The sequence below is a fragment of the Schistocerca cancellata genome, chromosome 5, assembly GCF_023864275.1.
Source record: "Schistocerca cancellata isolate TAMUIC-IGC-003103 chromosome 5, iqSchCanc2.1, whole genome shotgun sequence".
NCBI lineage: Eukaryota > Metazoa > Arthropoda > Insecta > Orthoptera > Acrididae > Schistocerca > Schistocerca cancellata.
In genome coordinates this window covers 127353865-127498043 of record NC_064630.1, presented here as the reverse complement: position 1 = coordinate 127498043, position 144179 = coordinate 127353865, and the positions used below count along the sequence as shown (strand labels likewise).

The 144179-nt window shown below is 43.0% G+C and overlaps 1 protein-coding gene across 1 annotated transcript; it reads left to right on the top strand.

Annotated features, from left to right (window-relative positions):
- Positions 1-44772: 44772 nt before the first annotated feature.
- On the top strand, positions 44773-123636 carry LOC126188391 (uncharacterized). The gene is made up of 7 exons (XM_049929992.1): positions 44773-45102; positions 58004-58237; positions 72546-72772; positions 90559-90661; positions 103396-103497; positions 107207-107369; positions 123392-123636. The coding sequence occupies exons 1-7, from the start codon at positions 44773-44775 to the stop codon at positions 123634-123636; spliced, it is 1404 nt and encodes a 467-aa protein (XP_049785949.1).
- The last annotated feature ends 20543 nt before the right edge of the window (positions 123637-144179 follow it).

Sequence of the window (144179 nt, the reverse complement as noted above, 5' to 3'; positions counted from 1 at the left end):
TTTCTGCTGCCATCATCAGATACCAGAAAGCTTCGAACATGAAAAACATGTTTCAGTGTCAGTATTAAAATTATATACCTAGTAGGATGCTCCAATCATCAGTTTCATTATTAATAACCTGTAGAATGGTTCATCCTGGAAACAGCCCAAGGTTACAAATACTCCCTTCTCTATCGCATTTTGGCATAAATAGTGTGTGTTTTCGTAAGGATGTGTACTATGGTAGTGACTTATAATCATTTGAAAACAGATTTAGTAAATCTTATTTATTGTAATCCTTCTCATGATAAACCACAAAAGGAAATTCCGTTTCAATGAGCTGTACCGATAAAAATTTGAGTATAATATTATCAGTATAAAATTAATGTGTATTCGGTGTATATAAAGAAGTGCACATCGTAGAGCATGCCAGAACGCGATTCTGACTCGTTAAGAAATGGTGTGTTCAGCAACAGCCAACACTGCTCCAGTATTTTACGTCTACAGTAAAATCTATATTCTGAAAATCACTGAAGCGAATGGTTCTTGATATTGCTAAGTAGGCGTTTGCTCGAAACTTGGCTTGTTTCTCCAGGACCCTGTCAGTTTTGATTTTTTAGCATTTCAGTGACACTCTCTCACAAGTTGAAGAAATCAGTCACCATTTGTGCTGCTCTTTTTGTATATCTTCAGATCCCTAACTTGTCTCTGAGACTTACAATATCATGGGCAAATCTGAAATTTTTCTTTTCTTCATGCTCAATGTTAAATATCCTCCCCAAACTTCTTCTTGATTTTCTTTACTGCTTCCTTCACATGTTTCATTTACGTGTAACTTTTAAATCGAATGTCTAGCATAATCTTTATGCATGTCATTGTTACTATAGTGTGAAACTTCCTGTAGTGTATGTTACTGTGATACTTTCTAAAAAGAACCTAACAACTGTGAACTAGAATTTAGTAGCTGAAGTTTATTCATGTGAGATATTATTAACAATTACGATTTTTTTATTATAACATGTGGAATTCATATATTGAAACTAATACTGTGTAACTAAACGGCTTATTGCTTACTATGTGAAACTTTATGATATTAAACCGAAAACTGAAATATTCAATTTGGTCCTTGTATTTAACAATCAAGAATTCAATCATGATAAGTTACCATCTGTTAAGCACAATACTCAACAACTCGCCTTCCCACAGTTAAGACTTTCAATTGTGAAATGTCATATACTATTGCCTTCATAGCTATTGATTCTACTGTGGAACTATATGGGAATAGATACATGTTCTATGTTTCAACACCACATAATTGTTCATTGTGGCCCTGCAGTCCGCAGCTCGTGGTCGTGTGGTAGCGTTCTCGCTTCCCGCGCCCGGGTTCCCGGGTTCAGTTCCCGGCGGGGTTAGGGATTTTCTCTGACTTGTGATGACTGGGTGTTGTGTGATGTCCTTATGTTAGTTAGGTTTAAGTAGTTCTAAGTTCTAGGGGACTGATGACCATAGCTGTTAAGTCCCATAGTGCTCACAGCCATTTGAACCATTTTTTTGTGGCACTGCAACAAGAAACGTTACCTGCACATTGGAAGACTTTCCTGCTCTGCAACGATGCCTACAGTAAATCACATTGCTACATTGCCATCTGAAATAAATCACGCTCCAGTGCAGTGTGTGTGTCCGATTCAATCAAACTATTGTGGAACAGCTTACAGAATAAAATGATAAAGCTGCTGTGCAATGGGTGGGTGAATGCATTTATATTAAATACCTTTTCAGTTATCAAAAGGAGGTAGGGGCATATGGAATAAAATGAAACAAAAATCTATTTCTAGTTTATTCTTACCTTTTAACTAAGGACATGTGGACAGGTAACGTATTCCACTAGTATTTGAATTAAAGCACATGTCTCTCTTAAATGTCCTTGTCAATCAGTCACATGGATACAGGCTTTAAACAAAGAGCTAGTCTGATATTTTAGAAATATTGTCTACATATGTGATAAAGGAGTTACAGTTATTCGTAAATAACACTGATACTTACTGTAGCGTATTCACAAAGTTTTATTTACAAGACAAGTACAAAAACGTGATACATAATACACACAGTCACCCTCACAAGTCGGTGTTACTAGTATAAGTTCACTGAGTAAGTTCCAGTGAACAGCTGGGACGTGCTTGAAATGTAAATTTGAAAGTATAGCACTATTTACGTTTACTGGAGGCACAAGCAAAAGAAACTATTTTATCTGATTAATACATCATTCCAGTTTCAATTAACAAGTGTTCAAAAGTTTCACTGTGTTTTGTATCTAAGAGATTCAGTATTTGCAACATAAAGTAGCTGCCTTGACTGATCAAAGTTGCTTCTATGTGAACGTTAGTGAAAATATCTGTTTTCTGATATCCTTAGCTGACATGCACCAAGTTGAATACCCCGAAGTTTATTTTGTTGATATAAAATGATGTTTCATATCTATGTGTTTTCCTCATTTAGGATGTTCAGGGCTCTTGATTAACTGGATGGCACTTTGATAGTCAACATGCAAGGTGGTTGTTATTTCTTTTAGCACCAAATATTTTGTGAAATTGATTACATCCATATGCATTCTTTTACAGGTTCACAGGAAGTTAGATATTCTACTTCTGTTGCTAACAAGGCTACCACTTACTGGCTCTGAGAGTTCCACAGTATGGGACTTCAGTACGTTTATAAAAAAAAAACTTGTGGTTCATTTTCGAGTAAGAATATATACTCACAGTCTAAGTCACTAAAAGCAGAAAAACAATATTGCCCCTCCTTGGATAATATAAGCGGTAAGAGACTGTTCCATTTATTTACTTCAAGATCCTCTTCACAGCATCCCAATGTGTCTTTTCTGGTTTTTTCAATTGCTGACTAGCGTTTTGCACAGCAAAAGTAATGTCAGGTCCGGTTTCCATTGATAGACTGTATGGAGAACTGATAATTTTGAAAAAGATTTGTAGCTTAGATTACACTTGACCACAATCAGCAGGTATTGCCACTGCATTGGCGTTCTCCCTGTTGTATAATTCCAACACAGCCCTCGCCCTCTTGTATGTATCTAGATTTAAGGAAACAGAGCCATCTTGAAACTGCTCTATTTGCAAACCAAGGTAATGACTAGCATTGCTCGTAGTTACATGAAATTCGCTGCTCTAAATCTTTCACCAACAAATAGATGATTTCTCTAGACTAGAATACAACCAGACTATCATCGATGTGAATAGCTAGGACCCTCAACAGTCCACCATGGTCATTTACAAAACCACAGGGATCTGCATCTGCAGTTATCAGGATGAATTTCTTTAGCATGCTGGTTTATCATCGATTCCAGTATAGATGTATTTTGAGTCCATAGATACATTTACTTAGTTTTCATACCCTTTTGGTACCATTTCATAGAAAGTAGCGATAGATCTCACTGTATGTAGCTTAATATAATACTGTCTCACATCCATGCCTTCGGATGAGGTTATTCTTACAGAATAAAATCTTACCACTGGACTGAAAGTTTCAGTATAGTCCAGGACAATCTTCTGTTGGAATCCTCTAGAAACGAGTCGAGCTTTAAATCTATCCACAGTTTCATTTTACTGTTGGGTATTTTTCATTTTTTGGGGAGTTAATCATGATCAATGTTTCATTTAGATTGTTGTTGTTGTTGTGTTGTGGTCTTCAGTCCTGAGACTGGTCTGATGCAGCTCTCCATACTACTCTATCCTGTGCAAGCTTCTTCATCTTCCAGTACTTACTGCAACCTACAGTCTTCTGAATCTGCTTAGTGTATTCATCTCTTGGTCTCCCTCTGCGATTTTTACCCTCCACGCTGCCCTCCAATGCTACATTTGTGATCCCTTGATGCCTCAGAACATGTCCTACCAACTGGTCCCTTCTTCTTGTGAAGTTGTGCCACAAACTCCTCTTATCCCCAATACTATTCAATACCTCATCATTATGTATGTGATCTACCCATCCAATCTTCAGCATTTTTCTGTAGCACCACATTTCGAAAGCTTCTCTTCTCTTCTTGTCCAAACTATTTATCGTCCATATTTCACTTCCATACATGGCTACAAAAAAAATGGTTCAAATGGCTCTGAGCACTATGGGACTTAACTTCTGAGGTCATCAGTCCCCTAGAATTTAGAACTACTTAAACTTAACTAACCAATGGACATCACATACATCCATGCCAGAGGCAGGATTCGAACCTGCGACTGCAGTGGTCTCGAGGTTCCAGACTGTAGCGCCTAGAACCGCTTACATGGCTCCACTCCATACAAATACTTTCAGAAACGACTTCCTGACACTTAAATCTATACTCGATGTTAACAAATTTCTCTTCTTCAGAAACGCTTTCCTTGCCATTGCCAGTCTACATTTTATATTCTTTCTATTTCGACCATCATCAGTTATTTTGCTCCCCAGATAGCAAAGCTCCTTTACTACTTTAAGTGTCTCATTTACTAATCTGATTCTCTCAGCATCACCCGAATTAATTCGAATACATTCCATTATCGTCGTTTTGCTTTTGTTGGTGTTCATCTTATATCCTCCTTTCAAGACACTGTCCATTCCATTCAACTGCTCTTCCAAGCCCTTTGCTCTCTCTGTCAGAATTACAATGTCATTGGCGAACCTCAAAGTTTTTATTTCTTCTCCATGGATTTTAATGCCTACTCCAAATTTTTCTTTTGTTTCCTTTACTGCTTGCTCAATATACAGATTGAATAACATCAGGGAGAGGCTAGAAACCTGTCTCACTCCCTTCCCAACTACTGCTTCCCTTTCATGCTCCTCGACCCTTATAACTGCCATCTGGTTTCTGTACAAATTGTAAATAGCCTTTCGTTCCCTGAATTTTATCCCTGCCACCTTTAGAATCTGAAAAAGAGTGTTCCAGTCAACACTGTCAAAAGCTTTCTCTATGTCTACAAATGCGAGAAACCTAGGTTTGCCTTTCCTTAATCTTTCTTCTAAGATAAGTCGTAAGGTCAGTATTGCCTCACGTGTTCCAACATTTCTGCAGAATCCAAACTGATCTTCCCCAAGGTCGGCTTCTACCAGTTTTTCCATTCGTCTGTAAGGATTTCGCGTTAGTATTTTGCAGCTGTGACTTATTAAACTGATCGTTCGGTAATTTTCACATCTGTCAACACCTGATTTCTTTGGGATTGGGATTATTATATTCTTCTTGAAGTCTGAGGGTATTTCACCTGTTTCATACATCTTGCTCACCAGATGGTAGAGTTTTTTCAGGACTGGCTCTCTCAAGGCTGTCAGTAGTTCTAAGGGAATGTTGTCTACTCCCGGGGCCTTGTTTTGACTCAGGTCTTTCAGTGCTCAGTTAAACTCTTAACGCAGTTTCGTATCTCCCATTTCATCTTCATCTACATCCTCTTCCATTTCCATAATATTGTCCTCAAGTACATCGCCCTTGTATAGACCCTCTATATACTCATTCCACCTTTCTGCTTTCCCTTCATTGCTTAGAACTGGGTTTCCATCCAAGCTCTTGATATTCATACAAGTGGCTCAATTTTCTCCAAAGATCTCTTTAATTTTCCTGTAGGCAGTATCTATCTTACCCCAAGTGAGATAAGCCTCTACATCCTTACATTTGTCCTCTAGCCATCCCTGCTTAGCCATTTTGCACTTCTTGTCGATCCTATTTTTGAGACGGTTGTATTCCTTTTTGCCTGCTTCATTTACAGCATTTTTATATTTTCTCCTTTCAACAATTAAATTCAATATTTCTTCTGTTACCCAAGGATTTCTCTAGCCCTCGTCTTTTTATCTACTTGATCCTCTGCTGCCTTCACTATTTCATCCCTCAGAGCCACCGATTTTCTTCTACTCTATTTCTTTCCCCCATTCCCATCAGTTGTTCCCTTATGCTCTCCCTGAAACTCTGTACAACCTCTGGTTCTTTCAGTTTATCCAGGTCCCATCTCCTTATATTCCCACCTTTTTGCAGTTTCTTCAGTTTTAGTCTACAGTTCATAATCAATAGATTGTGGCCAGAGTCCACATCTGCCCCTGGAAATGTCTTACAATTTAAAACCAGGTTTCTAAATCTCTGTCTTACCATTATATAATCTATCTGATACCTTCTAGTATCTCTAGGATTCTTCCATGTATACAGCCTTCATTTACGATTCTTGAACCAAGTGTTAGCTATGATTAAGCTATGCTCTGTGCAAAATTCTATCAGACGGCTTCCTCTTTGATTTCTTACCCGCAATCCATATTCACCTACTATGTTTCCTTCTCTCCCTTTTCCTACTCTCGAATTCCAGTCACCCACGACTATTAAATTTTCGTCTCCCTTCACTACCTGAATAATTTATTTTATCTCATCATACGTTTCATCAATTTCTTCATCATCTGCAGTAGTAGCTGGCATATAAACTTCGTGTCTATCTTGGCCACAATAATGCGTTCAATATTCTTTTATAGTAGTTTACCCATACACCTATTTTTTTATTCATTATTACACCTACTCGTGCACTACCACTATTTGATTTTGTATTTATAACCCTATATTCACCTGGCCAACAGTCTTGTTCCTCCTGCCACCGAACTTCACTAATTCCCACTATATCTAACTTTAACCAATCCATTTCCCTTTTTAAATTTTCTAACCTACCTGCCCGATTTAGTTATCTGACATTCCAAACTCCGAACCATAGAATTCCAGTTTTCTTTCTCCTGATAACGACGTCCTCTTGTGTAGTCCCCGCCCAGAGAACCAAATGGGGGACTATTTCACCTTTCACCTCAGGAATATTTTACCCAAGAGGACGCCATCATCATTTAACCATACAGCAAAGTTGCATGCCCTCGGGAAAAGCTACAGCTTTAGTTTCCCCATCCTTTCAGCCATTCGCAGTACCAACATAGCAAGGCCATTTTGGTTAGTGTTACAAGGCCAGATCAGTCAATCATCCAGACTGTTGCCCTGCAACTACTGAAAAGGCTGCTGCCCCTCTTCAGGAACCACACGTTTGTCTGGCCTCTCAACAGGTACCCCTCCGTTGTGGGTGCATCTACAGTGCGGTCATCTTTATCGCTGAGGCACGCAAGCCTCCCCACCAATGGCAAGGTCCATGGTTCATTTATATTAGGTGCATGGATTTCTTCTTGCATCTACATCTACATACATATCCCCAAGCCAACCTAAGATAGGAGGCAGAGCGTACCATGTACTGTAGGCGTCCCGGTGGTCCCGGTCGCCTACGGTGGACTGGATGGTCGAGCGGTGACCTCTACAGTTGTCAGGATACTAGGAAATGGCTGTAGAAGCGGCAGAAACGCGAAAGAAACATTATTAATTCATATCACCTTTATCCCTGCCTAGTACTATGTGGCTTGGTGATATCAACGACCTTCCCCGAGTACTCGCTGACTCGTAGAGATGACACCAGATCGGGGCCACACAGTCTTGTTAGCAAAGTGCCGCGTGCTGTGAAGTAGCGGAGGAATGTCCTTACTTCGGCCGCGCATGGCTGGCGGCGCCTGCCTGCGGACAGCAAGCTGCTGCACGTGGAGCTCTGGGTTGGAGCCCTGGTGCTGTCGGCACGAGAGGCGTTCTCGTAGTGCGGAGTGTACTCTATCCCACCCCGTCTTCTTCCCTGCTCCTCCTGGTGGCTCGCTCGCGGTGGACGAGTGGAACAGGCTGCAGTACCCCAGCGTCGTCGGCTCACCCGGTTGTGATGACAGATGCACAGGGCCTAGACCCCGCACGAGCTCGACGACGGCTCACTGATGTGGTCAGCATTGGCGGCGAGCGAGTCTGCCGCGATGTTTGCTAATCCTGGGTTGATGATTGACAGCGGCAGCAGAGAGGACCAGAGCTGGTACTGTCCCCTCACTTCTGCTGCTGGATGGGCCGCCCTTACTGCAACATCTCCTTAATAAAGATTAACATGTCGATCACCGAGCTGAGCGCTATGCAGCGAGCCAGTACACATCTTACTGCAAGTCTAACTGCGAGTGCCCTGTTGCTATCAAAGCTGGCGTATTTAAAGGAAGCAAGAGCGACGTCCTGACGTCATGCTCGTTTGTAATGAACGCATTCATTCCACTTATACTGCTGATTTATCTGTCGTACTCGCCCTTTAGGTGTTCTTGCGACAGAGTTACGTGTTGTTACGGCAGACTTACGCGAAGTTGTGAAATGCAGTACAGCTGACGCTATACCTCTGTCTTGCACTCTACGAAAGTCTCCGTCTAACACAAACCCGCGTGCTAAGCAATCCTCTCTCGCCTGTTGGGTGTAACCAGGCCACACGTGGCGACACATTCCATACATGTGCAATCCTCCTACCTCTTGGCTAACGTACTGCCTCTGGCTCTCGGCATAGGCAACGAAACTTTGACAGTATTCCACGTTTCCAACTCTTTACTATTCCATGACACTACACATCCCCCTCCTTGAAGAAAATTCGTCCCGAATTTTATAATTCTGGACTTACTGGTTGTACACACCCTACTTCCTTATACTCTACAGGTATCATACAACTACTCCTTCAACACTGTCAAACTTTTCTTAGCCGCTAATAATCTATTTACACTTCATACTGATTTGAATATTATCATTGGTTATCTACTTATATTACGTTCCACTATTCCCGATCCATCCCATAGGTATTTGATGTACGGTTGTTATTTCAGAACGAGACATCTTTTTCCGTATGCAAAAGTAAGTTGCCCAAATAAACACTAGAACTAAGATTATGCTAGTCGTTGACACACCAAATATAATTGTGTTTTGCTTACGTTTCTCCCGATATTGCTGTACGTGCTGCAGTAGTTGATTAACTGAGATCTGTTACTTTTCTGAGATAATCAGGCTAACTAAGGATTGTAGAAATGTGGGGTGCAAGGACTCGTTAATAAACGTTAGGTTTTGGCGAGGCAATATGTGTGGCGGTTCCTCTGGATAATACAAGATAGGCTGTGTCACGTTAATCATTGTTGTACTCGTGAAAGTAGCTGGTAGGTGGTAATGCTTCCCCACTATTTCACATCCAGTGCCATTAATCAATAACCCACTGACCTGCAATTCAAGCTTTGATATATCTGTCAATCTATCACTTCTTTAACAAGTGGCAACTACGGTCTCTAGTTCGAACTCAGAGTAAATCCAATGTTCCCCAACTTTCTGAAAATTCGGTCCCGGAAGTAACACCTTCTTTTCGCATTCTAAGGCTCCCATACTCCCCAAGAACAACTGCATTCACACGATTGATTGTTGGTTGCCACCTCCTTTGTTGGACAAATAAAAACACTTTCCCTGATACAGTCTGTCAAACCTTTCGTAGACATTACCACATGAGCACTCCTCTGTTTTGACACTAACACCACTTCCCGAGTTTGCACTTGCACCCACTTCCCAAGTGCACCTCATTTAATTGGATACGGGTGAACCGTATAACACTAGTATCGCGAACTGATATCCATCACTGGTATTTGCACTTCTACGTGTATACTCGCCTGATCGTAATTACTCTCACTTTAGACATGCGATAGAATAAAGGTAAATTCCGGAGGCACGACATGACGCACTCCTTCCGAGAATTCTTTCTGCGCTTTCAGCAACGCTTCAGCATCTGATCTGGACCTAACAAAGTTGCACTCAATTTCCCATGCACTGCGTGATGCATAGCTTCATATAACGCTTCCAGTTCAACACGCGAATCATCCACCCTGTCTGCTATAAAGCTGCTACTTGTATTTTCCCGTCTATTCGGCTCAATCTCGCCTGTATAGCCTCTATATCCCCATTCAAAACTTTCCTGGTATTTGCTGCATACCGCTCCAGGTCTGACGTCAACTCCCGCACTGTTCTAGTGACATTCAATATCCCCTGCTCCATGTTACCTATACGTGTCGTGTGCTTGTTTCAACACTGATTCCCTCAGCGACTCCGGTACTACGACGAGTAGTCCGTACTTCGACTTCGTACGAAGCAACCCATCCTGCATTTCAAATTGTGGTTGCGTTCGGAACAATTGACACTCTCTGTCGGTGGCTTGCGCCTTTATCCACTCCTTCTCACTTATGCCCACAATTTGTACAGTTGCTATTTTTCTACTAAGCGCATCTGCATTCGTATGTTTTACCGCTGGTTTGTGAATTACCTCGTAGTCAAATTCACTTAGTTTCACTGCCCATCTCGTTAAACGACTTGAAGGATCTTTCAACCCAAACAACCACTTCAGTGCTGCGTGATCTGTAATAACCTTGAACTTACGCCAATATAAACAACAGCGAAAATACAAGACACCGTAAATCACTGCTAACATTTCTTTCTCTGTAGTTGGATAATTCTCCTCTGCCTTATTCAGTTGCCTGGAAGCATAAGCCACTGGATGTTCCTGTCCATTAACCCTCTGAGAAAGAATACAACCTACAGCAATGTTACTAGCATCACAAGATAGTATGAACTCTTGTTCGAAATCAGGACGTATCAACACTGGGTCTGACGTTAGTATCTGTTTGAGCTTCTCGAATGCCTCCTGACACTGTGCCGTCCATTCAAACTTATCACCTTTCTTTAACAATCTCGTTAATGGATGTGCAATTTCCGCGAACCCCTTTACATATCGACTGTAGTAATTGCATAAGCCGACATATTGCTGAACTTGTTTAGTGGTCTGTGGTACTCGAAAATTACGCACAGCCTACGTTAGACGAGGATCCGTTCTTACCCCATCCTGACTGATAATATGCCCAACATAAGTCACTTGCGTCTGAGGAAACTGACATTTCTCGACATTAAGCGTAAGATTTGCCGCTCTTAGCCTACTAAATACTTCATTCAGTAGTTCCACATGCTCTTCTATATTACGCGAAAAAGTAACAATATCATCGAGGTATAACATAGCAATCTTCGGTTTCAGTCCCCAAAGCACACCATCTAACAGACGCTGGAAAGTAGCAGGAGCGTTTTTCAACCCACATGGCATTCTGCGATACTGAAAGTGACCAAGGCTTGTTGTAAAGGCCGTCTTCGGTCTATCCTCGGGACTTACTTCTATCTGATGTACCCATTCTTTAGATCTAGGGTCGAAAAATATTTACACCGACCTAGGTTGTCCAATGTTTCCGTTATGTTCGGTATTGAATACGCATCTGTTACAGTTCGTGCGTTCAAAAAACGATAGTCACAACAAAACCTATACTTCTTAGTACCGTCCAATGACTTCTTAGGAACTTCTACTATGTTGGCAGACCACGGGCTTTCACTGTTCTCTATAATACAGTCCCTTAGCTGTTGATTAATAAATTCTACCACTAGTGGTTGTAGGTGTTTTGCTATCCTGTATGGTTTTCTATAGACCGGCGGACTATCTGCAGTCGGTATACGGTGCTGTGTAATAGGAGTTGCTGGTAATGGACCTTCTGAATTAAACAAATCTAAATACTCTAATAACAAATCTTCCACAGCTTTCCGATCACCATTCTCCAAATGACGAATCTTATCACGTAGTACAGATGCCTTGACGGTTTGCTTGACGTTATAATCGCCTTGGGATTCACCTATATCCTCATCGTCGAGTATTTCCAAACTTGATACCATTAAACCCTTTGGGAGATCCACTTCATCTGCCCCAACATTATCTACACTGACTGGAATCATCAGTTCCCCATTTACATCCGTTACGTGCGCAACGCTCCTCCTAATAAAACAATGCATTTCATCCAATGCTTCATTGCTCTGCAGTGGCTCCACCATATAGAGTCTCTGCTGTGGTACATCGGTACCTACTGACAACCAAACTAACTTCCCTGTACCCGAAGGCACTTTGACATGCGTAATCATTTTTAATGCCCTTAAGACTAGGTGACGTTATTCTAGAGTGTAATAGGAAGGAGAACGTGTCAAAAAGCAAGAAATATCTGAAAACGCACTACTAAAACATATTTAAAAGAGTAGAGGTAAAATCTGGGTGAAGGACTTGACGTGAAACAGAATCAATGTAGGTTCCTGCAACACATTTTTCTTCAGTTCAATCATCAACATCTGATGATGCGTGAAAATTGCGTTACTAGAGCAAGACAGATGATGGATTTATAGAAATATATTTTAATCTTCATCGGAACATTATTTTTCTTTACAGTACAGCAGTAATGCTTATTGTTCAAATAACAGATATTGAGTTCTTCCTCCGAGTCTAATAAATACAATCCTGAGTCTAGTTCCCTAAATTTCTCCGCCTTAGCTCCACTGTTCTAGAGGTCAAACAGCTCAACAGATCACTGCAATTGTGTATGGGCAGCAAAACCTGTGTTAGGGTTCAGTATAAGCATGTAATAGTAGATTCTCTCCTGAGAAAACACATGGACAGAGTGACTACTCTTGCCATTGTTAGCCATGTCGTAGTGTCTTCTCGCTCTAGAGTGAGGCTGGAGGAGAAGACAAATTCTATGGTCGTTCAGAAGTAGCAATGATAGATGGGCAACAAGTTAGAAATCAATGGAACGAAAAACATGCATACGTAATCAAGTACGCTACTATTAAGCTTCATATTGTCTCAATAAAAAATTTGTCTACAAGCATCCTGGAGCCCATCTAGACGGGCAGGGAAATGTTTTAAACGTAATAATTCAATATAAAATGTATGTGCTCACAGGTGTGAATATTACAGAACCATCAGTTCCTTAAATCACGGTTCAAAAACTGAAATCAGTCTTTGCCTTAGAATGGAAATGCTGGTGGGACCCTACATCGGGGAAGACCCGTTTTGGTTCCTGGAAAATGAAAGAATCAGCAATGGAAAATTAACTCCACGATTTAACATAGAAAATAGACTGAAGGAAGCCAAATCTACGTCAATAGCGGTTTCATATTTACAAAAAGTTTTCGATAACGTTTACTCAAATACACTCTTCGATATTCTGAACGTAGGAGAAGAAAATAATGGGACAGATAGGGTATCTGTACATTGTATCGCAATCAGACTGCAGTGGAAGGACATGAAAGGGAAGTAGTTGAGAAGAGGGTTATGTGGTAGTATATTATCCCTAGTGTTATTCAATCTGTAAATTGAGGAACCAGTGAAGGAAGAATACCAAAGGAAAATCAGGAAAGGAAATAGAAGAGATAAAAACTTTGATGTTAGCCGATGACATTGTAATTCTAACATAGACAGCAAAAGACTTAGAAGACCACTTGAATTAATCCTATAAGGTCCCAAAAAGAGGTTATATGAGTATATAAACAAATACAAAACAAGGATAGTGGAATGAAGTCGAATTAACTCAAGTGACGCCGAGGGAATTAAATTAGGAAATGAGACACTAAAAATAGTAGATGCATTTTGCCTGTTAGGTAGCAAGACAGCTGCCAACGACTCGAGTAGAGAGGATATAAAATGCAGACTGGCAACAGTAAGAAGAGCGTATCTGAAAAATAGAAAAAGTTGTTAAAACATGTACGCAGCACTACAGAACAATTTTGAAAATTAAGTCAGAGGATCGGATAACTAATGAAGTACTGAATCGAATTGACGAGAAAAGACATTTATGATATATGTTCAGTGAAACAAGAGTTAAATTGACAGGACATGTCATGAAGCTTCAAGCAATAATTAATGTGGTAATGAGGTGTGAGGGGTAAACGTGGTAGGTATAAACCATGACTTGACTACGGTGAACCACACAAGTGGATGTAAATTGCGGTACGTATACAGTGATATAGAAGCTTGCACAGAGTAATCTATAGTGCAGAGCTGAGTCTTTGGACTGAACAGCACAAGGATTACGGTTTAGTGAGAGGCAGTCTTAATTAGGCCATCATTACTCACGCTACAATTACAGATTACAAAATGCTGGTGCGCTCGTTGGGGGCTGTTTTTGAAGACCGACTTTAATTTCATAGTCAGATATGAGAATAGCGTATTGGCACACTATGTGCTTCATGTTCACACTGCGGCGATCTCAGAGGCGAATTTTTTAAGAAACAGTGGAACTTTCGCGACAGGGTGAACAGTAATCTGTGGCTGTTTGCTGATGATGCTGTGGTGTACGGAAAGCTGTAGTTGTTGAGAGACTACAGGAGCACACAAGATGAGTAAGACAAAATTTTACTGGTTGATGTGATAAACGACAGCTTGCTCTAAATGTAGAAAAATGTAAGTTAATGCAGATAAGTAGGAAAAGCAATGCCGTTATGTTCGGATACAGAGTCAGTAGTGTGTTGCTTCACACAGTCACGTATCTAGGAGTAAGGCTACAAGGTGATATAAAACAAAACGAGCACATGGAGACAATAGTAGGTAAGGCGAATGGTCGACTTTGGCTTATTGGTAAACGTTTAGGAGAACGCAGTTCATCTTTAAAGGAGACCGAGTATTGAACAGTAGTGCGGCGAATTCTTGAGTACTGCTCGAGTGTTTGGGATCCCCCCCCCCCCCCCCAAGGCTGGATTGCAGGACGACAGCGAAGCAATTCGGAGGTGAGCTACTAGTTTTGTTACTGAGAGGTTCGACCAACAACGTTAGTATTACTGAAATGCCTGAGCCCAAGTGGGGAATCCCTGGAGGTAAGACGACGTTCTTTTCTCGGAACACTGTCGGGAAAATTTTCTGAATCGCCATTTTAAACTGACTGCAGAACGGTTCTGCTGCCGCTAACGTACATTTTGCTTATGGGTCACGCAGATAATAGAAATTAGGGCTCGTGAGGAGGCATACTGACAGTCGTTTTTCCCTCGCTCTATTTCCTAGTAGAACGGGAAAGGACATAACTAGTAGTGATACAAGGTATCCTACGCTGTGCTCCATACAGTCGCTTAGGGAGTATGTATTTAGATATACAGTGTGGTCCATTGATAGTGATCGGGCCAAATATCTCACCAAATAAGCGTCAAACGAAAAAACTACAAAGAACGAATCTTGTCTAGCTTGGAGAGGGAAACCAGACGACGCTATGGTTGGCCCGCTAGATGGCGCTTACATAGGTCAAACGGATATCAACTGCTTTTTCTTTTTAAAAATAGGGACCCCATTTTTTATTACATATTCGTGTAGTATGTAAAAAAATATGAATTTCTAGTTGGACCACTTCTTTCACTTTGTGATAGTAATAGTCACAAACATATGACTCGCAGTTTTAGACTAACAGTTGGTAACAGGTAGGTTTTTTAAATTAAAATACAGACCGTAGGTACGTTTGAACATTTTATTTCTGTTGTTCCAATGTGATACATGTATCTTTGTGAACTTATCATTTATGAGAACGCATGCTGTTACAGCTTGATTGATTACCTGTAATTACCACATTAATGCAACAAATGTTCAAAATGATGTCTGTCAACCTCAATGCATTTGGCAATACATGTAATGACATTCCTCTCAAAAGCGAGTAGTTCACCTTCCGTAATGTTTGCACATGCATTGACAATGCGCTGACACATGTCAGGCGTTGTCAGTGGATCATGATAGCAAATATCCTTCAACTTTCCTCACAGAAAGAAATGCGGGGATGTCAGACCCAGTGAACGTGCGGGCCATGGTATGGTGCTTCCATGACCAATCCACCTGTCATGAAATATGCTGTTCAATACCGCTTCAACCACACGCGAGCTATGTGTCAGAGATCCATCATGATGGAAGTACATGGCCATTCTGTCATGCAGTGAAACATCTTGTAGTAACATCGGAAGAACATTACGTAGGAAATCGGCATACATTGCACCATTTAGATTGCCATCGATAAAATGGGGGCCAATTATCCTTCCTGCCATAATGCCGCACCATACATTAACCCGCCAAGGTCGCTGATGTTCCACTTGTCGCAGCCATCGTGAATTTTCCGTTGCCCAATAGTGCATATTATGCCGGTTTACGTTACCACTGTTGGTGAATGACGCTACGTCGCTAAATAGAACGTGTGCAAAAAATCTGTCATCATCCCGTAATTTCTCTTGTGCCCAGTGGCAAAAATGTACACGATGTTCAAAGTCGTCGCCATGCAATTCCTGGTGCATAGAAATATGGTATGGGTGCGATCGATATTGATGTAGCTTTCTCAACACCGACGTTTTTGAGATTTCCGATTCTCGCGCAGTTTGTCTGCTACTGATGTGTGGATTAGCTGTGACAGCAGCTAAAACACTTACTTGGGAATCATCATTTGTTGCAGGTCGTGGTCGACGTTTCACATGTGGCTAAACACTTCCTGTTTCCTTAAATAGCCCGCATCTCGTGGTTGTGCGGTAGCGTTCTCGCTTCCCACGCCCGGGTTCCCGGGTTCGATTCCCGGCGGGGTCAGGGATTTTCTCTGCCTCGTGATGACTGGTGTTGTGTGATGTCCTTAGGTTAGTTAGGTTTAAGTAGTTCTAAGTTCTAGGGGACTGATGACCATAGATGTTAAGTCCCATAGTGCTCAGAGCCATTTGAACCATTTGTTCCTTAAATAACGTAACTATCCGGCAAACGGTCCAGATACTTGGATGATGTCGTCCAGGATACCGAGCAACATACACAGCACACTCCCGTTGGCCATTTTGATCACAATAGCCACACATCATCACGATATCGACCTTTTCCGCAATTGGTAAATGGTTCAGTTTAACATGGGTAATGTCTCACGAAGCAAATACCGTCCGCACTGGGGGAATGTTACGTTATACCATGCACTTATACGTTTGTGACTGTTGCAGCGCCATCTATCACAAAGCGAAAAAAGTGGTGCAACTAAAACATTCATATTTATTTATGTACTACACGAATATCTAAAAAAATGGGGGTTCCTATTTAAGAAAACGCAGTTGATATACGTATGACTTATGGCAGTGCCATGTAGCAGGCCAGCCATAGCGCCATCTGGTATCCCCTTGAAGCTAGACGAATTTCATTCTTTGTAGTTTTTTTGATCGATGCGTGAGATATGTAGGCGCCCCCGGTGGTCCCGCTCGCCTAAGGTGGCCGGGAAGCTGAGCGGTGACCTCTCCAGTTGTCAGGATGCTAGGAAATGACTGTGGAAGCGTCAGAAACGCCAAAGAAACATTATTAATTCATGACACCTTTATTCCTGCCAAGTACAATGTGGCACACAAGCTGGCTGAGCTTGGTGATATCAATGACCTTCCCCGAGTCCTCACTGACTCGGAGCGATGACACCAGCTCCGGGACGCACCAGTCTTGCTAGCTCAGCACCGCGTGCTGTGACGTCATGGTGGAAAGCCCTTACTTCGGCCGCGCGTGGCTGGCAGCGCCCGGCTGGCCGGCTTGCTCAGCAGCGGACAGCAGACCACTGCGTGTAGAAGGCTCTGGGTTGGAGTCCCGGCGCTGTCGGCACAAGAAGAGTTCTTGTAGTGCAGAGTGTACTCTATCCCACCCCATCTTCTTCCCTGCTCCGCCTGGTGGCTCGCCCGCGGTGGACGGGCGGAACGGACTGCAATCCCCCAGCGTCGTCGGCTCACCCAGTTGTGACGGCGGATGCACAGGGCCTAGGAGCCGCACAATCTCGAAGGTGGCTCACTGATGTGGGCAGCATTGACAGCAAGTGAGTCTGCAGCGATGTCTGCTAATCCTAGGTTGATGATTGACAGCGGCAGCAGAGAGGACCAGAGCTGGTACTGTCCCCTCACGTCTTCTGCTGGATGGGCCACAATTACTGCAACATCTCCTTAATAAAGATTAACATGTCGATCACCGAGCTGAGCGCCATGCAGCGAGCCAGTACACATCTAACTGCAAGTCTAACTACGAGTGCTCTGTTGCTATCAAAACTGGCGCATTTAAAGGAAGCAAGAGCGACTTCCTGACGTCATGCTCGTTTGTAATGAATGCATTCGTTCCACTTATACTGCTGATTTATCTGTTGTACTCGCCCTTTAGGTGTTCTTGTGATAGAGTTACATGTTGTTACGGCAGACTTACGCGAAGTTGTGAAATGCAGTACAGCTGACGCTATACCTCTGTCTTACACTCTAGGAAAGTCTCCCTCTAACACAAACCCGCGTGCTAAGCAATTCTCTCTCGCCTGTTGCGTGTAACCAGGCCCTTGCCCGTGCGTGACGACACATTCCGATACTTGTGCAATCCTCTTGCCTCTTGGCTAACCTACTGCCTCTGACAACTTTGGCAATATTCCACGTTTCCAACTCTTTACTATTCCGTGACACTACACATCCCCTTCCTTTAAGAAAATTCGTCCCGAATATTCAATTCTGGACTTACTGGTTGTGCACGCCATACTTCCTTATACTCTACAGGTATCTTACAACTACTCCTTCAACACTGACAAACTTTTCTTATCCACTAATAATCTATTTAAACTTAATACTGATTTGAATATTATCATTGGTTGTCTATTTCTATTACATTCCACTATTCCTGATCCATCCCACAGGTATTTGATGTACGGTTGTTATTTCAGAACGATTCATCTTTTCCGTATACAAAAGTAAGTTGCACAAATAAACACTAGAACTAAGATTATGGTAGTCGTTGACACACCAAATATAATTGTGTTTTTCTGACATTTCTCCCGATATTGCTGCACGTGCTGCAGTAGTTGATTAACTGAGATCTGCTCTTTTTCTGAGATAATCAGGCTATCTAAAGACTGTAGCAATGTGGGATCCAAGGACTTGTTAATAAACGTTAGGTTCTGGCGAGGAAATATGTGTGGTGGCTCCTCTGGGTAGTACAAGATAGGCTGTGCCACATTAATCATTGTAGTACCCGTGAAAGTAGCTGGTAGGAGGTAATGCTTCCCCACTATTTCGCATCCAATGCCATTAATCAATAACCCACTGCCCTGCAATTCAAGCTTTGATATATCTATCAATCTAACATTTCTGTTACAAGTGGCAACTACGGTCTCTACTTCGAACACAGAGTAAATCCAATGTTCCCAAACTTTCTGTAATTTCGGTCCCGGAAGTAGTACCTCCTTTTCGCATTCTAGGGTTCCCATATTCCTCAAGAACAACTGCATCTCACACGAATGATTGTGGGTTGCCACCTCCTTTGCTGGACAAATAAAAACACTTCCTCTGAAACAGTCTGTCAAATCTTCCGTAGACATCACCACAGGAGCACTCCTCTGTTTTGACACTAACACCACTTCCCGAGTTTGCACTTGCACCCACTTTCCAAGTGCACCCCATATAATTGGATACGGGTTTACTGTATAACACTGGTACCGCGAATTGATACCCATCACTGGTATTTGCTCTTCTACGTGTATACTCACCTGATACGTAATTACTCTCACTTTAGACATGCGATAGAATAACGGTAAATTCCGCTTCGCCGGAGGCACGATATGACGCACTCCTTCCGAGAATTCTTTCTGCGCTTTCAGCAACGCCTTCAGCATCTGATCTGGACCTAACAAAGCGGCACTCAATTGCCCACGCACTGCGTGATGCATAGCTTCATATAACGCTTCCAATTCGACACGCGCATCATCCACCCTGTCTGCTAATGCCCTCAATAAAGCTGCTACTTGTATTTTCCCGTCTATTCGGCTCAATCTCGCCTGTATAGCCTCTATATCCCCATTCAACACTTTCCTGGTATTTGCTGCATACTGTTCCAGGTCTGACGTCAACTCCCGCACTGTTCTAGTGACATTCAATATCCCCTGCTCTATGTTACCTATACGTGTCGTGCGGCAATCCACTTTCGACTTTGTCTCCTCCGCCAACTCTTGCACCTCCCCCACCGTACTATTTAAGCTCCTTATATCTTCCTCGTCCGCGGTTCCAAACACTGTTTTCAGCAATTTTCCCCCTGCATCCAACAACCCTCGTTTCCTGCGAACGAGCGTGTGTGGGACCACTTCCGTTACTTGTTGCAGCTGCCTTCTCAGCTTTTCGTATGAGAGCTTCAATTCCTGATACTCGTTCCGTATGTCTTGAAACAACCCCTCCTTCTACGTGGCCGCCTGTAGCGCCGTAAACCTATCCTGTAGTGTCCGTACATCATTCGTCACTCCCCATATATTATACGTGAACACAATTGTCCACCTGCGGCTTGACAATACCACATCTGATTGTCTTGCAAACAAAATTCCCTTATCTAGTGGTTGCACCTGCACCACCTCTCCTCTGCAACAGTGTAGCAGTACCAGACTGGCGAAAAGTTTCACGGGCCACATCCTGGCACGGCACCTGAAGGAGAAGGAAGCCATGTCAATCGCTCCCTTTCTTACCACGTCTAAAACACACAAATGACAAGTAAAAACTACACATACCCTATTACCTAATAACAATAAATACGACATGTTCCTCATCGAGGACACTTAATCTACTTATCCCTAGACCTAAGTGCGTAAGGAAAGTTCCTCTGCTGTTCTTTTAGCTTCGGTACCCTCACATCCTTTGTTACTGCTGGAGGAATCTGCGATAACGCATCCACTGCGGCCTTAAACGGCTTAATCCTACTCACATGAACTACTGACGACTTGGTTGGTAACTGCAACTTTACGTTCACTGGAGACACTATTTCATTTACCTGATTCGGTCCAGAATATTTCGTCAAAAACTTCTTCGTTTTACCCTTCGGAACATAAGCATTAGTCAACAATACCCATTGACCAATTCTGTATTGCGGCAGTTTACCTGTTCTTTGCCCAACACTCTCTTGTTTCTCCAAAGCTTTAGTATTAGCACGCCGTACCCTTTGCCAAATATCTCTCAATTTCTTGGCGAAATTCTTCACTGACTCATCCTGTGAACCTACCTGAGGTTTGAGCACATCAAATGGTGATGGCACTTTCCGACCATAAATTACCTCATACAGAGAGAGCCCCGTTCCTGTATGAACTTTCGCCTTGTCTGCGCTTGTCAACAGATTGAAATACACGTCCCAATGCGTGTGTTCTGAATTTATGTAATGACTAATCATTTTAACTAACATCCTATGAACCCGTTCTGTTCGTCCATTCGACTGAGGATGAAATGGGTTTGTCCGCAATTTCTTAACTTTCAATAAATGGCATAACTGCTTCATCGGCTCCGACATAAAGTTACTACCCTGATCTGTAATTATACTATCAGGCACACCATACTTCAGCAACCAGTTATTTACTATGGCTTGCGCAACAGTGATTGCCTTCTGATCTGGAATAGCTACCATTACCAGGTATCGGGAAAAAATGATCTAATATTGTTAATACGTATCGATTACCCGCTTGGATCTTGTTAAATGCTCCGATTACATCTAATCCGATGAATGCGAACGGATGATCCGCTTCAGGTAGTCTCTGTAACTGAATTTTCTGATGACTTAAATCTGCACTCTGGGCACTCGGTATACAATTTTGCACGTACTGCTCTATATCATTGCGACGTGTCTTACACCAAAACCTTTCAGCTACCCGTCTATCAGTCGTTCCTTTACCACTATTACCCGACAATACATGGTAGTGCGCTTGCTTCAACACTTCTTCCCTCAGCGACTCCGGTACTACGACGTGTAGTCTGCACTTCGTCTTCCTGCAAAGCAACCCATCCTGCATTTCAAACTGTGGTTGCGTTCGGAACAATTGACACTCTCTGTCAGTGGCTTGCGCCTTTATCCACTACTTATCACTTATGCCCACAACTTGTACAGTTGCTATTTTTCTACTAAGCGCATCTGCATTCGTATGTTTTACCCCTGGTTTGTGAATTACCTCGTAGTCAAATTCACTTAGTTTCAGTTTCCATCTCGTTAAACGACTTGAAGGATCTTTCAACCCAAACAACCACTTCAATGCTGCGTGATCTGTAATCACCTTGAACTTACGCCCATATAAATAACAGCGAAAATACAAGATACCATAAATCACTGCTAACATTTCTTTCTCTGTAGTTGAATAATTCTTCTCTACCCTATTCAGTTGCCTGGAAGCATAAGCCACTGGATGTTCCTGTCCATTAACCCTCTGAGAAAGAATACAACCTACAGCAATATTACTAGCATCACAAGATAGTATGAACTCTTGTTCGAAATCAGGAAGTATCAACACTGGGTCTGACGTTAGTATCTGTTTGAGCTTCTCGAATGCCTCCTGAGACTGTGCTGTCCATTCAAAGATAACACCTTTCTTTAACAATCTCGTTAATGGATGTGCAATTTCCACGAACCCCTTTACATATCATCTGTAGTAATTACATAAACCGACATATTGCTGAACTTGTTTAGTGGTCTGTGGTACTCCAAAATCACGCACAGCCGACGTTAGACGAGGATCCGTTCTTACCCCATCCTGACTGATAATATGCCCAACATAAGTCACTTGCGTCTGAGGAAACTGACATTTCTCGACATTGAGCGTGAGATTTCCCGCTCGTAGCCTGAAAAATACTTCGTTCAGTCGTTCCACATGCTCTTCTATATTACGCGATAAAGTAACAATATCATCGAGGTATACCATAGCAATCTTCGGTTTCAGTCCCCGAAGCACACCATCTAACAGACGCTGGAAAGTAGCAGGAGCGTTTTCCAACCCAAATGGCATTCTGCGATACTGAAAGTGACCAAGGCTTGTTGTAAAGGCCGTCTTCGGTCTATCCTCGGGACTTATTTCTATCTGATGGTACCCACTCTTTAGATCTAGTGTCGAAAAATATTTACACCGACCTAGGTTGTCCAATGTTTCCGTTATGTTCGGTGTGGATACGCATCTGTTATAGTTCGTGAGTTCAAAAAACGATAGTCACAACAAAACCTATACTTTTTAGTACCGTCCAATGACTTCTTAGGAACTTCCACTATGTTGTCAGACCACGGGCTTTCACTGTTCTCTATAATACAGTCCCTTACCTGTTGATTAATAAATTCTTCCACTAGTGGTTGTAGGTGTTTCGCTATCCTGTATGGTTTTCTATAGACCGGCGGACTATCGCCAGTCGGTATGCGGTGCTGTGTAATAGGAGTTGCTGGCAATGGACCTTCTGAATTAAACAAATCTAAATACACTAGTAACAAAGCTTCCGTAGCTTTCCGATCACCATTCTCCAAATGACGAATCTTATCACGTAGTACAGATGCCTTGACGGTTTTCTTGACGTTATAATCACCTTGGGATTCACCTATATTCTCATCGTCGAGTATTTAGAAACTTGCTACCATTAAACCCTTTGGGAGATCCACTTCATCTGCCCCAAAATTATCTACACTGACAGGAATCTTCAGTTCCCCATTTATATCCGTTACGCGCGCAACGCTCCTCCTAATAAAACAATGCATTTCATCCAATGCTTCATTGCTCTGCAGTGGCTCCACCACACATAGTCTCTGCTGTGGTACATCGGTACCTACTGACAACCAAAGTAACTTCCCTGTACCCGAAGGTACTTTGACATGCGTAATCATCTTTAATGCCCTTGTACGCGGTTCAATTGGTGACATCTTAGCAACGGATGCACCTTGCGACGTAGAAACATTTACAGCAGTCGTACCCATTGAAAACAAGTTTCCACTAAGTTCAACTGTACGGTGTGAAAGACTAATTCTAGCATGGTGTTTATCAAGGAAGTCCAGTCCGAGAATCACAGAATACCCTTGTCCCACAGTTGGCAACACTTCCATTTGCCCTCCGAAATCTACAGTTCCAGTCTTAAAAACGAGCTGTGTTATACCCAATGATTGCAACTCATTATTCCCTACTCCACCCACGAGGTCTAGACTAGCAACAGATACATGTGCCCCTGTAGCAATCAAAAACTTACATCTGTTATTCCATACAACACCCATCAAGCAACAAACCGTCTCTGTACTAGTTTTCATCGTAATTCTGCTGAACGGGAATGTCTTCCGACGGATGAAACACTCCAGTTCCAGTTTAACGCTTTTTCCTATTTATTCCAGTTACCATTCTGCTTACTACGACACTCATTCGCCTTGTGACCGTAGCGTTTACAAGCATAGCACTGCGGCTGTCTGCATTGAGCCTTCACGTGACCTTTCCTTCCACAACGGTAACAATTCCTCTCCGACGCAAAGATGCGTTTATCATTGTGAACCCTTGTTGCAATGTCTGTCTCCTGCAGGTGCGTTGCAATACGCAGTGCTGCAGCTAAATCCCCAGGATTCTCTATCCTAACCCTACGAGAAAATTCTGCAGGAATTCCCCTGAGCAATACATCGAGGGCTCTGTTTTCTGCCTCTCGTAGTAGTACACGATCCGCATCAGGATTATCCGATAATTCATAGGTCCGCGAATTAATTTTCCGTATCCTATCTGAAAAAGACTCCACTGTCTCATTGACCTCTGTGTCAAATTAGCTAACTTCTCCCTAAAAAATCTTGCACTATTCTGCTTACGATATCTTTGTCGTAACCCATCCGCCAATTCTTCAAACGCGCTCGCCTTACTAGGCGTCTCATGGTACATCACGAACGTCTTGGCTTCCCCTACAAGTCGCAAATTTGCCATACGTAACGTAGTTACGTCCGACCAATTGCTCATTGCAGCTGTTGCCAAAACATCTTCATTGAACGCTGTGACATCCTCTGTTGTTTTACCCGAGAAAGGCGTGATCAGGTTAGTTACTGAAGGATATATTGCAAGGTTGGACATTGCTACTGACTTGCACTCACTTGAACCCGTTTGCGACTCTTGCGCCGAATGCAAGGTCTCCATTTGTGTAATTAATTCTACATGATGTAACTTATGCTGCGCATTTTCTTCTAACAATTTTGAGCCTTGCTCTGTCAGGGCAGCTATACTCACTTCAGTACTAACGGATCTTGTTTCTGGCATGATTTGTGCAAATTACCAACAACTTACTCTATACTGAATTTACTCCTCAGAACAATAACTACAGTAGCTACTCAACTCCTTTGTCACAGTTGAGCATTACACACAAGAAGACAAACAAGACTCACAATGCACAACTAAACAAAATTACTCCTTCAGCCTTGTTATTGCCCAGCGACACTCTCTACAATTGTGCACTGCGTGACCAAACTGTCTACAAATTGAACATTCTACTGGTACAAATTCATGCATGGCTCCCCATGCCCCATTAAATTACACACAGTGCATCTCACTGGTACCAAGTACGTTTCCCAACTGTTGCCCTTAAACTCAGAAAAATCTGCTGTTTCCGCAGGTCTCAAAAATTGCACTCCCAACAAAGAACGTGCATCCAAAGTTATTAACAAAAATCGCCTCGTGCACTTACCACAAGGCTGCGTAGAGTCGACAGTTCTGACCGCAACTCTGTGGTGCCAGTCCTGCAGTGGCGGTGTCGACGACTCCAGATACCAGATCTGCAGGCCAGTGCCGTAGTGGGCAGTACGAACACTTCTAATACCAAATCCGTAAGTGGTGGGCGCGAGGACTTCTGACACCAAATCTGTAGGCACCCCGGTGGTCCCGGTCGCCTACGGTGGACTGGAAGCCAAGCGGTGACCTCTCCAGTTGTCAGGATAGGAAATGACTGTGGACGCGTCAGAAACACCAAAGAAACATTATTGATTCATGACACCCTTATTCCTGCCGAGTACAATGTGGCCCACATAACACAGGCTGGCTGAGCTTGGTGATATCAACGACCTTCCCCGAGTTCTCGCTGACTCGGGGCGATGACACCAGCTCCAGGCCACACCAGTCTTGCTAGCACAGCACCGCATGCTGTGACGCAGCGGTGGAAAGCCCTTACTACGGCCGCGCGTGGCTGGCAGCACCCGGCTGGCCGGCTTGCTCAGCAGCGGACAGCAGACCACTGCGTGTAGAAGGCTCTGGGTTGGAGTCCCGGCGCTGTCGGCACGAGAAGAGTTCTTGTGGTGCAGAGTGTACTCTATCCCACCCCATCTTCTTCCCTGCTCGTCCTGGTGGCTCGACCATGGTGGATGGGTGGAATGGGCTGCAATCCCCCAGCATCGTCAGCTCCCTCAGTTGTGATGGCGGATGCACAGGGCCTAGGCCCCACACGATCTCGACTACGGCTCACTGATGTGGTCAGCATTGGCGGCGAGCGAGTCTGCCACGATGTGTGCTAATCCTGGGTTGATGATTGACAGCGGCAGCAGAGAGGAACAGAGCTGGTAGTATCCCCTCACGTCTGCTGCTGAATGGGCCGCCCTTACTGCAACATCTCCTTAATAAAGATTGACATGTCGATCACCGAGCTGAGCGCTACGCTGCGACGCAGTACACATCTAACTGCAAGTCTAACTGCGAGTGCCCTGCTGCTATCAAAGCTGGCGTATTTAAAGGAAGCAAGAGCGACGTCCTGACGTCATGCTCGTTTGTAATGAACGCATTTGTTCCACTGCTGATTTATCTGTCGTACTCGCCCCTTAGGTGTTCTTGTGACAGAGTTACGTGTTGTTATGGCAGACTTACGCGAAGTTGTGAAATGCAGTAGAGCTGACGCTTTACTTCAGTCTTACACTCTGCGAAACTCTCCCTCTAACACAAATCCGCATGCTAAGCAATTCTCTCTCGCCTGTTTTGTGTAGCCAGGCCATTGCCCCTGCGTGACGACACATTCTGATACTTTTGCAATCCTCTTACCTCTTGGCTAACCTACTGCCTCTGGCTCTCGGCATAGGCAACGAAACTTTGACAATATTCCACATTTCCAACTCTTTACTATTCCTCCGACACTACAGATATTTGGCCCGGTCACTAGCAATGGACCTCCCTGTATAAACAGCTTGAATGATTTATGATTGGTACACAGAATTTACAGATTTCAAGGTATTGTTAGTGTGCAACGATTTGCGGAAATGTAAGTAGGTCTAGATGTAGAACTTCGGACTGAACACATGCCCATGGGCGTTTATGTAACTGCTGTTACTACTATAACACATATTTTCTGTGTCGTACTCCTTGCGATGGAAAGGCCAAATTTGTGTACACGGTATCAGTGACACAAAAATCAAGGAACAACATAGCCTACAACTCTCGAAAATGAGCAAGCGGCGAGTTAAACTGGCCAGTTAGTGAGGGGAATATATCTGTATAACATATTCCCATCATACCTACTTAGAGTTCAAACTTGAAACACGAGAATCCAAGTGAAGGCTTGCTTCATCTCGGCAATGACCACTGCCCATATCCGTAATAAAAATTAAAACCACACTCCTTGCGAACAGGCCTCCGATGACCAACGGTATCTATTGAGCGTCGTGCCATTCTCAGACGATATGCGTCACTGTGTACATAAATGGAGCGTATATAGTCAGCGCACCGCTCTCTCAGACGTTGTCAGTTTTCGTGAACGGAGCCACTACTCCGCAATAAAGTAGCTCCCCAGTTTGGCTCACAAGGGATGAGTGGAGCCCGCTACACAGCAGCGCTTCGCAGACGCGGGCGGTCATCCATTCCATTTCTAGCCAAGCCTGACAGTGGTTACCTGCGGTCATCTGGCAAGAAACGGTTTTACCACTGCGGCAAGGACCGTGGCCCACATCCACACTGTGCGCACAAAATTAGATAACGGAATTCAGTAATGGAAGTTATGGGCAGTCGGGATGTCTGAGCACATAGCACTACTACAGGGCTATTACAAATGATTGAAGCGATTTCATAAATTCACTGTAGCTCCATTCATTGACATATGGTCACGACACACTACAGATACGTAGAAAAACTCATAAAGTTTTGTTCGGCTGAAGCCACACTTCAGGTTTCTGCCGCCAGAGCGCTCGAGAGCGCAGTGAGACAAAATGGCGACAGGAGCCGAGAAAGCGTATGTCGTGCTTGAAATGCTCTCACATCAGTCAGTCATAACAGTGCAACGACACTTCAGAACGAAGTTCAACAAAGATCCACCAACTGCTAACTCCATTCGGCGATGGTATGCGCAGTTTAAAGCTTCTGGATGCCTCTGTAAGGGGAAATCAACGGGTCGGCCTGCAGTGAGCGAAGAAACGGTTGAACGCGTGCGGGCAAGTTTCACGCGTAGCCCGCGGAAGTCGACGAATAAAGCAAGCAGGGAGCTAAACGTACCACAGGATGGTGCTCCATCGCACTTCCATCATGATGTTCGGCATTTCTTAAACAGGAGACTGGAAAACCGATGGATCGGTCGTGGCGGAGATCATGATCAGCAATTCATGTCATGGCCTCCACGCTCTCCCGACTTAACCCCATGCGATTTCTTTCTGTAGGGTTATGTGAAAGATTCAGTGTTTAAACCTCCTCTACCAAGAAACGTGCCAGAACTGCGAGCTCGCATCAACGATGCTTTCGAACTCATTGATGGGAACATGCTGCGCCGAGTGTGGGAGGAACTTGATTATCGGCTTGATGTCTGCCGAATCACTAAAGGGGCACATATCGAACATTTGTGAATGCCTAAAAAAACTTTTTGAGTTTTTGTATGTGTGTGCAAAACATTGTGAAAATATCTCAAATAATAAAGTTAGTGTAGAGCTGTGAAATCGCTTCAATCATTTGTAATAACCCTGTATTTGCACTGCTGGCATATGGTGGGGAGTACATCCTTTCACGTGATTTGTACAGCCGCGTAACGGCTCCATAAATACCGTTGTCTATAGTCGTAGTTGTACTCTAGTAAAGAGATGTTGAGATAACTGATCGCGGAACAGAAAATCGACTATATTCGATTAATAATTATTATGCAGAAGAACGTGCACCCATTCTAGCATTAGTTTTTCATAGTTTTCTTGAACAATGAAGGGTGCCTAGCGAGTGGGAAAAAAAGCACAGGTCATCCCTGTTTTCAGGAAAGGACGTCGGACAGGCGCGCATAGTTTTAGTCCTTTGTCGATGACGACAATATGTTGTAGAAATGTGGAACATGTTTTGTGGTCTCACATTACCATGTTTTGGGAGGATGAAAATCTCCTCTATAAAAATCAACATGGAATCCGCAAACAGAGAACTTGCGAAACTGAGCTCACTCAGTTTGTCCATGAGATCCAGAGCCCTGTAGACATATCCTCTCAGGTTGGTGCCGTGATTCTTGACTTCAGGAAGGCATGTACACAGTTCAACATTGTCTTTTTGTGAACGAATTATGAGCTTACCTTGCATCACACGAGATTTGTGATTAGGTACGGGACTTCTCTGCAGATAGAACTCAAACCCTCGCTCTTAATGGATCAAAATCCACACATATAAAAGCAACTTTGGAAATGTGTATGTGAAGTATGATGTTTATAACATGATCTACGGGGCAATGTCGGAGTCTCTAAGAGGCTCTCCGGGGATGATGAGGTTGCCTATGAGTAGGTAGCAATGCCAGAAAACTTTATCGAATTGCCGAAAGATCTGCAAGATCATTGATGATTATTGCATTAGCTGGCAGCAACCATTAAGGTAAATAAAAGGGACACAGTACCCACATATATGTGAAAAAAATGGCTCTGAGCACTATGGGACTTAACATCTATGGTCATCAGTCCCCTAGAACTTAGAACTACTTAAATCTAACTAACCTAAGGACATCACACAACACCCAGCCATCACGAGGCAGAGAAAATCCCTGACCCCGCCGGGAATCGAACCCGGGAACCCGGGCGTGGGAAGCGAGAACGCTACCGCACGACCACGAGATGTGGGCATATATGTGAAAAAGTCAAGTATTGTACAATTGCATTATGGCCGACAAGTTTCTGGAAACAGTAATTACCGTAAAACACATTCCTAGGACTCAAAGAGTAGCCATCCGAAATGGAATGAAAAAAAAAATCAGTTGCGGAAAAGTAGATGCCAGGCTGAGATTCACTGGAAGAACATTAAGGAAATGCAGTTCATTCACGGAAGAAGTGGCTTACAATATACTTGTTCAACCTAACCTTGAGTATTGTTCATCACATTGGGACTCTCACGAGAAGGAGTTAATACAAGATATAATGAAGTTCCAATGAAAAACGGAAAGTTTCGTCAGGGGTCGTTTATTCGACGCAGGAGCAATACCTATATACTCAATAGACTACAGTGGCATACGTCACAAGAGAGGAGTTGTGCATCACGGAGAGGTTTAACGATGAAAGTCTAGAGTGTGCGTTCCCAGATGAATAAGTCAGCGTGTTATTCCACTCAAGTACGTCTCGCTAAATGACCAAAACTAGATAATCTGAGAAATTAGAGCTAATACGTAGGTTTACCGTCAATCATTCTTCCCACGCGCCATTCGCCAGTGGAACAGGAAAAGGAGCAAAAGACAGTTGTAGTGAAGGTACTCTCCCCCAGACACTGGTAAGTGGGTTGTGGTTGGCATGACATAAATATAGATGTAGGAAGCAGCGTAATTCTCTCACACAGCATCTTATACGTGAACTTTCATTTGCTGTGTATGCAAGCAGTATAACAGACGAAAGCGACTGCGTAGTGCATGCGAATGTTACACACGAAGAAATAAGAAAGCCAAGAGCAACGCGAAGTCCCACGGAAAATTTAGCGGAATAATCCGAAGTCCACTTAACCTCAAGGAAGGAAATTGAAAATTTGTGGTAAGATCGTAGGGGACCAAACTGCTGAGGTCATTGGCACCTAAACTTACAAACTACTTAATCTAACTTAAACTGATTTACGCTAAGAACAACACACACTCTCGTGCCCGAGGGAGGACTCACCTCCGACAAGGGGAGCAGCGCCGACTGCGACAAGGGGCCTGAGACCGCTCGGTTACCCCGCGCGTCTTCAAGGAAGGAAGAAAGGAAGGACGTTAGATAAGGATTTTTATGTTCCGTGGACAACCAGGTCATTACAGAGCACAAAATCAGAATGAACAATGATGGGGAAGGAGAATGGTCACTATCCCAGTATCCGCCTTGAGTAATTTCGAGAAATCGTAGGAAACCTAACTTTAGATAGGTTTAAACTTCGTTCCTTCCGAAAGAGAGTCAAGTGATTTAATCGTTGCACTATCGCCCTCAGCACGGAATTACAGGCGAGCCGTAAATCTTAAATGGATGATTTTTTTCCAGTAAAATCTTCAGATGTTGACGGAGGATATGCGGTAAAACTCATGTAAATGTTAAATTTATGCGTTTCTTGCCAGTACGTTATTAGTGTGTCGAATTTGCAATTAGAATAGCAACAACCTGAACGGCTTTGAGAAGATTTCAGTAGTGCCGAGATACATAATACACTGAGGAAATCGAGTTGATCAGAGAAAATAACGTAGGGTACGAGGCACTACGAGGAACTGACAAGGCTTATCTGAATCCGAGACATCCACGAAGCTAGAGTAAAAATAAATGTTTAATAACTGGACGAAGTTAAGTGTTCTTTCGTTAGTTGGCGAAGGCTTGTACTGCTCTGATTTTATGTCACCTATTACGAGGGCATGCTGAAAGTGATGCCTCCGAATTTTTATATGAAAACTATTAATGCTTTTTAAATTGAATGAACTTTGATAACATTCTTCGTCTTTATTTTTCATGCCTACATATTTATTTCTCAACATAGTCAACCCGGGGACGAACACATATCTCCCAACGAGAGACCGGTTTGTTCATACGGTCACTATTGAATGTTTGTAGACGGAGCCACAACCTCACCTCCGCTTGCACCGCTTCACCTCTATCAAAGTGAAGTCCTCGAAGGTGTTCTTTTCAGTTTAGGAAACAGATAAAAATAGGATGCGGCCAGATCGGGATTGTACAGAGGATGATCGATGACAGTGAACTCAAGGCGTTGGATTATCGCAGGGCTCGTGTGTGATCTGGTGTTATGCTGAAGGAGAGGGTGTTCAGTGCGTGGACGAACTCTTCGAATCCGAAACTCGATTACATAATCCTGTTTCTAACGCAACGACACACACTATGTGATCAAAAGTATCCGGATAAACCCAAAACCATATGTTTTTCATATTAGGTGCACTGTGCTGCCTGCTGCCTCCTACTGCCAGGTACTCCATATCAGCTACTTCAGTAGTCATTAGACATCGTGAGAGAGCAGGAACGTGGTCAGGTGACTGTGTGTCACTTGTGTCATACGTCTGTACGCGAGATTTCCACACTCCTAAACATCCATAGGTCCACTGTTTCCGATGTGATAGTGGAGTGGAAACGTGAAAGGACAAGTACAGCACCTCGTCTGTTGACTGACAGAGACCGACGACAGTTGAAGAGGGTCGTAATGTGTAATAGACAGACATCTATCCAGATCATCATACAGGAATTCCAAACCTCATCTGAATCCACAGCAAGTACTATGACAGCTAGGCGGGAGGTGAGAAAACTTGGATTTCATGGTCGAGCGGCTGCTCATAAGCCACACATCACGCCGCTAATTGCCAAACGACGCTTCGCTTGGTGTAAGGAGCGCAAGCATTTGACGATTGAACAGTGGGAAAACGTCGTGCGGAGTGACGAATCACGGTACACAAGGTGGCGATCCGATTGCAGGGTGTGGGTATGGTGAATGCCCGGTGAACGTCATCTGCCAAGTTCCAAGAGTAAAATTCGGAGGTGGTGGTGTTATGGTGTGGTCGTGTTTTTCATGGAGGGGGCTTGCATCCATTGTTATTTTGCGTGGCACTATCACAGCACAGGCTTATATAGATGTTTTAAGCACCTTCTTGCTTCCCACTGTTGAAGAGCAATTCGGGGACGGCGATTGCATCTTTCAACACGATCGAGCACCTGTTCACACTGCACGGCCTGTGGCGGAGTTATTACACGACAATAACATCCCTATAATGGACTGGCCTGCACTGAGTCCTCATCTGAATCCTGTAGAGCACCTTTGGGATGTTTTGGAACGCCAAATTCGTGCCAGGCCTCACCAACCGACATCGATACCTCTCCTCGGTGCAGCACTCCGTGAAGAATGGGGTGCCATTCCCCAAGAAACCTTCCAGCACCTGACTGAACGTATGCCTGCGAGAGTGGAAACTGTCACCTAGGCTAAGGGTGGGCCAACACCAACTGAATTCCAGCATTACAGACGGAGGGTGCCACGAACTTGTAAGTCATTTTTATTTTTATTTTATTTATTTATTTATGCATTTATTTTACCTGGCAAGATTAGGGCCTTCAGGCCCTCTCTTACACCTAACCAGGCACACTCAGATTCAACAAATTTCAGTTTCTACAGAACATTAAGGACATATAACATGTTATGCAGTATTAATGTTACAGAAAAAAATTAGAGATTATAAAAGTAGTACAATGATAATTATAACATTCAAAAAATAATTATAACAATCAAGAATAATAATAATAGTAATGACTATGTATAGGAAAGTAAACATATTTTATGAATGTCAGTCCTATTGCTAGTTGGGAATTTTCTCGTTATATTCTTGCAGCTTGTGAGTTATTCTCATCAAGCAGAGACATAAGACGATAGAATGGGGTGAAAGAGATATAGCAGAGGTAGATAGGTTAGAGGAAGAGAAATAGGATGGTAAAATTCGAAGCTATGATGGCGAGGAGAAAGAAAAAGATGAGAGGGGCACGACAATGGTGGCTATACCGTCCCTAATATGTAAGTCTTGAGTTCCCTCTTGAATGTTAAGTGGTTCTGGATAAGACGCAGACCACAGGGGAGCGCGTTCCATAGTCGTATGGCTGAGATGGAGAATGACACAGAGAAAGATTTTGTGTTATGTAAAGGTACAGCCAAGATGCTAGACGTATCCGATCTGGTATTGCGGTTGTGGAATGATGATAGGTGTTTAATGTGAGAAGATAAGTATTGGGGGCACCAGTGGCTAAGAAATCGATGAAGTAAGCAAATCGTGTGGAGATCGCGTGCCTTATGTGGGCGTATCCAACCTAGCTGGTAGTATGAAGGACTGATATGATCATACAACCGTATATTGCATACGTATCTAACGCAAGCATTCATCACTAGCTCGAGGCATCTCGAATTTTCACTATTTGTGCCGTGTTGAACTACATCACAGTAGTAAAGATTAGGCAAGACTAGTGTTTGGACTAATTTTTGTTTAACATGGGTTGGAAATATTTTTTCTAAATTTTTGAATTGCATGTAGGGAGGAGAGCGATTTCCGGCAAGCTGTGACTGTTTGTTCTTCCCAGTTTAGGTGTCCGGATACTTTTGATCACATAGTGTAGTTCCGTTTCACACCGCCATGTCGCACGCTACAATGCAGACCCCTCTAGCGACAGAGGGGTGCAAAACTATAGACATAGAGACCAATGATGTAGAATGCTAATAAAGTTGATCTTATTTTGAGAGTCTTAAAAGTCTGCATATAAAAAAATCCGGAGGCGTTACCCTTCAGCACGCCTGTGCATATCAAGTTAAATATATTTGCATTGCTGAATGCTAAAACTAAGGCCGCTATTGTAGTGCAAGTGATTTAAATATTACCAGCGTTCGTAGGAAACGGCCCGTTGTCAAGACACGAGATATTGACGTAACTTTTAAAATTGTTAAACTCGAGTAAATCATATTTCCTTACACATCTGGACGCAGCTTACGGTTTCTTAAGATATTTTAGTTGAAGATATGTGAACAGCAAGTTCTTTCTAGTGCACACGTATTAGTTGAAACGTTAGCAGATATATGAAGGGCGATACACAGTGCCGAATGCTGAACAGGGTCGCGCAAATGCAAGAAAATTTGCCGTTAGTGACAAACAAACAATTCTCTCGATTCTGTTTATCACTTGCGAAGTCATCTTACCAAAATAAGCAACCTAAAAGGTATTACGAACTCTAAATATATCCGTCGGACCATCTGTCTGTACGGTCAACTCATTCCCAAAACCTTTCCTTAAAAGCTTCTATGTCTCATTGCGTGCGTCTACGTTGTGTGTGCGTGCCGTTTCTTGAAATCCATACACCGTTCTTTAGATCCCACTTCTTAAGTAACAGTCTCTAATTATCATGGAATATTTCTAATGCTGTCAATTAAGAAGCAATCTGTTTCCACAAGGTACCAATTGCTATGAAAGTTTCCTGTACTCCTAAATCAGTCTACGTCTTTCACCAATTAGCTGTGCCAAGTTTCCAATCAGCCAAGAGTGGTCAGAGCAATTGAAATTCACTGTCTTCGCGCTCTACGCATACCGGCTTTTCGCCCAAAGTGAATAGAAAACGACGGGAGGCGTCAACGTTGAAGAATTTATTTGCGCCTGACCACGGATTCTCAGACAGACTAACTACTCATCCTCATCAATGTTTCACTGCATACTTAGTCCACAAGAAAAGAGGTTCAGCTCTCTTGAACACTGCCGCATCAGCGAGAAATCGAGCGAGCAAAGAGACTTGGCAATTAATTGTTTGTGACTGCGCAGCTTCCCCCAGATTTCGCAGATCACCTTCCGACGCTACTGTAGTTGCTGGAGCATGGAGAAGCTTCCTGCAACAGGTCAGAACATAAAATTGGCCATCCGCTGTCAACTTATGTGGTTTGATGTAATTACCGAAGAAAAATTGGTTTCTGTAAATCAATGAAAATCCGCTAAAGTAATAATAATGTTCAAAAACGTACACGATAGATGTAAACCTGTGGAGAATATGTATTATAGCCTTAAAAATGCTAAAAGTAGAACCCCATAGAAACGTTTGTGCCTTTAATATTGCACACTGAAAAAATGTCATTGTACTGATAGTCCCACTGACAACAAAGAACACAATTTCATAATCGATGTATTTGGCTGTCTCTTGGTATTGCTTGACAATGGCCTCCAATAGCTATGCGTGATGTTTAAATAAATTTTAATGTTTGTAAAAGCTTATAGCGCCGGTGTGTCTACAATCATTACCAAGTCAATAGCGGCTTTGAAACACAAAATAAAATGACGTCAGAGACATTCTCGCTCTCTTATAGCTCGAATTGCTGTCAGACGTGTGGTAGCCAGTTATGGTCAAGTGATACGGAACTGTACAGCCATTAATTTGATGTGCTTACACAGTGAACCATTTCCGTGTTATAAAGATGTTCAACTTTTGTGCCAGTTGCTCCCTATTTTTCTAGTTATTCCTGTTTCTGTGAGATTATCCTAATTTACGGAAACCGCTGAAAAACTAAAGGATAACTGTCAGCAAACCATTTGATCTATTGTAGATTTTTTCACCTATTACTGTTTGGTCTTGAACGACACACTGCCATACTACTTACACCATCTCGTCCAATTCCTTGCAATATCTCATTTACTCGGCCTTTCTGTAAGTTTTCGAAACCACTAAACCACTGCCTTGCTCCGTGTTTTAATTACAGTCACACACAAACTTCTTTATACCAGTTTGTTTCTCTGTCCTTCTCTTTGTTTTCCTATCTCTCTTGATAATTTTCCCCATGAATCTCTCCAATGATTGTTGAATGAAACCAAGTTTTTGAATGTTTTTCCATTAAAACTTCCTCAAAAGTGAAGTTTGTGCTAAAATAACTGTGTAATTATAATAACGAGAAAATTGCATTTCCTCTAAAGTACAAGGGTGAGTCAAAAGAAAACCTTAAATTTTTTTTTAAATATTATTTATTGTGCCGAAATGGTACAAAGCTGTATCACTTTTCAACATAATCTCCCCCACGCTCAATGAAAGTCCTACAGCGCTTACAAAGTGCATAAATTCCTTTAGAAAAAAATTCTTTTGGTAGTCCTCGCAACCACTCATGCACCGCGTGGCGTACCTCTTCATCAGAACTGAACTTCTTTCCTCCCATTGCGTCTTTGAGTGGTCCAAACATGTGGAAATCACTTGGGGAAAGTTCTGGGTTGCTCGCTCTCTTCGTTTCCGGTTGGTGGAAGTGAACCCAGGTTTCGTCCCCAGTTACGATTCTTGCAAGGAAGCCATCACCTTCGTGTTCAAAGCGCCGAAGAAGTATTCACAAGCATCAACACGTCGTTCTCTCATTTCAGGAGTCAGCTGCCGTGGCCCCCATCTTCCAGAGACTTCGTAAAACTGGAGCACATCATGCACAATGTGATGTGCTGACCCATGACTAATCTGTAAACATGCTGCAATGTCATTCAGTGTCACTCGGCCGTTTTCCTTCACTATGGCTGCTACTGCTGCAGTATTCTGTGGAGTCACAACTCGTTGTGCCTGACCTGGACGAAGAGCATCTTCCACTGAAGTCACACCATTTGTGAACTTCCTACTCCATTCGTAGACTTTCTGCTGTGACAAACATTCATCACCGTACTGCAACTTCATTCATCGATGAATTTTAATAGGTTTCACACTTTCACTACGCAAAAACCGAATAACAGAACGCTGTTCTTCCCTGGTGCAAGTAGCAAGTGGGGCGGCCATCTTTATACTGATACTGCAATGGTATGTGTTCAGCTGCGCTATGCTGCCACCTACAGGCCATTCTGCACGCTGTTTGTAGCACGCTTACCAACTTACAGGATAACGGCGCGAAATTTCGATTTGTTATTACAAATTTAAGGTTTTTATTTGACTCACCCTCGTAAATATGTTTGCCATTTGTGAAAGTACCAAGCAATCCGCTCTCTCAGCGGGATCCAATCATCAATAAGTGGCTTCCGCAGGATACAGCCAATCTGAAGGAACTTGTGGACTTGCCTGTTCTCCGAAGTGAGGTCATTATCTAGGCTACAATCAGCGATATGTCTCCCAGACGTAAAGCTCCACTGCTCTCGCTACTGAAGTCTTCTCTTCTTTATTTTTACAGCTATCGGACTCTCGGATTCAAGTATAAGAGCTGTACATAGAGAACACGCTTTGTTAGAAAATAACCCTGACCATATGCCTCATACAAATATGTGTCTCTTTTACGTTTCCAATATTAAAGTTACTCAATTAATGGATGAAAAACGACATTTATAAATGTTAACAATAAAATTTGCTAACTTACCGAAAGTTCTTTTTAGCTTAATCTTTCTTCGTTGTCGTCTTTTCTTACTTCTACTTCACTGACGTTAAGAATGAAGATTCCTGATCTGGCTCTGTAATTTATTTCTACGCTTCTCAAAATTCAAACAGAATTCACACTAGACTTATAACCTCGCTACTGATCCTTAATTGAAACAGTTTTCTTAGAGGCGATCGCACGTGGGTGAGGAATCGTTAACACAGAGAACATGCTTTCTACGAAACCTGACCGTATTGCTGAGAACGAAAACATGACTCTGGTTTTAAGACTGCCAAACTTCCTCAGTTTGAAGTGACGAATGTTGCTTTGAAACGATAACATTTGAACTTATTTCATTTATTGAGTTCGTGAGTAACACACTTCCTAACAATGTCTGGACACAGATGAAATGGATTACTGCACCTGTGGTTATCTAACATACCAAGTGACGTTTTCGCACATATTTGTTACGACTGCATATGACCGATCCACGTGAATCTGAATGACAGTTGTTGACTCGCATAGAGAAACATGGTTGGTAGCGCTTATTATTGCTGCAAGAAACAAGACAATTCTTATGTTGTCGGACATATCCTAAAGAAAAGACGCCATTTTGATCCTGCAGCTACTACACACATCAAAAAAAGTTTTGCATCGCCTCGGTTCCGGGAGTTCTGGAACCGGCACAGAAAATTGAAATACAGATCAACATAAACATCATTTCCGTCCTTTTTATAGCTCATGAAAACAACACATTGCATGTTGTACCACCATAAGGGAGACCTTTAGAGGTGGTGGTCCAGATTGCCGTACACATCAGTACCTCTAATACCCAGTGTCACGTCCTCTTGCATTGATGCATGCCTGTATTCGTCGTGGCATTCTTTCCACGAGGTCATCAAGGCACTGTTGGTCCAGATTGTCCCACTCCTCAACGGCCATTCGGCGTAGATCCCTCAGAGTGGTTGATGGGTCACGTCTTCCATAAACAGCCTTTTTCAATATATCCCAGGCATGTTCGATTGGGTTCATGTCTGTAGACCATGTTTTCCAATCTAGCAGAGCAATGTCGTTATCCTGTAGGAAGTCATTCACAAGATGTGGACGATGGGGGCGCGAATTGTCGTCCATGAAGACGAATGCGTCGCCAATATGCTGCAGATATGGTTGCCCTATCGGTCGGAGGATGGCATTCACGTATCTTACAGCCGTTACGGCGCCTTCCATGACCACCACCGGTGTATGTCGGTCCCACATAATGCCACACCAAAACAGTAGGGAACCTCCACCTTGCTGCACTCGCTGGAAAGTGTGTCTAAGACGTTCAGCCGGACTGGGTTGCCTCCAAACACGTCTCCGACGATTGTCTGGTTGAAGGCATATGCGACACTCATCGGTGAAGAGAACATGATGCCAATCCTGAGCGGTCCATTCGGCATGTTGTTGGTCCCATCTGCACCGTGCTGCAACGGTGTCGTGGTTGCAAAGATTGACCTCGCCATGGACATCGGAAGTGAAGTTGCGCCTTATGCAGCCTATTGCGCACAGTTTGAATCGTAACACGACGTCCTGTGGCTGCACGAAAAGCATTATTCAACAGGGTGGCGTTGCTGTCAGGGTTCCTCCGAGCCATAATCCGTAGGCAGCGGTCATTAACTGCAGTAGTAGCCCTTGGTCGGCCTGAGCGAGGCATGTCATCGACAGTTCCTGTCTCTCTGTATCTCCCCCATGTCCGAACAACATCGCTTTGGTGCACTGCGAGACGTCTGGTCACTCCCCTTGTTGAGAGCCCTTCCTGGCACAAAGTAACAATGCGGACGCGATCAAACGGCGGTATTGACCGTCTAGGCATGTTGAACCACAGATAACACGAGCCGTGTACCTCCTTTCTGGTGGAATAAGTGGAACTGATCGGCTGTCGAATTCCCTCCGTCTAATAGGCGCTGGTTGTTTACATCTTTGGGCGGGTTTAGTGACATTCCTGAACAGTCAAAGGGACTGTGTCTGTCATACAATATCCACAGTCAATGTCTATCTTCAGGAGTTCTAGGACCTGGGGTGATGCAAAACTTTTTTTGATGTGCGTATGAATTAAGACACAAAGGAATTAAAGACATTAGTTGCCAGTGATCATCCATTTATATCAATGGGGTAAGTAGAGGTTCGAACCCATGTCTCCTGCCTACCACGCAGATGCGCAGACCACTACGCCATCTAGACACAGTGGTCACTACAACTGCACGGAGTATCCTAGCACGCCTCCTCTCAGACCAAAATTCTCAACTTATACCATACACTACTAATGTAGTGCCCCTGCTCATTAACCTCATTAATCGTGGCATCTCGCCGATTCCCGTAATAGTTCGAGCCTGGTGTTCACCTGCACTGAAGGGATCATTGGCTGCCGAAAGAACAGACACCACATGTATAATAAAGACAGTGACAGCCATTGATGCCTTCAGTGCTGATGAAGAGCAATCTCGAAGTCTTACAGGTATAGGTGTTACGGGGCTAATGAACATGTGTGTGTGGTGTAAGTTGAGAATTGGGTTGTGATGGGAGGCTTGCTAGAGTAACCCGTGCAGTTGTGGTGGCCTCTGTGGCTGGATGGTGTAGTAGTTAGTGCATCTGCTTTGTACGTAGGAGACCTGGTATTACGGTATAACTATATATTGGTGTGTGGCCACTTGTCACTGTATAATTATATATTTTTATAATTATATTTTATGATTTTGGTTGGCGTGGCTTTAAATATTGTGGGCTAGCATGAGACTTTTAATTAACTTATACCGCGATAACAGTCGTACGGACATCGGCTGCCCCGAAGTACGTACGATATAATTTTATTTTAAACACAACGCAGCAACTCACCGCCTTCTAGTAAATAGTTTGCGTGAGCGCTGCTATTTAGAAAAGAAAATATGCGTATTCTTATGCAAACTATAATTATTAATATAAGTCTCAGAAGCTACTGGTTATTTATGTACCAAATGCCACAAAGATTAACTGAGATATTGCGGAGCTTATTGAATGTAATGATTTTCGATATTTCTTGTTCATTATTTGCAAGGCAAAACTGGAGAGAATCTCATCTGCCGTTAGTCGGCCAAAATGGAACATGCTGAACTCATTCAGTGCTGTGAATTTTGGTAAATGAAATCTATCACTAATGTCTTTTTAACTTTGAAATTAATGAAAGTTCAAAATTGAGAAGTCTCTCGCATTTACATTTAATGTTATGACTTGAAATTTTAATTAAATAATACAGTCAGCGCAATGGCCGACTAAATCCTGCTGGGGGGGTATGAGCTCCCTGCACTACGAAGTTCTGTAAACATTTTGTTAATTATTATTAATGGTTGCGGTCATGAGAGGTGACAACTAAGTCAATAATACACACTTTCTAATAACAATTATAAGTATATTTTACTAAATTACAATCAAACTTACATTAAATATTATCCAGCGCTACAGTGGCGGAGAGCTAGTTCAATCAAAGTTTTGTCTCTGATCTTCATGGCCTGTATTACACAGATATTATACTAAAAAAACTGTTTTGTTAATTACATCGATATTTGTGTTTTGATTATAATAACTTACGTTCTTTACTATTTGTTATACATCGCGCAGACGTACTTAGTCTTTAGATAATTTGTGTTTCACACGTCTCATAGCAAAAACTAATTTTCCCTTTCTCCAAATGTCCATTTATGTGACGTACCGTCACACTGGGTTCGAATTCCAGTCTGGTACAAATTTTGAACTTGCCTCATTGATATAAATTGGTACCCGCTGGCAACTAATGTCTTTAAGACCTTTTGTATCTTGACAATGCCACCTGCCAGAAAAAGCTCCAAATGTTCCAAGAAAACGAGAGATGTGTTATGTGTTCGACAGTAGCCTACCCCTTACAGACTGTAGAAGGCTTTAGCCCACAAATACCATTCTTCATTCTTCCTATCACATTCGATTCCGTATGGAGCAATAAACAGATTATTAGTGACTAATTGCTGTACACTTTTAGCTTTATTCTTCTTTATTTAGTGAAATTGATGCTGTGGTACATTTCCTATTCAGATACCAAACTGACCTTAACGCAATAGCCCTTGAAAATTGCTCTTCATTCTTATAAAATTCAGCGAATTGATAAAAATCAGCCATCCTTTGTCAGTGTAGTAAGCTTCATTTTTATTACACCCATAGTGTCTACCGATCATTGCTAACGCCATCCTTTCTTGGGATTTTAGTCACCTACTGTCGTGTTATAGGAGCCATGAGCCTGTAGATACTGTTCATGGCCTGATACAGAAACTGTCAGTTGTGGTTGGAGACGACTCACAAGGAGACGGCATGACCGTGGGGTCGCGGATTTGTCCGAAATTTTGTGTGGTGAAAGAGGACCCCTAACACCTCACGTGGTTAAAAAATTAGGACGCACTACCCGGAAAATCCCGAGAAAAATCGCTCCAAAGTTTCTTAGTGCCTTAAGAGTATACAATGTTAGTCCCTTGCCAAGCCACCGTCCGGCGTAGATGGTTAGGGCTCGGACTCTTACGCCAGATGTCTCGGGTTCGATTCCGCTTCCTGCGGTTTTTTTTCTTCTGTTTCATTTTCTTTTGTTATTCAAAACGTTTCTTAAACCTACATTATTTTAGCTCAAGAACGTAAAGTTTTTCATTCACTGAAAAATATACGTGCTCGTTGTTCTATTTCGTTTTATGGGCTTTCAAGGTTTAAAGGGGCTTTGTAAGGGTCCCCTTGGGATTATAACGGTCATCTGCGCATAGGACTGTGCGCGAGCCGTGAGAAGTAAATGGCAGTTTGTTTTTCGATTTCGTCGTGAACAGACGTGCCTGTTTCAAATTTCAACGTTTTATTCCGATCCGAGGTTAAACATGTCGACTGAAGAAGTTGCTGGCTCGTCTGGAATAGGAGAAGAAATTCGTGAAGAATCCATTCATAGTGATCTATCAAAATTACGATTGAAGGACGCAGTGGTGTATTATGAAAAGCTGTTGATGGAAAATAATTTAATTGCTTCGACATCTTCGGAAGAAATCTCTCGCGATGCTATGTTCTTGTTTATAATTATTATATTTATTAAAATTGAATGTTTCCCAATCGACTTTGTTATTCTGATTAAAAACCCAACGTTCTTCCTCATATACTTCACAATGAAAAATGGAAAACTCACCGCCATGAATTGTGTTTTGGACAAAAAGAAAATAATTTTTATTCAGAAACATAACTAATTTGATAAAGATAATGTAGGCCCCCGAAGTAGACAACATTCCATTGGAACTACTGACGGCCTTGGGAGAGCCAGTCATGACAAAACTCTACCATCTGGTGAGCAAGATGTATGAAACAGGCGAAATACCCTCAGACTTCAAGAAGAATATAATAATTCCAATCCCAAAGAAAGCAGGTGTTGACAGATGTGAAAATTACCGAACAATCAGTTTAATAAGCCACAGCTGCAAAATACTAACACGAATTCTTTACAGACGAATGGAAAGACTAGTGGAAGCCGACCTCGGGGAAGATCAGTTTGGATTCCGTAGAAATACTGAAACACGTGAGGCAATACTGACCTTACGACTTATCTTAGAAGAAAGATTAAGGAAAGGCAAACCTAGGTTTCTAGCATTTGTCGACTTGGAGAAAGCTTTTGACAATGTTGACTGGAATACTCTCTTTCAAATTCTAAAGGTGGCAGGGGTAAAATACAGGGAGCAAAAGGCTATTTACAATTTGTACAGAAACCAGATGGCAGTTATAAGATTTGAGGGACATGAAAGGGAAGCAGTGATTGGAAAGGGAGTAAGACAGAGTTGTAGCCTCTCCCCGATGTTATTCAATCTGTATATTGAGCAAGCAGTAAAGGAAACAAAAGAAAAATTCGGCGTAAGTATAAAATCCATGGAGAAGAAATAAAAACTTTGAGGTTTTCCGATGACATTGTAATTCTGTCAGAGACAGCAAAGGACTTGGAAGAGCAGTTGAACGGAATGGATGGTGTCTTGAAGAGAGGATATTAGATGAACATCAACAAAAGCAAAACGAGGATAATGGAATGTAGTCGAATTAAGTCGGGTGATGATGAGGGTATTAGATTAGGAAATGAGACACTTGAAGTGGTAAAGGAGTTTTGCTATTTGGGGAGCAAAATAACTGATGATGGTCGAAGTAGAGAGGATATAAAATGAAGACTGGCAATGGCAAGGAAAGCGTTTCTGAAGAAGAGAAATTTGTTAACATCGAGTATAGATTTAAGTGTCAGGAAGTCATTTCTGAAAGTATTTGTATGGAGTGTAGCCATATATGGAAGTGAAACATGGACGGTAAATAGTTTGGACAAGAAGAGAAAAGAAGTTATCGAAATGTTGTGCTACAGAAGAATGCTGAAGATTAGATGGTAGATCACATAACTAATGAGGAAGTATTGAATAGGATTGGGGAGAAGAGAAGTTTGTGGCACAACTTGACCAGAAGAAGGGATCGGTTGGTAGGACATGTTCTGAGGCATCAAGGGATCACCAATTTAGTATTGGAGGGCAGCGTGGAGGGTAAAAATCGTAGGGGGAGACCAAGAGATGAATACACTAAGCAGATTCAGAAGGATGTAGGTTGCAGTAGGTAGTGGGAGATGAAGAAGCTTGCACAGGATAGAGTAGCATGGAGAGCTGCATCAAACCAGTCTCAGGACTGAAGACCACAACAACAACAACAACAACAAAGTAGGTTTGGGGAACTTTCTGAATAATTGGTGGAATAGCCAAAGAAAATGTAACAGAAGAAAAAAAAGTGCCAGAGAAGGAATCGAACCCGAGACATATCGCGTAAGAGACCGAGCCCTAACTATCTATGCCGGACGGTGGCTCGGTAATAGACTAACATTGTATACTCATAAGGCACCTAAGAAACTTTGGATAGATTTTTCCCGGGCTTTTCCGGGTAGTGCCTCCTAATATTTTAACCATGTGAGGTGTTAGGGGTCCTCTTTCACCACACAAAATTTCGGACAAATCCGCGACCCCACGGTCGTGCAGTCTCCTTGTCGATAGAAAAGTGTACCCGTGAATGTGTGCAGAGGCAGTGACGCCGCCGCTGCGCGTGGAGCTGCGCCTCCAGCTGGCCGTGCTGCGGGCGGTGAGCGCGTGGGCGCCGGGCGGGTGGGCGGCTCCGCGCCACGTGTACCACGCGTACACCGGCTGCGTGGTGGCGCTGCTGGCGGCGCTGGTAGCCGCCCAGGGCATGGCGGCGCGCCACTTCTGGGGGGACATGCTCAGCGTCGCCATGAACGCCTGCCTCATCTTCACGTACATCGCGGCCGCCCTCAAGGCCGTCGCCTTCGTCACCATGCGCCACTTCGCAGACACACTCGTCCACGACATCAACAGGGGTCTGCAGGTCTGGCATGCCCCACTCATCCAGCACCAGAAGCGAATGCTCTGGAATATCTACGAGGGTCACTCGAAAAGAAATGCACACTATTTTTTTTAATAATCCATCTTTTATTCTACATGTTTGAAAGTTTTACAGTGTGTAGACACATTTTCATTTCTCCACATAATTTCCATCCCTTTCAACTGCCTTACGCCATCTTGCAACCAGCGCCTGTATACCCGCACGGTAAAACTCTGGACCAACCTGTTGGAGCCACTATTTGGCAGCGTGTACAAGGGAGTCATCATCTTCAAACCTTGTTCCACGAAGAGAGTCTTTCAGTTTCCCAAAGTGATGATAGTCACATGGAGCCAGGTCAGGACTGTAATGTGGGTGTTTCAGTGTTGTCCATCCGAGTTTTGTGATCGCTTCCATGGTTTTTTGATTGACATGTGGCCGTGCATTGTCGTGCAACAGCAAAACATCCTGCTTTTGACGATGTGGTCGAACACGACTCAGTCGAGCCTGAAGTTCCTTCAGTGTCGTCACATACGTATAAGAATTTATGGTGGTTCCACTTGGCATGATGTCCACAAGCAAGAGTCCTTCGGAATCGAAAAACACTGTAGCCCGAACTTTTCCAGCAGAAGGTGTGGTTTTGAATTTTTTTTTTTTTTTTCTTGGGTGAATTTGCATGAAGCCACTCCATTGATTGCCTCTTAGTCTCTGGTGAAAAATGATGGAGGTATATTTCATCAACTGTTCTTTCAACAAATTCATCTCCACCATTCTTGCACTGTTCCAAAAGTTCGCTGCATACCCTTTTTCCTGTTTCTTTGTGAGCCACTGTCAACATCCTGGGAACCCACCTGGCATAAGCCTGTTTAACTCCAACACTTTCAGTATTCTGCAAACACTTCCTTCCCCTATCCCAAGATAGCGTGACAATTCGTCCACTGTGATGCGTCTGTCAGCAGACACCAATTCATTAACTCTCTGCACTTTGTCTGTAGTGTGTCCAGTACGAGGCCCGCCGCTGCAAGGACAGTCCTCAATATTGCTGTGCTTTCATCACGTAACCTGCTTGCCCACCAACTAACTGTGCTCCGATCGACAGCAGCATCTCCATACACCTTTTCCAACCTCTTGTGGATGTTTCCCACTGTCTCGTTTTCACAGCACAGGAAGTCTATGACAGCACGTTGCTTCTGACGAACGTCAAGTGTAGCAGCCATCTTGAAGACATGTTGTTACGGCGCCACTCACGGGAACAGGTTGAACTAAGTTTGAAAACAAGCGGGAAGGATGTATCTACACACTGTAAAACTTTCACACATGCAGAATGAAAACTGTATTTTTACAAAAATACTGTGCATTTCTTTTGGACTGACCCTCGTATACATTAATTAGGCTAACCTTGAACCTCAAGCCTGATCACATCACCGACAGATATATAAAAATATTCCACAATGTTATACATCGCCCAGAGATCTTCAACCAAGTTCCAATATCGCACTATGAAATTTCTCTCAAGGCTCATCTACCAACGAAATCTTATTTATAGTATGCTAAAGCAAGTTGGCCAGTTGCCAGAGGGGTTTGCAGAGGAAGTAAACACAGCCTTCATACAGACCACAAAGGCTAAGGAGATGCATGGGGCAAGCACGCGTTGCCTGCCTCCAGCAACGTAGGTACCTTAACCTGTGCTTCATGCTAATGCAAAGTCATGCTTGTAGGTAAAAATATTTTGGCTCTTGCTCATCATCGACGCTGAAATCGTAGTTGCAATAATTAAGTATAGTTACCACAAGGAAAGGAAGTAGTATAATGAAGAGGAAAGTGCGAAACAGTGACACAGTAGACAACAATGACTACCTTACACAGTACCGGTAGCTACGGAACAATGGCAGCACCAAAAAACAAGTGACTACCGGAAAAGCCACCCAACAGCTACTGATTCACGTGTTATGAGCCAATCGGCTAACTTACAATTTGTACACACTAGCGCTAACAGTTGTCTTTTCCACACAAATGAAATAGCTTTGATTCAGCTGCTACTGATTCACGTGTTACGAGCCAATTGGCTAACTTACAATTTGTACATATTAACGCTAATAGTTGTCTTTTCCACACAACTAAAATAGCTTTGATTCAGATTTGCGTTCAAATATCCCACCCCACTTGCCCCAACGCAATTTTCGTAAAATATTAATACCCATAACCCACACCAATCATCCTTCAGTGCTCCATATACTATCTTTTACAACAACTTCTATCCTCCAAAATTTTGATCCTTTGATAAAAGATATCCCATAAATGACACAAATGTCACATTTTTTAAATTCAACGAAATCACCTCATTGCCACTTAATCGCCCATAAATTTACCAATATCTTTAAGTTTATTGAAATGAATGTGTTTTTTAAGTAGATTCATTTAATATTTTCGGTTTGGATATTCTTTTAATGCAATTGACTGAGGAAAGAATGATTTGGTACTCTTGCTGGCCTCTCCTCTCCTTAAGGCAATGCGTTGCGTGGAATAGCCGTAAACAGAAAAGGTAAAGGTTTTATTTGTCTGTATAAGGAGGTTAGAAAGTTTCGTATATCTTCATGAGCTACATGATTCAACAGAATTTCTTTGTCTTTTGTATGCATGCCTGTGTCAGGTTATTGTCATCTCTATTATTATTAGTGTTTCAGTACTGACACTGTTGGTGTAAGTACCCTGAGCATAAACATAGTTTTGTTCAGCTTATAAGGTAATTTATAAATATCTTTTTCCTCGGAATATCCCATCTGTCCTCAGTGCCAGGCATCTTCCTTAATCTTGCCACTACTATAAGGGATTCAGGTGTCAGTTGTAACAGAGTTGCGTGGTAGAAGGTGATTGTAGCGTTTACAATGATCAAAAGTCACCTATTGGCTCTATTACGAAAGAGCAAAATAGTGATTCACCCCAATATATTATTTGGTTAGTTACACAGTTTCTCATCTGAATATGTGGCAAGTTTGGTTGCATTATCGACAAATAAAATATTTTGTTCTTTTCTGCAAGTCACTGTCATTTCAACACATGCACAAGATCAGTTACACAAGTAGAATAGTACAAGTCTAATACACAGAAAAAACTCCAGGTATAGCCGTCAGTTAACAGCGAGTAATGAGACAGCCATGTCGCCTGTCGCTTATCTGTCGAACATTTCTTGTTCGGCATGTGTGCAGGTTAAATATTAAAATGTCACTCCAACTGAACATCTTGATGTGGTTTTACGATTAACTGCCTCGTTGGGTTTGCCTCTTGTGATCTGGAAATGCTTTTCTTCTGAAGCTGCTCTGAAGAAAAAAATTCTCACAGCATAATTGGCCTCAGGTAATATAAAAGTGATCTGTCCTCCTGCTGCTGCGGAGAAAATTATTCTCGCACAGATACCGCCAACATGTTGACAGCGTGCAGTGTTGTTGGTGGCCCAGTTCCAGGATTAGCCAATTGCAGGACTGACCCACCTTCTTGTCGAAAGCACGAGCACTCTGCTGTAATATGTCCCGCAGTGGCGGAATTCCTGTCTCCTAATTCAGCAGACGAACTGAATATAGCGTTGGGAATGATCCAGTCAACTCAACAATCGATAACGTGTCCATGAAATAGGCAAGACTCGTCTTTGGTGATACAGCCAGAGTATAGCAGACTACCACTGAGCATGCAGACACACATCTCTGTTCATGCCTCGCTATCCAGGCCTACTTACTGTGCTCTAGAGATCATTTGTTGGAGCCTAGTGACCCTACATTGAATGATCCGTGTGTCTGCTGCCTTGAACCTTTGTGTAAGCCAGCGGACTGTAGCTTCACCAAAGTGGTGCGAAATGACATACTTCATCATTTGTGGTGTTATCGTTGTCGTTGGTCGCTATAGCATCCACCCCCCCCCCCCCCCCCACTCCCTTTCACACACTGAGGTGATGTGCATGGGTGTAATTGGCCCAACCTCTGGTTGCTCTAATGTGGAACATGGGTATTACCTCAGATGTAATGGGTTCAAATTCCTTCAACTCAAAGTCCCTACCAATGGTGTAGAGTGCTGAGGAGGGACAGGTGAACTAACCTTCCAGAGCAGCGATGCCATCGCTGGGAGTGGTGGAGTGTCTGCACTGTGGCTCTCAGGACTGATGGACCGCACAGCCAGTGGAGCCTGCAGCGGTCAGCTGTAAGGCTTGTTCGGATGATCAGTCAGTGGCAATCACAGGGTACCAATGTTTTTGAGGTTGTAATTACCACTGCTTGCAATGCTGAGAGGGAGCCAGTTGTGATAGAGAAACAGACATCCACGGTCTGGATCGAAGAATGTAAAGCCCTGTTGAGGTCCACGCTACAGTTGATATTGGAGGTGCCACCATTAGCGGTCATGTGAATCCACAGAGTTATGACAGCAACAAGTGATTGTTGTGGGCCCTCATTCACTGGCAGAATATTGATACATATATTTTGTCAGTCATGTGAGTATCATCGCCTAATGGTGCTTGTTCATGCTGCTGCAGGCAGAGTAATTGTAGAAGAGTTTGTGGTTGTCTGTGGTGCAGGAGCTCACTTGTGCTCGTCCCAGCAATCGCTGTTTACCTCTATGTGCTTAAAAGTGTTCTCTGTGGATATTGACTGGATTGCCACCTCACTATTACATTGTGGATGGTGCTGGTAAGCATGATCTTGATGTGTTTATCACAAATCTCAGCGAAGGCGGCGGACGGGAATTGTGTGCTATTGTCTGTTACTAATCCCCTTAGCAAACCTACTTCGAAGAAAATTTGAATTTTAATGCCTTCATTGTGGTCTCCGCCAGTGCAGAAAGCATCTGTCTCACATACAGGGACTTTGAAAATTAGTCCATCACTGCAAGTCACATTACATTTAAATGGGGCCTGTGAAATTGTTGTAAACCCAGTCCATAGGATCAAATTGCTAAGATCATGGAGGGGAAGAAAACGTTTTGGCGAGGCGGTAGTTGTTTTTTGTGTCCAGCAGTAGTATGTTATCTTGTGCAGTTAAATGATACTTTCAGGAAATATATACTTTCAAATTGACTCGCAAGTGCTGCTGGGTGATATAGCCATCCTAACCACTAATTTCAAGACTTGCCGAAATTAAGTATCTCTGTTGGGCTCTTCTGCAATTGTGGATGCAGTGATGGAAATTCTCGCAATGAGTGGCCTGCCTCTGTGTCGACTTAAAAACATACAACCTCCTGCTAGTCAAAATTTCGGCTAGAACCAGCCAGAAGCCTGGACAGTGCATATGCATTGATGTGATGGCTGGTAGGGTTGTACCAAATGAGATGCTTGCTGGTAAGAATACAAATCCTCACTATAAGTGTTCAGCTGTCTTTTTCAGTAACGAAGATAGATTCACACGACTGACTGTTCGAATTTCCATTGTCTGCACCACCACCACATCTCATCAAACCACAGCTACGTGTAACCAGTAAAATGCTATTCACCTTCACTTATCACTTGACTGCCAGCAGCTCAAAACGTATTAATGTAGGCACAGCATCAGATAGTGACTGAAAAGTAAAAATTGAAATTGAGAATGCTCAACACAATATTAAATTGCCGTGTTCATGGATGGTGTGGGACCATCTACGTCACATGTTAGAATACATTGATGTTCAGATAACGAAGAGGTATTACATTCACATGATTGCCGGCGGCTGTGGCCGGTTCTAGGCGCTTCAGCCCGGAACCGCGCCGCTGCTACTGTCGCAGGTTCAAATCCTGCCTCGGGCATGGATGTGTGTGTTGTCCTTAGGTTATTTAGGTTTAAGTAGTTCTAAGTCTAGGGGACTGATGATCTCAGATGTTAAGTCTCATAGTGCTTAGAGCCACTCACATGCTTGGCGGGAAAGTTTCCATAATCGGCATATAAAGTGATGCAACACTGTAGTTGACAGCTGGAAACTGTTACAACTGTCTGTAACATTTCACCTTTGTGAAATTGTGTAGCTGAACACTGCATTGTGTATTGTGACAGACAGGCTGAGTCATTGGTGGCTGTATGTCACAGCACCATTTGATGGCTTTGTGATCTATCTGTGTATGAGTGGATGAGCTAGAACAATGTTAAACTCACATCTTTGTGCAGTGCTGAAGTCTGCTACTATCTTCTACTACTACCCCCTAAGTATTAAATACACACAAGTGGAATTTACAGATGGGATATTTGAGCATATTGTTGCCATTATTCATATGAATACAATATAAGTTGAATTCCAGGTACATCAGGTACATGAAAAATTAAACAGTATATACATACATACACACACACACACACACACACACACACACACACACATATATATATATATATATATATATATATATATATATATATATATATATATCACCCTTTTCCAGCCTGTGTCATTTAATGTGGTTTAAAAGTATATGTAGGTGTGCAGTCATTGCAGGCCAGTCATTCCAGTAACTGCACCAGTTTATAGAAAGAAGAGTAACCTCGTTACTGTCATATCCCCAAATCACTAAGCTATAATGACTGCATTTTCTGTGAGGATTTTTTACGAAAGAAACAACATGATAGATTGTGAAAAAATGGGAGAAGTTCTATCAATTTGACATTCACCATTCAAATAAAAATGCTTATCACAAAATCGTAGTTAGAAAAAAACGAATCACTCTGCAACACTTCACGTTACTCGTGAAATCTGTGTGGAATGTTACATAAAAAGGGCTTTAGTTGTTTAGGAGACAAAAAGTACTCAACTGCGTTGAAATTATAGCACTATTCTATAAGATTTTCGTAAATTTTAAGAAGTTGCTTACACACATTTCTAGGATTAAACCAATCGAACAAGTAACAAATATGAACTCTCTTCTTTTTCTCATCGAATCCATGGTCTTCCAGCTGCAGCATTGTGACATATTTGGGAACAATTTGTTCCATAATACTTACGGCGACTGGGCTTAGTAGATTTCTTTAAACACCAGTGCCTTGCAATCGTCATCCTCTTTTAGCAATAACATAATAAATGTGTTCTAAGTACTGAAAGTTGCTTTAGTTTTCAGAACTTGTTGTACATGTTCGTTGCCACCAGTTAAATTAACAGCTAACACTATAACTCTGTGTTTATCAGATTTAGTGTCAAGAATCATAACCTTATTAATTGCCAACAGTATTTATGGAACTGGCACAGATGATACCAATGAACTGGCTGTAAAGGTATGTTTGCTTCTTTCATACCTAAAATCAGATATGATTCAGCTATAAACTTTTTGTGTTTTTAATGCTGCATGCACTATTGCGTATATCATATATATTAGCAATAGCTGAAAAGCATTTTCGCAGTTGCCTGAGAACTGTCAAAAAGTGAAGATGTCAGGAAGTGCACTGCATGTCTCTTCCTCAATGCTGCTGTCATAAAAGAATTTGTGACGATGACGTCGATAGTAGGAGGTAGTTGTAAATATTTGTAAATGCTAAACTCATTATCAGCTTTTTTGTGCAGATGAAGTTATGCCATCATAACCATCTGATGTAAAAATAAGATGTTTAATTCAATATACAGTTTAAATAGCACTATTGGTGGAGGCTTTCGAAACACCTTGATATAGTGATATGAAAGTCGTATTTCCCCTGGATGAGTGGAAACGTCTGTGTGACACTTCAGTTGCTGCCATGTTCAACAGAAACGTTCAAACTCTGTCTGGGATAGTAGGTGATTATGTGATCTCCACAGGGGACTTCCCGTGGTCATTTAAACTTTTTAATAAGAGAAAGGGCATCACCTACAATAGCCAACATTTAAAAATGTAATTTATGCCCGTTACATGATCCAGGATTCTCTAGACAAACTACTTAGCTGGCAGAAATATGTGTACAGATTATAGGAGTAAATATGGGTCAATTTGCTGGAGTGAGTATGCCAAACCCCATATTCATCAGACGAAATCATGACTCAACTTTATGATACGTAATGTGCATCAGTAAGTGGAAATATGTATAAACTAACCATGCAGACATAGGCACAGAACAATATTGTTGTTTAACCATGTACATATATCCAACTACATGCAGGAGCCCCACAATATTACGATATTTTCCCCCTCCCTATCCCCTAATTATGGACGATCGTTTGCTCTTCACCATCGTCATTCCGTTTTGGAGAGTACACATCATAAGATAATAATGAGTTCACATCATAATATTGCGAAGCACTTGATGGTGGGATACCGTGGATCGTTCACGATTATAGGAAGCTTCCTTTCCAAGTGGACAGATATGCGTTTAGGAAAATGATCGAACCTTATTGGCCGACTGTACTACTGTTCATTCTGTCCGTAATGCACCTCCAGAAGCTGAGTAATTTAAAGTTGCCCTGCAGTGTACCTTGTGATGATTGGTTTCAAACGGATAGCCTGAAAAATTGTTGCTAGTCGCAATATTACTATGCGTACCGAATGTCACAATCCGAAATGACGTCGATGGTCCAGGATGAGGCTATCATGCTGATGATTCCAACGTTCCTGTGAAAAAAAAAACGATATAGTTAGATACTCTGTGATGATTCGAGACTTTGTAGATGAGAATCGTATGGAAGCTTAATTAGTTTTGTGCTTACATAGGCCAGACCACACAAACTTCATCAAACACCATTAGGTATTTGGTGAAGATCATTTAGCACCGCCTCTATCCATATGATGTATTTGTGAGGTTGGGAGATACAGGCCCCTAAAATATCTTGTGCCTTGTGTTGTGGACGATTAGCTATGTTTCTAAAAGATGATGATTTATGAGTAACGAGTGGATGAATAAACACACACACACACACACACACACACACACATATATATATATATATATATATATATATATATGTGTGTGTGTGTGTGTGTGTGTGTATATATACGAGGGTCGGTCAAAAAGTAATGCCTCCCATTTTTTTCTACTTAAAGAAATTAAGTTAAGTGAAAAATTTGAATTTGGCGCCATTCCTCAAACCTTCTTCTGCAATCCACTGCAGTAGTAACTTTCTGTGTCAACAGGTGGCAGCACAGCAGAAGTTTGTAAGATGGCCGACATCGATGTTCGTTTGAGACAGCGTTGTGTGATTGAATTCTTGAATGCAGAAGGTGAAACGCCCATACGCATTCATGAAAGACTGAAGAAGGTGTATGGTGTTGTGACAGTGGATGTCAGCACTGTTAGACGATGGGTTCGTCGTTGTAAGGAAGCTGAAGGGCAAACACCGTTGACTGACGAAAAGCGGAGCGGCAGGCCGGTGAGTGCAGTGACTCCACACAACATTCAGCAAGTTGATGACATCATTCGTGGTGACCGTCGGGTGACTGCAGATGAAGTGTGTCGCATTATTTCTCTTAGTAAAGGCAGTGTGATCACGATTATTAAACAATTGGGGTACTCAAAAGTTTGTGCACGGTGGGTTCCAAGAATATTAACCGATCAGAATAAAGAGGCAAGGAAAACAATAGCCTCCCAACACTTGCAGCGCTTCCGTTTGGAGGGAGATGAGTTTCTGAAAAAAATTGTGACCGGGGACGAAACATGGGTGCATTTTTTTGAACCCGAATCAAAGAGGCAGTCAATGGAGTGGCGTCACACAAGCTCGCCGAGGAAGAAAAAATTCAAAACTGTGCGATCGGCAGGGAAAGTTATGGCAACAGTTTTCTGGGATACAGAGGGTGTGATTCTGGTTGATTTTTTGGAGCAGGGATGCACAATAAATTCTGTTCAATACGTCACAACCCTCAACAAACTTAAAGCACGTCTTCAGCGAGTTCGCCCAACAAAATCAATGGCAGATGTTCTTCTTTTGCATGACAATGCAAGACCACACAGCAGTCGTCACACCTCTGACGAGATTGTCAAAATTGGATGGGAAGTTTTGCCTCATCCCCCATACAGCCCTGACCTGGCACCATCAGACTTCCATCTGTTCGGGCCACTAAAAGAAGCTCATCGTGGGATTCATTTTGAAGATGAGGAGGCCGTCAAAACATCCGTGCGTCAATGGCTTAGGAAGCAGAGCTGTGATTTTTACCGTGCTGGGATACATGCCCTTGTTCAAAGATGGACCAAAACTGTAGAGATGGGCGGAGATTACATTGAAAAATGACAAAATGATCCTCAATGTTGTGGTTTTCAACCTATGTAATTGCATTTAAATTTCCTGACAATTAAACGTAGAAACAAAAATAGGAGGCATTACTTTTTGACTGACCCTCGTATATATACACTCCTGGAAATGGAAAAAAGAACACATTGACACCGGTGTGTCAGACCCACCATACTTGCTCCGGACACTGCGAGAGGGCTGTACAAGCAATGATCACACGCACGGCACAGCGGACACACCAGGAACCGCGGTGTTGGCCGTCGAATGGCGCTAGCTGCGCAGCATTTGTGCACCGCCGCCGTCAGTGTCAGCCAGTTTGCCGTGGCATACGGAGCTCCATCGCAGTCTTTAACACTGGTAGCATGCCGCGACAGCGTGGACGTGAACCGTATGTGCAGTTGACGGACTTTGAGCGAGGGCGTATAGTGGGCATGCGGGAGGCCGGGTGGACGTACCACCGAATTGCTCAACACGTGGGGCGTGAGGTCTCCACAGTACATCGATGTTGTCGCCAGTGGTCGGCGGACGGTGCACGTGCCCGTCGACCTGGGACCGGACCGCAGCGAGGCACGGATGCACGCCAAGACAGTAGGATCCTACACAGTGCCGTAGGGGACCGCACCGCCACTTCCAAGCAAATTAGGGACACTGTTGCTCCTGGGGTATCGGCGAGGACCATTCGCAACCGTCTCCATGAAGCTGGGCTACGGTCCCGCACACCGTTAGGCCGTCTTCCGCTCACGCCCCAACATCGTGCAGCCCGCCTCCAGTGGTGTCGCGACAGGCGTGAATAGAGGGACGAATGGAGACGTGACGTCTTCAGCGATGAGAGTCGCTTCTCCCTTGGTGCCAATGATGGTAGTATGCGTGTTTGGCGCCGTGCAGGTGAGCGCCACAATCAGGACTGCATACGACCGAGGCACACAGGGCCAACACCCGGCATCATGGTGTGGGGAGCGATCTCCTACACTGGCCGTACACCACTGGTGATCGTCGAGGGGACACTGAATAGTGCACGGTATATCCAAACCGTCATCGAACCCATCGTTCTACCATTCCTAGACCGGCAAGGGAACGTGCTGTTCCAACAGGACAATGCACGTCCGCATGTATCCCGTGCCACCCAACGTGGTCTAGAAGGTGTAAGTCAACTACCCTGGCCAGCAAGATCTCCGGATCTGTCCCCCATTGAGCATGTTTGGGACTGGATGAAGCGTCGTCTCACGCGGTCTGCACGTCCAGCACGAACGCTGGTCCAACTGAGGCGCCAGGTGGAAATGGCATGGCAAGCCGTTCCACAGGACTACATCCAGCATCTCTACGATCGTCTCCATGGGAGAATAGCAGCCTGCATTGCTGCGAAAGGTGGATATACACTGTACTAGTGCCGACATTGTGCATGCTCTGTTGCCTGTGTCTATGTGCCTGTGGTTCTGTCAGTGTGATCATGTGATGTATCTGACCCCAGGAATGTGTCAATAAAGTTTCCCCTTCCCGGGACAATGAATTCACGGTGTTCTTATTTCAATTTCCGGGAGTGTATATATATATATATATATATATATATATATATATATATATATATATTGTGTGTGTCTGTGTGTGTGTGTGTGTATGTGTGTGTGATGAAGGTGAAGGTTACATACATCCCTTCTCAATGTTGGTATTTCAAGTAAGCATCGAAACATTTTTATCTGTGTGTTTGTGCATGGGTTTTTATGGGTAAGATTTATTAATTTTTTTTAATGTTACTGTTATTCATGACTTATACATCCCAATGTCCTCTCCTATGGGTGATGGCATGCCAGCCTTTTTAACTGAGTAAACACTGGCTTCAAGAGCTGGAAAGTGGATGGGGGTTATGGAACCAGCACCACTAATGAACAACTGTGCTCATAAATACCTGTCCACATATTTGTTAAAAAATACTATACAGTTGCGTAGAACGCTTATCTGATGTTTGACACACACACACACACAGAGATATATATATATATATATATATATATATATATATATATATATATGTGTGTGTGTGTGTGTGTGTGTGTGTGTGTGTGTGTGTGTGTTTTTGTGTGTGTGTGTGTGTGTGTGTGTGTGTTTATTCATCCACTTGTTACTCATAAATCATCATCTATTAGAAACATAGCTAATCGTCCACAACACAAGGCACCAGATATTTTAGGGGCCTGTATCTCAGAGCTAGCTATGTCCCAACCTCACAAATACATCATATGGATAGAGGCGGTGCTAAATGATCTTCACCAAATACCTAATGGTGTTTGATGAAGTTTGTGTGGTCTGGCCTATGTAAGCACAAAACTTATTAAGCTTCCATACGATTCTCATCTACAAAGTCTCGAATCATCACAGAGTATCTAACTATATCGTTTTTTTTTTTCACAGGAACGTTGGAATCATCAGCATGTTAGCCTCATCCTGGACCATCGACGTCATTCGAACTGTGACATTCGATACGTATAGTAATATTCCGACTAGTAGCAATTTTTCAGGCTATCCGTTTGAAACCAATCATCACAAGGTACACTGCAGGGCAACTTTTGAATTACTCAGCTTTTGGAGGCGCATTAGGGACAGAACGAACAGTAGTACAGTCGGCCAATAAGGTTCGATCATTTTTCTAAACGCATATCTGTCCACTTAGAAAGGAAGCTTCCTATAATCGTGAACGATCCACGGTATCCCACCATCAAGTGGGGCCCTGCGGAACGCCAAATATCGTAGTGAGACACAATTTATTTCATGCTGTGAATTTTTCCAGGAATTCGGGGAATGCTACAGACAGGAGAAAGAAGCGGTGTACGCGGCGTGTGCGCGCCAGAGCGTGCTGCTGACGTGCGCCCACGTGGGCATGGGTGCGGTGGTGCACGTGTGCTGGCTGACGCTGCCCGCCACCAAGGCGGCCGCCTGCCAGACCGTCGAGTGCCGCGTCAAGGAGGGCCTGCCCGCGCTCGTCTGGTTCCCCTTCCCCTTCACCGAGCCGCCCTTCTACGAGGTAAGACCGACTCTGGGTCGGTCGTCCTCAACAGGAAGAGGCCGCTAAGACTACTTACCGTGTTTGCGGTGGCTGATTAATATGGATGACTGTTGATTATTGTTGGAGGACGGGGAGGTGCAGTTGCAAATTGGTGCTAGCGTACAGCCTACTCCTCTGCTGTAGCACTGAGGGCGCCTTCGAGGTTACCATCCCCATGCAACGAAAAAATGGACAGGTCACCATTAATTCTCTCTCATGCTCTCTATTTTTGAGTCTGAAGTGAGACATAGCAACAACTCATTCACTAATAAAGAGGGTGGTAATAATCAAACGTCACAATCTTTCCACTTTTTTTCCAATTAACTTATCGTATATTGTGCGAGTCTTGTCAACTATTTCACAAAACTTCCTGGCAGATTAAAACTGCGTGCCCGATCACGTCTCTAACTTCATGGGCAAGTGATTTACCGAACGAGCTACCCAAGAATTTTAATTCCTGGACTATCCCCAAGGCTGTTGCTAAGTGGCAGTGTCTTTTCTTCCAGGAGAGCTAGTCCTGCAAGATATGCAGGACAACTTCTGTAAAATTTGGATGGTGGGAGGAGAGGTACTGCCGTAAGTAAAGCGGTGAAGATGTATCGTGAGTCGTTGATGATGATGATGTTTGGTTTGTGGGGGCGCTCAACTGCACGGTCATCATCGTCCGTACAAAGTCCCAACTTTTTCGCAGTCCAATTTCTTACACAAACCAATATATCCTCTGTCACGAACGATGATGGTGATGATGAAATGGTGAGGACAACACCCAGCCCCCGAGCAGAGAAAATCCCCAGCCCGGCGTGGAATCGAACCCGTGACCCCGTGATCCAGGGGCAGCAACGCTAGCCACTAGAACATGAGCCGCGGACATCGAGAGTCGTGCTTGGGTAGCTCAATTGGAGCCGGCACAGTTGCTCACCGTATTCAGTCAGAGGACTGGCATTCTTCTGTAATAAATAAATAAACAAGTAAATAAAAACTTAGTAAAGGATTCAACGATGAACTGAACGGATGTCATATGACGTCCGTCGACACCAAATGCCACGAACAAAACGAGAAGTCGATAAAGCACTTGACCCTGAAAAGAAAGGTCCCGAGTTCGAGTCTCGGCCCGGCACACAGCTTCAATCTGATGAGAAGTTTCATACCAGCGAACACTCTTCGGCAGAATGAAAATATCATTCTGGCCGCTATTACATATGTTGCCATCTATAATTTCTCTCATACAATATCGAGCTAGGTGGCGCAGTGGTTATCAACTGGACTCGCATTTGTGAGGACGCCGGTACAACCCTGTGTTGACCATCCTGACTTAGTTTCCCCGTGACTTCCTTAAATAGCTTCAGGCAAATGCCAGGATGGTTCCTTTGAAAGGGCACTGCCTATTTCTTTCCCCACCCCTCCCTAATTCGAGCTTGTTCTCCGTCTCTAATGACCTCGTTGTCGACGGGATGTTAAACAGAAATCGCCTCCTCATTGTCATAGATTATAATATTACTTGTCCTAAATAGCATCACTGACAGCCAAATTCATTAATTGTGGATGATTTAACAAATGGCCAAAACACCTGTCGAATCTCCTGATCAGAACCTTGCACATACTTTTCACCTTTCTTCTCTTCCTACTTTCATATTTCGTCATTTTGCTCATTTCTTAAACTTCTCTGTGCAGCCCCGTGCTGCAGACGTTTTTTTCAGTTTTTCTGCCGTTCAAGTTTCATTTACGTGACTTACGTTGTATGTTGGCCCAGACCAAAACAGTTATTTAAAAAAAAAAAAAACGTTAGAAATAAAGAGTCCTCAACGGACTGATTTTCACATTATGTATTTAATAAGAAACCTACACAAACGCTTCAATTTTAATTTATTTGGTTTGAATGGTAGCTAAATGTCATTTACTTTTGAGAGCGTGGAATAATTTGCCTCAGACTGCAATTAAATGATCTTCAATGTTATTTTAACACGATCGATTTCTATGCTACTAGCCTTATCTTACGATGTACCTGTCACATACGCTGTCAGGTTCTTTAGCATAGTATGCAGACAGAAGGTCAGTTCCTTTAAATATATTCTGCTGCCATCTACTGGGGGTGTCACTTCGTGAATGCTGCTCTGGTTTGACAAGACAACTGACGACAGCAAGACATAGTCTTAAGAATAGCACCACCCCACCCATTGATCTGATGCATCAGGTATATGTGAAGATCAGTCTAGTGGCAACGATCATGTTACAATAAAACTGAAATTTATTTAATTACAGCGCAAATTAAATTAATGCTTATTCTTAATTTATCGTACTACGGCGTGCCCAAGGTTCCGTCAAACTTTCTTCATTTAAAAATATAGTTAAATATTTTTTCTCCCAAAATTCAATAAAGTGCTACCTCCTTACGGGATAAATTTTTCCTCCGACACTAAATTAAATGTTGGCTGCTTAGTTGCCAGACACATTTCGCTTCTTTTGTTTCCAAAGCATCTTCAGTGGCCTTTAATATATTATTTGTTTGTTACTGTACTAATATGTCTCAGAAGCAACAAAATTATTTCTAATTTCTTTTTGATTCACACTTTTTGTCTAACTTAAAGTTAAAACAACTTTTCGGTGTAAAAATAACTCCCAGTTTTACCCAATTTTCTGTTCTATTTACGATTTTTTTTCACTTATGTGCTGCGGTTAAACTAAGTTCGGTTGACCTTTCCTTGATATACTTGCGACCAAATTCCACAATTATACTCCATTATTTTCACCATTGTGTTTTTAAAAGCGTGTATTTATTCTCCTTGTGCATTATTTGCAATGAATCCAACGTCCACGATGCGTCTTCTGATTGTGTTGTGGTGGCTTCATCCACTTTACGTTTTCTTTTTAGTGTAGTTGTTATGTCGTTGTTTTTGTTATGGTTGAATGTGTGTGTGGATTTTATGGTTATCAGTGCTTTATTTTTATATAAGTATGAAACCGGTCGTGATGATGGGGAAGGTGTGCGATTTATAAAAGGTGTAGAACTTTGCTTCCACAGTTTGCCGATAGGTGGCGACAACGGTAATTAGCGATCGAAAGAAACAGATCGCAGACGTCAGGCAGTTAGCTTGGACCTCGGTCAACATAACCTCATTCAAACATTAGTCGATTTGTGTCAGCATCATAAAGTTGTTCTTGATTGAAAATGTCAATTTACGGGCCTAATTGTCGTCATTTTCGGGAGGTGTTACCGCTTTGTTTGAGTACGAAGAAAACAGCGGCTGAGTCTCATCGAATGCTCTCAAGTGAGTATGGTAAGGACGTTATTAGTGAAAGAACGTGTCGTGTGTGGTTTCAACGCTTCAAGACCGGTGATTTTAACGTCGTAGACCGGCATAGTGGTGGAAGAGAGAGTGTTTTCGAAGATGCGGAATTGGAGACAGAGTGAAGACTCGCGTCCAACTCCAAAACAATATTTGGCACGGTTACTGGGAGTGACACAGCGAACCCTTTCATAACGTCTCAAGGCTGTGGGCAAGATTCAGAAAGAAGGAACTTGGGTCCCGCATGAGCTGAAACTAAGAGACGTTGAACGACGTTTGTGTGTTTATGAACAGTTGCTTCAGAGGCAAAAACGGAAGGGATTTCTGCATCGCATTGTGACCAGGGACGAAAAATGGGTTCATTACGATAACACTAAACGCAAAAAATTGCGGGGATATCCCGGCCACGCTTCCACGTCGACGGCCAAACCGGATATTCACGGCTCCAAGATAATGCTCTGCGTTTGGTGGGACCAGCTCGGCGTCGTGTACTATGAGGTGTTAAAACCAAGTGAAACAATCACAGATGCTCGTTATCGAACGCAGTTAATGCGTATGAGCAGCACATTAAAAATGGTTCAAATGGCTCTGAGCACTATGGGACTTAAAATCTGTGGTCATCAGTCCCCTAGAACTTAGAACTACTTAAACCTAACTAATCTAAGGACATCACACACATCCATGCCCGAGGCAGGATTCGAACCTGCGACCGTAGGGGTCACGCGGTTCCAGACTGAAGCGCCTAGAACCGCACGGCCACATCGGCCGGCGAACATTAAAAGATAAACGCTCGCAATACAGCGAGAGGGAATATAAAATGATTTTGCAGCTCAACAACGCTCGACCAAACGTTGCAAAAGAGGACAAAACCTTCTTCGAAACGTTAAAATGGGAAGTCCTACCCCACCCGCCGTATTCTCTAGACATTGCTCCCTCTCACTACCACCTGTTTAGATCAATGGCGCATCGCCTGACTGACCATCACTTCCGATCTCATGAGGAAGCCACAAATTGGATCGATTCGTGGATCGCTTCAAAAGCTGAACAATTTTTTCGACGCGGGATTCGTACACTGGCCGAAAGATGGGAGAAAGTAGTGGCAGGCGATGGAGAATACTTTGAATGATACATGTGTAGCCAAACTGTTTCATTAAAGCCTCAAATGTTGAGGAAGAAACGGCGGAAGCAAAGTTGTACACCTTGTACTTCCCTACAGATTTACTACGAGGGGTGTTCAATAAGAAAAGTAAAACATTTTTGCTGAAAGAAGGTTGTTTTATTCAGGAGTCCAATACATCATATTTTTCCCCACTCTTTTGGCTAAAAAACCTTATTTTTCAACATAATCTCCGTTCAATGCGACGGCCCTACACCACCTTACTGTGAGGGTCTTTATGCCTGCAATTTACCACTCCATCGGTCGATGACGAAGCCATCATCTTGCTGCTTCAATAACTCCCTATCACCCACATACTGTTTCCGACGGAGTGCAGTTCCGCACAGATTGTCCTTCGTTACTATTTATGGTCTTCTGGTAGGCGGCGAGAAGCCTAGCGGGCACACAGCTTTGAGTAAAAAAAAATGGCTCTGAGCACTATGGGACTTAACTTCTGAGGTCATCAGTCCCCTACAACATCGCGCGGTTCCAGACTGTAGCGCGTAGAACCACTCGGTCACCCCGGCCGGCCAGCTTTGAGTACCTCCGCTGGTGGAGGAGTGTGTGGGCACCACCAACAGACATCCAGTTGAGCGATGAGAGGCCTGATTGTGATACCTCGAATGAGAATGTAAAAAAAAATGGTTCAAATGGCTCTGAGCACTATGGGACTTAACATCTGTGGTCATCAGTCTCCTAGAACTTAGAACTAATTAAACCTGACTAACCTAAGGACATCACACACCTCCATGCCCGAGGCAGGATTCGAACCTGCGACCGTAGCAGTCGCGCGGTTCCGGACTGAGCGCCTAGAACCGCTAGACCACCGCGGCCGGCAATGAGAGGGTACCCACGTACCAACATTGCAGAGTCAGCTGTGAGAGGGTGGTCGGCACGCGGGAGATCTGAAAGATTTATGGGACATTGATGCGATGATGACAGACGCCTCGCCCAACGACTTGTCCTGTTTTTGTTCATGCCAGGTCTCCGTAGATATCCTGCAAGCACCTATTAATATCTGCGATGCTTTGCTTTTCCGCCAATAGAAACTCAGTGACAGCTCTCTGCTTGGAACGCATCTCCGTTACAGACACCATTTTGAACGATACGTATAGCACCACCACCTATAGAAACTTCATGAAACTATAGAGGCCGAAGTGAAAATATTCCACGATATCCCACAACAAATTCCGCATTTTTTCAGCCTATATTGGCTTAGAGAAAAATGTGTTGCATCAATTATTGGACGCCTCTCGTACGAGTATATTATTGTTTCTTTCGTTGTCACTTACGATGGTTTGGTCGTTAATTATTTTGTTGCACACGTTAACAACTTTTGGTGTGTGTAAAGAGTTATTCAGCTTCTAAGCAATGTGGCCATGAACCATAAAGTATGGAACTATTTAAAGTAATTAGAATAAACTATCAGAACAGAAAAATGGGAATACTGCAGAAGAATAGGTCGCACAACAAGTAATAAATCATCATCAGTCATGGTGCTCATTCTAAGTGTCTCTATACTGGGCAGTTACCAGTCTTCTTACAGCCTACTGAACAAATACATTGGAGATCTTCTTGATTTGATCTCTCCATGTGCTCGCTGCTCTCCCCCTCAGTCTAGTGCACTCTATCTTTCCTTCCATGAATATTTTCTCTAGATTTTCTCCAACTGGTTGCTTCAAATGGCTCTGAGCACTATGGGACTTAACATCTGTGGTCATCAGTCCCCTAGAACTTAGAACTACTTAAACCTAACTAACCTAAGGACATCGCACACATCCATGCCCGAGGCAGGATTCGAACCGGCGACGGTAGCAGTCGCGCACTTCCGGACTGAAGCGCCTAGAACCGCTCGCCCACCGCGGCCGGCTTCTCCAACTGCTCTCACTATTTAGCCAAAGAATGCTCTCACTGTTCGGCCAAAGAACTGGAGAACTTTCTGGTTGTCACGAGAAGAAAGACACCGGGAAGTAATGAATTAATAGCTGACACACTCAGTTCTCCTTTCAGTTCATTAAATTCGCGAACACCTGCGCTAGCGCCAAAGCTCAGCTGCATCAATACGCTGCTTGTCTTGGGCCTTAAGGGTTGCGTGTTTAAACACGTCAGAACATTGTGCTGTCCGCTATCACTGTGTTCTGCCAGAGCTTGATGAGCTTCATCATAGCAGTTCGCCCTACCGTGGTCTGTCTTCTTAGTCATCTTCACAACTTCCAGTGTCGTAGATGGCTAACCCAAGGTACGTGGAAGAGTGCGCGATTTCCAGTTCCTTCAATCAGGCTGTGCACCTTGATAAATTTTTTCGAGTTGCTGACATTGATGTCTAACTGCAACAGTTATGTTTTGTGTCAAAAACAATTAATTTGAAAAATTTTGTAAATTTGTGCAATAAGGGACCAAAAAATACGCCTAGTTGCTGTGACATAGTGCATAGTGAACCAAGGAAAGGGGGGGGGGGAGTGGTCTCGCAAGAAGCAAGAAACCTGTCATTGGTAGGGAATGGTAGTGAAGGTGTTTCAGATACCGTGTTTCTAACCTAAAGAGTACCTATAACATTAAATTTGATACTGACGAGTAGAGGAAGGGTAAGAGACTAATCTGAATTTGTAATACGAAATGCAAATTATTTTCTGAGTCAAGCGAATGTCAAACATACTAAAAGGTTGGAGGCCGAAAAAAGTAACCAATGAGAGCGTCCCTTAGCATGGGAAGGGTTGGAGGGAGCAACATTTCGGTCTCTGTTACTCAAAGGACTGTTGGAGAGACGCAGCTGGTTGTTGACAGAGGTAGCTGCCCGTTCCGAGGCGAGCGAGTCGACGACTGACGCTTCAGAGGGCTGCCAACATCTTGGCAACCAAAAGCTTGGTCCTACACGTCATTATCGCCAACCACCATCGGCGAAATTGCAGTACATCTTCCAGTCAAGGATGAAAGGGCAATAACTTCAAAGTGTTGTTGGGACATCAACTAATCGTGGTCAGTAACTGTGTAATGCATTGGCTCGGAACTGTTTTGTCAACTTACGGAGAATATAGCGTTCAGAATTGGTTTCTTGAACTACTTACTTTTATTTCATTGAAATATTAAATACTCTTAGCTCTAAACTAGAAACCATTGTTGTGGAACTTTGCTTGAGGCGCAAGACAGGAACAGGTAGGACACAGCCTGACGCCGCTGTATAGATAGCCGTGTCATTATGCCGATGAAAGGTAAGCAGACATAACTCTAGCCATAATTTTTTCACTTGGACGGGTCCTTTTCTAATCTGGCTTGTTGATGGAGCCGTCATTACGCTCATTAGTCTTTATCTCAGCATCAGTAGTAGTTAAAAAGCCAATTGGAGCTATTAGTATCTTTGATTCTTAGTATATAAGTTCTTGACTCATACTGTGGAGTCGCTGGTTTTCCGGCGTTGCTACTCTAACAGGTACGCCCAGCGGTCTCATATGTAAGAAGTTATACGGGGTAGGGTGAGATGGTATAAGATGGTATACGAAGTCACCCTCGCTCTGCCAATGACCTTGCCGAAGAGGGGAGAGGAACGGACTCCCTTGTTCTTGGGGCAAGACACTGCAGTAAAAGGCGGAAAAATCACAATGGTCAAAGGCGTGAGGATGCAGAACGTAATGGAAACAATCGCAGCGTAGATAAATTATGTGTATCCACCGGTCAACTGTTCTTCAATTGAAAATTGTTACGATGATCTCTGCATAGCAAAAGATTCCACTCTAGTCTCAGGGAGGGCACTGCCAGGGAGGAGGTGACCATGAGAAAAGGTTGAACAACCAACGAAACGGTAACGTTCTTCAAGTCGGGGAGTGGAATATCCGAGTTTAAACGTGGTAGGGAAGTTATAAAATCTAAAATGTGAAATGCTAAGGCTCCATCTAAATAGAGCGGGGGTCAGTGAAGTGAAATGGAAAGAATACTAGGATTTCTGATCAGACAAATATAGAGTAATATCAACGCCAGCAGAAAATGGTATGACGGGAGTAAGATACGTTATTAATTGGTACGTAGGGCAGTAACTGAGTTGCTGTTACTGTGAACATTGATAGAGTTCTCTTACCAGAAGCGACAGCAAACCAACACCGAAAAAAATAGTCCAGATAAAGATGTCGACGTCACTAGCAGAGGATGAAGAGGTAGAGTGAGCATATGAGAACACGAAACGGGTAATTCAGTAAGGAGGAGATTAAAATCTAGCAGTCATGTGGGATTGGAATGCGATGTTAGGGGAAGGAGTAGAGGAAAGGGTTACGGGAGAATATGGGTTTGGTAGTAGGAACCAGACAGGACAAAGACTGAGTTCTGCAACAAATCTCACTCACTGAATTCTCTGTTCAAGAATCATAAAATGAAGAGGTAACTTGGGAAAGGCCGTGAGATATGGGAAGATTGCAGTTAGATTACAGCACGGTCAGGCAGAGATTCCGAAATCAGATACCACATCCTAAAGCGTACCCAGAGGCAGTCAAAGACTTAGATCACAATTTAGTAATGATGAAGAATAGGCCGAAGTTTGAGAAGCTACTCAGGAATAATGAATGAGCAAATGGTTCAAATGGCTCTGAGCACTATGAGACTTAACTTCTGAGGTCATCAGTTCCCTAGAACTTAGAACTACTTAAACCTAACTAACCTAAGGACATCACACACATCCATGCCCGAGGCAGGATTTGAACCTACGACCGTAGCGGTCGCGAGGTTCCAGACTGTAGCGCCTAGAACCGCTCGGCCACCCCGGCCGGCAATCAATGCGCAGATAAATGCGATAAGTACTAAGGAGTGAAGAGGTACGCCTGAAGTTCTCTGAGTCTATAGACACTGCCATAATGAATAGTTCAGCAGACAGTTAAGTTGAAGAGGAATGGACATCCCTGAAAAGGCACCCACAGAAGTTGGAACGAAAAACGTAGGTACCAGTATGGCAACTGTAAAGAAACTGTGGATACCAGATGAAATACTTCAGTCGGTCGACGAAAGAAAGAAGTACAAAACTGTGCATGGAAGTTCAGAAATAAAAAAATAAAAGTTACTTAGGAAAAAATTAAATACGAAGTGCAGGGAAGATAAGGTGAAATGGCTGCATGAAAATTGTGAAGAAATCGGAAAAGAAATGACTGTCGGAACGACTGACTCAGCATACAGAAAAGGAAAATAAAAGGCCTGCGGTGAAACAAAAAGTAACGGCGGTAACATTAAGAATGCACTGGGAATTCCACTACTAAATGCATAGGAGAGAGCGGATAGGTGGAAAGTGAACACTAAAGACCTCCTTGAGCGGGAGGACTTGTCTCATGACGTGATAGAAGAAGAAACAGGAGTTGACAGGGAAGAGACAGGGGATCCAGTGTTAGAATTTAAAAGAGCTTTGGACGACTTAAGGTCAAATGTGGAAGAAGGTGTAGATTACAATCTGACGGAATCACTAAGATCATTTGGGGAAGTGGCCGCAAAGCGACTATTCACATTGACGTGTAGAATTTATGAGACTGGTGATATACCATCAGACTTTCGAAAAAAATCTTCCACAGTATTCCGAAAAACAGCAAGAGCTAACAAGTGCGAGAATTCTAGCACGAACAAGCTTAACAGTTCATGCATCCAAGTTTCTGACAAGAATAATACACAGAAGAAACTAAAAGAAAACTGAGGATCTGTTAAATAACGATCAATTTGGCTTTAGGAAGAGTAAAGTCGCCAGAGAAGCATTTCTGACGATGCGGTTGATAATGGAAACAAGCCTAAAGAAAAATCAAGACACATTCATATAAATTGCAGACCTGCAAAAAGGATTCGACAATGTGAAATGGTGCGAGCTGTTCGAAATTCTGAGAAAAATAGGCGTAAGCTATAGGAAAGACGGGTAAAGTGCAGGATGTATAAGAAACAAGAGTGAACAATAAAACTGAAAGACAAAGGACAAAGTTCTCGCATTAAAAGGCCGTAAGACTGGGATGTAGTCTATCCCGCCTATTTACAAGTCTATAAATCGAAAAAGCTACGACGGAAAGAAAAGAAACGTTCAAGAGTGGGATTAAAAGTCAAGGATATCAATGATAAGATTCCCTGATGACATTGCTAACCTCAGTGAAAGTGAAAAATACTTACAGGATCTGTTGAACGGAATAACAGTCTGATGAGTACAGAATATGGATTGAGAGTAAATCGAACAAAAACGAAAGTAACGAAAAGTAGCAGACATAAGAACAGTGAGAAACTTAACATCAGAATTGGGAATCAGGAAGTAAACGAAGTTAAGCAATACTGCTACCTAGATACCAAGATAGCCCATGCTGGACGGAGCAAGGAGGACATAAAAGGAAGGCTAGCACTGGCAAAAAGGGCATTCCCGACCAAGAGAAATCTACTAGTATCGAACATCGGCCTAAATTTGTGGAAGAAATTTCTGAGACTGTCCTATTGGAGCACAGTATTGTATGGTAATGAAACATAGACTGTGGGAAAACCGGAACAGAAGATAATAAAAGCATTTGAGATGTCGTGCTACAGAAGATTGTTCAAAATTAGGTGGATTGATAAAATTAAGAATGAGGAGGTTTCCCGCAGAATCGGCGAAGAAAGGATTGTACGGAAAACACTGACGAAGAATGTTAATGTGTGTGAAATCTTATGGGACTTAACTGCTAAGGTCATCAGTCCCTAAGCTTACACACTACTTAACCTAAATTATCCTAAGGACATACACACACACCCATGTCCGAGGGAGGACTCGAACCTCCGCCGGGACTAGCCGCACAGTCCATGACTGCAGCGCCTTAGACCGCGCCGCTCTGACGAAGAGAAGGGACATTTGTTACGACGTAAGTGAATAACTTTCTTGGTACTAGAGGGAGCTGTAGAGGATAAAAACTGTAGAGGAAGACAGAGATTGGAATAGATCCAGCAAACAACTGACGACGTAAGTTGCAATTTCTACTATGAAATGAAAATTGGCAGAGAAGAGGAATTCGTGGCGGGCCGCATCAAACCAGCCAGCAGACTTACGACTTTTAAAAAAAGAACGGTATTAAGAGTCCTTGCAAGCCAAAACAGAACTTGCACGTCTCTCTGGTTATGTCGGTTACGGGCGCCTCTTTCTGCCAGCGCACCCTCGGTAACATAACTTAATGGGAGAAGCCCTCTCGTCCTCCGTTGCTTTCAGTTGTTAGATAGGTCCTGAACTTCAGTACCACAGAAGTTACCGCCATTTGTATATCTTTATGCTTGCTTACTGTTCTCAGCATTAGCCATGGACTGACTAATCCAGTTAGTGCTGTTTCGCACTAAACGGTGATAATTTCGGTTATGAACCATCAGAGATGCAATGGTTTGCATATGGATTAGTAGATGCGACAAAGCGTTTATTCTTTCTCGTTGATAGTAACCATTACAACTTATCTCTCAAAGCATATATTCTCTCTCTCTCTCTCTCTCTCTCTCTCTGATGAAGGCCTAGACGAGCTAACACAACGCTCATTTATACTACTAATTTTTCTCTTTGCCTTGTCCTACCGAAAGATGTTTTCTGAGTCAGGTTTGTGCTATTCCTGCTGTGTATAGTATCCGATATTTAAACTGTAACAGGCAACCTCGCATTTCAGTCTGTGTGTTCATGGAAATATGTCCAAGATTTTATCATATCTGTCCCTGCTGCCTCGTACAACCCTTTAATTAATAATCGGAAACCCCTGGTAGGAGAGATGAGGTCCGATACTGGACACGTCAAGACAGCAGAAGATTGACGGGTAAGGTCAAATGTTAATTGGGAATCGAAAACCAGGCATCAATCTTAATTTCTACAACCATTGTCGCCTTATCGCCAAGTTCGTTCTTTTAAAAGAGAAACGCCGGAAGCCAAAACATCTACAAGATCTAGAATCCTTTCTTTAAAATCCTTTCTTTAGATGGTCGATAACATTGAGTAAACTACTGGCGCAATATTTACGCGTGCTATCTTATTGGAAGTATAAGATCCGAACTCATATATCATATCTCATACCACATGCAATATTAGAAATTACGGTACAAAGTACGAATTACAACACTTAATATCGCGTCTTTTGATGAGGATTACCAGTCAAGCTATAAAATAGTACAATAGTGACGTAAGAAGTACATTATGTGGTACTTAAGAACCAGTAACAGATTATATATGTATTCTGGGCGCATTTTCACTTTAAGTTTTATGTGGTGTCATAAAAAAACTGGAAAACCAAAGTAGGATTACACCATGTCAGTACAAGTTTAAATGTGTAGGAAAACTAACAGTACGGGACTAAATCAGACAGGGAAACTGACGGGATTCATGTTGTTGGAGACTTTAATACGAGCCAAAAAAAGAAAATCATTGAATAGAGCAGTGGAACCATAGCTTAACTAACAAAATAACGAAGTCTGATCGCAACAAATGAAGCCGTGGGAACTGTCAAATAATCTGTCACTTAACTTTCTTGTTGTTGTTGTTGTGGTCTTCAGTCCTGAGACTGGTTTGATGCAGCTCTCCATGCTACTCTATCCTGTGCAAGCTTCTTCATCTCCCAGTACCTACTGCAACCTACATCCTTCTGAATCTTTCTTAGTACCTCAGAAATTTTGTCTTCTTTGCCAGCTAAAAGCTCGGTATCATCAGCAAATATGAGGTTATTAACAATTCTTCCACCAACTGAGGTGCCTTTAGTCAAACTGTGAGGAGCTTTCCTAATGACATATTCGGCATAGATGCTGTACATTTGGGGGAATAGGACACAACACTTTCTGAAATCTTTTGATACTTTAAAGAAATAAGACGTGCCAGCACTTATCTCCCTTCACATGCGCGAGGTGATCAGTACTAAGAAGTGTGGTGGGACAGAAAGCACCTGCCACAACTTTACTGGACAACATAGTCAATGACTTTCCCATAATCAATGAATTTTCACTTTGCAGCGAGTGTGCATTGATCTGAAACTTCCCGACCGATGAAAACTGTGTGGCGGATCGAGACCCGAACCTAGGACCTCTGCCTTTTGCGGGGAGGTGATCTGTCGACTGAGCTGTCCAAGTAACACTCTCACCCAACTCCCTCCCCCCCCCCTTCTCTCCCCGCTGACAAACACACAGCTTCACTTCTATCAGTATGGCTTCTCCAAACTTGAAAATTCACGTAAGTTGTTTTGCATACCATTCCGGAAATTTGGTGGTACTGGCAGAAGTGAAGCTGTGAGGGAGGCGGAGGGGCGCGTGAAATAAGCTCAGATAGTCCCAGTCGCTAGAACACTTGCGCCCAAAAGGCCAAGGTCCCAGGTTCAAAACCAGATGTGGTAGCCTACACAGTTTTAATCTGCCACAAAATTCCAAATACAAATTTATAAAGATATATTTAAGTAAAACGTGAAGAGTAGGAGTGAAATTTGGACCGAAAAACCAAGAAATAAACCTCATGTTACGATTACGTGAAACTGTAAGCTGGATGAAAAGCTGTTGAAACATGAAGCAACTTGTGCACCAAAAAGTTATTTTTTACCTGAAAATTGCCAAAAAACCTGAAACTCAGAAGCAAATTTAAACTCATTTCATCACGCTTGTAATATATATAAGTATATTAAGAAACGAAAAATGTACTGTAGACACTCAAAATGCTTCGAAATTGAAAGAAGCAGAATGTCGCTGGCAGCGAAACAAACGGTCTTTCATTTAGTCGCAGGGACGGAGTGTATAGCCTAAGAAGCTGCCAAAGCTATATTTTACGAAACAGTCGACAGAAGACACATAAAACAGTATTAATCTTTGTTGACGTCATTCTCTGATTTCTCATCTCATTCAGGGGTAGTACTCTTGGAAAGGATTGGGACCACTGTTGCAGGCTGTGTACGTGGGCGTGTCGCTGGCGCTGTTCTACGGCTACATCCTGACCACGATGTTGGATGGCTTCTTCTTCACGCTCATCATCTATACTGCGGGCCAGCTGCGAGTCCTCAACCTGATGGCCACCCGCTTGTGCGACCCTGAGCCAGGCTCCAAGGTCTGCACGGACCAGCAGCTGCAGCGGCGCATGGCGGAGGCCGTCCAGTGCCACACACACGTCGACAGGTAGCGCTCTCCTCAACTCTAAGTGCTGCCATCACAGTGAGTTTGGCCGTTTGTTGCCACTTGAAACAGTTGCGTACCAATTACGTTGCTTTATTCATTACTGATCTAATTACGAACTCTGCGCAGTTGTCAACTTTTTGAGGGGCTGTAAGCCCCTTCACCAAGCAGCAATACAAGTGAACTGCTGCATGAGCACTTTAGCACATGACTAAGGAGTCTTCTGCACCGACTACACATTGACATAGATGCTGTTTTTTTGTTTATTTGATTTCCCACCTACACAGAGAATATCTGAGCCACAGCTGACAATGGAACAAGTCACTACAAATCGTCATAGCTCACAATGTTTAGTAATCTAAAATCATGATAGGCAACTGACATCGGTTATCTGATGCAGATTTCCTCTAAATTATTGCATACATACACATTCCTATTCCTACAGCATGTTTTCTAATGTATCCACCTACTTTCCATTAAGACGGTCTTTCCTTATGTCTCGGAATCCAGCGAAGAAGTTCCTTGGGCCATTTCCCATCCACTCGGCTCTCTACATATCCCTCCGATATCCATATAATTTTCATAGTAGTCGTTTGCTGCTACATTTCGTAGTATATCTATGTAAAATTATTTTAAAAATCGAAAGTCGAAATGACTATCCAGACATTTGCTCCAGTGCTGTGCTTCAGATAGGAAGGAAATTCTTCAGTGGATTCCGAGGCATAAGAAAAGACCGTCTTAATGGAAAGTAGGTAGATGACATTAGAAAACATGCTGCAGCAATATGAATGTGTATGTATGGAATAATCTAGAAGAAATCTTCATCAGATAATCGATGTCAGTTGCCTACCATTACTTTAGTTCACTAAGTATTGTGAGCTACATATATTTATTGACGTGTTCCACGATCATACAGCTGTGGATGCTGACTACTCAGATGCTGTGCAATTTGTATACTCCCACTCTTGCTAAGCAAACATATTTTTCTACTTTCTTCACAATCCTTATAAAACCTCTAGCCATAGCCTTATGATTACTGATACCTTCCTCTGCGTAAACTTATTTTATAAGTTTAAGGCTGTTTGTGGCTAGGAGATCTAAGACGTTACCTTTACGAGTTGGTTCCTTAATTATCTGCTCAAAGTAATTTTCGGGAAAGACATTCAGAATGGTGTGACGCAAATCCCCATCTCTGGCACCACTTTTAACAGCACGACTCTCCCAATCCATACCTGACGAGCTGAAGTCATCCCCCATTACCACGGCATGATCAGAAAAAATTACTAACGATATTCTGTAAGTTCTCTCTGAAGTGCTCTACCGCTATAGCCCCTGACCCAGGTGTTTAACAAAAGCATCCAACTGCCATTTTCGACCGACCTTTGATGCTTAACTTTGCCAAGATTTATTCACAAGCAGGATCCGTGACAACGTAGCTAGACAGCATTGAGTTCTTTACTGCAACAAATACTGCACCACCACTGGCGATTAACCAATCCTTACTATAAATATTCCAATCTGAACTTAAGATTTAGTTTTATTTACCTTCGGTTTCAACCAAATTTGTGTTCATAATACTACTTCTGCTTTATAACATTCAATGAGCGATACTAATTCTTTAACCATATCATGGATGTTCTAGCAGTTTACTAATATGACATTAAACTTTTCTGTACCCGATCTGCGAGGACGAGCATTCTCTGAGAACTTTGTGGTTTTGTCAGGGAATTCGTCTCTATCCCAAACGGGGGGGGGGGGGGGGGTCTCTAACCTAAGAAACTCCCATGTACGTATTCTGCTACCCTAGTAACCGCTTCCTGTACGCAGTGCACGCTTATCTATTGAGGGGATGGTTTGAAGTGGTCGGTAAGGCAAGCAGAAATCTACAGATACCAGTATTCGAATGCTGGCCCCTGTTTTAGCCAGAAGCGAGGTAAAATATTCGTACATGTCGGTCACGGACCCGAAGATGGCATAGCAAGTCGTCGAAACTATTAGCCAAATAAAATAAGTTTGGAAACCAGACGGCTTTATCGAACAGCCAAGTCCCGCAACCATCTCTGAAAACACGAACATGCAGAGAGTATGCTACTGTCTAAAGGAATCTGGCTGAAAAAGGGTATCAGTTGCCTCATTCTACCTTCCTCAACATCTTTAGAAATTTTCCCAAACATTTTGGCATGCGAACATATTCGCGATCATTTTAATAGGCAGCACACATCTCACTCCCTTAAGCTTCCCTTTTGGTTATTAATAACACTGTTCTACAAAAAAAACTTTTTTTCTATTACTGATAAAAAATATTGTGATCCTAGTTGTATTTTGAGTGCTGAATTGAACACTGTTTTTGGTTTTCTTCTGTCAGGGATAGTTTATGAGTAATCGCAATTTTAATTCTCTTTTCAGTTTCTGATAGAGTGCAGCAAACGTGAGGTGAAATTCAACAAACAAATGCACATCTTTATGATGTTATAAGTTCATCACATTAATGGAGGGTGGGATCTAACATATAACACAGTAACCTTTGTGTATACACTTTGAAGCATTTATTTGACATGAGAAATTACAGAAAATTGACAAACAATGAGCCACTGTCTTCTAATGCACATCACTTTTTTCTCTTGTATTGTGAATCTTTCTTCTCTCGAATGATATTCCAGCAATAATCTGCTAACATAGAAGGTACCCACTTCCCTTCATAGCGCCTTTCTATGTTAGAAATGTCTTTATGGAATCTTTCCCCATGTTCATCCGATACGTCACTACAACTCTCTGTGAAGTAGTCCAGATGAGAGTCCATCATATGTACCTTCAAAGACATATTGCACCCCAAATCCTGATATGTTTTGATCATATCCTTCACCATTGCTTTGTAGTTAGTAGCTCTTCTTCTTCTGAGGAAGTTTTCTGACACCATCTTGAAACAGTCCCATGCAGTTTTTTCTTTATCAGTTAAACATGCTTCAAAAGTTGCACCTTTCTGCAGCTCCCTGATTTGTGGGCCCACAAATACACCTTCCTTTATTTTTGCAGCTGAAAGACGGGGGAATTTGGTAGCTAGATATGCAAACCCACAGCCTGTTGGATCCATGGCCTCCACGAATTGTTTCATGAGGCCAAGTTTGATGTGAAGCGGTGGAAGTAGTATATATTCAGGAGCTACCTGACTTCCACGTTGTACAATACTTTTCGCCAACTTTCCATCTTCGCATAGGCCATTTCTTTTTCACGTAGTGAGAATTTCGGTCTCGACTATCCCACTCGCAAAGAAAACAGGCATACATTGTGTAGCCTTGTTGCATTCACAGTACCATAGCAATTACCTTGAAATCTGCACATATTTTCCATTTGTGTTCATTGTATTTCAATGAATTTAGCATCCTTTGTACGAATTCGTAATTAGAGCTACTGGAACAGAGGGTATTTTATTTCCGTTATGGAGCGAAACACCCTTCAGACTTGTTTTCGATGCATCTATGAAAAGTCTCCACTCCTGTGAAATATAAGTGAAGTTCAGCATTTTCATCAGGCCAGCAACGTCATTGCAAAATGTCAGTTCTTCGTCAGTTGAAACATAAGAAATAAAGGCATGTTCTCTGTGCCTGAACACACTGATTTTAGTACTTTGGTGCAGCAGATTACACTCTTGTAATCTTGAACCAAGCAGCTGCACCTTTTGTTTACTTAGTCCTAGATCACGTACTAAATCACTTAAATCTGCCTGTGTTAACAAATGTGGCGATGACTCACTTGTGCAGTGATATAAAGAATCATCATCTGTGATTTCTTCACTACTACTTATTTCACTGTCACTCGGAATTTGACCTCGAGCTCTTGAAGGTACTGGAAGGTTGTCGGAATGCTGCACTGGCATTCTCACTGAGGGCAGATCTGGGTAACCAATGTGCCTCTTTGACTTTTTGTTTGTAAAACCCTGAATTTTTGTTAGACAGAAATAACAATCAGTAACATGGTCCTTAGGCTCCCTCCACACCATTGGAACAGCAAACAACGCCACGTTCTCTTTACCTTTCCATCACTGAATTAGTTAGCAGTAACATGTAGCACAACAGAAATGTGGTGCCCATTCTTTATCTTGGTCTCTTATCTCTACTCCAAAGTAATGTTTGTATGCTTTCTTTATGACTGACGAAATGTTCTTCCTATTTCTGGCAAAAGTGAACTTCCCACAGATGTAGCAGAAGTTGTCCAGCTTATATCGACCTCCACGACGACGTGGCATTTCTGCAAATTTAAAAATACCACTTTGGTAATACACCTGTATTAAATTAATAGAAGGGAACTAGAGAAACGCTGATGTGTAAAAACAAGCAGTCATTTTACCTTCAGCACCAGGCTCAATCAGTTTACACACAGGAACTAAAAAATTCAACCATGCTCGGAAATATGACAGACAGTTACTTGTCAGCCAAAACACCCACTCGGTAAGACTGAGACAAATTGCGGCTAACACCACTGTTGTAAACTCGATGCACCTGCCCCTAGGAGGCGTGAAGCTTTACTGCCGAGGCAGCGACCGGCTATCGCCGTTCGAGTTAATGAGATGTTTCAGGTGGTCTTAATGACATAGGTGTGGCGGTGGATAACCTAATGATGTCTGATTCTTCCCACCTGCTGTTGCACAAGAAATTATCACGTTCTATCACTACTGGATGCGGAAACATACCCGTATTTCTCTATAACGTCTCTGTGTTTGCCATGAATTGTGAATATACATATATGTGCATATTACATAAAAAGTATCCCTGACAACGATATTTTGTTTACATATTTGAATTTCCCACGGTAAAATGGTCTAGAAGCACATACTTTAATATCAGAAATAGAACTCATGTCGAACGGTGTAACCGCTTCAGTTTTGTTACTGAGTCACAACCGGTTTCGTCCACTAAAAGCCACTTCTTCAGGTGAACATTTCATTAAAACATTACAGCGGGAAAGCTCGGAATCTTTTTACCCAACATTCGTTGTTCGTCAAAACAAAATACCGCGAAAAGACGGTATGTCGTAGATTAAAAACTGCCAGATTTCATTATAGTGGATAGGTCCAGAAAAACTCGTACCACAGTCATCGCTATGGTAAATGTAACTCGCTCACACCCACTAGTCCATCGCTGCAAAGCGTCGATAGCCATCCACTCCCACTTACCCATTCTCGCTCACTCGTTCAGCTGAATTAACTGTCATTATCTCTTTGTGTCTCTCTGTCACTGTTTCCTGCGTCACAGCCACATCCTTCTTCATTCTGTCCTACTACTTTTGTCTCCTCTAACTTGTCACTGTCTCCCTCTTGTCTCTCTTAGTGCTACTATCTCATCCATTGTTTCCCACCGCTGCTATCGCTCCGTACCGTCACTGCTTGTCTCTTTCTCCTTGTCAATGTCATACACTCTGTCTCTCATTGTCACTGGCTCTCATGGATTTCCACTTTCTCCTTCTCTTTATTCTTCTCCCGTTGGTACTATCCCCTTCTCTCTTTTCCAACCATTGTTCTCTCACTGTAACTATTTTCCGCTGCCACTGTGTTCCACTTTCTCGGCCGGCCGGAGTGGCCGTGCGGTTCTGGCCGCTACAGTCTGGAGCCGAGCGACCGCTACGGTCGCAGGTTCGAATCCTGCCTCGGGCATGGATGTTTGTGAAGTCCTTAGGTTAGTTAGGTTTAATTAGTTCTGAGTTCTAGGCGACTGATTACCTCAGAAGTTAAGTCGCATAGTGCTCAGAGCCATTTGAATCCACTTTCTCTCTTACAATACCATTGTCTCCCTCGCTCTTTCTGTACCACAACCACTGCCTACTATCTTCCAGTATTTATTACCTTTCCGTCTCTTTGCCACTGCCACTGTCTCCTTCTCTCCCAACATAATAATGCACGAATATGTTCGCATGCCAAAATTTTTGGGAATAGTGTTCAAGATGCTGCGGAAGATAGAATGAGCTAGCTGGTACCCCACTTTTCAGTCAGAGTCTTTCAGAACAGGAACATATGAGCCCTTTATCTGCCTCGATAGGAGCATTTTCCCATTGGTGCCCTTTCTCTCCCTACTACAGCAGTGCTTGTCTTTTATGCGTCAGTAAAATTTCGATTGTTTACTTGTGTGAAACTGAAATAATGCAAAACTAATTGCAGCCCAGACCGGATTTTACGTGCACAAAAATATAGCATGTGCCCCAGTACTACAACATGGGATTTCCAGAACTCTTCTGACGCTAACGAAGACATTGTACCGGCTATTTCTCCGTGCTACGTCACTTTGTAAACTACATTTTCGCCTCACATCGAATTTTACGTGTACTAGTATGGTAATTCTGAACTTCTGTGTCTCGGAAACGGATAAAAATATCAATAAAAAATGTTTGTGAGTTTTTAAGGGACCAAACTGCAGAGGTCATCGGTCCCTAGACTTACACACTACTTAAACTACTGAGAACAACACACACTACGATGCCCGAGGGAGGACTCGAACCTCCGGCGGGCGGGGCCGCACAATCAGTGACATGGCGCCTCTAACCGTGCAGCCACTTCGAGCGGCTATCAAGAAAAGTTTCAAGATAGTTGGAGATCGATGTCTTAGGAATATATTGTAAAAATTACAGCCACTTGCTGTGCATAGTCTTCTTGGAAACTGCTTCACGGTTTTGGTACCCAAAAACTATGTTTTTGGGGTGTTTCTTGATAACGGATAAGAATCTTTGAAAACGAGAAGTAGGATTTCTGCATAAGTGCCTAGAGAGTATTCTGTTAAAATTTGAGCGCTTTGTTATGGTCAGTTATTTAGATATCCGCTGCTGACGGCGGAAAATGGTGGAATACGGGTTTTCTCGTGAACGCCCATGGACTAAATGGAGCCTGCATAAGCACCTTATGGCGCACAGTGGACCACATCTAATGCAAAAAGAACTAAGAGATTTGCTCCGTTTGCCTAATCTGGAGGAAGTTTGTTATATTCAAGTTTGACTCTTTACTGTAGGACAGTTACAGTACGGCGAGTCTTCTGTTGAGTATAGAAATGGTTCGTAGCCCACTTGACCCTACTTTTTTATCACCAAGAGAACCCGAGGAATCAGACCCGGAAAGATAACACTTTTATCCACGACGCTTCAGAACATACTGGTAAAGCGTGCTGTCGCATACGTACCGATTAATATGATACTATTCAGTGGTTCTTCTTATTACGTCGCAAATTTATTTGTGGTTATTACGTTCAAGTGACATGACCTGTACCTGTGGTAGATGCAGAAATAAGATGTTTGCTTAATTGTTCCTGTCTGTTAGAAGAGCTCTGCAGGCTGTCAGGAGCCATTTGTCTCATGATATGCCAGTCTAGTGAATGATGGTGTACTTCCTCAACGGTGTCGTGCACAAACTTCTAGTGAGATCCTGTCACTCCACTGCATAAGTTGTAAAAAAATCTCTCACTCGACATACCGATATTTAAGGGGAACAGTAATATGTCGTTGTATACTAAAGTACAACAGTTAGGCAAAATATTGCAAGAAAAAAGGAAATGAAATTTCTAGACACACCGTATTCTCTCGAAGCTACTTCTGTAGCCACTTGACAATGGTATGCCTCCAGACATCTAAAAATAAAACATGCTGAAGAGATTTTAAAAAAATCTCATAAAATCAAGTAGCATTAATAATAGAGAAGTGAAATTCAGGACGTACCAGAAAATTATTTAACAGTGTCACAGTTACCGTAAAACAAGGAAAAACGGCTTTAGCAACTTGTGGCTAGAATTCAGAAATCGTGCAGTAACTAATGCAAACGTGAAGTTGACAAGATGTGAGTCAACGTTACTGCTAATTCTCTTGATCAGCAAATTCAGTTCACAGCACTGGTGTGAGAACATGTTAAACATAATTATTTGATAACTCGTTCGATATGGCAGTCAACACACCACTAACTTAATGCTATCTCATTATATGCATTCAGACAATAACGTATACTCCTTCTGACTTCGCAGAAGCGAGTAACATATCGTTGTTTCTGGCAATTCTAATTGAAAAATTTGTGCCTTGTACATTTTCAGGCGACAGCTTTGCATGGATATAAAGTTTTCGAACTTCCAGCTGACTGGAAGCCGGAAAACTTTCTATTAATTCTACTCGCCAAAGGAACAGTGTGGTCACGTCCCGTCGAGTATCCATTATATCTGTTACAAGCTGACTCACGAATATCTCTATAAGCTTCGTAAATTTTCAGCAGATCATCAAAATATTGTGGTAACAGCGTGAAATCTGTAAATTCTGTGCGACATCTACACACATGTTCCGCAAGAAAAGGAAGGAAAGCCCACTGTCTATATGCCCCCGTAAGAGCCCTAATTTCTCTTATCTTTATCCTCGTGGTCCTTAGGCGAAACTTACGCTGGTGGCTGTAGAATCGTTCTGCAGTCAGCTTCAAATTCCGGTTCTTTATGTTTTCTCAGTAGTATTTGACGAGCGAAATGAATTCTTTCCTCCATGTACTCCCATTTGAGTTCAGGAAGCATCTCGTCTTACCTGCGTGATACTGGAACCTACCGGTAACAAATCTAGCAGCTCGACTCTGAATTGCTTCAATGTCTTGCTTTAATCTGAGCTGGTGGGGATCCCAAACACTTGAGCAGTACTTAAGAATGCGTCGCACTATTGTTCTGGACTCTGTCTCTTTTTCATACGCGCCGCACGTCCCAAAAATTCCCGTAATATATCGTAGTCGTACATTCGCCATCCCTACTACCGTCCCTATGTGCTTGTTCCATTTCATATCGACTTGCAACGTTACGCCTAGATACTTAATCGAAGTGATTCTATCAAGCAGCACGCTACTAATGCTGTATTTGAATATAACGGGAGTATTTTTCATTCTCATGTGCATCCATTTACGTTTTTCTATATTTAGCACCAACTAGAAATTTTGTCTAAAATCTCTTGTATCCGCCTACAGTCACTCGAAGATGACATCTTCCTGCACACTACAGCGTTATCAGCAAACAACCGCAGACTGCCACTCCCATACGACTGCAAGCGAACAATCCACTCCACAAGTTAAGACTGAGGCAAAAACTTCGAGTGCTTCGCAGATCCTTCCGTTTCCCCCCGCGTGAGAGTTTCCGCTACATTTCGCTTCCAGTGACAGAATTCGCCAGTAAGGAGATAAATACAAGGAAGAATCGCTTTCAACTGCTTTAAGGTAATGAATGTGCTAGCAGAAAGTTCTAATTAACCAACGGATAACGCTTTAACGTTTGCCTTTATTGATCGTAAAAGTGAATTAAAGCTGAGCCAACGAAAACGCCTTAAAATTGATCGGCACATTCAGGTCACTTGTGACCTGAGAGATTCATCTACACCCTTTCCTTCCCGCGATTTCTTAATCGCGTTACATCACTGTGTCGCAGAATATGTATCATGCCGGTGTTCAGCTATTCATCTCTGTCCACAGAAGCTACCGTAATGACGTATCCATCTACACACGGTGTACAATGTCTTCTCCACTACACGTGGACATCCGCTTAATACTTATGATTATTTACATCGTCAAAATGTAAAAAGTAAGATATCATTTGCTGTGAAGTCGTTGATAATAAATCATCAAAAGCCACGGCTGTACATGAATATTTAACAGGAACAACTTGAACTGTAAAACAGATCCATATACTGTCATAAAATTGCATTCATTTATTTTCCTAAGCCCGGTTTTCCAGGTGATAAATCAATAATCTAGTATAGTAATTGTACATCTAAAGACTACTAAGGTGCTTACGGAAGCAAAACAGAGATAAATCGCATTTGTTTACTCGCAGCCTGACTAACCTACAAGTGCTATGATGAAGGTTTAAAATGGTATTGCAGTGCAATCCAGTATAGGTAAGGAAACTTGGGAGTGTTGAAATGACATGTTTGACTGCAGTATCATCGACATGCAAAACGTGCTGATAATTTTAAACTTAGGTGGTAAGGAAATAGTTTGGCAGAACATAGACTCTAGAAAACCGTCTCCGCAGCGAATATAGTTTAGTGCGCGTGCACTCGACTAGTGGCACAAGGTTAAACCCCTGGTGGTGAAAAGAAACTTTTATCGCTAGGGTATTATTGCTTAATGGGAAGAGTAATGTCGTCAGTTAGTTCTCCAGACTTTTCTCAGTATTTTACCTTATGAGAGCATGTAAAATAGTTGCTACGAGCTGAAAATATTATAGCAGAAGTGTGCAATAGCTTGCTATAGTGTATTGTGTTTTTCCCCCTTAAGAAATTGTCCTTCGCCACTCGTGTTCCTTTAACAGTATATCACTTCGTATCAATGCCGCCAGTTATTCATCGATGTGCTAGGTTCCAGACATAAACTAATAATCTTGAAATAGGACAGAACTGTATTTGTTCTCTTTTTTATTGACATTACATTTCCTTTATCTACATTACAGACACCTGTCATTCAGTAGACCAAGTGAAAATACTCTCCAAGTCCTTCTACAATTTACTGCAATCAGTCAACGGTGACAGCGACAGCAATATCGTCATCGGATATCCTTATAATGTCGATGACCTTATCTGATAAAGTGTTTACACATGTGCATAATATTAGTGTTTAGTTTAAGCTCTATTGCGCCACTCCCACTGTTAATTTCGCTTTTGCTGAACATTTACCGTTGAGTATAAAGTACTGGAGTCTATTTGTTCCACATTCCTAGAGCTACTCACATATTTGTGAAGCTGTTCCGTACATTTATAACTGTCCGTGTCTGAAACAGTTAAGGAAAACAATGGAGGACTCTTCTAAAACTTCTCTTCAGGCAATTTCGTAACTGTATGGTTCAGTAATAAGCAACTCAGTCTCATACGTTTTACAGCAGTTTATAGAGGACGATCATTTGTAGACGTTTCTTGGATAAAAAGTCTCGGTAATTAGTGGCCTCAAAACGCTCCCTTTATGATGCAACAATACAGCCTACAGAAACACATACAAGGTTTGAGCTCTTCGTAGTAAAATATCCATCATAGGCTAATAAATTACGATTTAGGTCCCATCATACCCCTAACAGATAGAAAACTAGTTTTCGGAGATCACAGTATTATCAACGATTATCTATGACACTTGTGGAGCTCTCATGACTATTAATGCAGCAGTTACATTTTGCGCTGGGATGTTTCCGGTGGAGGCCATGGTTTTAGAGTTATTCAAGGAAAACGCGTTTGGAGGCCACTTTTGTACGTTTCTCGTGAACGGAAACTACGGCCCCTGGCGAAAACGTAGACCAGTAAAAAATTTAACTACACTGAAATTCACAGAAAAAGGTACTGTCCATTTTTTTTCTACAGGACTAATAGCTGGTGTTCAGCGATAGCGAGAAAATTTTTTGACTTGTTGCTTTAAAATTTCAACGCAGTCGGTCAGAAACTTTCGGAGATTTGGGATTAGGAACATCTATATTCTCCATATTAGTACAAACATAGATGTTCGTTGTTTCAAAATCTCAGCCCTACGAAAGTTCTTCACAGATAGCTTTGAAAGTCTGATAAAACATTGCATTAGAATACTCTAGTGTTTTTGTATACCTACTGGAACGCCATCTGGTATATACGTAATAATAGAGGAAACGTTATAAAAATGTAAATGTTTATTTGTTCACAATCGTTAATCTCCGAAAATTCTTGGCCAATTTCTTTGAGATTTTGACACAACTTAGAAAAGTTGTTAACAAAATTATTAAAATGTACCTTTCAGATTTACTGCAAATTCTTACACATTTCTGAAATAAACGTTTCCACACAACTGGATTATATACTTTTTAATATATATAAATTTATATAAAATATACAATACTGAAGCGTTGTTACTAAACAGGAAAATTGTATTAATAACTTATTACTTTATTATTACGATACTACACTGAAGAGCCAAAGAAACTGGTACACCTACCTAATGTCGTGTAGGGTCCACGCGAGCACGCAGAAGTACCGCAACACGACGTGGCATGGACTCGACTAATGTCTGAAGTAGTGCTGGGGGGAATTAACACCACGAATCCTGCAGGGCTATCCATAAATACGCAACAGTACGAGTGGGTAGAGATCTCTTCTGAACAGCAGGCATCCCAGATATGTTCAATAATGTTCATGTCTGAGGAGATTGGTGACTAGCGGAAGTGTTTAATCTCAGAAGAGTGTTCCTGGAGCAACTCTGTGGTAGCTCTGGATGTGTAGGGTGTCGCATTGTCCTGCTGGAATTGCCCAACTCCGTCAGAAAGTACAATGGAAATGAATGGATGCAGGTGATCAGACAAGATGCTTACGTACGTGTCACCTGTCAGAGACGTATCTAGACGTATCACGGGTCCCATAATACTCCAACTGCACACGCCCCACACAACTACAGAGCCTTCATCAGCTTGAACAGTCCCCTGCTGACATGCAGGGTCCATGGTTTCATGAGGTTGTCTCCATACCCGTACACGTCCATCTGCTCGATACTATTTGAAACGAGACTCGTCCGACCAGGCATCATGTTTCCAGTTATCAACAGTCCAATGTCGGTGTCGACGGGCCCAGGCGAGGCGTTAACCTTTGTGTCGTACAGTCATCAAGGGTATACGAGTAGACCTTCAACTCAGAAAGCTTGTATCGATGATGTTTCGTTGAATGGTTCGCACGCTGACACTTGTTGATGCCCCAGCACTGAAATCTGCAGCAGTATGCGGAAGGCTTGTACTTCTGCCACGTTGGACGATGCTCTACACTACTAGCTGGTGTCGATCTTGCAGAATCTTTTTCCGGCCGCAGCAATGTCGGAGATTTGATGTTTTACTGGATTTCTGATATTCAAGGTACACTCGTGAAATGGTCATACGGGGAAATCACCACTTCATCGCTATCTCGGAGATGCTGTGTCCCATCGCTCGTGCGCCGACTATAAGACCATGTTCAAACTCACATAAACCTTGATAACCTCCCATTTTACATACAGTAAGCGATCTGACAACTGCGCCAGACACTTGTTGTCTTATACAGGCGTTGCCGACTGCAGCGCCATGTTCTGCATGTTTACATATCTCTGTATTTGAATATTTCTCTATTTGAACGGTATAGGTTATATGCCTATACCAATTTCTTTGGTGCTTCAGTGTACTGCAGAATCTTAATTTGCGCTGGCCGGAGTGGCCGAGCGGTTCTGGGCGCTATAGCCTGGAACCAGGGGCCCCTTACGGTCGCAGGTTAGAATCCTGCCTTGGGCATAGATGTGTGTGTGATGTCCTTAGGTTAGTTACGTGTAAGTAGTTCTAAGTTCTAGGGGACTGATGACCTCAGAAGCTAAGTCTCATAGTGCTCAGAGCCATTTGAGCCATTTTCTTAATTTGCAATAGAAATAAACAAGGCTCAAGGTCAGAGAAACTGGGGAAGAGGAGATGGACAGACGGGTGGGGGGAAATGGACATAGAAAACAGGAAAGAGGAGATGGACAGAGAGAGGGGGCAGGACGAGGTGGAGAGGGGGAGGAGAAGATGGACAGCGCAACGGGAGAAGGAGAGCGGGAGAGCTTCTGTAAAGTTTGGAAAGTAGGAGACGAGGTACTGGCAGAAGTAAAGCTGTGAGGACGGGGCGTGAGTCGTGCTTGGGTAGCTCAGACGGTAGAGCACTTGCCAGCGAAAGGCAAAGGTCCCGAGTTCGAGTCTCGGTCCGGCACACAGTTTTAATCTGCCAGGAAGTTTCAGTTTACACTTTGCCGTTTGACCGTTTGCCACTTACCGTTTAGCCTTTAACATTTACCATCTACGCTTTAACATTTTCTTTTTAACTGTTTGCAATTTTGTGTTCGTGTGTGTGTTCGAATTTGTGTGTGTGTGTGTGTGTGTGTGTGTGTGTGTGTGTGTGTTAGAGACAGAGAGAGAGAGTCTTTGTGTGTGTGTGTGAGTTTGTACGAGTGTATGTGTGTGTGATGATGATGATGATGAAGCTGATAATGATATCGATATGGAGAATTATGTACGCAATCTTGTCAAATCTAATTTAAAGATGTTGCAATACCGTGAGATGAAAAAAGTCATCGGATATCTCCAAACATCGTGTCGGACCTCCTTTTGCCGGACGTAGTGCAGTAGCTCGACGTGATATGGACGCAAAAAGTCGTAGGAAGTCCCTTGCAGAAATGTTGAGTCGTGCAGTCTCTATAGCCGTCCATATCTGAAAAAGTATTGCTGGTGCAGGCTGTTGTGCACGACCTGACTTTATGATTATGTCCCATAAATGTTCGATGGAAATCATGACGGGCGATCTGAGTGGCCTAATCATTCGCTCTAACTGTCTACAATGTTCCTCAAACCAGTCGCGAACAACTATTGCATGGTACATTTCTCATCCATAAAAATTTCATCGTTGTTTAGGAACATGCAACCCATGAATGGTTGGAAATCTTCTCAAGGTATCCGAACATAACTACACTCCTGGAAACTGAAATAAGAACACCGTGAATTCATTGTCCCAGGAAGGGGAAACTTTATTGACACATTCCTGGGGTCAGATACATCACATGATCACACTGACAGAACCACAGGCACATAGACACAGGCAACAGAGCATGCACAATGTCGGCACTAGTACAGTGTATATCCACCTTTCGCAGCAATGCAGGCTGCTATTCTCCCATGGAGACGATCGTAGAGATGCTGGATGTAGTCCTGTGGAACGGCTTGCCATGCCATTTCCACCTGGCGCCTCAGTTGGACCAGCGTTCGTGCTGGACGTGCAGACCGCGTGAGACGACGCTTCATCCAGTCCCAAACATGCTCAATGGGGGACAGATCCGGAGATCTTGCTGGCCAGGGTAGTTGACTTACACCTTCTAGAGCACGCTGGGTGGCACGGGATACATGCGGACGTGCATTGTCCTGTTGGAACAGCAAGTTCCCTTGCCGGTCTAGGAATGGTAGAACGATGGGTTCGATGACGGTTTGGATGTACCGTGAACTATTCAGTGTCCCCTCGACGATCACCAGTGGTGTACGGCCAGTGTAGGAGATCGCTCCCCACACCATGATGCCGGGTGTTGGCCCTGTGTGCCTCGGTCGTATGCAGTCCTGATTGTGGCGCTCACCTGCACGGCGTCAAACACGCATACGACCATCATTGGCACCAAGGCAGAAGCGACTCTCATCGATGAAGACGACACGTCTCCATTCGTCCCTCCATTCACGCCTGTCGTGACACCACTGGAGGCGGGCTGCACGATGTTGGGGCGTGAGCGGAAGACGGCCTAACGGTGTGCGGGATCGTAGCCCAGCTTCATGGAGACGGTTGCGAATGGTCCTCGCCGATACCCCAGGAGCAACAGTGTCCCTAATTTGCTGGGAAGTGGCGGTGCGGTCCCCTACGGCACTGCGTAGGATCCTACGGTCTTGGCGTGCATCCGTGCGTCGCTGCGGTCCGGTCCCAGGTCGACGGGCACGTGCACCTTCCGCCGACCCCTGGCGACAACATCGATGTACTGTGGAGACCTCACGCCCCACGTGTTGAGCAATTCGGCGGTACGTCGACTCGGCCTCCCGCATGCCCACTATACGCCCTCGCTCAAAGTCCGTCAACTGCACATACGGTTCACGTCCACGCTGTCGCGGCATGCTACCAGTGTTAAAGACTGCGATGGAGCTCCGTATGCCACGGCAAACTGGCTGACACTGACGGCGGCGGTGCACAAATTCTGCGCAGCTAGCGCCATTCGACGGCCAACACCGCGGTTCCTGGTGTGTCCGCTGTGCCGTGCGTGTGATCATTGCTTGTACAGCCCTCTCGCAGTGTCCGGAGCAAGTATGGTGGGTCTGACACACCGGTGTCAATGTGTTCTTTTTTCCATTTATAGGAGTGTATTTCTATTCAATGATCGGTTTATTTGGACTAGAGGACCCAATCCATTCCGTGTAAACTCAGTCCACACCATTATCGAACCACCAACAGCTTGCACAGTGCCTCGTTGATAGCTCGGGTCCATGGCTTCGTGCGGTCTGCTCTGCGCCACACGCGAACCCTACGATCGGCTCTCACCAACTGAGATCGACCAGGCCACCGCACCGTTTTCCAGACGTCCAGAGATCAACCGATAGGGTCATTAGTCCTGGAGAGGTGCTGCAGGCGATGCTGTGCTGTTAGCGAAGGCTCTCGCATCGGTAGTCTGTTGCCTCAGCCCATTAACGAAAAAATTTCTTAGTACTGTCCTACCTGCACTACTGCTGCACTGATACTTCACCAGCGGCTGCTCAAGGCTCACTGTCAACTGATACGTTTTTCGGACGTCCTACTTTGATTTCTGTGGTTATTTCGCGCAGTGTTGCTTGTTTTCTTTTCACTGACATCTCTACGCAAACACTGCCGCTGTTGGTCGTTAAGTAAAGGCTGTTGACCACAGCGTTGCCCATGGTGAGAGGCAACACCTGAAATTTTATGTTCTCGGCACTCTTGATACTGCGGATCTCGGAATATTGAATCGTGTAACGGTTTCCGAAATGAAATGTCTCTTGTGTCTAGCTCCAACTACCATTCTGCGTTCGAACTCTGTTAATTCTCATTAAGTGGCAATAAACACATCGGATATCTTTTCACATGAATCACCTGTATGCAAGTCACAGCTCCGCCAACGCACTGTCCTTTCATCCCACGCTTCGGTGTGGATGAGCACATGTTTTTCAATGATTGTTCCCCGTTTTTTCTGTTCCGTTATATGTAAATGTTCTGAGTTTTTTTCTTGACTCCCGTCTCACTATGATACTGAACGGGCGCTGAAGACCTTGCTGTTGCCGGCCGTAGTGGCCGTGCGGTTAAAGGCGTTGCAGTCTGGAACCGCAAGACCGCTACGGTCGCAGGTTCGAATCCTGCCTCGGGCATGGATGTTTGTGATGTCCTTAGGTTAGTTAGGTTTAACTAGTTCTAAGTTCTAGGGGACTAATGACCTCAGCAGTTGAGTCCCATAGTGCTCAGAGCCATTTTGAACCTTGCTGTCGTGCGCCCACACAACCCTTCTACTAGTACTACTATTTCATGACATGTGTACGTGATACTACCGTCATCTGCATATGTGCTTATGCTATCCTATGACTTTTGTTATCTAAGTGTACATTATTTACAGAAGTGCAATATATATATATATATATATATATATATATATATATATATATATATATATGAGTTTCGAAGAAATAATGCAACTTGACGTCATTTTAGGTATAATTTTAATATTTCAGCAGAGGTAAGTATGTGTCTGTGATTATCCTTGACTTCCAACTCAAATAATGCAGCCTGGCACCATAATTTTAATATGATACCAGAGGTATGTGTGTGTGTGTGTGTGTGTGTGTGTGAAATTGTAACTAAATGTTGCGGAAATAATGCAGATCTTTGAGCATTGCACCATTTTACCCATCATTTTAATACTATGCTCTGCTTGGCTGTAGAGGAATGGAACTGCGTATGGGGCTACAAACCACAACTGGGCTACTTCCACCATTCGGCATTTTTTAATTATCCCAGTAATGCAGTTGGGGTGGTTCTCCCATTTTGCATTTTATTTGGCTGGAGATAGGAGAGGGGATGGGAAGGTGGAGTGGTGCTTGTCTTCCTGACACTATACGTTCAATGAAATTGAACCTGCCCATGCATGTAGGCAACTTGCACTAACATTTACACTTTTTGCAGTCATTTAAGTGGGATCTATGCTGGAACGTAAGTGTGCTACTTACACTGCTGTGTGTGAGTTAGCTGATTTGCATCTGCAACTTACCTCAGTTGCTGGTGTGTTCCAGGTGTGTGCAGCGGCTGAGCACCCTGCTCGGCCCCATCCTGCTGTGGCAGTTCCTTTCAGACATCCTCACCATCAGCATCACCGCGTTCGTTGCTACAGCTGCGGTTAGTACCTCTCGCTTACAACCACTCCATATCACACCTGACTCTGTGCACCCCCTCCCCTCCCAATCCCGTTCACAAAAGAAGTATTCTAGTTCTCTGATGCACACTTGTGTGATGGCCCTCGACACGAATGCAGCAGGTTCGGATACTAGAGATGGAATAAATTTTCATCGTAAGTATTTGGCCAGCAGCGAGGAGAGATATGGCGTACAGTTCCTCATTACCAGACATCACATCCATACCCCGAATTAAATTCCTAAATTGCAAACCTCTCGGCAATGCCTTTAGGAGTTATGGCATGTGACACTATTCGTGGTGGTCCGTTCATCGTATGGGTACATTAAGCTCGGCGGCTCCCATGGTGTTATGAAAAGGGAGAATGCTGCGTGCCGCCGCGAAGTTCCACCCACTCCCTTTCCTCTCTCTTCGTCGTCAACAACGCAAGTAGGAAGCCAAACTATAAACGCGCTCTCACTGCAGACAACCACATTTAAGAGATACCTCATATACACAAATATCTTACCTTGCCAAGCAATGATGTCACTGGGTTCGAATAAAATCTTTCTAATTCGATGGCGGAATCAACCCCTATCGGATCTGTCAACCAATAATGTCATACAATTTTAACTGAAAGTATCGCTACACACTGGTGCCACCCTATAACAATAGTGGCAAATCTTTCGTGAGGCTTGTTCAGAGAGGCAAACATTAGCGACATTTCGGTAAAATCTTCTAGCCCATATCTCAAAGGCGAAGTGCGTGACTTCCAACGCTCAGAACCGGACGAAATTGTGTCTAAAATACAATTCGCTCACCCCAAAAACATTCGCATTTAAAACGCAGCTGTTGTCGGCTAGTGTCTTTCGACGGTGGCATGTTGTACTTTCACAGGCAAGTAGTTGGTTGGGTTGCGTTGTTTTGGGGGAGGAGACCAGATAGCGAGGTCATCGGTCTCATCGGAATAGGGAAGGATGGGGAAGGAAGTCTGCCGTGCCCTTTGAAAGGAGTCATCCCGGCATTTGCCTGGAGTGATTTAGGGAAATCACGGGAAACCTAAATGGCCGGACGCGGGATTGAACCGCCGTCCTCCCGAATGCGAGTCCACTGTGGCAAGTAGTTACCCTGGACGTGTGAATAATATCATTGCAGTACGACGTCATCTTCTGGAGTGTTCGGTTCTGGGTTACATTGTAAAGAGTGTACATCGGCATTTTGAGGCGAATTAATCTCACTAATATTGTCAAAATGTTAGAGGCAAAGTTGTGACGTGCTCAGTATGGAAACGTAATAAGAGTCGAGGATATGGAGTTCGTGAATATGTTATACAGTGTAATAATTCACAAATACAATGAAGATGACGCAGCAATGCACGAAAATTCACTGGGTAGATGTAGTGGTTTTGAAAGACGGGAAGGACCCTAACAGAAGATGGCTCACCCCCAGTACAAGACTTTCGTCTCCATAGTAGCAGTATCCTTCAAGTGGTCTCTCCACCGAAAATGTCGAAGGCCAGTATATTATAAGATGTTGATGACAACATACCGGCAAACACTAATGAAGACTATTGCGATGGGAACTTCAACTCCTACAGCAGACTTGTGAAGCGCTACAAGTTGTGGCGAAATAAATAAAAAACATTTGATTTTATTGTGTTTTTTAACTTTAGAATTTTTGAAAGGCTTTTTGACGGATCGTATTGACTGGCTTGAATGCGGACAAATACAGTGCTGCCTGAAATATGCCTGTAAAATAATTTACCATTCCGATTAATTACATTTTGAATTCTACGTCATTGTTGATTTAATCAGAGTTCTCACCTTAGACGTAGAATTTGTCCTTCTGCCACAATATTAAGTCATAAGTCGCCATCGAAGTTCTTCTCTTTGTTGACCGTGTGTATCTTCCTAAGTCGGCATCGGTTCACTTCACGAAGACGGTGGAAACCAAGGAATACAATGCTACGTTGTATTAAATAATTTTCGTAACACTTCGATACTTCTCACTATTTTTTATTCACAAGACAATAAGACTTGCTCTGCTCGTCGCACAAACCATAATTACTAACTACATGGCTGCCTTTCCGCACAGTCCAAAAATCACGTCCATCCTCCACGAGGCAACAATCAAAAGTGTCCCTTTAGCTCCTTCTTGGAGTATGAAACAAAAGAGAATCCAATGTGAACATTACAGAGATTATAACCTACATGCCTCTCAATTTAATCTTTGGCGCAGCCTTTAAGGTATTGTATGTCTCTGCGTCGGAATGTGTCATTACAACTGCCCCCCTACTGTATACTGTCACTAGAAAATTTTATTTGGTTGACAGGATACAGTAGTCGACCTTGCAATTGATTGGTTTGGGGGTCTTTTATTTACAAACTACATTTCTATTGTCTCATTTTCATGGCACTGTGAATTCTTTGGTATTACTGAGTGTGTGTCAGTTTTTTGGTATACTTATGCTAATATTTACAAACCTTAATCCTAATATACAAAGTTTTGGTTAACACTGAGAAATCAACATCATGTGGTAAAGTTTGTACAATAAAATATACAATGAATACAACGTTATTTACAAATGTTTCCTTCTTCATCAGAGGTGAAAATTAAGTCCTTGTATTGCCTTCTGTATTTATTCTGGGGCGACGAGCTTGGTTCGCTAGACCCAGTGTTGAATATGGGCGGGTGATACGCGCGCCTGATTGTTTGGTCGTCCGTTAGCGGGCGACGTTGGTTGAATGCGCGCGCCAGTGCACTGAATATACACCGACGTGCGGGTACCGTCAAGACTTCCGAACCTCAGTACGCGTGTGCTTTTTGCAGTTCCTTCCAGTACTTAGACTGGATACGACGAGGTACATTGGAATATGTGCCCCGAAGAACACACCACACTATGTGCGAGGTGGAGGACGATCCCGTCGATGCAGCACCAGGTAAGGAACGTACCATGTCACACTTGTTTGGCATTGTCCTTTCCTATTGTGACGCCATGGCTCGTTTGACGATACTAGATTCAATTTTTCGATGTCACTTGTTTAGGCTCGCTGACACTTGCAACGTAGCACTACTTTGCACAATCTTAATTTCTACACACGCCACTTTAACCGCGAGTATTGCGATCGAAACTTCCTTTTTCACTACACTTTTTTCTTCGTATTAACCCCTTTTTACCTATTGTACCGAGATTCATTCCCCTCAATATTTCTGGTCAATGTACATAAATATTCACAAATTTGTAAGTCACGGGACTTGGTATGAAATACAAAGTACATCACATACAATGGAATAACATAAAACACATACAATATATTGGTTACATTAATTACAGGAAAAAACTATCGACGAAAATTGAAAAAAATTTTTGACCACTCATAGTGGCTTCTTCGTCTTGGATTTTACTGACACACACACCTTTTTCCATTAATCAGTTAGAAGGAACAAGTCCTTTGTTTTCTTTCTTGAACTCGAGTGTAAGTTAAGGTTTACCTTCGTTACGTATTCTTCATACGCAACGACATGCATCAGCATGCAGAGAATACACCTGTAGCCGCTCCACTGCACCTTGGGAAGGGAATTTTCTACCTTCTACTTGGGTAATGGCAACGACTACGTGTATGCTACGGTTTTTATTTTACCTATAAAATCTGAAAATGCACGAAATAATCATTTATATGCAGCATAACCCTAATATGTACAGTGTTTTGTGCTTAAGCACGTTCTGGTGTGCTTGTAAATCATTACCTCTAATAAAATTTCCTACATTAACATAGACATATAAACATACAATCTTGAAGTTCAGGGTGTAGCAACTATTAATATGTACAGTGTTTCATAATAGCGGCACGCCCTTGCGTGCGTGTATCATTTTCAATTAAAGTACGCTTATAGGCGTCTTGTGTTATCATGGGAGAAAAAATTATAGACATTTTAATGCATCGGTTGTCATGAAAATCTATGTACATGAATAATCAGACTTTCATAGCTTCAGTGCAGCATGAAATTCTGTATGACGTTTTTGTTCATAATTCATTTTATAGACGATTCCTTTGCTTACAGGTCGTCGATCACACTACTTACCTGTTTCTCGTATAGCGGAGATATCATTTTCATTCTTTGTGACTGTAAATCGTGATATGTATGAAAGATATAATTTTGACATGATTTATCATTTCATGTTTCAAGTGTGTAAAGTAATCCATACCTTCCTTCTGCATACATGAGTGAAGGATCGCTAATGTTGCACTGGGTATCAGGTATTTCGCATTTTCTCGTAAACTCGTAGAGTCTTACGGTTTTAATTAAGTTGTTTCTTGCCGTTAGGTATACCTGTTTATACGAGGTTGTCTTAGAGTTGTTTAAGTTTCGTACATGTACAGAGCTTCTTTCGCCTTTCACACATTCATACATACATTTATACACACAAAAAATATCTACCATTTAATATACACATTGCTGGTGGGGCCCTTTTTCGGTACCCTGCACCATTCCCTCAATATTCCAAAATAATTCAGGGTGTGCTGAGCATCTTCCCTTATACTAATAATACTTACAACTAAATATTTCTTCCTACATACATAACTGCCTTACGGTCCATTAATGCGCAATCATTTCATATTTTCCTCCTTTACACTTTAGCCTTCGTACATATAACCTCGTGTATAGCTTATATATTCTACAAAGTTGTTTGCTGAGTGCTTTAGGTGTTTCCTAACGTTAATGTGTTTCAAATCCTAGGTATTTGCTTTGAGAGCGATTCAGTTCGTTACTCACGCTGCATAGATCTGTTTATTCTTTTCCTATTTTAAAGCTTGTGTCATTCTCTTCCTTAGTCACAAAAATTAACGCGTTTGCCTTGTTGTTCATTCTGAAAATCGCTAGCTACTGTGTAATGTAAATGTATGCGTTATCTCTTTGCTTTCCTCTTTGCTGCTTTCTCCCTATATGTAATGGTGTGTTGTTCTCGTGTACATAGCCTTTCTTCCGGTTATCTATCTGCATTATTTTTTTTTATTTTCTTTCTCCTTCCGTACAAGCTAAGATTTATACTCAGAATACAGTGCTGCGTGAAATATGCCTGTAAAATAATTTACCATTCCGATTAATTACATTTTGAATTCTACGTCATTGTTGATTTAATCAGAGTTCTCACCTTAGACATAGAATTTGTCCTTCTGCCACAATATTAATTCATAAGTCGCCATCGAAGTTCTTCTCTTTGTTGACCGTGTGTATCTTCCTAAGTCGGCATCGGTTCACTTCACGAAGACGGTGGAAACCAAGGAATACAATGCTACGTTGTATTAAATAATTTTCGTAACACTTCGATACTTCTCACTATTTTTATTCACAAGACAATAAGACTTGCTCTGCTCGTCGCACAAACCATAATTACTAACTACATGGCTGCCTTTCCGCACAGTCCAAAAATCACGTCCATCCTCCACGAGGCAACAATCAAAAGTGTCCCTTTAGCTCCTTCTTGGAGTATGAAACAAAAGAGAATCCAATGTGAACATTACAGAGATTATAACCTACATGCCTCTCAATTTAATCTTTGGCGCAGCCTTTAAGGTATTGTATGTCTCTGCGTCGGAATGTGTCATTACAAAGTGCATTCAAAATGAATCAAATTCTAAGGAGTTATTAGATCAGCGGGAAACAGTTGAATATGTTTTTCCTTAAAACAGTGAGAGAAAAGTGGGAAACTTCCCAGCTCCTTCGATGCTCATTCCGCCTCCCTCACAAATATTTTGTATGCGAACATAGTTGCGCTCTTTTAACACAGAACATTCTAAATCATTTTACCCAGTCTTTCTCTTTTGGTTAAGCCTTCATCTCGCTCTCAGTGCTACTGTCTATGTGTCCCTCCCTCCCACTGTCTCTTTTTTCTCCCATTGGTTTACATTATATCCCACTGTCACTGTCTACTCTCTCAATCACACTGTCTTTTTTTTTTCTTTCCGTCCCACTGCCACTGCTTCCAACATACCCTGACAGCTGAAAAATTCTAGAGTCCAACTTATTCTTTCCCCTATACCCAGGTGTTTAAAATTTCGGTCCATAACGCGCCCTCCGCTATATCTAGGTGTTAAAGTTCGCGGGTCTGCGAGGGTCCAGCCTCTCAAGCCTATTTATGACCTCCACTCATCTATATTTTTCATTTCCACTGTCACCTCTCTCCTTTTATCCAACTGCTTCTATCTTCATCCAGCTCTCTTTCTCTATCGCTGCCATTTTCCATCTCCCATAAACACTGTCCCCTCTCTTTTTCTCTCTCACTGGCACTGTCTTCTCTCTCTTCCATGATCACTGTCTCACTGCTGCTCTCTTTCAGCACAAAAAAGCGCGAATATGTTCAAAAGTCACAATTTTTGGTGAGGAAGGCGGAATGAGGATTGAGGCAGCTGGTTGCCCAAGTTTCTGTCAGAGTCTTTTAAAGAAGAACCTATTCGCTTTTTTTGTGCCCCGACAGGGACCTGTTCCCACTGGTTTCCTTCTTTTGTCTTCTATAGCAAGGTGTGCTACTTATATGAAACTATTTCTATACGTCAGCAATGTGAGGGAGTTTATTTATATACTTCGACACATTTACATACTTCGTTACACACAAACAACAAAAAAGTACCCATAATATAAGCTTAAGACAAAATTGTTTGCATTAGGTCTATATTTTCTCTGGATACTTTTCTCATTGATCGTAATTCATTAAAACGCCCGGCTTATGATTTGTATCGTAAAACAATAAAAACGTTATTAATATTATTTTACTGAATTCGCTCTTTCCAGTTTTACATAATTTTAAGTTCTTTACTGGCATGTTAAAACCCTTTTCAGCACATTTTTGTTACTGCAGTACTACTTTGGCCAAATCTGTATAGGCGTGGAGTATCCTCTATACAGAGACAGTGCGTCGTAAAGTTTTATTGGTAAAAAAGAAATGCTAACTGGAAACATAGTCCGGTGACCACAGTACCCATGCGATCACCCTAGAATCCTCGCCATGTGTTTACCACGCCAGTTACAGCTATATTTACTCCTCATACCGGTATTACGTGCATATTTGACGTCCATAAGTACGGTATGTATGAACCAATGGATCTCGGTATTGGATAATGATCCCAAAATAAGTTTCAAGTTTCTCCTGTAACATCCTGTCATGAGCGTATGACAAAAATTTCGGCGATTTACCATGAATAGAAATCACAGAAGTGGCCATCCAAACAATTCGTTCGATTGGTGCCCAAAAATAACGGTTTTTCGGGAGTATCTTGACAATGCACACAGATTTTGGACAATGGGAAAATTGTGTTTCTCGATGAATATCTAAAGAACATACAGTTAAAATTTGAGCAATTTGCTGCGATTGGTTATTTAGATAATTACTGTCCACGCTGCAAAAATGGCTAAAAGGATTTTTTTGCATTTTCTGCATAAGTACGGTAAATTTGTATTTCTTGATCTCGGAAACGAATAATGAAATCGAAAAATGTTTCGAACTTCCCCGTGAATATTATATGAAGGACATATGGTAAAAATTTCGACGATCTGACATGAATACAAATTATAGAAGTGGCCGTAGCCACATTTGGTGCTTTTCGTTCCGAAAATAAAGGTTTTTCTGCGTTTCCTCAGAAACTGCCCGTGAATAAATTGTGCTCTTATAACCGCCTAAGGTCAACTCTAGATCACACCTAATGCAAAAGAACCAACTGGTTTGCTCAATTTGCATGCGCTGAAGGAAGTGTGTAATGTTCAAATTTTGATACTGATACAGTATATGCGTCCTTTATATAGTTATATATATGGTAGCTAGGCCAAGGACTGTCCAGAACACTTGAACCCTGATGTCTGCGATCAATAGAAGCGAGATATGACCCTCTGAAACATTGCATTTTCGCTTGTGGCTTTTTGGAACAAATAGGTACCTTCCACTGTTTATGTCGCTAGCAAAAGAAGAGATTATGTTCTATCGGTATTTTTTTTTCTTCAATTTACCAAAGTTACCCTCTTAGACTTTAGGTAGGTGATGTCTCTCACGTGTAAGACGCGTAGTTTAGCATGTGAATGGCTCATACCACTGTCTTTGGGACCAGCGATATGTATTCTAAGGACATTTTCATGCGGTTTTGTGTGTTCGAGATCATGCACTTCCTTTGAGAGAAAAAGGTAGGCGAACTGAGCAGCCATACAGTCGACCGTCACAACAGGGGACGAAAGTACGAACAGAAAACAAATCTAGTATACAAAAGCTTTAAGAACGCTTGGCCCAGTTTTGGATCGATGAAGAGACGTGGGCGTAGAAAGGCATGATAGGAATCAGCAGTAGTCGATGAAAAGTGAAGAATAGACTTTCTATTGTGAACCAGTGATTTGTGTGGAAGACGTTCAACTGATAACTAAGATACGATGCTATGGAGTACCTACGCAAATATGTGTTTAAGTTGTTGAATTCTTGAACATCAGGACCCAGTACGTTATACTGGATGCCACATCTTCAGCAGAAATCGAAGTCACGTTGACAGCACGCTCAATTTATCAGATACGGTCAACAGCAGATGATTGCTCGTCGAATGTTCTGTTGTCTATATTTGCTGTGCCGAACGACGCGGCGCAGTGGTTAGCACATAAAACTCGCATTCCGAAGGACGACGGTTCAAATCCGCGTCTGGCCATACTGATTTAGGTTTTCAGTGATTTTCCTATATCACTCCAGTCAAATGCCGGGACGTTTCCTTTCAAAGGGTACGGCCGATTTTCTTCCCTATCCTTGAAACAATCCGAGTTTGTGCTCCGTCTCTTATGATTTTGATGTCAACGTGACGTTAAAGCCTAATTTTCCTTTCTTTTGCATTTACTGTATCTGTTTGATCATAAAGAGATTCAGAATTGAAACTTCCTGGCAGATTAAAACTGTGTGCCTGACCGAGACTCGAACTCGGGACCTTTGCCTTTCGCGGGCAAGTGCTCTACCATCTGAGCTACCGAAGCACGACTCACGCTCGGCGCTCACAGCTTTACTTCTGCCAGTATCTCGTCTCCTACCTTCCAAACTTTACAGAAGCTCTCCTGCGAACCTTGCAGAACTAGCACTCCTGAAAGAAAGGATACTGCGGAGACATGGCTTAGCCACAGCCTGGAGGATGTTTCCAGAATGAGATTCTCACTCTGCAGCGGAGTGTGCGCTGATATGTTTAATCTGCCAGAAAGTTTCATATCAGCGCACACTCCGCTGCAGAGTGAAAATCTCATTCTAGATTCAGAATTACTTCGGACTTGATGCAATGAATGCCAGCTCTCTTTAAACGTAAAAAAACTGCAAAACACTATTTATAAAAAGACAGAGAACCCTTATCATGCAATTAAAGGCTCATTGGCAAACTACGTTGTTTACACATATAGAAGTAACATCAGAAAGATATGCAAAATGGGACCAAGGTGAATGAAAGACTAATACTTTTTAGGAGTATTCTGAAAAGTGCAAATCGTTTGCAAACAAACCCACACGCTATACACTCAACCAATGCTAAAGTAACTGGAGTCCGTAGCGAGTGTACGTAACAGCAAACATCGAATGAATCCAAGACGCACTGCTATCATCGTAAGAGGTTGGTGTACCCCATTCGAGATCTAACTAAATAGTTCGGAGAATCTTTGGATGAAAGATAGTTTTCTTTTCGCGAAAGCTACGAGGACGTCGATCTTCTGTCGCCAGTGGAATAATATGAAATGTGTTTGTAGTAGTTAAAACAGCAATACTGTTCATAAAAAGCGTCTCGACAAATTTAACAAACAAGAAGAGCTCCAGAAACTGACAATCTGTGTAAAATATTTTGCTTACGATATTACCACCGCTAAACACATGGCAGCGCTATGTGAAAAAAAGGACACATTCGAACAGGTCTCGAGCACTGAGGGTTCCGTACAAACTTAATTATATATCTAGACAGTTCATCAATTCCGGGAGTCGAGGATCTCGGCGATTTTTACCTGATATTGACATTGATTTTGACAAGACATCGCTTCCAGAAATTCGGAGACTATTTATCCGCCGATACCAGGCAGCGACTTTCAATTATAATGTCCTCCCATGTACGGGAATTACATAATGTGTGTGGGAGTGCAGTTTGTGACGCAGGAACGACGAAACATGAAGTTCTAGCTGATCATGAGAAGGGTCTTAATAGACTGAGGGACAACCAGACAGTCTGATAACAAATGATAAAAATAATTTTTTCGTGTGATATAATCACAAATTAACAATTTGGGAATTTTTTCTTTACTTGTACTGTGAAACCTTTAGGAACAAGTTATCTGTTATGAAAATATGTGACTTAACTGGCCGTATCGTTTGATTACATTGACTTAGGTGCTTGTATTCATTACACTGCGAAGCAACAGTACGTCTTTCTTATCACATAAATTTTTACTTAATATGTCTACCCGTTCTTGAGAAAAATGGCTTTGAACAGTCGGCAAAACAGACAGACAGAGGGACAAAAGTGACACTATATGGGTTCTGTTTTTGGTTGGTTGTTTGTTTGGGGGAAGAGACCAAACAGCGAGGTTATCGGTCTCATAGGATTAGGTAAGGATGGGGAAGGAAGCCGGCCGTGCCCTTTCAAAGGAACCATCCTGGCATTTACCTGGAGCGATGTAGGGAAATCACGGAAAACCTAAATCAGGATGGCCGGACGCGGGATTGAACCGTCGTCCTTCCGAATGCGAGTCCAGTGTGCGGTTCTGTTTTTACTGATTATGTTAGGAACCCTAAAAGCAATGAAAATAGAACGTAAAGGGCTCAAATATGATTCGGATGCAAGACAAATGAATTTATTGGGTGTTTCTCCCACAAAACTGTCATTTGTATTTTTCTGTAGTAACTGTTATTTTTACCAGACAAGCAAAAACTAAACGTATTACTAAATTAAAGTCTTCAGCCGCCTTTTCCTAACTTTACATGAAGCTAAACTCTGGAACTACTGTAGGAATTTTGATACTGTTTTCACTAATAGATAAACTGATCCACGAGTAAGGTTTGTGTATGTAATTGATTACCGCTACGGCAGACAAGTCGTCCGACCGCTGATACTTTGTGTTACCCACGTGAAGCAGGGCCAGTGGCTAGTTCCATACTAAGTGTAACACCTTTTATAGCAAGTATATCGTAACGAAAAATATGAAGGAAACCAGATTAGCTGTACGTAAGAGCTTTATGGGCATACTATTGCAAGGAAAAGTAGATAAGTGAATTATTGAATGTATAAAATTCAGTTATCATTATATTCCAAATAAAATTCATGTCAACATACATTTTTATTGAGTGACAGCGTCAATGCAAACAAATAATTTTTAACACAGTCAGTTTCGCGCCTTTGGCTACCCTGAATGTTTCACAACTGACTATGAAAGACCGGCACCAAATGGATTAAAATAAATAGCAGCTATGTCTAGTGTAATCGTGAATAATCTTACATAACAACTAGTCATAATATATGCCGGCAAACGTACAAAACCTACACAAAAGAAGCCTGTTATCAGCTGGAGTGCGCATGACAGACTGTCGATGCAGGAAACGCTGTTGTAACTATAAGGAACAAAGGGAATAAGAGTTGCAGTCAGCAGAGAGCGGAGAAATCAGACTAAACAGCAGGTAGATACAAATAAATCCAAAATACTACGTCATAAAGAGAGACAGTGTTTGAAAATAACATTGGCATGAAAGTAGTAAGTCAACAGGTTAAAACTATACAGGATCTCTATTACATGTCACGATGACGACGTCCGAAGTACACCAGCTACGAGGCAACCAGCACTGAAAGTCAGCTGCGAATGCTATAAGACACAGAAAAATTTGGACAAATTAATCAGCACACATTGTTTACATTTATAACGTACCACCAACCCACAACCTCAATTATTTAAAGAATCGATCTCCAATGTATGTGATATGTGACTAGTTTACAAATGAGTTCTTGTCTTAAACAGTTGACGTTAAGCAATAAAACCTTCTTGGATGAAGACGCAAAAGTCTAGTATTTCATGCATCTCAATGTTCATGACGTCATATGTCCTCAACTATGGTGTCTTACAGTGATATGATTTTGCAGGTACATTCATGACGTTTGTGGATACTGTCCACAAAATACGTTGCGAGTAGAATTGGTAGTAAAGAAGTAATAAATTCAAACGTCAAGCCTAGTGCTTAAGTATCGCTGCACGAACAGAGATATGTAGTAGCAAATTAATTTTTTTCCTTTAATTTATTGGTGTCAGCGAGAGAATGTTCGGAAAAGGTTTGCAATTAAATACAATATTTCTTGAGAATCACCAGGTGGTCTCACTCTAAAATACTTGGTGAATATCATCTGGGTAATTTGCGTGCGGTGACTTAAGCTGCTTCAAGACAGTTGCAACGGTTTCTAATTTAATACTTGACTTACTGTGTTAAATCTTTAACGAAAGATTATATCTCTTAAAGTGTATAGCGTTATAGTATTTTAAATTTTTAAATTCAGTCAGTAATTATATGAAGTACTGAAAAACTTTGGCTGCGCCTGGAAGTCGCTGTATAGGCAATCTGCAACGGCGATTAATGGCCGAGTATCATTTAAGTGGCTGAGTAATATGGATTTTCTGAGGTATGTCTAGTACATTGCCTCTTAATATAACGAAAGGTTGAGCAATATTATAGTGGCTGTCATGTAACACTGTGTAATGGAAATTTGTGCACACAGAAGACGGATGCGGAGTGGCTGTTCAAGTACGGGTCGTACCTGTCCGCAATATCGGAGCAGCTGCTACTCTACTGCTGGCTGGGCCACGAAATCCTCTCAGAGGTGAGTCTGCACACTGCTCCACAGTGCTTTATAATTTTACTAATACCACATTTTGAAAAAGAAGCCTCTCTACTGATCGTAAATCTCTCTGGTAACTTTCAGTTATAAATCAACTTTTAGCAATGACTGCGTGAAGCTGTACTGAGCTCGTTCTATTCATATTTATTATTTTTAATTTGAATCGATCACATAATTCTATGGTATGATACCCTTTCACTTGTTTATGATTTACCTGACTATTTGCTGTATCATTGTCTTCACATCAAATACACTTCCATTGTACACTACTGGCCATTAAAATTGCTACACCACGAAGATGATGTGCTACAGACGCGAAAGTTAACCGACAGGAAGAAGATGCTGTGATATGCTAATGATTAGCTTTTCAGAGCATTCACACAGGTTGGCGCCGGTGGCGACACCTACAACGTGCTGACATGAGGAAAGTTTCCAACCGATTTCTCATACACAAACAGCAGTTGATCGGCGTTGCCTCGTGAAACGTTGTTGTCATGCCTCGTGTAAGGAGGAGAAATGAGTACCATCACGTTTCCGACTTTGATGAAGGTCGGATTGTAGCCTATCGCGATTGCGGTTTATCGTATCGCGACACTGCTGCTCGCTTTGGTCGAGATCCAATGACTGTTAGCAGAAGAGGGAATCGGTGGGTACAGGAGGGTAATACGGAACGCCGTGCTGGATCCCAGCGGCCTCGTATCGCTAGCAGTCGAGATAACAGGCATCTTATCCGCTTGGCTGTAATGGATCGTGCAGCCACGTCTCGATCCCTGAGTCAACAGATGGGGACGTTTGCAAGACAAGAACCATCTGCACGAACAGTTCGACGACGTTTGCAGCAGATACAGAAAATGTTCGACTGCTTCCCTGGCCAGCACATTCTCCAGATCTCTCACCAATTGAAAACGTCTGGTCAGTGGTGGCCGAGCAACTGGTTCGTCACAATACGCCAGTCACTGCTCCTGATGAACTGTGGTATCGTGTTAAATCTGCATGGGCAGCTGAACCTGTACACGCCATCCAAGCTCTGTTCGACTCAATGCCCAGGCGTATCAAGACCGTTATTACGGCCAAAGGTGGTTGTTCTGGGTACTGATTTCTCAGGATCTATGCACCCAAATTGCGTGAAAATGTAATCACATGTCAGTTCTAGTATAATATATTTGTCCAATGAATACCCGTTTATCATCTGCATTTCTTCTTGCTGTAGCAATTTTAATGGCGAGTAGTGTACTTCCTGCCAATTACGAATTGCATGTCGAATATCCATCTTATAATCAGTTTGTATGTTCAAATAAACTGATACAAAAAATGACAACACCAAGAAGGAGATGTGCGACATAAACGGATGTTGTTCAGGCGCATTTATACATCTGAAAGATGATGTCTCTTCACATTTCGCTACTGTCGTGTAAGAGTGGCGCTAGCAGCGCCGCTATAAGGATGCACATCACGTTTGCTCGAACGGTCGTGAGCGTTTGTTACCCTTGAAATTGGACACCGTAAGTTGATGTTAGTCTAGAATACCTTTAAGTCGACATAGGTGGCATTACCAACACCTCCACACCGTAAGTTGATGTTAGTCAAGAGTACCTTTAAGTCGACATAGGTGGCATTACCAACACCTCCATGAGTTTGAAATAGGTCATGTAACAGGGCTACGAGAAGCTGAATATTCCTTCTGCGACTCTGCATAAAGACTTGGCAGGAATGTAGTAACTGTACATGTTGACACGGGAGTGTACGATCACAAGCTGACCGGGCTCTGGATAGCCACGTGGCATTACCGAGAGGGAAGACAATCGTGTTTGGCGTATGGCTCTGTTGCATCGTACTGCTTCTCCAGCAGTAATCTGAGCAGCATTTGGCAACATAGTGACACAGCGAATTGTTACAAATCGGTTACTTCAAGGACAGCTCCGAGTCACACACCCTGTTGGCGAAACAAAGACTGCGCTTTGTTGGCAGAACACTTAGAAGATGCGACAAACCCACTAAAGCGACAGCCTACATTACACTTGTCCGTCCTCTGCCGGAATATTGCTGCGCGGTGTGGGATCCTTACCAGGTAGGATTGACGGAGGATATCGAAAAGTGCAAGGAAGGGCAGCTCGTTTCGTGTTATCGCGCAATAGGAGTGAGAGTGTCACGGATATGATACGCGAGTTGGGGTGGCAGTCACTGAAGCAAAGGCGGTTTCCTTCAAGGCGAGATCTATTTAAGAAATTTCAATCACCAACTTTCTCTTCCGAATGCGTAAATGTTTTGTTGACACCCGCCTACGTAGGGATAAATGATCATCATAATAAAATAAGAGAAATCAGAGCTCGAACAGAAAGATTTAGGTGTTCCTTTTTCCCATACGCCATTCGAGAGTGGAATGGTAGAGAAGTAGTATGAAAATGGTTCGATGATCCCTCTGCCAGGCACTTAAGTGTGTATTGCAGAGTAACCATGTAGATGTAGGCGTAGATGTAGATGTAGCGTGCATTCCACTGAACAAACCACCTCCAGTAGATGTAGATGTAGCGTGCATTCCACTCAACAAACAACCTCCACTAGTGACTTCAGTGGTGTAAAGCGAGAGCTCATTGCAGGGCAGAGTGTAGGTCTGTTGTGTTACCTGATGAAAGATGATTCTGCCTCGGTGCCCGTGATGGCCGTTCGTTGGTTAGACGGCGGCCAGTGGGGCGCTGCAACCAACCTGTCTGCATGCTAGACGCACTGGACCTGCACCTGGAGTTATGGTCAGGGGTGACATTTCGTATGACAGCGCGAGCACTCTCGTGGTCATACCACGCACCCTTTATTGTAAAACTGTACACCAGTCTAATGATTCCATCTGTCAGTCATGAGCAGCATTTCAGGGCGTGTTTTCCAACAGGATAATGCTCGCCCACATACCGCTTTTATAACGCAACATGCCCTATAGTGTGTCGGCATGTTGCCTTGACATGTAAGTCCTATACAATTTGTTCTAAGTATTAAAATGGTTCAAATGGCTCTGAGCACTATGGGAGTTAACATCTATGGTCATCAGTCCCCTAGAACTTAGAACTACTTAAACCTAATTAACCTAAGGACAGCACACAACACCCAGCCATCACCAGGCAGAGAAAATCCCTGACCCCGCCGGGAATCGAACCCGGGAACCCGGGCGTGGGAAGCGAGAACGCTACCGCACTACCACGAGATGCGGGCGTTCTAAGTATTAGTTTGTATAACCTCACAATTCAAGTTATTGCACTCTGAGCACTGTGGTTCGTTTTGGCAAGCTCCACCTACTTCAAAAATAATTAGCTAGCACTCCTGGCGGGCCTCTGGTTCGTTTATGGTTTGTTTTAGCAAACTGCGAGTCTTCCACTTCCTAAAAAAAAAAAAAAAAAAAATTTGCTTGCACTTCTGGCCGTCCTGCAGTTCGTATTGTCCAGCAATACATGCTTAATGTTTCTCGATGTATCACAACAGTGGCTCGTTCCAGCAACCCAGCCGACAGGAACACTACGGTATAATCGAAACTAAAGCCGTATTGCAACTTCTGACTTACGACGTATTTTTCTTAATTAACTTACGTAGCCTGCGTTTGTGACGCAAACAGGCTGCTCAGTCGCGTGCTCTGTGCGTGACGTGTAGACTGAGCAGAGGCGTGGCACGGCACGGCGCGGCCGTGCTGTGCTGTGTTGTGTTGCAGAGCGAGCGCCTGCAGGCGTCCGCCTACAGCAGCGACTGGACGGCCGCCCCGCGCCGCCTGCGCGGCCAGCTGCGTGTCTTCCTCTGCCGCGCCCACCGCCCGCTGCGGCTCACGGCCAGCAAGTTCTACACCATCTCCAGGGACACCTTTCTGATGGTGCGTGGTGCGCCTCTTCCGCTCGTCCGCTACCTCTAACGTAATATGGATTCAAACTTGACGGCTCAAAAGTGTAGACATTCCCCAATGCGTTTCAAATGACGGTATTCACACAGGCCATAAGTGGGATGGGACTGGGTACATCTACTTCTACATTTACACTCCGCAAGCCACCCAACGGTGAGTGGTGGAGGTCACTTTATGTGCCACTGTCATTACCTCCCTTTCCTGTTTCAATCGCATGTGGTTCGCGGGAAGAACGACTGCCAGAAAGCCTCCGTGCGCGCTCAAATCTCTCTGATTTTACATTCGTGATCTCCTCGGTAGGTATAAGTAAGGGGAAGCAATATATTCGATACCTCATCCAGAAACGCACCCCCTCGAAACATGGACAGCAAGCTACAGCGGGATGCAGAGCGCCTCTCTTGCAGAGTCTGCCACTTGAGTTTGCTAAACATCTCCGTAACGCTATCACGCTTACCAAATATCCCTGTGACGAAACGCACCGCTCTTCTTTGGATCTTCTCTATCTCCGCTGTCAACCCGACCTGGTAAGGATCCCACACTGATGAGCAATACTCAGGTATAGGTCGAACGAGTGTTTGTTGATGGACTACATTTTCTAAGTACCCTCCCAATGAATCTCAACCAGGCACCAGCCTTACCAACAATTAATTTTATATGATCATTCCACTTCAGATCGTTCCGTACGCATACTCCCAGATATTTTACAGAAGTAACTGCTACCAGTCTTTGTTCCGCTATCATATAATCATACAATAAAGGATCCTTCTTTCTATGTATTCGCAATACATTACATTTGTCTATGTTAATGGTCAGTTACCACTCCCTGCACCAAGTGCCTATCCGCTGCAGATCTTCCTGCATTTCGCAAAAATTTTCTAATGACGCAACTTCTCTGTATATTACAGCATCATCCGCGATAAGCCGCATGGAACTTCCGACACTATCTACTAGGTCATTTATATATATTGTGAAAAGCAATGGTCCCATAACACTCCCCTGTGGTACTCCAGAGGTTACTTTAACGTCTGTAGACGTCTCTCCATTGAGAACAACATGCTGTGTTCTGTTTGATAAAAACTCTTCAATCCAGCCACACAGCTGGTCTGATATTCCGTAGGCTCTTACTTTGTTTATCAAGCGACAGTGCGGAACTGTATCGAAAGCCTTCCGGATGTCAAGGAAAATGGTATCTACCTGGGAGTCTGTATCTAATATTTTCTGGGTCTCATGAACAAATAAAGCACATTGGGTCTCACACGATTGCTGTTTCCGGAATCCATGTTGATTCCTACAGAGTAAATTCTGGGTTTCCAGAAATGACATGATACGCGAGCAAAAAACATGTTCTAAAATTCTACAACAGATCGATGTCAGAGATATAGGCATATAGTTTTCCGCATCTGCTCGACGACCCTTCTTGAAGAGTGGAACTACCTGTGCTCTTTTCCAATCATTTGGAACCTTCCGTTCCTCTAGAGACTCGCGGTACACGGCTGTTAGAAGGGGGCAAGTTCTTTCGCGTACTCTGTGTAGAATCGAAATGGTATCTCGTCAGGTCTAGTGGACTTTCCTCTGTTGAGTAATTTCAGTTGCTTTTCTGTTCCTTGGACACTTATTTCGATGTCAGCCATTTTTTCGTTCGTGCGAGGATTTGGAACTGCAGTGCGGTCTTCCTCTGTGAAACAGCTTTGGAAATAGGTCAACGTCAAGATACCTCAGGAAGAAACCACGGCGACGTTAGTAGTGAGCACTGGAAGTTGACATATTATCACCACAGTCACACATGTTACTGTAGTGTTATCCCGTATCCCTAGTCTTTATAATTTTGCTTTGTTTTTGTGCGACAATGCAGATGTTCCATGACGACTTGGACAGTTTTTCCACCGACCGTTCTTCCACAAAAGGAGCCATATTTCACTGCATGACAAAAAGTTACACTCAGAAGACGTGATAGTATGTCAGTGTAACTTCACACACGTGCATAATTTCGACAGTTATGTAAATGGTTAGAGTTACAATTCCCTGTGCTAGGTAGAACAGCCACTGGCGTGTATTAATGTTGTTTCTTATTCAGTTTTCTTACCAGGTCTGCTAGGTTATACACAGGGTGTAATAAAAATGTATGGCATAAATTTTAGGACACATTCCTGTATGGACATGAGTCTCGAAATGCTTTTTTTTCCATGTTACAGCCAATTTTCTCCACCTCATTGATCATGAGAAACACACACGAACAGAACGCAGCAGCATAACACAAGAAATTCTTTATAACAGGAGATTTAAACATGTCCTCCGTGGGAATAGATGCATGTATCAACGTGCCTTCGTAGTGAATCTCGGATGCGCTGATGTATCCCTAGAGTATTGCGCAAGGTTTCGCAGCCTTCCATAATACGGGCGCGGAGACACCGGACATGTTGTGCTGGGGTTCCATGCACAAGCGCTTTCAAATGTCCCACAAATAAATGTCCAATGGGTTTAGCTCCGGAGAGCGTGGAGGCCAGGAAATTCGACCTTGTCTACCTATCCATCTGTCACCGAATCTCTTATTTAGAAGCCGACAGATATTAACACAAAAATGAAGAGATGTTCCATCGTGCATGAAGTACATGTTTTGTCGCACAACTAAAGCACATCTGCTAACAGGTCAGGTAGCACATTCTCTACGACATTATGGTAACTTTGTCCGTTGAGCGTGGGTGGAAGAAAGTGAAGTCCTGTCAAACAGTCACCAACAGACACTGAAAGAAAATCTTGCTTGATGACTTGCTTCAACAGTTTCTTGACGATTGACGTCTGCACATACATGCCGATTGCCCAAATTTACAATCTGTTCTCGCTAAAACTCGTTGGAGAAGCTGCGTTGTAACATGGAAACAAATCGTTTCCAAACCCATATTCACATAATATAATTTCTTACTTTAAACGTGAGGAATTATTGCCGTACATTTTTGTTACAAGGGGCATGAACAATGTCAGATGCTGAGTGATCACAGTGAAGGACACGAAGGTACCGTGTACTTGTGTGAGCAACTGATACTGTTTGAAAAAGGGCTCATTGTCGGTCTTCATGTGGACAGCTAATCGAATCGTGCGATATCCAGATTTGTGAGGCATTCGGGTGTGTTGTACTGCAGGGGGACGTAACGACAGGCAAACTCGGCGTTAAAGGAGATTAGCTATAATCTGCACCCAGCACATCTTAATCCCTTCAGGTCTGCACTTACCATCTCCCTACAACATTCTCTGCCATCCCCTCCCATTCGTCAGAGACTAGCAGCAGCCCGACTAGGGAATTGGCTGCCATTAATACCACAACATGAAGATGTGTATCTGAAGTAGTGCGTGACTAGGAAGTGTAGACGCTGATGCATGGCATCGCATCGCGATGATTTGCGGTTCTGTATTATGAATGACCATCATCAGTGAGTAGCCGGCGACGCTTGGATAGATCCTAAACTTCCAATATTTCGGAGACGCACAGCGGCGTTACTCCTGGCATCGTGGTTTTGAGAGCCATCGAGTATGACTTCAGGTCATGGCCGGCAGTGAATGAGAGAAATCTGACAGCACAACGGTGTGCCACAGACATCTTGGTCCTAGTGTGTTACCTCTCATATGACAGTATTCTGGTCCCAATTTTGACAGGAAAAAGCTCGTCCACATATAGCACGTGCGACTATGAACTGTCAGCCTGATGTTTAGGTACTCCTGTGGCCAACAATGTCCCCAAAGAACATATGCGTGACCAGCCCGGACGTCAACTGTGTCCCAGCGCCAATATCCGAGATATCACGGACCAGTTGCAACAGTTGTGAGTCAGCTTTCCTCATGAGAGGCTACAGCAGCCTTATGATACCCTCCCAGCCTCATTAGTGCGTGCATCCAGGCCAGAGAGGATGCAACGTCAAACTCACGAGTGGGCTCAAAATACCAAGGTCCGCAGCTCGCCGTCTAGTGGCTAGCGTTGCTGCCTATGGATCACTGGGTCCCAGGTTCGATTCCCGCCGGGTAAGGGATTTTCTCTGCCTGGGGACTAGGTGTTCGTGTTGTCCCCATCATATCATCATCATCATTTGTGAACGTGGCTAAAATTGGACTGTGTGAAGATTGGTACATTCTAAGGGCACTGATGACCTCGCAGTTGAGCGCCCCAAAAACCAAACTTCATCATAGTGCCAAGTTATTTGTAAATTTGAATCTATTATTTAGACACTGAAATTATGTCCCATACTCTCTGAAGACGTGAATTTTAATTGACTTCCGGAAAGCGTTTGACTCGGTGCCCCACTGCAGACTCCTAACTAAGGTACGAGCATATGGGTGGCTGTAAAAAATTACGTAGTTGTGGGTACTTATTTCCACAAAAAATTGCCCTGACTGACAATTCCTTCCTTTACTAAGTGAAAAAAACATGTTCAAATGTGTGTGAAATCTTATGGGACTTAACTGCTAAGGTCATCAAAAAAATGATTCAAATGGCTCTGAGCACTATGGGACTTAACATCTGAGGTCATCAGTCCCCTAGAACTTAGAACTACTTAAACTTAACTAACCTAAAGACATCACACACATCCATGCCCGAGGCAGGATTCGAACCTGCGACGGTAGCAGTCGCGCGGTTCCAAACTGAAGCGCTGAGAACCGCTCGGCCACCCCGGCCGGCTAAGGTCATCAGTCCCTAAGCCAGTCTACTGACTGGTTTGATGCGGCCCGCCACGAATTCCTTTCCTGTGCTAACCTCTTCATCTCAGAGTAGCACTTGCAACCTACGTCCTCAATTATTTGCTTGACGTATTCCAATCTCTGTCTTCCTCTACAGTTTTTGCCCTCTACAGCTCCCTCTAGTACCACGGAAGTCATTCCCTCATGTCTTAGCAGATGTCCTATCATCCTGTCCCTTCTCCTTATCAGTGTTTTCCACATATTCCTTTCCTCTCCGATTCTGCGTAGAACCTCACTCATTCCCTACCTTATCAGTCCACCTAATTTTCAACATTCGTCTATAGCACCACATCTGAAATGCTTCGATTCTCTTCTGTTCCGGTTTTCCCACAGTCCATGTTTCACTATCATACAATGCTGTACTCCAGACGTACATCCTCAGAAATTTCTTTCTCAAATTAAGGCCGGTATTTGATATTAGTAGACTTCTCTTGGCCAGAAATGCCTTCTTTGCCATAGCGAGTCTGCTTTTGATGTCCTCCTTGCTCCGTCCGTCATTGGTTATTTTACTGTCTAGGTAGCAGAATTCCTGAACTTCATTGACTTCGTGACCATCAATCGTTATGTTAAGTTTCTCGCTGTTCTCATTTCTACTGCTTCTCATTACCATCGTCTTTCTCCGATTTACTCTCAAACCATACTGTGTACTAATTAGACTGTTCATTCCGTTCAGCAGATCATTTAATTCTTCTTCACTTTCACTCAGGATAGCAATGTCATCAGCGAATCGTATCATTCATATCCTTTCACCTTGTATTTTAATTCCACTCCTGAACCTTTCTTTTATTTCCATCATTGCTTCCTCGATGTACAGATTGAAGAGTAGGGGCGAAAGGCTACAGTCTTGTCTTACACCCTTCTTAATACGAGCACTTCGTTCCTGCTCGTCCACTCTTATTATTCCCTCTTGGTTGTTGTACATATTGTATATGACCCGTCCCTCCCTATAGCTTACCCCTACTTTTTTCAGAATCTCGAACAGCTTGCACCATTTTATATTGTCGAACGCTTTTTCCAGGTCGACAAATCCTATGAAAGTGTCTTGATTTTTCTTTAGCCTTGCTTCCATTATTAGCCGTAACGTCAGAATTGCCTCTCTCGTCCCTTTACTTTTCCTAAAGCCAAACTGATCGTCACCTAGCGCATTCTCAATTTTCTTTTCCATTCTTCTGTATATTACTCTTGTGATCAGCTTCGATGCATGAGCTGTTAAGCTGATTGTGCGATAATTCTCGCACTTTTCAGCCCTTGCCGTCTTCGGAATTGTGTGGATGATGCTTTTCCGAAAGTCAGATGGTATATCGCCAGTCTCAAATATTCTACACACCAACGTGAATAGTCGTTTTGCTGCCACTTCCCCCAATGATTTTAGAAATTCTGCTGGAGTGTTATCTATCCCTTCTGCCTTATTTGACCGTAAGTCCTCCAAAGCTCTTTTAAATTCCGATTCTAATACTGGATCCCCTATCTCTTCTAAATCGACTCCTGTTTCTTCTTCTATCACATCAGACAAATCTTCACCCTCATAGAGGCTTTCAGTGTATTCTTTCCGCCTATCTGCTCTCTCCTCTGCATTTAACAGTGGAATTCCCGTTGCACTCTTAATGTTACCACCGTTGCTTTTAATGTCACCAAAGGTTGTTTTGACTTTCCTGTATGCTGAGTCTGTCCTTCCGACAATCATATCTTTTTCGATGTCTTCAGATTTTTCCTGCAGCCATTTCGTCTTAGCTTCCCTGCACTTCCTATTTATTTCATTCCTCAGCGACTTGTATTTCTGTATTCCTGATTTTCCCGGAACATGTTTGTACTTCCTCCTTTCATCAATGAACTGAAGTATTTCTTCTGTTACCCATGGTTTCTTCGCAGCTACCTTCTTTGTACCTATGTTTTCATTCCCAACTTCTATGATGGCCCTTTTTAGAGATGTCCATTCCTCTTCAACTGTACTGCCTACTGCGCTATTCCTTATTGCTGTATCTATCGCGTTAGAGAACTTCAAACGTATCTCGTCATTCCTTAGTACTTCCGTATCCCACTTCTTTGCGTTTTGATTCTTCCTGACTAATGTCTTGAACTTCAGCCTACTCTTCATCACTACTATATTGTGATCTGAGTATATATCTACTCCTGGGTACGCCTTAAAATCCAGTATCTGATTTCGGAATCTCTGTCTGACCATGATGTAATCTAATTGAAATTTTCCCGTATCTCGCGGCCTTTTCCAAGTATACCTCCTCCTCTTGTGATTCTTGAACAGGGTATTCGCTATTACTAGCTGAAACTTGTTACAGAACTCAATTAGTCTTTCTCCTCTTTCATTCCTTGTCCCAAGCCCATATTCTCCTGTAACCTTTTCTTCTACTCCTTCCCCTACAACTGCATTCCAGTCGCCCATGACTATTAGATTTTCTTCCCCCTTTACATACTGCATTACCCTTTCAATATCCTCATACACTTTCTCTATCTGTTCATCTTCAGCTTGCGACATCGGCATGTATACCTGAACTATCGTTGTCGGTGTTGGTCTGCTGTCGATTCTGATTAGAACAACCCGGTCACTGAACTGTTCACAGTAACACACCCTCTGCCCTACCTTCCTATTCATAACGAATCCTACACCTGTTATACCATTTTCTGCTGCTGTTGATATTACCCGATACTCATCTGACCAGAAATCCTTGTCTTCCTTCCACTTTACTTCACTGACCCTTACTATATCTACATTGAGCCTTTGCATTTCCTTTTTCAGATTTTCTAGTTTCCCTACCACATTCAAGCTTCTGACATTCCACGCCCCGACTCGGAGAACGTTATCCTTTCGTTGATTATTCAATCTTTTTCTCATGGTAACCTCCCCCTTGGCAGTCCCCTCCCGGAGATCCGAATAGGGGACTATTCCGGAATCTTTTGCCAATGGAGAGATCATCATGACACTTCGTCAATTACAGGCCACATGTCCTGTGGATACACGTTACGTGTCTTTAATGCAGTGGTTTCCATTGCCTTCTGCATCCTCATGTCGTTGATCATTGCTGATTCTTCCGCCTTTAGGGGCAATTTCCCACCCCTAGGACAAGAGAGTGCCCTGAACCTCTATCCGCTCCTCCGCCCTCTTCCCTAAGCTTACACACTACTTAACCTAAATTGTTCTAAGGACAAACACACACACCTATGCCAGAGGGAGGACCCGAACCTCTGCCGGGATCAGCCTCACAATCCACGACTGCAGCGCCTTAGACCGCTTGTTTACTAAGTGACCAAAGCACCAGAAGATAATATTATTACGCAGTTTTACTACCCTTCAGGTAGACTTATCACCACGGATATTTTTGGCATCTGAAATGGTTTACTGTTGTAAACTGAGCAAATTTCTCATCACTGAATCTAATTTTCGATCCCACAAGCATAACCTAGATTACCCCTTTGTAGGCAAGACCCAAACATAATTGTCGATTCAATTATACTTCATTAAACTTCACTGTTAGGATCTGGTAATATAACTACCCTATCGTTCACGCAGGAGGACCGTACAAACATACCGCCGTTTGAGTCTCGTACAGATTCCCGTATGGAGGGCATAGTGATAGACATCCCTGCGTTTGTGAAGCAGCTGAATGGGTTGAAAATAAATAAATCGCCAGGTCCTGATGCGATTCCAATTTGGTTTTACAGAGAGAACTCTACTGCACTGGCTCCTTACTTAGCTTACATTTATCGCGAATCTCTTGCCCAACGTAAAGTCCCGAGCGACTGGAAAAAAGCGCAGGTGACGTCTGTATATAAGAAGGGTAGAAGGATGGATCCTCAGAATTACAGACCAATATCCTCAACATCGGTTTGCTGCAGGATTCTGGAACATATTCTCAGTTCGATTATAATGAATTTCCTTGAGACAGAGAAGATGCTGTCCATGCATGAGCACGGCTTTAGAAAGCATCGCTCCTGCGAAACGCAACTCGCCCTTTTCTCACATGATATCTTGCGAAACATGGATGAAGGGTATCAGACGGATGCCATATTCCTTGACTTCCGGAAAGCTTTTGACTCGGTGCCGCACTGCAGACTACTAACTAAGGTACGAGCATATAGGATTGGTTCCCAAGTATGTGAGTGGCTCGAAGACTTCTTAAGTAATAGAACCCAGTAAGTTGTCCTCGATGGTGAGTGTTCATCGGAGGTGAGGGTATCATCTGGAGTGCCCCAGGGAAGTGTGGTGGGTCCGCTGTAGTTTTCTATCTACATAAATTATCTTTTGGATAGGGTGGATACCAATGTACTGCTGTTTGCTGATGATGCTGTGGTGTACGGGAAGGTGTCGTCGTTGAGTGACTGTAGGAGAATACAAGATGACTTGGACAGGATTTGTAATTGGTGTAAAGAATGACAGCCAACTCTAAATATAGATAAATGTAAATTAATGCAGATGAATAGGAAAAAGAATCCTGTAAGTTTGAATACTCCATTAGTAGTGTAGCGCTTGACACAGTCACGTAGATTAATTATTTGAGCGTAACATTGCAGAGCGATATGAAGTGAGACAAGCATGTAATGGCAGTTGTGGGGAAGGCATATAGTCGTCTTCGGTTCATTGGTACAATTTTGGGAAGATGTGGTTCATCTGTAAACGAAACCGCTTATAAAACACTAATACGACCTATTCTTGAGTACTGCTCGAGCGTTTGGGATCCCTATCAGATCGGCTTGAGGGAGGACATAGAAGCAATTCAGAGGCGGGCTGCTAGATTTGTTACTGGTAGGTTTGATCATCACGCGAGTGTTACGGAAATGCTTCAGGAACTCGGCTGGGAGTCTCTAGAGGAAAGGAGGCGGTCTTTTCGTGAATCGCTACGGAGGAAATTCAGAGAACCAGCATTTGAGGCTGACTGCAATACAATTTTACTGCCGCCAACTTACATTTCGCGGAAAGACCACAAAGATAAGATAAGAGAGGTTAGGGCTCGTACAGAGGCATATAGGCAGTCATTTTTCCCTCGTTCTGTTTGGGAGTGGAACAGGGAGAGAAGATGCTAGTTGTGGTACGAGGTACCCTCCGCCACGCACCGTATGGTGGATTGCGGGGTATGTAGATGTAGATGTAGAAAGCATTACATCAGTACGACTGATCTGGAATTCTCGAGGTAAACTCGCTGTCTCAAATCTGAAATCAATTTATTTAAGTAACAGAAATCTTTTCTGTCCATACAGTTCGTAAGGACTGAGAAGTAGTTCTCATCGAAGTAATGACTGAGCTGAAAGAAAAAAATCATTTCTCTTATTACTCCCGTACAAGGCTATATACTGTAAGGCCTCATAGTTGCTCAACCGTCACCATCATAATAAAGTATACTTCATTTAATTAAACTGATGAGGGAGACGAATGTAAAAGAAGACATGAGATTCTCTTTCTACTTGTGGTTATTAAATCCCAAATAATGCAAATTTTTAACATGGAACAATAAGTTCAATGTAACGTAAATCACATGGTACTCACGTCACTATCAGACAAATACCTGCTCTTCATCGTAATCGTGAAATCACTTATACAAAATGCAATAAACCTTTGGGGAATAAAGTATCGGCTTGCTTAAACTCGACTGTGATCAAGCACAGCATGTAAACAAAACGGAGTCTGCTTCACAGTAATCGTAAGCACAAATACCGCTTTGCTGTTCTTTCTGCTTCCATACCTAAGGAATATTACTTTTCCAATATGCCGCCCAAGTTACTAATTACAGAAAAATATTACCTTATCTTGGAGAGTAGATGGATGGAGAAATGTTAAGTACAATTTTCAGCACAACATCATGAACACATACCCTACGTTGCTTTCATACATCATTCTCCATCTCTCTCAGAGTAATTCAACGCAACCATACACATTAACACACTACATCACACACATGCAAAATCACAGCTTCACTCCAGAACAGAGTCGAAGGGAGTAAGACGAAGGTGAAGAGTTGTGTTCGGCTTCTAACTTGTAAGCCAAGTGCCCTCGGTCTTCATGGTGAGTCACTTCTCGCCTCAAAGTTTTTAGCCAAGACAAACTAGTGTATCAGGAGCAGCAGTGATACTACCAAAAATCAGTTGGTGCAGATATGGCAGCAAAGATGGTTCACGAGTAACAGACAAGTAAAAAAATAATGTAAACTGGCAAATTACAACAGATTACTTTCACAGTGTTCTCCTGTATCTTCTATTTTGAAGAAGTGTTCTGCTAAAGATACGTATAATCAGCTCTTTCTTACCTTCAAGATGAAGGTGAGCTCCGCTTGAGTGTCGATGTAGTTAAGTGAGTAAATGAAATAATAGACCTACCATATTCCTTTTGAGGTGCAACATATTTTATCCTATTTGTTTACCTTCACCAACTGTTATCGCACAACATTACAATCGATTACACCACACTATTCCACTAATACCTATCTTTACGTCCTAGACTCCTCTGTCTGTGTTTTGATGCTACGTTAGGGGCCTGTCTCAGCGTATCTGTAGCGCACACCAAGGTGAAGAGTACAATTCTTCGAAACAGTTTCCGATTCTCAATGGTGTTTTTCATCTTATCAAAGTTCCATATAAAATTGGGACTGATGTGAGGACAACTTTATCTATTCACTTACTTACAAAAAAGTTTAATTCATTTTTAAATAACGCCAGGTGACGTCGAACGTTTCCTAAGATTTACACACCTTGCAGTATAACTGAAAGCAAAATATGATTTTCGGTTTACAATGCCTGGAGAGAGAAAAAGCCTACACTGTACGCTGAAAATAAGAACGTAAACTGATGAAGCAGTTTCCATTAAACAATCTTTTTCCTAATAGAGCGCTCTATTGAAGGAGAAAAAATTTTGGTTTTCAGATTATTTGGTACTATGAAAAAAAAAACCTCAGTGGATAACGTAAACAGGAGCTAAGTATTCCCTAGTGTTTGTATGTACACACGGAGTCTAAGAAAAAAGGTCACATATTGCTACAGGCACAAAACTTGGAGAAATTTCCTAATTATTTGTCGGAGAACCAATACCTGCTGAGGTATGGACCGTTTTTTTACGACGAGTAATGTGAAGTACTTACGGACGAGGTAGGATTCACAAGAGATTGTAAATTACTACAATAGGTACTTGTTGGCAGATGCAAATCCTCGAACAAACGTGGAGGTGAGGCACCAGGATCGCTACGGTATCAATGTGGGGGCAAGTGAGAGACGCTTGGGTCACACACTTTACCAAATAGATTAACAGGGCCTTTGGGTCAATGCTTTCTGCGCGATGAATTACCAGCCCTATTGGAGAGCATTCTCGTGCATGGTTTATGCATGACGGTACACCACACCGTTTTCTACGAATTGTGCGACAGCACCTCACCACAACGTTTTATGGGGAATGAATTTGTCGAGGATATCCGTTGGCATAGAGTCCATGTTCGCCGGAGCTGACGCGCGTGTGTGTGTGTGGGGGGGGGGGGGGGGGGCTTGCGGGTGCTCAACGACGAGGTTATCATCGCCCATCGGACCTGAATTCCTTGGATTTATGGGTATGGGGACATTTAAAGGCATTGGTGAATGCCCAACCCATCGACAATGTGGAGACGTTAAAGGAGCGTGTGACCTAAGCATGTGGCCCAGTCCGAATGGAGCCAGGTATATCTGAAATAGTACATGCTTAAGTGCGAAAAAGCGATGGAGGATGTATCAGAATGAATGGTAATCTCAAGCATCACTGAATAATATAGTGTCTACTTCTACATAACACACAGATCGGAATGAGAAAACTGATTGACCCATATCTCACTGGTATTGATTTCCGACCACGTGAGTACAGGACTGTTTCTTCTAATTTTGAGCAGAACTACCACGTTTGGGACAATGAGGCAGCCCGTATATTTTCACCATCAAATAAATGCGGAGGTTTTAAAAAGTCTGGACGATACTTTCCCTGTTGTTTCGGATCTCAGGAGTTTAACACACAAAACAGTGATCATAAGGCCGTTGCAGCATCCCTGAATTTGGAAGTTAATAGGAATATAAAAAAAAGGGCGGAAGGTTTATCTGTTTAGCAAGAGTAATAGAAGGCAGATTTCAGACTACCTAACAGATCAAAACGAAAATTTCTGTTCCGACACTGACAATGTTGAGTGTTTATGGAAAAAGTTCAAGGCAATCGTAAAATGCGTTTTAGACAGGTACGTGCCGAGTAAAACTGTGAGGGACGGGAAAAACCCACCGTGGTACAACAACAAAGTTAGGAAACTACTGCGAAAGCAAAGAGAGCTTCACTGCAAGTTTAAACGCAGCCAAAACCTCTCAGACAAACAGAAGCTAAACGATGTCAAAGTTAGCGTAAGGAGGGCTATGCGTGAAGCGTTCGGTGAATTCGAAAGTAAAATTCTATGTACCGACTTGACAGAAAATCCTAGGAAGTTCTGGTCTTACGTTAAATCAGTAAGTGGCTCGAAACAGCATATCCAGACACTCCGGGATGATGATGGCATTGAAACAGAGGATGACAAGCGTAAAGCTGAAATACTAAACACCTTCTTCCAAAGCTGTTTCACAGAGGAAGACCGCACTGCAGTTCCTTCTCTAAATCCTCGCACAAACGAAAAAATGGCTGACATCGAAATAAATGTCCAAGGAATAGAAAAGCAACTGGAATCACTCAACAGAGGAAAGTCCACTGGACCTGACGGGATACCAATTCGATTCTACACAGAGTACGCGAAAGAACTTGCCCCCCTTCTAACAGCCGTGTACCGCAAGTCTCTAGAGGAACGGAAGGTTCCAAATGATTGGAAAAGAGCACAGGTAGTCCCAGTCTTCAAGAAGGGTCGTCGAGCAGATGCGCAAAACTATAGACCTATATCTCTGACGTCGATCTGTTGTAGAATTTTAGAACATGTTTTTTGCTCGAATATCATGTCGTTTTTGGAAACTCAGAATCTACTATGTAGGAATCAACATGGATTCCGGAAACAGCGATCGTGTGAGACCCAACTCGCTTTATTTGTTCATGAGACCCAGAAAATATTAGATACAGGCTCCCAGGTAGATGCTATTTTTCTTGACTTCCGGAAGGCGTTCGATACAGTTCCGCACTGTCGCCTGATAAACAAAGTAAGAGCCTACGGAATATCAGACCAGCTGTGTGGCTGGATTGAAGAGTTTTTAGCAAACAGAACGCAGCATGTTGTTATCAACGGAGAGACGTCTACAGACGTTAAAGTAACCTCTGGTGTGCCACAGGGGAGTGTTATGGGACCATTGCTTTTCACAATATATATAAATGACCTAGTAGATAGTGTCGGAAGTTCCATGCGGCTTTTCGCGGATGATGCTGTAGTATACAGAGAAGTTGCAGCATTAGAAAATTGTAGCGAAATGCAGGAAGATCTGCAGCGGATAGGCACTTGGTGCAGGGAGTGGCAACTGACCCTTAACATAGACAAATGTAATGTATTGCGAATACATAGAAAGAAGGATCCTTTATTGTATGATTATATGATAGCGGAACAAACACTGGTAGCAGTTACTTCTGTAAAATATCTGGGAGTATGCGTGCGGAACGATTTGAAGTGGAATGATCATATAAAATTAATTGTTGGTAAGGCGGGTACCAGGTTGAGATTCATTGGGAGAGTCCTTAGAAAATGTAGTCCATCAACAAAGGAGGTGGCTTACAAAACACTCGTTCGACCTATACTTGAGTATTGCTCATCAGTGTGGGATCCGTACCAGATCGGGTTGACGGAGGAGATAGAGAAGATTCAAAGAAGAGCGGCGCGTTTCGTCACAGGGTTATTTGGTAACCGTGATAGCGTTACGCAGATGTTTAACAAACTCAAGTGGCGGACTCTGCAAGAGAGGCGCTCTGCTTCGCGGTGTAGCTTGCTCGCCAGGTTTCGAGAGGGTGCGTTTCTGGATGAGGTATCGAATATATTGCTTCCCCCTACTTATACCTCCCGAGGAGATCACGAATGTAAAATTAGAGAGATTAGAGCGCGCACAGAGGCTTTCAGACAGTCGTTCTTCCCGCGAACCATACGCGACTGGAACAGGAAAGGGAGGTAATGACAGTGGCACGTAAAGTGCCCTCCGCCACACACCGTTGGGTGGCTTGCGGAGTATAAATGTAAATGTAGACAGTCATAAAGCCGTTATGAATCGTGTGTTTTTCTCATTAATAAACTCTATTATTCCTATTTCCTAAACTATGATACAAGTGTTTCATATTTTGAGAGTTGGTAGTATAGACAAAAAAATTTTCAAGTGTGCATGAGCTTTAAGGTGCAGACCTACTACATCACTAGTGTGGAAAACATATCTTCTACTAGAAGCTACTTGCTGTTACAAACGACCTACAGAATGCAGGAAATAAATAAGGACACAGTGCTCTACTATTGTACCGGAGACAGCACGCAGTAAATGTCTGTTACTGTTGTTACTGTAAACTGTATTCACAGTTCACGGTAAGTGCTGGTGGATATGGTTTACAGTAACAACACTAACGGGTGTTTACTGCATGCTGTGTCCATGTACAGTGGCAGAGGAATGTGTCATTTGTTTACTGCATTCTGTAAGTGGCATGCAATAGCAAAGAACTCGCAGGAGAAGTGTTTCGCAGCAGTGAAGATGAATTAATCCTGTTAGCTCTTGAGGTATGCATTTCAGACCCCACGTTTACTGGACATTTTTTCCTTGCTCTGATCTCAAAATATGGATTTTTGTAACACCTGTATTCGGACTTTGTATCTCCGAAGGAATCTCATAGAGTCTCTTCTACCGTTCGGTACAGTGCTAGGGAAAGTGACTGCACTATTCGACGCCGACGTCGCGTACCGTTATGTTCTGTTGATGTCCAGAAAGAAAAGAGTAAATCGATCAGTGCCTACGGTGCAAACTTCCCGACATCAGTTTGTTTCAGATTGAAGAAACAAACAACACGCAGATCGCAGCTGTAAAATGATCTGTGTTCTTATCCTTCCTTTTGTTTGTAAAAGTCACGAACACTCGAATCTTGAACTGGTCTTTCTTTCCACCTTTCATTATCCACCTCTCGTTCTTCTTATCCACGTACGAGCAAGTAAATTTGCGCAGTGAAGATTTTAAGCAGACAGTAACTGCAGGTAAATACCGCCGTTAACCCACACAAAATTCCTTTAGGTACTTGTCCTTCGTATTATTGATTTAAGTTTCCGACACCTCGTTCGGAAAAGTTAATCTCTGTTTTATCGTCCACTGCAGATTAATAGTCACCGCTGCGGTGGACTGTTGCAGTTGATGAACGCGTCTTTTTCGTACTACGCTGTGCTGAGGCAGCTGAATGGAGACTGATGAAGCAGGCGTCGGACCTGGGACGACGACACCAGCAGCAGACAAGCCACGGGGCGCTCGGAGGCCGCATCATCACCCTTGTGTACCTGCTGTGGCTGCTGGAACAGAATAACACATACTGCAGCCCAAAAACTGATCAAGAATCTGTTTGTAACGTAAATGATAAATTAGTTTTGTCTTTCCATTAGAAATTTTAATGCAGAATAACGATAAATATCAATATATACAAAAAACCTTTCGAACATTTCGTTCCTTATCTATGCACCATAAAAAATTATTCATCTGTACTTCAGGTCTCATTTTACAGCTTGCCAGCACCCCTCTGATTTCCCTGGTATCTTTAAAATTACGCTTATTTCCTGCAAAAGTGCTTCTCTATTTTTTCTTTCTTTAAGACAATAAATTGTACCCAACACAATGGGCATATAAACACGTGTTTCTATTATCTTTAAAAAAAGGAAATTTTCCATAAATACAGAGGATCTTATCGTTTAAGCTTCGTGGCACCCTCCCGTTAGCTCATCAGTTCGCTGAGTCATGGCTTTGTTTCCGCAAGTCAACTATCTATTCGCATGAACGTCAGAGGTTTGAACGACTTGCACCGGTTCCTAATCGACAAACGATCATGATGTGAACATCGGATATTGGCTACTGGGTGAATTTTAAAATCGAAAATACATTCCCGACCTTAGAGTGTTAAAACACCTGAAAATACACTACTGGCCACTAAAATTGCTACACCACGAAGCTGACGTGCTACAGACGCGAAATTTAACCGACAGGAAGAAGATGCTGTGATATGCAAATAATTAGTTTTTCAGAGGATTCACACAAGGTTGGCGCCGGTGGCGGCACCTACAACGTGCTATCATGAGGAAAGTTTCCAACCGATTTCTCATACACAAACAGCAGTTGACCTTCTTTGCCTGGCGAAACGTTGTTGTGATGCCTCGTGTAATGAGGAGAAATGCGTACCATCACGTTTCCGACTTAGATAAAGGTCGGATTGTAGCCTATCGCGATTTCGGTCTATCGTATCGCGACATTGCTGCTCGCGTTGGTCGAGATCCAATTACTGCTAACAGAATATGGAATCGGTGGGTTCAGGAGGGTAATACGGAACGACGTTCTGAATCCCAACAGCCTCGTATCACTAGCAGTCGAGATAAAACGCATCTTATCCGCATGGCTGTAACGGATCGTGCAGCCACGTCTCGATCCCTGAGTCAACACATGGGGACGTTTGCAAGACAACCATCTGCACGAACAGTTCGACGACGCTTGCAGCAGCATGGACTATCAGCTCGGAGACCATGGCTCCGGTTACCCTTGACGCTGCATCGCAGACAAGAGCGCCTGCGATGGTGTACTCAATGACGAACCTGGGTGTACGAATGGCAAAACGACATTTTTTCGGATGAATCCAGGTTCTGTTTACAGCGTCATGATGGTCGCATCCGTGTTTGGCAACATCGCGGTGAACGCACATTGGAAGCGTGTATTCGTTATCGCCATACTGGCGTATCACCCTGCGTGATGGTATGGGGTGCCATTGGTTACACGTCTCGGTCATCTCTTGTTCGCATTGACGGCACTTTCAACAATGGACGTTACATTTCAGATGTGTTACGACACTTGGCTCTACCCTTCATTCGATCCCTGCGAAACCCTACATTTCTGCAGGATAATGCACGACCGCATGTTGCAGGTCCTGTACGGGCCTTTCTGGATACAGAAAATGTTCGACTGCTGCCTTGGCCAGCACATTCTCCAGATCTCTCACCAATTGAAAACGTCTGGTCAATGGTGGCCGAGCAACTGGCTCGTCAGAATACGCCAGTCACTATTCTTGATGAACTGTGGTATCGTGTTGAAGCTGCATGGGCAGCCCTCTACACGCCATCCAACATCCAAGCTCTGTTTGACTCAAAGCCCAGGCGTATCAAGGCCGTTATTACGGCCAGAGGTGGCTGTTCTTGGTACTGATTTCTCAGGATCTATGCACCCATATTTCGTGAAAATGTAATCACATGTCATCTCTAGTACAATGTGTTAACTGTAAGACGGCAGAGTTGTGAGTGTGAGGGGAGTGCGGGGAGAGGAGGAAGCAAGCATTGGCTGGCGACGGGAGAAGAGCCTGCGGGGAGGGGGGGGGGGGGGGACAATGCACGCATACCAGTTGCAGTGCTGGCACTACAAATTGCGCGTCATGCTTACACGAAAGTAGACGAAAGGCTTGGAAGTAAAACTCGGTTTAAATGTTGTGAGTAAATGAAATTGAAATTGTCATGTACACTAAAATCTTTATATATAAAAACGAATGTATGTATATTTGTCTACTATGCGCTCATAAACCATTCATCCGATTGCAATGAAACTTTGGCGAGTTGTTCTCCTAACGCCCGAAAAGAGTAATGAACAATGTATCAACAATTAGGTCACTACAGCATGCGTAGCGCAATTGATTAGGTAAAGACTTGTCATGCAGCGGACTTGGGTTCGGTTCCCACTACTCGCAATCTTTGCTTTCGTTTTATTTCATTCCCCGCAATGTTAAACTACTAATTATAAAATTTAAATATACCTAAACAGGTCATATAGTATAAGGTAACTGTCAATCTCCATATATAAAATTGAATGTATGTATGTCTGCCCTCTGTGCGTTCCCAAACCACTCATCCCATTGCGATGAAATTTTGGTGATTTGTTCTCCGTACGCCCACGAAGGTTCCTAGCCGAAAAAAAGGAAATATGACACATTCTTAAGGATATATGACGTCATAAATAGGGGGCTCCTTCAAAGTGAGCGCAAACAAAATATCTGACATGGAAACTCACCTTTTTTTGCCAGTATGATTCTTGGAAAACTGTTTGAATCTCCCAATGCTACGCATGCTTTGTCCTGTGTATGTAGCAGCTCTCACTGAAGATTTGTAAATGAGGTGAAGCAATTTTTTCTGCTCCCTTTCCCTTTGGCAGCATTCAGTCACTCGCAATATAATTTTGCGAGCATCGCTACGTAATACTGGTTTCCTTCTAACCGTAGGCCTACCGGTAAGGGTTGTTGGCGACTCACGAGATGGGCCAGCAACTGCCTCTTCACCCATTTTGATAATGTTTAGCACAACTGCACAATAAAAACACGCAGAACAGTACAGAGCAAAACAATAACGAAGCAGACGACAATGGCTACCTTGTACAACCCAGTCAGCTACGTAATGTGGGCAGCAGTCGAACCTGCGTGCCAACCGAAGCGTCCCGACGTTTACCGACTTCTACCGATTCAGGACTAGGGAGAGGTCTGCCATCTAAAAGTTTACACACTGTATAATACACTCCTGGAAATGGAAAAAAGAACACATTAACACCTGTGTGTCAGACCCACCATACTTGCTCCGGACACTGCGAGAGGGCTGTACAAGCAATGATCACACGCACGGCACAGCGGACATACCAGGAACCGCGGTGTTGGCCGTCGAATGGCGCTAGCTGCGCAGCATTTGTGCACCGCCGCCATCAGTGTCAGCCAGTTTGCCGTGGCATACGGAGCTCCATCGCAGTCTTTAACACTGGTAGCATGCCGCGACAGCGTGGACGTGAACCGTATGTGCAGTTGACAGAGTTTGAGCGAGGGCGTATAGTGGGCATGCGGGAGGCCGGGTGGACGTACCGCCGAATTGCTCAACACGTGGGGCGAGAGGTCTCCACAGTACATCAATGCTGTCGCCAGTGGTCGGCGGAAGGTGCACGTGCCCGTCGACCTGGGACCGGACCGCAGCGACGCACGGATGCACGCCAAGACCGTAGGATCCTACGCAGTGCCGTAGGGGACCGCACCGCCACTTCCCAGCAAATTAGGGACACTGTTGCTACTGGGGTATCGGCGAGGACCATTCGCAACCGTCTCCATGAAGCTGGGCTATGGTCCCGCACACCGTTAGGCCGTCTTCCGCTCACGCCCCAACATCGTGCAGCCCGCCTCCAGTGGTGTCGCGACAGGCGTGAATGGAGGGGCGAATGGAGACGTGTCGTCTTCAGCGATGAGAGTCGCTTCTGCCTTGGTGCCAATGATGGTCGTATGCGTGTTTGGCGCCGTGCAGGTGAGCGCCACAATCAGGACTGCATACGACCGAGGCACACAGGTCCAACACCCGGCATCATGGTGTGGGGAGCGATCTCCTACACTGGCCGTACACCACTGGTGATCGTCGAGGGAACACTGAATAGTGCACGGTACAACCAAACCGTCATAGAACCCATCGTTCTACCATTCCTAGACCGGCAAGGGAACTTGCTGTTCCAACAGGACAATGCACGTCCGCATGTATCCCGTGCCACCCAACGTGCTCTAGAAGGTGTAAGTCAACTACCCTGGCCAGCAAGATCTCCGGATCTGTCCCCCATTGAGCATGTTTGGGGCTGGATGAAGCGTCGTCTCACGCGGTCTGCACGTCCAGCACGAATGCTGGTCCAACTGAGGCGCCAGGTGGAAATGGCATGGCAAGCCGTTCCACAGGACTACATCCAGCATCTCTACGATCGTCTCCATGGGAGAAATAGCAGCCTGCATTGCTGCGAAAGGTGGATATACACTGTACTAGTGCCGACATTGTGCATGCTCTGTTGCCTGTGCCTGTTGCCTGTTGCCTGTAGTTCTGTCAGTGTGATCATGTGATGTATCTGACCCCAGGAATGTGTCAATAAAGTTTCCCCTTCCTGGGACAATGAATTCACGGTGTTCTTATTTCAATTTCCAGGAGTGTATATTTGTCCAATGAATACACGTTTATCATCTGCATTTCTTCTTGGTGTAGCAATTTTAATGGCCAGTAGAGTATTTGGGCAGCCCGGGTATCGCTAGGAACAATTCGAATAGATGTGGTTCATATCAGGCGATCTGAGTGGCCAGATCATTCGCTCGTACTGCCCAGGAAGTTCTTCAAAGTAATCTCTAACGGTTGTGGGCCGGTAACATGGCACATCGTCGGCCATAAATATTCCGTCGTTGTGTGGGAACGTAAAGTCCGTGAATGGCTGCAAAGGCCTCCAAATAGCCTAAGACAATCATTTCCAGCCAATGATCGGTCTATCTGGACAAGAGGACTGATTCCATTCCATGTAAGCACAGCTGACATCATTATGGAGCCGTCACCAGCTTGCACAGTGCCTTGATGACAACTAGGCCCATGGCTTCGTGGGGTCTGAGCCACACTCGAACTTTACCATCAGCTTTCACCAACTCAAATCTGCACTGTCTGGCCAGGCCAACGTTTTGCAGTCACCTAGCATCCAACTGACATAGTAACGAGCCCAGGACAGACGCTGCAGGCGATGCCGTGCTGTTACCAAAGGTACTCGCGTCGGTCGTCGGTTGCCACAGCCCCTTAACGCCAAATTTCGACGCTCTGTCCTAACGGATACGTTCGTCGTACGTCCCACATCGATTTCTGCGGTTATTTCAAACAGTATTGCTTGTCTGTTAGCACTGACAAACACCGCTGCTTTCATTCGTTAAATGTAGAGCGTCGGCCACTGCGTTGTCGTGGTGTGAGGAAATATATGAAATTTGGTATTCTTGACACACAATTAACACTGTGGATCTCGGAATACTGAATTCCCAAACGATTTACGAAATGGACTGTCCTCCGTGTCTAGCTCCAACTACCATTCCGCCTTGAAAGTCTGTTAATTCCTGTCGTGCGGTCGTAAACACGTCGGAAACCTTTTCACGTGTCTCACCTCATTACAAATGACAGCTCCGCCAATGTACTGCACTTACTACCGCCATCTGTATAAGTGCATATCGCTGTTCCATGACTTCTGTCTCCTTGTACATGCCGTGCAGCCCGAGATGCCTGTACGGCCTTTTCGAAATAGGTATTGCAGTAACTTATGTAGGCTCGATATTGTGACACATAAACGAGCTTTTACTGTTGTCATATCTCTCTTAAATGGGAAATGTATGCTTTCAACTCGATGCAGCTTCAGTAAGCATTAATTGTAAAAGAAATATTTCCTAGTCAGCTGATTTCTTTCCTTGAGGATACCGTTTCGACCGGCACGTCACCCATTTTGTCTCAGTGTCCAGAAGCCAAATGGCGAGGTGTGACAGCAGTTTGAGGCCCATTACACTCGTTACCCTCTTGTTTTCAACAGCATAATTGTGACTGACTTCAGAGTTCGCTTATTTACTGGTTCAGCACACAATTTTAGCAACAAAGCAGACTCCATTAAACTGCAATAATTAGAGCTCATGCTGTGCATCATACTATCAACAAAGGAACAACGTGAGGGTAAGTCACTAAGCACCTTCAACTCACTACGACACAACTACAATACAAAATATCATCAATCGTCATAGTCACAATGATTTTCAGTACCCCTGTAATCATACATAAACTCTCTGACTTTCTGACAAGGGAACCTCCCCATCGCACCCCACTCAGATTTAGTTACAAGTTGGCACAGTGGATAGGCGTTGAAAAACTGAACACAGATCAATCGAGAAAACAGGAAGAAGTTGTGTGTAACTGTGAAAAAAAAAGCAAAATAAACAAACTGAGTAGTCCATGCGCAAGATAGGCAATACCAAGGACAGCGTGGGCTCAGGAGCGCCGTGGTCCCGTGGTTAGCGTGAGCAGCTGCGGAACGAGAGGTCCTTGGTTCAAGTCTTACCTCGAGTGAAAAGTTTTATTTTTTATTTTCAAACAATTATCAAAGTTCAGGCACTCACAAATAATCAACTTCGCTCTCCAAAATTCCAGGACATGTTCAGATTTGCTTGGACATATGCAGAATTTGACGGTCTACACACGGAAAAATTTGAAAACGTTAAAAACATATGTTTTGACAGAGCACAGGCAAAACTGTGCGACTGTACGACTGTTGCATTCATTTGTTGCAGTTTATGTGACAAACTCTTATGTTTTCATCACTTTTTTGGGAGTGATTATCACATCCACAAGAAAACCTAAATCGGGCAAGGTAGAAGAATCTTTTTAACCATTAGCCAAGTGTACAAGTTACATGGGTAGACAACATATTCCTGTCATGTGACCACATGCCGTCACCAGTGTCGCATAGAATATATCAGACGTGTTTTCCTGTGGAGGAATCGGTTGACCTATGACCTTGCGATCAAATGTTTTCGGTTCCCATTGGAGAGGCACGTCCTTTCGTCTACTAATCGCACTGTTTTGCGGTGCGGTCGCAAAACACAGACACTAAACTTATTACATTGAACAGAGACATCAATGCACGAACGGAGAGATCACTGCTTTGCGAAAATAAAGAAATTAAACTTTTCACTCGAGGGAGGACCTCTCGTTCCGTAGTTGTTCATGCTAACCACGGGACCACGGCGCTCCTGAGCTCACACTGTCCTCGATGTTGCCTATCTTGCTCATGGACTACTCAGTTTGTATATATATATTTTTTTCATAGTTCCACACAACCTCTTCCTGTTTTCTCGATTGATCTTTGTTCAGTTTTTCAAGGCCTATCCACTGTGCCAACTTATAACTAAATCTGAGGGGGGGTGCGATGGGGAGGTTCCCTTGTGAGACTCAGTTGAGCCGTCCGCAGCACGTGGTCTCGCGGTCGCGTTCTCGCTTCCCGAGCACGGGATCCCGGGTTCGATTCCCGGCGGGGTCAGGGATTTTAACCTGCTTCCGGGTGTTTGTGTTGTCCTCATCATTTCGTCATAATTCATGAAAAGTGGTGAGATTGGGCTGAGAAAAGGTTGGGAATGTGTACGGGCGCTGATCATCATTCAGTTGAGCCAAATGGACCATAGACTGCGTGACAGAGAGCACCGTAGCTTGTTTTAATTGATATGTAGCGCCGTGCCTGTTTTAATTGATAGGTAGCCTGCGATACGTCACATAGTTTATGCCACGAGATGATGAGTCCTACCTGAAATCCCACTGTAATCTTGGAAATCGCGCAGGTAACGGCAGAGTTCTAATCGCTTAGCCCATGGTTTTCAGCTCTGTGCTTAAGATTATACCAATATTCTTTACTTGAAAAATTTTGACTTGTTCCCACAGCACTGGAAAAGTTTACCACCACCTGTACGTTCCTCTAAACGCACTGGAAAACTTATACCCAATTTGTTTTTTCTTCGCGGCGTACGACAACCACAATTACTCATTTAACCTATATATTTTTAGTAGTATTATAGGCTCCAAATATTTCTTATTGGGTAAGTTTGAGACAAATGATGTTCTAGAGAGTACGTTTGGTTGCTATAGACAATTGTGTGGTGCACATTACCACGTGTCAATTTCGCAGTGTTTGACTCTGAAAAGAAATGAGTGTATTACAAATGAGATTTGTGCTAACTGGAACTTCAGTGAAAGGACTGACATTGAGCTCTGTAGAACAAGTCTGTATTATGCGTTTAAAGAACTCTCATGAACAGCTCTCAGAATGACTTACACATACTGTTCTGCATATGAAGTTACATGTCACATTGTTTATTAAAACGCATAAACAAGTGCTATAAGCGTAAAATACTTGTTGCCAGTGGTGATGACTTCACTGCAAGTGTAAAAAACTGCAACATTTAGTCATATTTACTAACTCACCATAGAAATGCTTTAAAGCAGCCACCTGGTTGAATATTCCAAATTGTAGTACAAGGATACCAAAATTTTGAAACATATCTGATGACGTCCTAAGCAGTGGAAGCCAGAGACAAGTGTCTAAAAAGTTTCTGGAAATGACAGATGACTATTTTCGCTTTCCTGAGACATGGACTTGTGGTAAAGATGTGAAAGAAATCACTTCAAACATACAATTATCGTAAAATAAGGAACAACGACCTTGTAAACAAAAGCAGACGATACTTACTTGAATTTTCAAAAAAATGTAATTTCCTTGTAGTTGCGTAACTGTTATTTGCTGCGAAAAAAGGACATCAACAGCAGACTAGCACTGGAAAAAAGGGCATTCCTGGCCGAGAGAAGTCTCTAGTATCAAATACAGGCCTTAATTTGAGCAAGAAATTTCTGAGAATGTACGTTTGGAGCACAGGAGACAAAACAGCGAGGTCATCAGTGCTATCGGAATAGGCAAGGATAGGGAAGAAAGTCGGCCGTACCATTTCGAAGGAACCATTCCGGCATTTTCCTGAAGCGATTTAGGGTAATCATTGAAAACCTAAAACAGGATGTGAATTTGAGCCGTCCTCCCGTATGCAAGTCCAGTGTGTTAAGCACTGCGCCACTTCTCTCAGTTATGGACTGTGGGAAAACCGAAACAGAAGAGAATCAAAGCGTTTGAGATGTGGTGCTTCAGATGAATGTTGAAAATTTGGTTGACTGATAGGGTAAGGAAAGGAATATGTGGAAAACACTGACACGGAGAAGCTACAGGATGATAGGACATCTATTAAGACTTAGGGAATGACATCCATAGCACTAGAGGGTGCTGTAGAGAACAAAAACAGTAGAGGAAGACAGAGACTGGAATACGAGTACATCCAGCAAATAATTGAGGATGTAGGTTGGAACTGCTACTTTGAGATGGAAAGGTTGGCGGAGGAGAGGTATTAGTGGCGTGCCGCATCAGACCAGTCAGAAGACTGATGACCACAGAAAAAAGTCTGCTCCTTACTAGTTTCCTGAATATTTGGTTTTGTTACGACGGCTGACATTCCACAAAAGCCCGAAAGGTAAGCAAGTAATTGCCTCGGAAGCAAGCTCTATTTTAGGTAATGTTACTGTAGAATGTTGTTAGTTTTTATTTTCCTTCTCAGTTTCTCTGCAGCGTGATGAAATCTGCGTGAAATGCATAATATATGGCCGTTTACATGCTCGACCCAAATTTCTTTCTGTAATTCGCCCTTTAAACTGCTCCGTCACTCATTTTTCCGTGTGTAACACTCAGACTGTGACGTTACAGGAGACAGTCTTGGGCTTCCTTTCACATGAGTGCGTGCTGGACATGTAAGGGTGGTTATAATTAAAGTACAGCCAATCACAGATGGATTAGGAATGGGACATGGGCAGAAAAGGTAAAACAAGTGAGAAAAGCATGATATTGATTTCATTGTTAATCGGCGCTTACACAATTAGTTCAATACGAGCACCAGAGGCGTCAACGAAATGCCCCATAAGTCAAACGATTTGATCATCATTTGCTTGCAGCAGTTCCGGTGTAGTCGATGCAGTTTCTTCGTTTATACCGGTCTTCAGATCAGGTAGAGACCAATCGTGTTCTTTTAGAAACACCTAGGGCCCAAAGTCACATGCATTCAGATCAGATGAACTTGCAGGCTACGCATCTGGAAAACCTCTGGAGATAACACGTTTATGGAAGACTGCTTTAAGCAGACCTCTAACTCGATGAGCGACGTGCACGAAAACAGTGCTTCCGACACACTTGTCCTCTTCCAAAGTAGAAATCACATGCTATACAAGGAGGTCTAGATAACGCACAGACGTCACGGTGCACCTGAAAAGCTGTACTCTCTTCCAGGAAGAACATGACGAGAGTAGAGGTGCTTGTGAACTGTCACCACATGGTCACATACGGCGAGTGCAATGGCTCTTCGGGAACAGCGTGTGGTTTAACACTACCCCATTTTCAGCAGTTCTGTGCATTCACTGCACACTATAGTGTCAAAATGTACCTCGTCACTCCACAGAATACTGCCCGACCGCATGTCATCAACTTCGATCCGTGTCACGAACAGAAGAACAAATACAGCACATTGCTGCGGATCATGAGGTTTCAGTTGTTGCACTGTCTGGACCTTGTACGGGTACCAGAATAAAACAGACTATGGAATGGACAATTATCATAACACTGCACAAGCACTAACGCTACCTGCAGCACGTGCTGCATGGTCAGTTACAGCAACAACAACCTAGTCAGTAACTTCCGCTTGGATAGGACACCTTCCTCTTCCGGGTGCCACACCAAGTTCACTCGTGTTTTCGAATATTATTATTATCTTCATTAAAGTATTTAATGATATCTAGCCTCTCCTCAGATCTTACAGTCGGCAATACTCTCTCAATGCAGCACTGTAATTGCTGTCATTCACTTAAAACAGTTTCACTAATACTGCACTCTCTCTCTTCTTGATATCCACACTGTTCTCTCACAGTACGGCTTGTCAGATAACGGCATGGATGTCGTCCCATCATATAAACAGCGTACAGGACCAGATTTGCACCTGGTGGCAAAATTTGGAACTGGTTTTTTTTCAGAGTAAATTGGTTGCACATTAATACCTCAGCATATCTACGAAGTTTCACTGCAGTGCGATAATTACAGCCCAGACCTGACATCTGGGAGCAACTGCACTTCAGCTATAACCACCCGGCCTGTATCACTTCTTCTTTATCGGAGACAAATCGATGGCCTATTAATCCTTATTAGGCAGGTGATTGGTTAATTCATGCTTAAGGGATTCAATAATTCTGGGTGCCAGGCTGATCACTAAAGGCCAATTAATACATGCTGAGATGTGAATCTAGAGCTGAAAGAGAAAATGTTAGAAACGTAATAAGGAAACATGAGCTATAAGACAATTATACATTACATTGGTAAGTACATATCATGAATAGTTGGAAACAAGCTTAAACAGCATGACAAAACAACGAGTAACGACCGACTTAGAATAAATAAAAATTGAACAGTTGCAAGAGGAGCAAAATTCTAGTAGTGTGTGTTGCATGGGTACCACTACAGCCAGATGTTACACAGGATTACAAGTGTTAGTCTACAGTCGGACAAGGATTGTGAAAAGGCAGTGGATTATTTTCTCTAGTATAGGTCGATAGAGCACTGTGGAGAGGCAGCTAAAGGCAAGATCACACGGCCAGAGAAAGCTCAGAAATGACGAACAGCTAAGCCCACGTCTCTCGCGCCCTTTTAGAGGCTTCGTTGAACCTAGAACCCATGACGTCATCAACAAAAAATGGTTGAAAATGGTTCAAATGGCTCTGAGCACTATGGGACTTAACGTCTGACGTCATCAGTCCCTTAGAACGTAGAACTTCTTAAACCTAACTAACTTAAGGACATCACACACATCCATGCCCGAGGCAGGATTAGAACCTGCGACCGTAGCAGTCGCGAGGTTCCGGACTGAAGCGCCTAGAACCGCTCGCCCACCGCGGCTGGCCGTCATCAACAGCAGAGTGTGAACAAGGCAGAAGTAGCAGAAGTTATTAAGGCTACCACCTGAAAGCAGCAGCAACTAGTCTACAAGACTTCAGCAGAACTCTTTGGTAAACTGCGCTTCTGACACTGCTGTTCTTTGTCCCATGGTTTACTAGCATTTATTTGTGTGTTGTGCATTTTTCGCCAACAGAGTGTTACGAACTCATTGCTTGCAATATATCTTATTCTTAACACCTTTGTTAGTCCACAAACTAGGTACCCCAAGAGATGTTACCATCATAAAGATACGTATTCAGCTGACCTACGCTTCTGACCTTGGACTGGTTCTTTCTAGAATGGCCAGGCAACCTTCGACTCGCTGTTTTCCAGCGTCACCTTTAGTGCATTTGCTCCGCCCTACTGTTATATGTCTCCACAGGATAGTGTCAACTTAGATGGTCTAGAGTTGAGAGAGGTTTGCAAAGACATCTGCTCACTGACAAAAAATGGTTCAAATGGCTCTGAGCACTATGGGACTTAGCTTCTGAGGTCATCAGTCCCCTTGAACTTAGAACTACTTAAACCTAACTAACCTGACATCAGAGACATCCCTGCCCGAGGCAGGATTCGAACCTGCGATCGTAGCGGTCACGCGGTGCCAGACTGTAGCGCCTAGAACCGCTCGGCCACCCTGGCCGGCTGCTCACTGACAGCTAATGGTCTGTTTTCCGTGAGACTTCTCGCAGTGGCCCAGCCTGCCTGTCTCATGTGTACGCACTGCGTGCATCAGTGTATAGAATCAGAAAAAAATCATATAAAAGCACTTCAGTCCTAAGCTTCATCACATATTGTAAGCTCTCTACTAGTAAATCATCACACTTTCATCAAGTTTCAGCAATCAGACCATTTAATTATTGGTAGATCTCATATCTGTTGGTCGTAATTCCTTCTAGCAAAGACTGCATGCCCTAAACAATATGACTGTAGTTAAAGTCTTTATTATGAATGTGTGTTATTACTGGTTGGGAAAATATTGAACGTAGTTCAAGTTTCACAACACTTTTCGATTTATTGTGAAATGTCAGTCACTGTGGTTTCTACCTCTTACTCACGCACTGTTGAATTCACAGTTCTGTCTTTCATATACGTAAGTTCGTTGCCAGCGATAATTCTTCCATTCTTTTTAAATAATCAACATAAAATACGTTGTGTGTAAATCACTTGCGACATCATTTCGTCCCTTACCTGCTAATTAACTGTGTTACGTCGCTTTCAAGCTTTTAACGTGACCACGAGACTCTCATGAGTACTCTGACTTCAGACTCGACAGATTGCAGTCAACACTGACTCACTGCCTGTCGGCGGTACTAGCAGCGTCGCAGTTCAAAGAAAACCAAGGGCGGAAACAAGTTCACACCACCCTGATCCAGTTGAGCGCTAATCTTACAATATACCCATTCTGTTGAGGGCGCACAGAATTGTTGCTCGCTTTCCTGGGTAATTTTAACTTCGGTTTTTGCTCTCCAGTTCACAGTAGTGAACTTTTCAACTCCAACGACGAACTGCTTCAACAAAATTTAGTGTGTGTTTATATCTCCATCGCAGTAGGTTATGACAGATTCTCAGTCGACTGCAAATGTGCTCTTCACTAATTGGACATGGTTTCCGTTCCTGGTGTGCGTTCAGACCACAAGTAACTGATTTGCTTCGTAACAACATGAAACGAACTGACGTGGTCACGCAGAATTGTATCACTGACGAAGGGGAAGACGCCGTCAAGCGGATGGAGACTGCGCTAACCTTCCCAAGAAAAGAGCAAATACTTGCTGACCTACCCTAGCATGCTTTCCACAGCCTTTCGAACATTAGCAGTTACTTTGCAACGACGCATTGTAGAAGATGAGTAATGCAGTGGAGGCTGTAGCCCTGGAGAAACAGAAGACTGAAAGCGTTTCTGAGTGGTTTTGAACCAATTACAAACATGCAAACCACTCAAAATTGTAATGGATCTTCTTTCATTAACTTTAAAATGGCTGAAAGCCACACTCAAAATCCAAGACGCAAGGCCTAAGCAAGAAATTGACATAGAAGGTTCTTTTGGAGGTGTCACGCAAAAATATTTTCTAAATCTTCAATCAAAACAGGCCGAAGGCCTTAGCACTTTAATTTTAATGGAACTCGACTGGAGGCCCCAAATTAAGCAATAAGAAGTGTTTGAATCCAATGGCAGGAGGCCTAATTTTAAAACAATTGAAACAAATTCGGCTGAAGGCCCCATACAAAAACATCATAACAGTATGCCTTAAAGGCAAGACAAGAACATAATTTAAGAGATATTAAAACTCGGCTGAAGGCCACACATCAACACAATAATTTAACGGCTTAAGGCCTTAAAAGATTTGATGTAAAATTGGGCTGAAGGCCCCTTTAAGAACAACCATCTCATGCCTTAAGGGCAAGACAAGAACATTAATTCAAGAGATATTAAAACTCGGCTGAAGGCCTCACATCAACAAAATAACTTAATGGCTTAAGGTCTGAAAAGATTTGATGTACAATTTGGCTGAAGACCCCTATATGTACAACAATCTCATGCCTTAAGGGCAAGACAAGAACATTAATTCAGGATACATAAAACTCGACTGAAAGCCACACATCAACCAAATAACTAAAACTCAAACAGGGAAGTTACTATGTAACAGAGACAGAACAGCGCTCGGAAGTCCCAAAGGTCGGCCTGGAATTGTAACACTAACGCCCGTTTAGGCGAGACAGGCACCCTGACCAACAATCTCTTAATCGGAAGGCAACCCAACCGACAGACAGCTGACCGACCAATCAACCAAATCAGTTCTGCTCGACGCAACCAGCAAAACGACCAAAAGATTTCAATAAAACAACACACAGAATATTGGCGCCCACAACGACCAACAACACCTCAGACGTCGAACTACATTCCGCACTGGACAGCAACAACACGACGAGGAAAATACACCGCCGAAAATTACGTCAACGACCAGGGCAGGTAACCAGAACGTCAACAGCCACAAGGCAGAAGATACCGCTCGTGAACTTCAATAACAGGGAACAAATTAAGTTAAATTCTACAGGAAGACGACTGGAATCTCAGCCGACTTAAATACACGCACGTTGTCACTCGCGAATATGTCTCAAAGGCGACAACCAGGATGAAACGAAGAAATGTAAACAGTTGAGGCTCGATAGTAAGTTAAGTGAGGGCTCAACTTTCATGTCCAATATCGGTGGGTGACGAACTTTCTAGCAAAAAAAAAAAAAAAAAAAGGTTCAAATGGCTCTGAGCACTATGGGACTCAACATCTTAGGTCATAAGTCCCCTAGAACTTAGAACTACTTAAACCTAACTAACCTAAGGACATCACACACACCCATGCCCGAGGCAGGATTCGAACCTGCGACCGTAGCAGTCCCGCGGCTCCGGACTGCAGCGCCGAACTTTCTAGCACTCGCAAGCAGCACCTCACACTCCAACCGCGCGTGCATGCCGCCAGCGGCTCCAGCCCGACTATGCACGATGGGGGCTTGCTTGCTGCACCACACCAAGCGACCGACTGGACTGCTGGTCCATCCACGACTGCTGCTCCGTCGTGACTGCACTGCTGGTGCGCTTCCCACTCACTTTCTTCCTTCAGACGGACGACGTCCTGGAGACACTGGCTCCGACCCAACCATGCAGAGGGAACACAACCGACATCTCTACACAGGAAGGAACCGACCCAAATACACGTCGTCGATGAGACGACCGACCGAACGACCAACCAACGGTCGCCCCCGCTGGTACTGGCGGTGTGGACCTCACTGGGGCTCCGTCCCCGACTGCACCGCTGCTGCATCCCGACCGCCCTCCTGGTCCTTCTCCAACTGACTGCTGGCCCGTCTCCAACAGAACTGACTTCGTTCAGTCTGCCGACGTCCTGGAGACACTGGCTTGGACCCAACCATACAGAGGGAACACAACTGACATCTCTGCACAGGAAGTTTCAAATGCACTGAGCACTTTAACATCTGAGGTCATCAGTCTCATAGAACTTAGAACTACTGAAACCTAACTAACCTAAGGACATCACACACATCATGCCGTAGCGGTCGCGTGGTTCCAGACTGAAGCTCCTAGAACCGCTCGGCCACAGCGGCCAGCTGCACAGGAAGGAACCGACCCAAATAATCGTCGCCGATGGGACAATCAACGGTCCTCCTGGTCTGTCTCCAACTGAACTGACTTCCTTCGGTTGGACGACGTTCCGGAGACACTGGCTCAGACCCAAACATGCAGAGGGAACACAAGCGACATTATCTGCACAGTAAGGAACCGACCCAAATAATCTTCGCCGATGGGACGACCGACCACACTCCTATTCCAACTGACTGACAGACACACGACAACCCGGAAATACTATCAGTCGCCCAGAGATAGCACGACGGTGCACTTATCGATATGCGCTGCTGGTGCCGCTCACGGGCAGACAAGACAGCAATTCAGTGACACCAGAAATTGAAATTAAAATAACGAGGCGGCCGTACGGTAAAAACAAGATGTTAAATAAGATTGCACGAACATGAGCCACGCATGGCTCAACTCCTGAAATGTGAAAGATACTGCTTTAACGGTTGATATCGATACTAGCGACATCGTTTTAGTCTTAAGAAGAGAATTATTTGGGAAGAAGGGGCTGTATTTGGCAGTTAATTGGATCCCTATTATTTCAAGTTTTTCTTCAAATGAACAACGCATGTATTCAAATAAACAGTAGCGGTACGTTGAAGAAAAACCGATGCTATTGTATGATGTTAGATGCTTTAGATAATTAAATACCTGATAACTAAATACATTGCAAAGCTATAGATTTTGAGGTCAGTTTTATGTGTATTCCCCAAATTAACAAGAAGCATATCTTAACTATATGATTTCACTGGGTACAACACTAATACTTCCATATTTGGATCTTTTTCATCGTTGAAGATATGGGAGTCATTAATTTTATTGAGATGGAGTTGTACCATTAAGTGAGTGTCTTCGTGAACCCAGTTTATTTCCTCAGTGATTCACAGCATACGTAAAACTACCTTTTTTCTTATTTCCATGTACAGTATGGCATTGCGGTTGACTTCTACAGAGTTTACGTTTAAGGACACTCCCCAAAAATTCACTTAAATTTCCCTACAGAAAATGGCGAAACATGGTCAAATGAAGTATGTTCCACCCGTACCAGCCCGATGACATCTTTTGCTCCACAAGAAGTAGGGTAACAATGATTCCAATACGTTTTAAAATTGTGTAGATGGATGGAGAGGCCATAGCATAGCGCTCCAAACCAAAAAAATTTAAAACCACTTGTAACAGTAACAGTAACTTCATTTCAGTGCTTCGTACATGCAGAATTACACTGCGTGGACGACAACGCTACCGATATCGCAGACCAAAGACCCGCAGCCCCGGTGTGTGAGTCAAAGACAGTTCGGTTGAGAGCTTCGTATCGAGTAGATGTGCTGTATGTTTCTCTCTCGCAATAAGGTATTGTTAACTTGTAACGGTGTCGACCAAGTTATTAGTACATCTCCCCATGTCTGTAGTGGAGATCCATCAAGAAATGAGTGAAAAACGACGCTCTTTCTTCCACTTATCCTCCGGAAATACTGTAGAAGTTGGAATATCCACACTGACCTTTAGTGGCACCTAAAATGTCATTGGCACCGTGAAATGAGAAAAATGTCTCAGCCAATCATGCCTGATTGGGAGAGAGACTGTAAAGTTTTTCATTGTTATAGTAATCCATATGATTTGAATTTCCTGGACCACATAAAATAATTCTGTTTACTCTCCGTGTTAACAAGAACAAAAGTGCTGTATTAGTTACAAACACAATATTAGATACCACTCAGAAAAGCAATGTCAAATAGATGAGGTATGAAGCCCATACAGAGTCGTGCTGGCTCGAGACTTACCGATTTTTGCACCGCCTGAACGGCTATTCACACTAGAAGAATACAAATAGTGATTTGGGGATAAAATTTGTAGAAAATGGATATGTGTCTCACTAAGGTAAGGCAAAACTCGAGAAATACAGAGCCAGGTGCAAGCTGAAACTTACCTGTATCTCTAAGTTGTATTAATACTAATTTATCATTGCGTAAAAGAGTTGAGATTTTCACAAATCTATTAAATAAAGAACTTTTGTTGTACTGGATGTATTTTACGGTATACAAGCAATAAATAAATAATTAGAAAATTTACTGTAGTTGAAATTTTCTGCTGTTGTCGGCAACATATTGGTAACTCGAGATGTTACTGATTGATCCATGATGTCATGTTCGAAACAGAAAACTTTATTTAAATAGCGTATCACTTACATTTAGAAAACTTTATTCGTTGACACTGAATGGGTGACCATGCTGTCTGCCGAGCGCTGTTGGCAAGTAGGGTGCACTCAACCCATATAATGAAAACTGAGGAGCTACTTGATTGAGAAGTAGCGGCTCCGAACACGAAAACTGATAATGGCCGAGAGAGCGGTGTACTGACCACACACCCTTCCATATCTGCATCCAGTGACACTTACAGCCTGAGTACGACACCGTGGTCGGTCAGAACCGTTGGGTCTTCCGAGACCTGTTCGGAATTAATTTTAGTTTAGTTTATTCCTCGACGAGAAAGTGCTGCTTGAAGTGCAAGAGCAACAGAAACTGAAATCAAGGATTGAAACAAAAAATCTGAGGTGGGAGGATCTGTTATTTTTTTGTTATTGTTGTTCTTTTTGTGGTATTCAGTCTGAACACTGATTTGATGCAGTTCACCACGCTAATCCATCCTGTGCAGGCCTCTTCATCTCCAAATAACGATTTCAATCTACATCCATTTGAAATTGCTTACTGTATTCAAACCTTGATATCCTTCTATAAAATATTACCCCCACACTTCATTCCATCATACTAAACTGACAATGCCTTGCCACCTCGGGTTGTGTCCTATCAACATGTAGAGGAAAATTATATTCTTGTAGTAGGGTATCGATATCTGAAATGATTTAATAATGATTATTTAATGATGATTATAGGAAAAAATGTTATCATACAATTTCGAAAGTCAGCTGCACTTAATAACTGCACTTTGATTTCAGTGTCGAATACTAAAGGTTTTAAAACTATCATATTTGTAAAGTGTGAGCTCTTCCTAAAGACTTCACATTTTATTGTTACGAAAAGAGAGTTATTTTTCCAAGAAAAGTGAGGAAGCCATTAGGCCACATGACAGCCAAGTTTTTCTCCTGTTCTTCTGTCTCGTTAACGTCTTTCCTTCCGAAAGCAAACGCGCTGTATGCTGATCCAGTGGGCAGCGTCGAAATAGGATTAGCAGGCGTGGCAATTCATTTCCATTCTTTGAGCGCCTTTTATACAGGACGAAGTATATCGCAAACAGACTGAATTGTGAAAAGATGCAGTGGTTCAGAGAGGTAATCTATTGGTGTGCTGGTCAAGACATTAAATATTTGGTGCTAGTATTTGTACAATTTAAGGACGAAGTCTATAATTAACCCATCTGTAGTAATAAGTAGAATCATGTCAACTGGAGCCATGAATGCCTTTTTCAAGGCCAGTTATGGTGTTGCAGCTATGACACAATCTTATTTCAAGAATTATTGTGAAAGATACACATTACGCAATTTTTAACTATATAATTAATAAGAGACGTGAAACATTTGTGAAAGTATTTTTGCATCACATACTCAAATGCACTGCTTCTGACAAGGCAAGCTACAGACAATTTATTTCATTAGTCATATACAGGAAGCCAGACTTCGGGTAACAAAATCTGTTATAAGAAGTGCTCTTGACACATTATATTGACAGTTAATAATTACAAGTTTACCATCTTATTTCAAGCAAATAGCGTTAATTAGCCTAAATGCTACTTCAAATTACGATTTAATGTGTGGAAAATTTACAACACTGATTGCTAAGGCTTTGTTGTTCATTACAGAAGGAAAGAGGAGGCACACAACTTTGATAGGACACTTTGTGACAGTACCTGATTAAATTTCATTTCTTTAAATGCTGTTACTAAAGGTCACAAGATATAAGAGACACCCGACTTTGAGTGATCACTTTGTTACTTTACTTGATTCGATTTTATTTATTTAACTTCTCTTACTAAAAGTCTCAAGATTAAAGTAACTTCAGTCTAATGACAGTTACTAATTTCATTTTGCTGTTGCAATGTTCGTAAACTAATGTTTGAAAAGGGAGTCATTTAAGATTTTGTTAGTTTCATTCTGGTACAAAAAGCTTTTATTACATTTATGGAAATATAAATACAGTATCTGTTCTAAGGTGAATGAACAGACTTATTCGCAAAATTCATCTCTTCAGGACATGGCGACCGTTATCAGTAAGAAGAACTGTTGATTTTCATGAGGAAATATCACAAGGTGAGTTAGTATCGGTTCCTGATAAAGTGATAAATGCTATTAGTGTCACCGAGCGAGGTGGCGCAGCGGTTAGCACACTGGACTCGCATTCGGGAGGACGACGGTTCAATCCCGCGTCCGGCCATCCTGATTTAGGTTTTCCGTGATTTCCC

Bases quoted from the DNA above. Each gene is read 5' to 3' on its own strand.
- LOC126188391 (XM_049929992.1), top strand. From the start codon at position 44,773: ATGTGTGCAGAGGCAGTGACGCCGCCGCTGCGCGTGGAGCTGCGCCTC. The intron at 90,662-103,395 runs GTTAGTACCTCT...TTGTGCACACAG, and splicing joins CGTTCGTTGCTACAGCTGCG to AAGACGGATGCGGAGTGGCT. The intron at 103,498-107,206 runs GTGAGTCTGCAC...GTTGTGTTGCAG, and splicing joins GCCACGAAATCCTCTCAGAG to AGCGAGCGCCTGCAGGCGTC.